Source organism: Colias philodice, chromosome 25 (genome assembly GCF_061535455.1).
Source record: "Colias philodice isolate Cphi_HAF_F1 chromosome 25, ilColPhil1 Martin Lab GWU primary, whole genome shotgun sequence".
Lineage (NCBI taxonomy): Eukaryota > Metazoa > Arthropoda > Insecta > Lepidoptera > Pieridae > Colias > Colias philodice.
The window spans coordinates 1,923,486-2,067,664 of NC_143110.1; the positions used below are offsets into that span (position 1 = coordinate 1,923,486).

The following is a 144,179-nucleotide window of genomic DNA, read 5'->3' on the forward strand; positions in this document are numbered from 1 at the left end:
TACGATATAGAGTCAAAATGCAATTCTTATTTTCAGTCATTTAGTTTGATGTAATTTAACATAATATTATGAAACAGAAACATTACACGAAAATAGATATAATAATTTATACTCTTATACTATTATAGTCTACGTACCTACTAACACAGATTACTAAATACATAGTTACTACTTACTACTACTTAGGAGTTAGGAGTCTAATACATAAGTTAAGCTAAGCCATTAAGCTGAGTCTTACAGTATACAAATGAGTAATTTTTAACATAAATTAGTGCTATTAAATATTTTTAACTAGCATTCCGCCCGCGGCTTCATTCGCTTTTTAATTTATCTGTAGGTACACTAGCTCCGCGGTTTTGTTGGTCTTAGCGTGATGATATAATATAGCCTCCTCGATAAATGAGACATCTAACATCGAAATAATTTTTCAAATCGGACCAGTAGTTTCTGAGATTAGCGCGTTCAAACAAACAAACTCTTCAGCTAATATTAGTATAGATTATTCACATCACTATTTATCCAATCAGTGAAGAAATTCAAAACAGTAATTGAATAATTATGAAACCACGGTAAAAGTGAAACTCTGTGGTGAAACTGTTCGAACCGTTCCGGACACTGCTTTGTGTAGCGCATGTCGCGTGTCGGTCGGCTGCCGAGTAGGTATACCTACTCGGCAGCCGCGATACACGCGACATGCGCTACACAGACCAAAAAGTTTGAGACGATGTAATAAAAGTTTCACTTTAAAAAATATCAATATCAATACTATTAATTACCTAGAACTTTCGAGAAGCATTCCACGAATAAAGGGAACACAGAAATAGTCGAGATTTTTTCACGTGAAAAAATATTTGTTTATATTTTTCTTTTTCAGTTGTAAGTTCATGAATTGGCTCTACTTGAAATAACAAGCTGTTTCAATAACCGATACAAAGTTCATATATAGAAAACATGTACAATGTACATAGGTACATTTTATGTTTTAAAACGAAATATTGTAGGTACAGTCAAATAAATTTAAAACCAACTTCTTCACTTTATGTATAGCTTAAACAGCAGCTTTATAATATTAAGTATAGATTAAAACCAAGTATAGCGTGTTATGCAATGACTCTATGGCTGGTTCACACTTTGATTAGTGCGAGTGCAGGTGATTAGTGCGAGTGCAGGTGTGTAGTGCGAGTAGTGTCCAATTCAACTGCGAGTGCAGGTGATTAGTGCGAGTGCAGGTCAATGGTGCAATTCGCGACGCTACACACTACGCTAAACACTAAACACTAAACACTCCTGTCCTGACGTGTTTAGGCAGGCACACTGCGAGTGAGGGGGAAGGGAGGGCGCGCGGGACGTGGCTACTCGCAGTCCACTCGCAAAAAAATAGAACACGCTTCTATTCACTTTACTACACAGCCTACTAAACACTTGCACTAAACAGTCGCTGACCACACGTAGTTACTAAACACCCGCACTCATCACCTGCACTCGCACTAATCAAAGTGTGAACCAGCCTATACTAGTAGACGCGGCATACGCCAACATCATTGCACTAAAAAACAGCGTAATTAATACATACCTACTTACTAACGCATTATCACCAATACAGTTGTTCTCTCTTTCACTCTCACGCACGAGACATAATACATGTCTCACTCATGTACTTCGTAATAACAACTGCCGATTAAAACATAAAAAGAACTTCCAGCCACGACGCTGAATGGTGCGTGACTAAGTGAAACTCGGGCACTTAGCTGAGTTTTTTCTTGCCAAAATAGAGAGCGGGTAACGTATCTAGCTTTTTTATATATCATAGGTTAATAACCATTATACCCGTATACTTCTAAGTAAACGATAAGGGTGCTTTTTCACCAATAATGTGCGAGGATGTGTAGCGAGGAATGTGTTTGTAAGGAACCGCATCAAAATCCGTTGCGTAGTTTTATAGATTTTTAAGCATACATAGGGACAGAGAAAGCGACTTATTTTGTACTATGTAGTGATATTTTATTATTTTCCATTTTATTCACGATAAGAATGTAGCAGTACATTTCTTATTCCACGCCCACTTAACATTTGAATATAAGCCGAAATCCTCAAACGTCACGTTTTGTGCGTGTCTAATGTTTTCATTACACACGCACGAACGGACACTTATATACAACCTACGTATTAATTATGTTTAGCCTGTGGTTGTCTTTTTCTTTTTAAATATTTGTGGAACATGACTTTTACGCGCCTTTTTTAGGTTCTGTATTGACAATGGTTGTTTTTGTTAATGACAATTTTGTGTAATCAAATTAAATAAAAAATCGTGTTTATCGCTCTCTAAAATCTTTTATTTATCCGTCTGGCAATTTATAACTTAAAAATCGTCGTAATTTTTATAAAAGTAAAATACTATTAATTTAAAGTAATAGATATCTAAGTATATTATTCATAAATAATAAATAAACGTTATTAAAAACAAATTATATTATTAAATAACACATACCTACATTTGATAAGAGTAAAGTAAGGTTTTATCTCAGAAAAAACGCGCGTTAAATCACGTCTGAAGTCGTAATCTTTCTATTTGATTTATTTCACAATGCTCTTGTATTATTAAAGGGCATCTTTATTGAAAAAAGGTTATTGTTTCTAAATCTTATAAAATTTCTTACATTTTTAACCGACTTCAAAAACGGAGGTTCTAAATTCGACGGAAATTTTCACTGGTTTGTTACCTGAGAACTTTGGAATGGTTGAACCGATTTTGATGATGTTTTTTTTATTTGATAGCCTTCTGGATTGTTCCATTTAAATTTTGCCATGTTCTGATAATTTTTAGGTGGTTTACTTTGTTGTTATTTGTTAATAATAATTACATACCTATTATAATGCTTATTCCACTGTAGAGCGATGAATCGTAAACGATGTTATCGTCTAGTAAATTCTAGGAAGAAAATAATATATTATGATGAGATTAGTAATTCTTGAATAAAGTCATGTTTGGTGAAATTGACCCTAAGTATTTTATTGAAGTGAATTTATCGGGGTTGGCAAAAATTTTGTGTAACATTTTTTCGTTACGCGTGACATTTTTCCGTTACGCGCCATCTTTTTCTTATCTCTATCACGCGTGATTCGACGTATTTCTGTTAAGTTGCATATAGTAAATTATTTTTGAAAAATAAGGTCATAAAGAAGTTTCACTTCTTACGTGTGTACATTAGTACACGCACACATTTTTTTTTAACTAAGTAGGTACCTAACAATAGTTTAATTACTATGTAAACAAAGTCAATAAATAACTCAAGAACAGCTGAACAGAAATTTATTTATAAATCGGTTCATTTACATTGTTAAATAATATTACTTCAACTCTCCATCAGGGTTCGAACCCGAGACTAATAATAACACAACTTTTGTAATAATAATATTTAATGTCACTATTAAGCGCCCTTAGTAGGTGAAAGCGGCAAAATGGACTGATATGAGCTATAATTGAAAATATTAAAGTTTTTTCACACTGAAATTTGACAGATCACAGAACAGAACGTATGTGTCATGCGATGACTCATGACTGTTTCCAAAACACGATTGGAAAAATTTGGCTCGATAAAAAAAATCCTGAATCTCTAAAATATTATAAGTGCTCATTACAACCGTATTTTACGATAATAATTCGTATAAAATCATAAATAGGTACATAGGTAACAAGGTAACAAGGTACAAATAGGTACCTTCTCGATTTCGTGACTGTTTTAGATTTAGAAAATACTAAATATTTTCATTCACTTTTTGATAAAAATGTGAATGGCGCTTACAATTTTTAGTTTCGAGCACGTTGATTCCATACTAAACGCGGACCCCCTCACCCCTCCTCAGACGCGAATAGCTGAATCGCTGACCGCCTATAACCCCTCTTAACTTATAAAATACTAGCGGTCCGCCCCGGCTACTATAGATAAATACAAAAATTTCGTCTAGGAATTGAGATATTTTTCATCTGATCTTTAGTTCAAACAAAACTTAAATAAGCGTAAGTATAATTTTATATTTTACTCAAAATAATTAATAGTTCATTTTATTATTTTTATTTTATGAGTAAATAGTTACCTACTTATTTTGTCTAGTACTCCATGAAATTAAATCTAAGTATATTTCCATGTAAGCGTCGAAACTACGAACACTGATTCATCATTCGAGCATAAACTTTATACAAAGGTTCACTTTTTGTGTTAATATTCAACGCCCTATCAATCATAGTCCGCAATTTTGCATCTGTAATTCAGTAAGCTGTTTAATCTGTAGCCGTTTCTGGCGCGAACGAGCGCGGGAAAACAGTTCTAAACGTCGTGCGGTTGGTAGCGCATGGCTGAAAGCCGCCACGATTCGCGCGCTGTAACATTCGAATTTCGAACGCTATTCGATTAAAAAAGTTTGTATAGACAAAATTGTGTAGTTTTTATTGTGTTTTTTTATTATTATGTGTCAATGATAATTTGTGTAGTGTGAAGTTAAAAAGTTTTTAACATTTTTAACGCAGTGGGTAAGTTTATAAACGTATTATTTATTTTAGATATTGTGGTAGGAATGAATAAATAAAAATAAATAGTATTCGTACTGCGAAGCAAAGATTGCAATTGCATTATTTTCATAATATTGAATATTCAATTGGAGTTTTCGATGCCTTTTAAAGGATTTATGAATATTTTGTGTAGGAATATCTAGAATTATTTATAAAATAAATCAAACATAACCTAATACTTAATACTATTGTTTCTCCTTATGTGTTATGTTTTTTTCATAATGACAAAACAATAAAAGAATGGCGTCATTCATTCAGTTTTAATATTTGAAGATAATATCATTCTGGTGTCTATTGTTGTTTCATTTTAATTTGATTAAGTATTTAGGAAGTTAATTAAATTTCTGTAGTAAATTACTAATATGATTTTTTATAGTTATCAACCATCGTAATATATTATTAGTTTATAATTATGATTAAAAATTTCTTGTTCCCAGAAAAAAATATAATTTCATAGCACTTTTTCCCATTTTTAAAAGCTGTTCAAGTAATTTACTCAACATATTTACCGAATTCGAAATTGAAACCTTCTTTAAAAGAGTTGCCAAATATATTCTATCTAGATACCAACAAATTAAACATATTCATTTTTTTTAAAGTAGGTACCTACATTTTAAATTATTGAACTGATTTTAATGAAATATATTTATAACAGAATTTTATTAATAGTTTAAAAAAATGTAGCATATTTGTATGTAGGTCCGCTCTTATGTAATACAGATACTTGCTTTTAAAAATAATAAGTACCTATTTACTTATTCGATACTAAATAAATATAATATTATATCTTCACGTATTATAGGTCTAAACGAAAACAAAATCCTCCTTTTATCAAGTCGGTATGAAAGCCTCTCTTAATTAAGCAATCGTGATTTTGACTCGACAAATAAACCACATATCTAATTGAAGTGATTTCTGATAACATGGGAAGTACATTCTGGTACTTTGGGGACACACCTAGATGTAATTGGAATATTTAGGCCATGGGAGATATAATTTTGTTGGCAGCTTCACAGTTAAGTGTTTAAAATAATAATTCATAAGAAAATGTGAAGGTAGCATTTACATCTTCTTTCATTATCTTTATATATAAAAATGAATCGCAAAATGTGTTGGTAAGCGCATAACTCGAGAACGGCTGAACCGATTTCGATAATTCTTTTTTTATTATATTCCTTGAAGTACGAGGATGGTTCTTATGTAGAGAAAACGTAAACATGTACCACGGGCGAAGCCGGGGCGGACCGCTAGTCTTATATATAAAAATGAATCGCAAAATGTGTTGGTAAGCGCATAACTCGAGAACGGCTGAACCGATTTCGATAATTCTTTTTTTATTTTATTCCTTGAAGTACGAGGATGGTTCTTATGTAGAGAAAACGTAAATATTATGTACCACGGGCGAAGCCGGGGCGGACCGCTAGTTTCTTATAACAATTACGAGTTAATTAGATTATCTGTAAGTTAAATGACGATTGTGATCTATGAAAATTTACGTTAAAAAGTTTCTAATAGGAAATAAGAGTGATATATCAGCAAGAGGTGAAACCGGAGTGCAAAATTTTTAGTAAAAAAAGCATAACAAACAGATAACCTATTTATAATAGTATAATGAAAATATGCCACAGTTAAATTATATATAATATTGTCGTTTATAAAACATAGGTTAGTTCTTCGGCATAATAATTATTTTATACTAGCTTTCCACGTGTGGCTTCGCTTGCATTGCAACCATACTTTCATGTCGCATTTCACTCATATGAATTCAATCAATAAAATTGTTATAAATACGTCATACATCTTAATCTAATATATGTATATTATAAAGGCGAAAGTTTGTATGGATGTATGGATGTATGGATGTTTGTTACTCTTTCACGTAAAAACTACTGAACCGATTACAATGAAATTTAGCACACATATAGAGGGTAACTTGGATTAACACATATGATAGGTTTTATCCCGGAAATCCCACGGGAACGGGAACTATGCGGGTTTTCCTTTGAAAACGCGGGCGAAGCCGCGGGCGGAAATCTAGTTATTGAATAACGCACATTTATACCTATTTATTTATACATTTTCTTTATATATAAAAATGAATCGCAAAATGTGTTGGTAAGCGCATAACTCGAGAACGGCTGAACCGATTTCGATAATTCTTTTTTTATTATATTCCTTGAAGTACGAGGATGGTTCTTATGTAGAGAAAACGTAAACATGTACCACGGGCGAAGCCGGGGCGGACCGCTAGTCTTATATATAAAAATGAATCGCAAAATGTGTTGGTAAGCGCATAACTCGAGAACGGCTGAACCGATTTCGATAATTCTTTTTTTATTTTATTCCTTGAAGTACGAGGATGGTTCTTATGTAGAGAAAACGTAAATATTATGTACCACGGGCGAAGCCGGGGCGGACCGCTAGTTTCTTATAACAATTACGAGTTAATTAGATTATCTGTAAGTTAAATGACGATTGTGATCTATGAAAATTTACGTTAAAAAGTTTCTAATAGGAAATAAGAGTGATATATCAGCAAGAGGTGAAACCGGAGTGCAAAATTTTTAGTAAAAAAAGCATAACAAACAGATAACCTATTTATAATAGTATAATGAAAATATGCCACAGTTAAATTATATATAATATTGTCGTTTATAAAACATAGGTTAGTTCTTCGGCATAATAATTATTTTATACTAGCTTTCCACGTGTGGCTTCGCTTGCATTGCAACCATACTTTCATGTCGCATTTCACTCATATGAATTCAATCAATAAAATTGTTATAAATACGTCATACATCTTAATCTAATATATGTATATTATAAAGGCGAAAGTTTGTATGGATGTATGGATGTATGGATGTTTGTTACTCTTTCACGTAAAAACTACTGAACCGATTACAATGAAATTTAGCACACATATAGAGGGTAACTTGGATTAACACATATGATAGGTTTTATCCCGGAAATCCCACGGGAACGGGAACTATGCGGGTTTTCCTTTGAAAACGCGGGCGAAGCCGCGGGCGGAAATCTAGTTATTGAATAACGCACATTTATACCACACTAGCTGTAGCGTGATAATATAATATAGCCTACTAGCTTTCCACCCGCGGCTTCGCCCGCGCAGTCAAAGAAAAACCCGTATAGTTCCCGTTCCCGTGGGATTTCCGGGATAAATCTATCCTATGTCCCGGGGTAAAAAGTAGCCTATGTCCTTTCTCGGGTATCAAAATATCTCTATACCAAATTTCATGCAAATTGGTTTAGAAGTTAAGGCGTGATTGAGTAACAGACAGACAGACAGAGTTACTTTCGCATTTATAATATTAGTATGGAAGTATGGATAGCCTTCCTCGATAAATGAGCTATCAAACACCGAACGAATTTATCAAATCAGACCAGTAGTTCCCGAGATTAGCGCGTTCAAATAAACAAACAAACTCTTCAGCTTTTTCATATTAGTATAGATAAAAATTATTTAATAATTAAAACGCCTAAGCTCGTTTGCTGGTAGATTTGAATTCTATTTCCGTAGATAATTGGAAATTCTGATTGCCACGGACCACGGTACAGCTTTATGAGACACCCACGAAAAAGAGGTTCTTATTACCTCTTACATTATGTTCATGTATATGCGTTTGTGTGTCTGTTTATGGCATAACTACGAAATGAGGCTTGAGTGTGCTTTTTTAACCCTTGGCATGCCTGGTGGGCATAAGTTACACTCTATGCCTGGTGGGTCTCTCAGACCCCGATTTCAAAATGGTATTTTTTTCTATAAATTTTATTATGTAAGATGATTTAATGATTCAAGACGCATGCTTAAAGGGCAAAAAAGAGATTGTAAAAGAAATCACATTAGAAATTAATCAACTTTATTAAAATATTTGAAATTAAACTTTAACTCACATTTTTAAGCAACATTTCGTGACTATAACTTTGTTAACATATAATTAGTATCAAAAGTAATGAGATCATAATCAGACTTTAATCCAGTGTAAGGCACTATCATATACTTAATATAAATTACAAAATAATTAGTCTTCATCACTTGCATTTACACTTTGTAAAGCTTTGGTTTGGTAACACTTTGCGCATTGAAAAATCGACTGGTCAAGACAAATGTGACAACTACATGTCTCACAAATGTACTAATGGATGGACAGAGGCACCTCCATTTCAGTATCCAAAGTGGTGGAGCCTGCATCATTTTCCTCCTCCTCAATCAAATGCAACTAAGTCTTCCTCATCCAACTCTTAGAATAATAAACTAGCTAAGTATATCCTCGTCTGTTAGTTGTTTATTCATGATTAAACTGAAAAAAACAATAAAATAGGATAATGTAATGTACAAACTAATATTATTTAACGCCAAATTCCAATATTTATAAGAAAAAAGAAAAATAAATACTCACAAAATAAAGTCACGCCGTATGCCTGGTGGGGTCTGTGGGACCCGCACGCACTTTAAGCACGTCCTTTTACGCTCGTAGCTCGCCTCGGGCTGAGGAAGCGGGTGGAGGCCATTCCGTGGTTAGTAACGGCCAGCTACTAAAAACGGTGAGGCGCGAAATTCAAATTTAAACGAACTACAACAGTTTGCGCGTTGGTGTGGGTCTGACAGACCCTACCAGGCATGCCAAGGGTTAATATTAAGTTAATGTTGTTCGTTAAGATGGATTTCAAATAGTAACCATTTGAAAAAATTAAAATATAATATTACTCGGATAAAATGTGGTTTTGTAAAGTTAAAATAATTAACAGTTTTTTTAATTATATCGTGAACAGACAATTTATTATTATGTACTTAAGAAATATCTCCAGATAATTCCTATTACTCTCTAATTGAATGTAATCAAAGCCTACATTTATTTAAACAGAGGTCGAATGAAAACTTAGTTTAGGAATTATGAGATTAGAAATCAAATCATAGACAAATATCCTTGTGACAATGAATGAATAAAATAACGCGGGAATATTAGAAACGTCAAAATGTCAATTCCTTTGTCCATAGATAAAAGAAAAGGGTTGTGGTAAAGGCCACCATGTGACAATTTGGTTTTATTTCTATTGTATTTGATGGATTTGGATTTTAGTTTGTGTTATAACAATGTTAAATTTTATATTTATTCATTATGTTTCGAATGTTTTAAGAAGAAAGAGCTGTTCAGAAATTGTTGTAATTCATGAAAATAACATGTAATATTTTAGGTTTATATAGCACAGATTATAGTATAACTAGCTAGCTCCGTCACGCTGGAACCCGCTTTAAAAAAAACCTTACTTTTTTTCAGCCTATTTTACCTACAAACGATGCTAATAAATGTAGTATAGGTCAATTTTTTGTAGTCTTATTAGTTACTTAGAAAACATCATTGATATCATTCGAAGTAAAAAATATAAATAATAGCGTGTTGATTAGTTTTGGAATGGGTTCCAAATTGATTGTAGTTTATTGTAGTGGCAAGAAAATTCTTTATTTGCGTTGTTTTATCTCAAATTATTGCAAGAAGGTCACAATAACAAGATTTTAAAAAATAAATAACACTTGTTCAAAAACTACAAACGATGCCAATAAATGTAGTATAGGTCAATTTTTTGTAGTCTTATTAGTTACTTAGAAAACATCATTGATATCGTTCGAAGTAAAAAATATAAATAACTAATAGCGTGTTGATTAGTTTTGGAATGGGTTCCAAATTGATTGTAGTTTATTGTAGTGGCAAGAAAATTCTTTATTTGCGTTGTTTTATCTCAAATTATTGCAAGAAGGTCACAATAACAATCTCTGATTATTGATTAACAATTTTCAATTATCAAAAAGTTTTACACTTTCAGAAATTATAATTAAAAATTCAACTCATTTGCAGCTCAAGTTTTCAATACTTACGAAAGTCCGTGTATAGTTGGCTGTCATTATTTTTTAATACGAAAAACAGCACATACTTGTAAGTCCAACGATTTTGAATTTATATTTTGAGGTATATAATCGATGCTACATTTACTGTAGGCACTATAGTAACTGTAAACTTGTGTACGCACGCTTATATTTAATCGGTAATGTCCATATACATATGTATAAGTAAAGGTATGCTGTCGGAAGACAAACTGTGAAACTACGAACGATTTCCTTTTCTATTTTCTAACGTCTTAAAATGTATCACTCTATCAAACACTAAGTAGATTTATTCATTCGCACTTATAATCAGTAATAAGCAAGACATACATATAAAGGTACTGTGACAATTGTTCATATCGTTTGTAGTTTTTATGCCAGTGTCATTTGATACAATACAAAATACCACTACAATTTGGCTAGTTTTATCTGATTTTTCTTGAAGTTATTTTAGAGGATAAATTATTTTACCAGTACTACAATAAACGATAAATGACAATATTCATTCCAATTTTTTATATTGCACTATTTTGAGTTTTTTTTCGTTTCGGATGGAATTTATCCATTATTTCATTTTAATTACTTTTGTCGTCTCAGCAGTTTCGGATTATTAAGTGACTTTGTAACATTGAACAGCAAACTACTGAACATTAAAGATATCCAACTCTTTTTTTTTTTTTTAACATATATCATGTGCAATTTAATGTACACTAAATTAAGAAACTCCCACACGCATACACAAACACGCACGTGTGCGAGGATGTATGTATGAGCATGAATATTTTTTTTTTCTAAAACTACAAACGACACGAAATCCAAGGCTCATAATTGTTTTGAATATATTAACTTATTGAACACTAAATTTTTTGTTTTTTATTGCTTACAGGGGTTCAGCAGCCACTACAAACATATGAGTTTAGCTACAATCAACTACATTGTTTGTAGTTTTTGAACAAGTGTTATTTATTTTTTAAAATCTCGTTATTGTGACCTTCTTGCAATAATTTGAGATGAAACTACGCAAATAAAAAATTTTCTTGCCACTACAATAAACTACAATCAATTTGGAACCCATTCCAAAACTAATCAACACGCTATTAGTTATTTATATTTTTTACTTCGAACGATATCAATGATGTTTTCTAAGTAACTAATAAGACTACAAAAAATTGACCTATACTACATTTATTGGCATCGTTTGTAGTTTTTGAACAAGTGTTATTTATTTTTTAAAATCTTGTTATTGTGACCTTCTTGCAATAATTTGAGATAAAACAACGCAAATAGAGAATTTTCTTGCCACTACAATAAACTACAATCAATTTGGAACCCATTCCAAAACTAATCAACACGCTATTAGTTATTTATATTTTTTACTTCGAACGATATCAATGATGTTTTCTAAGTAACTAATAAGACTACAAAAAATTGACCTATACTACATTTATTGGCATCGTTTGTAGTTTTTGAACAAGTGTTATTTATTTTTTAAAATCTTGTTATTGTGACCTTCTTGCAATAATTTGAGATAAAACAACGCAAATAAAGAATTTTCTTGCCACTACAATAAACTACAATCAATTTGGAACCCATTCCAAAACTAATCAACACGCTATTATTTATATTTTTTACTTCGAACGATATCAATGATGTTTTCTAAGTAACTAATAAGACTACAAAAAATTGACCTATACTACATTTATTGGCATCGTTTGTAGTTTTTGAACAAGTGTTATTTATTTTTTAAAATCTTGTTATTGTGACCTTCTTGCAATAATTTGAGATAAAACAACGCAAATAAAGAATTTTCTTGCCACTACAATAAACTACAATCAATTTGGAACCCATTCCAAAACTAATCAACACGCTCCTATTTATATTTTTTACTTCGAACGATATCAATGATGTTTTCTAAGTAACTAATAAGACTACAAAAAATTGACCTATACTACATTTATTAGCATCGTTTGTAGGTAAAATAGGCTGAAAAAAAGTAAGGTTTTTTTTAAAGCGGGTTCCAGCGTGACGGAGCTTAACTAGCTAACTCGGCAAACGTTACGTTGCGTATTCTAAGACTTACCCGATATGCACACAAAATTTCATGAGTATCGGTCAAGCCGTTTCAGAGGAATTCAACTACTAACACCGCGTATTAGTGATTATTTGAAGTTCTTATTTTTTTATTTATATTTTTTGTTTGCTATGAGTTATAGAAAATTATAGCTACAGAATATTTTTATTGTGAACAATGTTAGCGAGGTTTCTTAAAACCAAAATAAAACGCAATATAGGTAATAACCCTGAAATTATGCAAAATAAAATGAACCCTTTCAACCTCCCGTTGCGCGAATGAACATCATTTTAAATTGTCTATATCTTGCAAGATATTCATTTTAATGATACTATTTACAAGGAACTTGATCTATATTAAATGAAAAATATAGGTAGTTGTTTATTATTTTATGTATAAAGTTATTTCATTTTTAATTGTATTTGCGATTTATTTATTAGACAAGCTTTCTGTCAAAGGAAATTCATATTCACCGCGGTAAAAATAGACTATGTAATTTCCTACCATTAAAATATCTCTTGATACATAAATCATACGATTACTTAACTCGCTTAGTTACGACGTGAAAGAAGAACAAACATACACATTTTCGCATTTATTCTATTAATAAGTGAAAACAAACTTAGTTTATTCCAGCTAAGAAACATCCTTTAATATTACTAAGGATTTTACTCGTTTTATTCCGTAAACACTAAAATGTTTAACGTAGTTTGTAGACGTTTATTCTTAGAAATAATATGAAATTTTTTTTCTTGTGTTATATAAATAACTTGGGAATTAAATACAAAATCACGATGATATACTACCGACACTTGTCACAATATAAACGATTATAAAACATACTGGAAATAATAAATTAGAAAATATTTATAGAAGGAAGTATTATTTTTGTAGATACATATCTATTAATAAATAGTTTAACCTTGGATTTAAAAAAACTAGCGGTTCGCCCCGTCTTAATTCATGGTGTGTGAAGTCCCGTGTCCCCTAGTGGGGTAAGGGGCAGATACATTATGCATACATTTGTTTCACTGATCGATTTTCTTTATGGACAAGTAGGTGATCAGCCTTCCGTGCCCTGCTAGACCAAGACATTATTTTCGTCTCCACCGGGAATCGAACCCCTGCGTGCGTAGAGCCTCTCGGTTCTACGCCCAAGGAGGCGGTCAATTTAATACGGTACATAATAATAGTATTTAGGAGTTAAATAATAAATGAAATATACGTAGGAATGCTATTGATTGATTGAGCCCTCTTAGCCAGGGTACCGCGCGATAAGGAACTTCGTTCCAAAAGATTATCTTGGAAGCACAAGTTTAAAGCGGCTACTCACCTACCTGCAGCAGGGGCAATATTGGAATTGGACCCTAAATTCGCTCCTTAATTGTGATGTGTATAGGCAAGCAGGGGCAATTTAGAGAACAGCTGAAATTGCTCCGACCGCCGACCAACCGAGATTGTCCGAATATTGCCCCTGCGGCAGGTACGTGAGTAGCCGGCTTTAACTAATATCATAGAGGAAATTCCTTATTACTAATACCAAGACTAATACTCATAATCATGCGACATAAACAGTATTTTACAGATAATAACACATGTGACATTAACATTTTATTATTGCCATAATATTTACAGATGTTCTAATAAATGTGACCGTAAAGTAATCATTAATATGCCATAATGTATAAATAATTTTGGTGATTTGGAGTTATATTTGGTGACAGTATTTGTGGTATTTTGTCAGCTATTTTGAGTGTTATGATGGTATTCCGTATTTATAGTAGTGTATATAAATGTTGTCGTAAATTTATAGTAGTTAATGTAGTAATGTAATAAACTGGCTATATTTAAATACTAGCTGCGCTCCGCGGTTTCACCCGCGTGGCTCCGCTTGTGTTGGTCTTAGCGCGATGATAAATAGCCTATAGCCTTCCTCTATAAATGGGCTATCCAACACCGAAAGAATTTTTCAATTCGGACCAGTAGGTCTTGAGATTAGCGCGTTCAAACAAACAAACTCTTCAGCTTTATAATATTAGTATAGATAATATCATGCCAACTTCTAAGTCAAACCTCTGCAAGCAAAAGTCTTGATTCATAGTTAACTATGAAAAATACAAACTACAAAATACTACAAATACTAAAATACAAATATGTAGTTAACATTGTGTATTTAATACTTTCGTTATCCAAACTGATTTATAATCAAAGTATTTATTTACTTAAATTTTTGATTGGAAATATGGTTGAATTTATAATACCTACATGTGAAAATAACTGTTTGTATAGCTTTATAAATATATCAAGATATTCTGTTTTATTGGAATATATCCGACTGAAAAATAGGGAAGGCAATATAATATTATTATTTCATAATGAGTGTGAAAATTTTGAAAAGTGTTGAAATTTTTTCATAGAAATAGAGAAAACAGCTTTAATTTATAGATTATTTTCATTTCAATAATTAAGATGGAGAAATGAGAATTTTTATAGTTTTAATAATTCTCTTTGAACGTGGATGTGATTAAACCATCTGTTTTGTTTATTTTTAGAAATATTTTATATTGCATGTTTCATAATGTACCCAGTATACGTTGTATTAAATATAGTGAATAATTAACAATAGCCTAATAAATGTCACTTTTCAAAGAAAAACATTCAAAATCTATATCGCAACAAAAGTTTTGAAGTGAAAGTTTTCAAAACATTTTTGAAGTTTTTTACGAAATTCGCAAGGAGAGATCGCTTAGAGCGATAAAACAATGTGTACATGTTATTGTTCGCATTTCTCTTTGTAATAATTTAAATTATCGTTCAATCATTTTAATCACATACTTTTATAATTGTATATTTTGTAAATAAACACTAACTCTACGTAAATATTCAATCGTTTTAATAGCAATCATCCAATTACCCAGTCATAAATCGAAATAAACTATTGGAAAATTCAATGAAATTTTTGTCTCTCGAGCGACTGTTTTTAATCGAATACCAGATATTTTACGAGTACGAGCAATTAAACACGCAAAACTAGGATAATAGGCTCAGTGGTTACAGCCGGTTACTTGTGAAATATGTCCAGGATTGAAAGAGACAAAATTACTAGGAGAAAAGGACAGAGTATTTTTTTCTTAAGAGATGTTAAGCATAATTCTACCAATATTCTGTGCAGATGTATATTTAAATTAACATATTAGCTTAGATTAAGGATTGGTCTCTGGCGCGTAGCGCGCGCGCGGAGACCAATCCTTGATCTAAGCATAATATTATGATATTAGTTAATCTAAGGGCCGATTTCTCAATCCATGGTTAAAACTTATTCGCCCAATAAAGCATTACACGATAACATTAAAATGTCACCCGTAAATTGTCAAATACAGGCAAATAATACATTTTTGAATTGGTAGTTTAATACGTTATTCGACGAATAAGTATTAACCAAGGATTGAAAAATCAGCCCTGAGTGTAATATAAATATTATGTCTTCTGAGATGCTATCGGATGAATAATCAAAAATTATTCACTTCTTCTGTCTGCCGAAACTGCTTTGAAACTGGTGGCCATTTTTTTCGATCCATCATCAGAATTAGGCCGCCAGACCGCCTCCTTGGTACAGTGGTTGACGCGTGAGCGTAGCACCGAGGGGTCCTGGGTTCGATTCCCGGTGGAGACGAAGAAAAAAAAATGTCTCGGTCTGGTAGGACACAGAAGGCTGATCACCTACTTGTCCCTAAAAGAAAATCGATCAGTGAAACAGATGTATAATGCATCTGCCCCTTACCCCACTAGGGGACATGGGACTTCACTATCAGAATTAGGATCGCTACAAGTTATTAAATAAACAAATGTTTCAGTGAGAAAAACCTCATCTTGAGAGAATGATAAAATTATGAACTGCAAGAAAAACCCAAAGTAACATAATACAGATGATATTACAAGCCTGCAAAGCTTTATAATGAGAGATAATATAATATCACACCTCTAGAACGAGTTCCATTAGCTTCACCATTTTTATTAAAAACACAACAAAGCAAATAGAGTCGCTTTTTAAACAAACACAATGTCTTTGTTACTTATGACGTAGTTTCCTCATGAAATTCACTAATTTAGTTAATGTTGCGTTTATGAATCCTTAGCTTCGTCTAATGTTGTGATGATATTTGTGAGTTTTTCTTTGAATATCTATACTTATACTAGCGGTCCCCCCGGCTTCGCCCGTGGTACATGTTTACGTTTTCTCTCTATTAGAACCATCCTCGCACTTCAAGGAATATTAAAAAAAGAACGAAATCAGCAGTTATGCTCGAGTTATGCTCTAACCAACATATTTTGCGATTCATTTTTATTATATAATAGATTATAGATATGAAGAGTTTGTTTGTTTGCTTGACCGCGCTAATATCAGGAACCACGGGTCCGATTTGAAAAATATTTCACTGTTAGTCGTTTATCAAGAAAGGCTATATGGAGACCAAAAGGAGCGGAGCAATGCGGGTAAAACCGCGGAGTACAGCTAGTCTTTGTATATGATTGAGGAAAATGATTGAAATCCAATTCATTTGGTAAATCTTTTGCGAAAGGTTGTTAGTCCTTTTTGTATTTAATAAATGAATATTAAATGTGTTAACTAACTTAATTACTGAACGTTAATTGTCTCTGAGAGGGAACTCAGAGGCATAAATTAATTATTACTTTCCTAAATTCTTATGTGTTCTCGTAGAGACTTTGCATAAAATAATAGACCTGTATAGTGTATAGTGTATACTCGTGGAATAACAGAGACAGTATGCACTAGAAATAAAGAAAGAAAGAAAGGAGTAAACAAAGAAAGAAACATTTATTTACACACCACAGTACCTACAATTATTTTTCTTTTTTAAACATTGCTTCTTTGTGAATATTTTGATATTCTGTTTAAGTCACAGTCAGTAGATTTTTTCTCCATGCTTTTTTGTTAGTCGTAAGCAAAAAAATCTATCATTGATTTGTAATACTATTTCCACCGAAAAGAACCGCTAATAAGCTCTATTACTTTCTTAAAACAAGCATAAAACATAATAATATATTATGAAGCGTACTCCACCACTGCAAACCTGTCAGTCCGCTGCCAGAAGTTTGAACTTTGTTGGGTAATATCGGATTTCTGGATTCCTAGGACTTAAGAAACTAGGTGAAAATAGTGTTGATATTTTCCTCTTAAAATAGACGAAATTTGTAGTATTACAAATAATATTAGAATGAAATATAAACAACAAAAATTATGGACAATATACACAGATCCTTTATGTAACAGATATAATATTTTAATTATGTTTATAAAGTTTTTATTTCCTTAAAAATACACAAGAGTTGCATTTTAATTGCGAAATTTATTTGTTAGAGCATATTATATTATGTTAAGTTCATAAATACTTTTCTTGCCGCTCTGTTGTGCAATAAAATGGTATGATTTGATTATAACAAACTTATTATGACTGTAGTCGTAAATAAAGGTAACACAGAGTATGAATGTTTTACAGAGCCATTAATTTGCACATAAGTACCTACCATAGAGTAATGTTAAACAGAGATATTTTATTAATAAAAATTGTTCATAAAATGTTAAATTATTCTTATTCAGTATTAATTTGAAATGATACAGAAAGCATTCTCTGAGGATTGAAATAGATATCAAAGGAAGCTTCTCCTCATTAACCTTGCATAATTCAGTTACAACTGAATTTACTGTCAGTACGAGTTTATTATAATATTCTAAATACGCTTTAGTATTTAGTTTATTATGTTGAAAATGGGTATGCATTCCAAGAAGATAGAGTCTGTCTAAAAAGTCAGTTTACATGGGTAATTTAAAGGGTAATTTTAAAACGCAACCTAGCAACACTGCAATTAATGTATAGTTTATACGTACAATCTAGATACATTAGAATAAAAATATTTATATTAAAATTTGATAAAAATATTAAAATATGATAAGTGATTTAAAAATATTTGAGGTAGGTACAGGATTACAGGAAAAGTCAACAAATAAAAAAACACTTCAGAGCATAATGTACATACATTTATTAACTTTGACTTGAATAAACAAAACAAAGCAGAGTCAATGCAATTAGAAATTGAATTGAATTTATCAAAGTCATCCAAATTGATTTTCAAAGGGCGTCTATTTTTTGAACCACGACCTTTTCCAGGCGTGCGCCATACTCCGTTATTTACGCTAGCTTTTTTTTAATACGAGCCGAAGTCACTCTTGAAACACCTGAAAAATCATATTCTGTGTGAGGAAACAATTAACAAACAATCACACCTTTGCAAATTTTAGTACTTAATTACATATAAATTACAAGAAAAAATAAATAAATACAAGTATCAACTAGTGTTACATACCGGTCATGGCGGATACTCTTTCTGTAACTTTGTTTTTGTTCACCAAATCTCTTTGTTCTGCTTTTTCACGCTGACAAAACTTAATAACCTTGTAAATTATCTCCCTCGCACTACTGCTCAAAGGTTTTGGCATTTTATACGAATATTAAACAGGAAAATCTAAAAAAATAGAGAAAAGCTAGGTTATAATTTATAATTTTGACAGCACCTGCAGGGTTACCAGTATAAGTTTTTAAATTTATAATTAAATTACCCATGTAAACTGACTTTTTAGACAGACTCTAAAACGTTTATAACATGATTGCTGTTCATAAATTCATCTAATTGAATTATTTATACAGAATTGCCTAATTATCATCTTCTGTCTTCTGACTTTAGAGTTTTGCTTAGGAGTTCTGGCAGTTAAAATTTATAAATAGCATTTGAATTCATTTGACCTTTTTCTTTCGTAGCATCAAGCATGACTAGCTTTTCGGCCCCACTTCAGCCGCTTTGTATTATACTTAGAAAATTAAATACTTAAAGCTACTTCGAGAATCATTGGTCTAAGATCCGAACATAAGGCGAAATTCAACGGCGTGATAATAGAATGAGACCAATTTTATAATTAATTTAGTCTATTAAAAAATGTATTAATAATGGGTTGACTGGGAAAATCCTGGACAGGACATTTTTAATGAATTAAATTTTTTTTATTTATTTTTATTTTTTATTAATTGCAGTTTCGAGATAATAAAACAATTTTGTAATAAAACAGTGCTGACATAATTTTTTTTTTCATTATCCTATCAAGTGAAAGTAACTGGTACCGACATACCTGTTTATACCAACCTAGCCGTTTGTCCCGGTAAATATTAGAAAACTATGACTGCACATTCTGTAGGTTTCATACTTTAAGTCTATTATATTTTTTTTTATTATCTTGATACTGCAATTAATTAAAAAAAATGTTTTTTTTTAAATTCATTAAAAATGTCCTGTCCAGGATTTTCCCAGTCAACCCATTTTTAATACATTTTTTAATAGACTAAATTAATTATAAAATTGGTCTCATTCTATTATCACGCCGTTGAATTTCGCCTTATGTTCGGATCTTAGACCACATGTATTAAAAAAAAACGCATCAACATCCGTTGCGTAGCTTAAACATTATCTTCTAAAGTTTTGGTGCGATAAAAAAATCCATGGTCCATTCAAACCAAAAAACGTCACATAAACGTTAGTAGGTACATAATTTAGGGATTTAAAGTTATAACTCTTGTCTTAAAATCCATACTAATATTATAAATGCGAAAGTAACTCTGTCTGTCTGTCTGTTACTCAATCACGCCTTAACTACTGAACCAATTTGCATGAAATTTGGTATAGAGATATTTTGATACCCGAGAAAGGACATAGGATAGGTTTAATCCCGGAAATCCTACGGGAACAGGTGTTTCTTTGAAAACGCGGGCGAAGCCGCGGGCGGAAAGCTAGTTAGAACATATTTCAACTCACGTAGTAAGCTATGGTATTAATACATCTTAGGGGAATATATTTCAGCGTCTCTGTTACTTCGACCAATTAAACTGAGCTATAAAAATGTTCGTCTTGGGAGTTTTGTCATGACACATTTCAATGGAAAAATTATTAAGGGGACATTTCTTAAGATTATGCTCCATTGTTAATTTTTCCGGTAATAATAATGATTGTTAGGATTTTCCTGTTTAATTTTTTAAGTTAGTTGAAGCTCGCGACTTCACTTGGGTATAATTATTTTCAAATTTTTGTACGTGGAAAATAAGATTATTTTTATCTTTTATTAGCTTCATAGCATAGCATTATTCGATAAATAGACGCTATATTTTATCAATAAAATATTTTTCTTATCGCACACATGGTTCCTGAACTAAGCGCTAACAAACCAATTCTTCAGCTTAATAATATTAGTATAGATATATAATATATACTTGGGAGAGAATAAAACGTATAAGAGTAAAGTCGTGAATATGATACTAGTTAAGTTTTAGTGTTATAGGTTGTGTGCATTTTTATGATATAAAATGGCGTCAATTGCCCACGCGTTCGCGGAATATTGGCGCCGAATATTTGTACCATTAAGTTGTATGAGGTTTTATACCAAAATAAAATGGTAATAATCGCTTATTTTTGTCTCTGAAAACCTATTATTATGAAATATACTTAAACATAGACAATGTGGCGCAGTTAATTAAAGGCTCGATTTTTGAATGAAGCGTAAATATTCCAAACTAGCTGTGCTCGGCGGTTTCACCCGCATTGCTCCGCTCCTTTTGGTCTTAGCATGATAATATTATATTATAGCCTTCGTCGATAAATGAGATATCTAACACCAAAATAATTTTTCTAATCGGACCAATAGATCCTGAGATTAGCGCGTACAAACAAACAAACTCTTCAGCTTTAATATTAGTATACTTTACTATTATTAATTTCCAAAAAAAGTAGGTCACCTATTTACACATCAAAGAAAACAATTATCTACTAATGCTATAGCGATAACATATACATTACTTGTGATTATGATTCATTAAAAAGCACATTGTTGTAACCAATGTTACAACAACCAGTACCAACATTGAAAACAGTATTTTCTTATACTTCTCGAAAAGCCATAGTTTATTCTAGAACATTCTATCACGTATCTCCCACGTGAAACCTAACAATACTGTTCATCAAACGCCACATGGAACAAAAACCCTCATACAAGTTTAAATAAACTCCAAAAAATTGGTCAAGTGCGAGTCGAACTCGCGACACTGAGGGTTCCGTACAAATAAGCAAGCACAGATAATAATATAATACTGTATGTAGGTAGTATTTGAAGTATTATTTTCACCCATCCAATTTATGTCCGTGCCAACCGGTGCTTCACCTGTATTTTTTAATATTATTTTGTTACTGTAGCGGCATCAACAATACACAATCTCTGAAAATTTCAATAACTTTCTACAAATATGAGATACAGCCTGACTGGACAGACAGATAGATAAACAGACAGACGGATAGCAAAGTCTCAGTAATAGAGTCCCGTTTGATCATGTTTCACCATTTCGGTACGGAACGCTAAAAAAACACATGTGAAAATTGTTTTGATAAATTGGATCAAAGATTTCACAGGTCATGTGTGAAAAGGATTTTTTTCGAGCTCTGACAATATCGAAACGCAGATAAAATAATATATTTTGGTAGGTTTTGATTGAATTTTTGTGTAAATGCTGATTGGAGTATGCAAACCTTATATAATGTATGTTTATTTATTTACTCTTTATTGTACAAAAGTCTTATAGAATAAAAGTAAAATAAAACCATTCAAAATGTAGAGGTACAAATGGCGTATACCTATATAGGTCACCTGATGACCCATAATTTTTTCAACATGGGCCTGTAGTCTATAAGGCGTGCAGCTACTAAACTACCATAAAATACTAGATACAGAGATACTAGTTACGAAAATTTACATCTTCGTTCTTTCTTTATATGGCAAACTATATTATAATTGCCTTCAAGAAATCAATCCTAAATCGATATATTATAAAAACTACTTTCTATTGCGGGTAGAAACGTTTTCCTTCTACCTTCACATACAAAAATCTCATCTACCTTTGGGCAAATAATATTTAGATTGTTTGAGTAGCAATCAGGATAGTCAATAAAATCTGTTTTCCAAGGAGGATAATATCTAACTACCTTTGGCGTGTATTTACTGGTATTTTCTAGTATTTGATTTAAATTATCTTTCGAGATGGTTGGAACTTGGAATCTTTATTGGCTAAATTAGTCCTATTTATCATTGAATTAATAATTAATTTTATATTCTACGCAAATTATAATATGTGCTTGAAATAGTCCGTGTGATACCTATATATTTAACTTTAATACAAATCCAGTCTTGACTCTATCAAATAAAAAAAAATATCAAATTGGGTGCAGTTGTTCTTGCATTTCAGCGATTCTTTTGAGATTAGGTTGAGAGGGATAAATTGTCGTATACGCCATTTTGTGTACATTAAACAGAATATACAAAAGGGGGAGAAGGCAACTACTTGTTCTTAAAATTTGCATAATATTTCATACTGAATTTTATATGTTCATCATGTGGTGCCTCATCCATTTAAATAAATGGATGTGGCATACGCTGAGTTACACTTTCCCCATTCTTAATTACTCATACGCATAATATCACAGACTAATAATAATATACTACGTATACAAATAATATAGGTACGTTGTATTTCCGTGTCTAATAATTTACTTTTTCCTATCTTTTGTTAACTACCTACATGTTTTAGATCACATTCGCACAACTATAATGACGATCTTAATATTTCTTATCTACCTATGTATAAAAAAAAATTGCTAGGTAATAATTATTTCAGTTAATCGAAAATCTCAAAAAATTAGTTATCTATGTCTGTTTTGTTAGGTACATAAAACATATTGTGTATCTTTTACAATACACAATAGAAATTAATCAACCAAGAATTCAATTTGGACCTTCACTATTAATACGAAATATTATTCAATATTATTTGCTATTAATCAAATAAATATTCCAAAACCTGCCCATTTATTTCAAGAGCTGAAGCATTGGTACCGTCAGCAAAATAAATAGGGTCATATAAATATACCTTTACGTATTAAATGTAAGGAAAAACGGTACATGATAATAAATTGCAGACGGTAACGGTCCGTTTAATTAAGTGATGTATTTCTCAACTGTTTAAAAGAGAGTAATGTTTTAAGGTTATAAATATGTTTGAAATTTATAGCTGCGCCCGCGATTTCGTTCGTGTGTCTATAGATTCATCTTAAAATTATATCAGAATAAATAAATAAATGCCTATAATAGGTATTAATTATAATGAAAGTTTCAAATCATCCATTAACCCATACTTAAATACTCTCATGAAATATAATTAGATGCAAAAACTATTTAAAAAAATCAGAATAGGGATTTAGGTGTGTTTTAGATTTCTCACGGACATGATTATTCAAAACAATATTATTATTAAATTTGTACGTGACTTAATTAAAATTACATAATATTAAAGTAGAATAGGTTTCTTAATTTTCAAAATTTTCATGCACTAAATAGGCGGGTGACCTCGAGTCGCAGTAAATTACTTGTTTAATTATTATAATAGTTAGGTAAGAGGCTTAGTAATTTTAGTTTTAATTCTACCCTCTTGCGTGAGTTCAGCAGGCAGTTCAGTAGTAAATATTTTGTAATCTGTGATGGTAGGTTGTTTGAAAAAAGGTCCATAATGTCACAAGCAAATTGTACAATTTCCTCTGTTTACAAACGGCGTCTGTCACTTTACAAACGCTCGGCATGTTGTTTTTCTGATGGTACGTTCAGACGCGTGTCAAGCAGTCTGGCAAGCAGCCGGGCAAGTAGCCCGGCAAGCAGCTCGTGCGCTTACGGTACAAACAAATAAACACGGGCGTATGCATAAACAACATGCTTACATGCTTGTGTTGTGCTTGAACGCAAGCGTCTGAACCCATCATGAGGATTTAATTTTTCCAAGCGTCCACAAAAAGACGATCGCGCGCCGACGTCACTATTTCTGTGTACTTAAAAATCTATCCTAACCATAACCTAACCCATCCTCTTATCCAAATCAAAAATTTCTGATTACGAATTCCCGACATAATATTATATGCCTGTGACGTCATAGAATCCTTTATTCATTAATTATTAAATCTAGTAATTATCTATTAATATTACGTCTAGCAATATAAATTCTAGCAGGCAAAAGAACCGTATAAAAAATTATTCAATTTATAAACGCTTCGTATGTAAAGAGCCTAACCTTTGATATCGCCGACAAGATAAATAGCGACACAACATTGGGCCTCGTGTCCAGGTTAACAAATTGTGTACATCGCAACCGGGGAATAAATTGCAAGGGACACAGCCTAGCAATTCTATTTTACTTAGGCTAACGTCACATTTGTCGTGTTGGACAAGACTTTTTATAAGTTTCTTTGTGAATGTACGAAACAATTTTAGTGTAAGAACTTTTTTGAAGGAAACAAATGAGTTTCAGTTACTCATTCTTATATGGGATTAGGATATCTTCATTCAATAAGGTACGTTTTAACCTTTACGTTTATAAATGAACTAGCGGTCCGCCCCGGCTTCGCCCGTGGTACATATGAAAAATAGATGTTGGCCGATTCTGAGACTTACCCGATATGCACAGAAAATTTCATGAGAATCGGTCCACCCGTTTCGGAGGAGTATGCAGACTAACATTGTGACACGAGAATTTTATATATAAGATATTTAATAATTATAATTAAAAACCTATAAAATTTGTATTATGTTGGATAATCAATTTATCGAGGAAGGTTATTCGGTTATATTGGTCTTAGTGTGATATAGCCTGCCTTCTTCAATAAATATTCTTTCTAACGCCGAAACAATTTTTCAAATCAATGTAATGTCTCGGTTAGGAACTAAGCTGGCATTATCACGGTAAACTCCACCCATTCATACGACAAATAATAATTATGCGTATAGTAAGTTTGCTAGATATCAATTATTGATATCTAGCAAACTTACTATACGCATATTACTAGCAGCTTTGTCAGGTTTTGCCTGGGTTAACTTAAATTAAAAAATTGCCTATTACTTGCTAAAGATGAAAGTTTTCTAATGGTAAAAATACAGTCTCTCTAATACTAAATGTATTTGTGAATTTATTCGTTACATACAAAAATACAATTGCTTATTATAAGATAACATTCCCACTTCTACCTTCGAGAAGCTTCCAGAAAACAGTAATGTACTTATTAGATTACTTCTCAGAGATTCCAAAGTCTTAGCAGTTCCACGACCTTTGATATCATGTTTATTTTCCGCATAATATCTGGAAGTTTCTTAAAAATATTCACTTGCTACAAACTAATAAATAGCACTGAACCATAAAACTGTCGGGGAAATAAACTTATTAGAACATCGCCCATCAGTTTGTAAAAACATAGGTTTTTTATACATGAGCGTTTAAGGCGCGTTTGTTGCATTTTAGGTTATTCTCTATGGATTTTTTTTACATCGGAAATTATAAGCTAGACGACATCGAAATAAAACTATGTTTAGTTTTGATGACGGCTTACATTTTCAGATTAACGATTCAACTACCTACTATTAAACAATGAACCAGTTGAGTTTTTAAGGTTCGTGGAAAATATTTCTTCACATCTACGGTCGAATTACTAGATTAAGTATTTGTTTTCTTTTTATAAATAAATGTATGTTGTTGTGTGTGTTGTTTTTAATAATAATTTTGTGAGATTGTGCTAACTTTTGAGAGTGATAGAATAATGTTTTGTAAGTTTTTTTACTGAAATCTTCACTTCAATGTTAAAATCTTAAGTTTTAACTCGTCTTATTTTTTCGAACGTGTTTAAGGCAATAAAAATATTCAAAATAACAAAACTGCTTCGTCTGTAACAAGCTTTACTTACGAAGAAGGTTCCTCACATTTCGTTAGTTTATTTTTAAAACAATTTTATAGAGACGTTGGAAACATATTGAACTAAACGATTTTGTTTTTGAGAATTTGGATGCAATAAAATTCCGTGCAATGAGTAGTTTCAGATTTTTCGTACTTTTTATCAAAATAAATGTAATTTTTCAGAACTTAGTTATAATTTAATGTTAAATTGTTTTACAGATGATTTTCTTGGTAAACTTAGTTTTTTATTGGAGAGGTATTAGGAATAATAATTGTTTAGTTAGAAAATGAGGGTTTGGTAATAAGTAACGTTAAGTAAAAGTTAACGACAACGTTTAAATTTAATATAATATTTTTATTTGTTCTCAAATTAATTCTAAACCATCGATAAATCCTTTAAAATTAAACAAACTATTCCACGTATGAAGCTTTGTCTCTCTACATATTTTTTACTCATTGGCGCCATTTTCTACATACAAATTTAAATTAAGAATTCACTAGCAGTATTCCATTAATTGCTGCCACTATAATATAGTTACATATTTTACTTTCAAATGTGCAACCATGCAAAGTCCTTCATGAATACTCATATAAAAATAGACTTTATTACCTTCCTCTAAGAGCCACGTAATAGTTTTTATTCGTGTTCCATTTTACTTTACTTTAGCGTATTGTCTTTGTGAAAGTAAACAGCTATTAACATGGTACAATCCCGGATTAAGCTAAGAGGCAATAGAGGCCCTAAAATAGTGCCCTGGGGCCCTGAATGGAACTGTATCCTAGTAAGATAAAAAGCGTTTTCAGATATATTTGACAAATGTATTATTTCACATCATACATAAGAAATAGTTAATACATCAGTAAACGAATATCGAAAGTTCACATAAGAAAGTGCACATAAACTGTTATTTTGTCATGAATTTGTAAGTTGTTCCATGTCAAATATAATTATTTGATCGAAATTTTAAATAAAATTTCGAATTCCCGTACTCAAAAATAGAAAAAAATATCCCGTTGAACAATGAAACATGACCTATCAACTAAGATTATTAAAGAAAAAGAGGCCCCAATTCTATCACGGGGCCCCTAAATACAGTCCGGTCTTAACATGCAGTACAAAGGACAAATATTTACAAGAAAGTTATTTAACGTGGCATGTGAAGGAAATAAAGTGCTTTTGTAACATTATGTATAATAAAATTGATGTACAGAATTATTACTATGTATGTTGTTGTTTTAACACTAAAATTTTGTCATTTTTATTTCATTACAAAATTCTTCGGGGGAAAATTGTGTAATAATTGTTAAATACCATTAAGAAAGTTACAGAAAACAATAATTCACGTTTCCTAATAAAATAAAACGGATACTTTTATAATAAAAATTAGAAAGAACATTTCGCTTTTTAATGTTAGTTCTAAAAACATAAAATGTAACGACACTGAAATAAGAAGTATAAACTTAATATTTACTTAAAACAGAGCATAGTTATGCTAATTTGCTTTTATAAAATATTTTTATAAAAGGTGAAATATAAAATTTAAATAAACCACGCGAAAAAGCTTCGGAACACAAAAGTGTTAGAAGCTTGGTTTTATAAAAATATAGCTAAAGAGTTATATTTTTAGCCAAGTTTCGTAAAGTAACGTTTGTATTTATTTTTTATGGATGTAATAAAAACAATACTTACTGTTTATTTCTTAGCGAAAATTAACTATATAGTATGTATAATAACTAGCTGTGCCCCGCGGTTTTACCCGCAGTGCTCCGCTTCTATTGGTCTTAGCGTGATGATGTATAGCTAATAGCCTTCCTCGATAAAGGGGCTATCTAACACTGTAAGAATTTTTCAAATCGCACTAGTACTACCTGAGATTAGCTTGTTCAAACAAACAAGTCAGCTTTATAATATTAGTATAGACTAGCGGTCCGCCCCGGCTTCGCCCGTGGTACCTACATGTTTACGTTTTTTTCTGATCTGATCTCTAATTTTGTTGAAAATGCAATATAGCCTATGTTGCTCAGTGAAGATGCAGCTTTCTAATGGTGAAAGAATTTTTGAAATCGTTCCAGTAGTTTATGCGTGAAAACCATACATACATACATAATTTACAAACCTTTCCTCTTTATAATATTAGTATAGATTATTGTGATTCAACCAAAATAAAACTGACATGTTCTAAAAATAAAAAGCTTAACGCCATGTGACATTTATGAAGACGCACTTGGCCTACGTGATGGATTATGCCCTAAGCCCCCATAGACTGTTGTCCCAGTAAGTATTAGATATTCGCATAATGTATGTAAGTGAAGTCCCATGTCCCCAAGTGGGGTAAGGGGCAGATGCATTATGCATACATCTGTTTCACTGATCGATTTTTCTTTAGGGACAAGTAGGTGATCAGCCTTCTGTGTCCTGCCAGACCGAGACATTTTTTTTTTCGTCTCCACCGGGAATCGAACCCAGGACCCCTCGGTTCTACGCTCACGCGTCAACCACTATACCAAGGAGGCGGTCAAAGGCATAATGTATGTACCATAATATAAAACAAGATCCAATGAAAGCTCTTAGAAAAAATATCTTACAGACAATAATATTTTCACAGAACACAAAAAACAATCGCTACAGACACATAGAAAAAATATACCCAAATCGTGACATTTAAAAAATTTTTTTTTGAACCTCGAAACTACTTTCATATTTTCCCATGAACCTGCAAACACAAATATTTGAATACAATTAATTTTAATACGAATGCTATCGCGTAAATAAAACACAAAACCTAATTTCGCTTCCCTCACAGCCAATGAGCCTCGAATCAATGAAAATAAGGACGATATATTCAGACAGTATTTAAATATTATGTCGATGAATAACGAAATAAATGCGTGTGTATCCGAATTACATATATAAATTCAATGGAACCTACAAATGCTCTTAAGTGTTTATTGAGTATATTTTTCATTTTCAAATTTAAAAAGAGAAAGTTCTCAATCCGATTGTATTATTTTGGGTTGGTTACCTCAGAACTTTGACTGAGTGAATCGATTTTGATGTACTTTTTTATTGAAATTACTCTTTAAAGCAAAGCAGATGATCAGACGGTGAAAATCAGTAGATATATAGTTTGGATAAGTACCTTGTTCACTTTTAACTGAAGTCATGGTATCAGGATAATTAATTATAACATAATAGATGCTTCTTAAGTTTTTGAAGTGAAACTTCTTTATCGGGGTTGGAAAAAAATTTAGTGTACATTTTTTCGTTACGCGTGACACTTTTCCGTTACGCGCCATCTTTGATTCGACGTATTTCTGTAAAGTTGTATACAGTAAATTATTTTTTGAAAAATAAGGTCATAAAGAAGTTTCACTTCTTACGTGTGTACACTAGTGTACACGCACACATTTTTTTATAATGGTAGGTAACACACGGAATTAATTTTTTTTTGTTTTATTTTGAAGACTATAGTAACGTATATTTTACAATTATTGTATCTCATTGTTTTTATATAAATTTTCTTCTACTAAACTAAACTACTAATTAAAAAATAAAAACAAGTTAAAAAATCCCGCCAATAATTTTCACCCCATATAATGTACGATATATTAGGCGAAAGTTTGTAAGGATGTATGGATGTATGGATGTATGGATGTTTGTTACTCTTTCACGTAAAAACTACTGAACCGATTACAATGAAATTTAGCACACATATAGAGGGTAACTTGGATTAACACATAGGAGGATAGCGAGTTCATGGTTTTGTAAGTTCCTACCTGTTTTGTCACGATCCTAAATTTTAACTATTTTATACTAGCTTTCCACCCACGGCTTCGTCCGCTTTTTCTTAAACCTAATATTAATAATCGGAAATCAGACCCAGTACCTTAATTTTACGCTCACGTCAGCCCCTATACTTACCAAGGCAGTCTCAATAAAAAATTACCATATAAATAAACCATCTTCACCATCATGATTACATTCCCCGAAAATCCCATCAAACAGCTGTCAATAGAATTAACTCAATGTAGAAAACATGGCGCAAATTTACCATATCAAATACAGCTTTAATTTGCGTATGTAAATCTGGTACGCGAGTCACATCAAAGTTACAGGAATTTCGTATATTTTACAGGTATTCCATTTATTTTACGTGTCTTGAGGTAATATTAGTATGTTGAAATCGAGTGAGGAATGTTTACAATATCGTACACTAGATTTCCGCCCGCGGCTTCGCCCGCGTTTGCAAAGGAAAACCCGCATAGTTCCCGTTCCCGTGGGATTTCCCGGATAAAACCTAGCCTATGTTGCTCAGTGAAGATGCAGCTTTCTAATGGTGAAAGAATTTTTGAAATCAGTCCAGTAGTTTATGCGTGAAAACCATACATACATACATAATTACAAACTTTTCCTCTTTATAATATTAGTATAGACTTACACACACGTAGAGAGACACTAATTCGAAAAAGAGTTTGGCAAAAAACCATTTCAACACATAAAGCTTTCGCATAAAAAATACAAATCGATTTATAATACAGAAGTTAACAAACAGACAAAAACTTATTATTTTCCCTTCACGTAACTACCAGGGTAGCATAAAATGGAGCTGTTAAAAATAGAAAGTGACATTGTAAGCAAACATTCCGAAGCTATTTAATTTGCACTTCCGCCACTACAATGTACCTTATTAAAGTGCTTTTACACCAGAGGTGTGCGAGGATTCGTAGTTGGATTGGTATGTAAAGAACCAATCATATCGCCAATTTACCTCGCCTCGCTCAGCACAGCTCTGGTGGAAACTCAGCGGTGCTAGGTTTTTGCTCAAACAAAACACGTGAGAGAAGTGTGCGAGGAATGTGCGCGAGGAATGCGTGCGAGGGCCGAGCCTATATTTATTCGTTCTATAATTTTGACATAAAAGATATAAATTTATAAAGAATATAAAAAAATTCGATCTCGAGGCGGGACTTGAACCCGCATCCTTTCACACCAATCCGGGGCGGACGCTTGACAAACTCAGCTTGATCCCGCCGGAGTGATCGAATTTTGTCTATTCTTATACATTTATATTAATAAAGCATTTGAATGCCATAAAACCAATAATATCAAATTCAATAATAATATTTCAAAGCATTCTCTCACTGCACATTTTCCTCGTCCAGCTTGTACCCCCACACGTGTTCACAGCACAGCTCGCCCTCGCTTGACACATTTTCTCGCACATTATTGGTGGAAATGCACCCTTAACCTACGGTAACAATATGGAAATAGCACTCAATTGAATGCTATTTTTGATCCTTGCAGTGAGTCGCGCGTCAATACATTATTGTGGTAATGTAAGATCACAGTTAGTGTGTTGAAGAGGTTATCTAGCATTGCGATTTGCAGTGTTCATATTTAAATTGTTCTTTGGTTTCGTGTTAATGCAATTGTTATGTCAATAATAAATAATAGATAAATAAATATTTCAGGACAATTTTCACACACGGCACAATCTGATCCCATACTAAGCTTTCGCTTGTGTTATGGAAACCAGATGGCTGATAAACATACATATAAGTATAATTTTTAAATAAATACTTATACAGGGTGTCCCACTAACGGTATACTAAGCGTGAAGGGACTTGTTGATTTGCATACACTGATCACGTAAAAAAATACTTAAACAAAAAAATTACGTCAAAATTTTTTTGCTAAATTTTTCCTGAAAATCCATGTTTTCTTCACTATCTTCGCGCAGCCGGCATATACCGCTTCACTAATGTGAGCATTTTATCAATAAAAACATAATCTAACGAATATGTTTTCATTGAGAACTTTCTATAAGAAAGCTCACGTGCGGGTGGCAAAGTTGAGCGGGTTGCTTGTTAGGGGTCGACACATAGAGCCTTAAGAATTCATCTACAATTTGAAAAAAAAAATGCTTCTGGAATTTTATAAGTAGGTATTTTTTACGTACTCAGCGTGTGCAAAACTATAACCTCCTTTGAGCTTAGTATACCAACGGTGGGACACCCTGTATAGATAATTAGCACCCAGACACAGAGCAAACATCTATGTTCATCACACAAATATTTGCCCCGGGTGGGAATCGAACCCACGACCTCTGGCTTGGAAGGTCACTACCAACCAACCAACCGGTCAGTCAATAATGTTTTTATTAGCTTCATCATTTTTATGTAACCGACTCCTTTAGAATCGGTTTTATCCCACTTTAAACATACAGATAAAATTCAAACTTTGTATCTAGGATCGGTGACAATTCAAAAGTATGCTATTTTCAAGTTTTGTATAGTTACTATATTAAATACTAGCTTTCCGCCCGCGGCTTCGCCCGCGTTTTCAGAGAAAAACCCGTTCCCGTAGGATTTCCGGGATAAAACCTATCCTATGTCCTTTCTCGGGTATCAAAATATCTCTATACCAAATTTCATGCAAATTGGTTCAGTAGTTTAGGCGTGATTGAGTAACAGACAGACAGACAGAGTTACTTTCGCATTTATAATATTAGTATGGATTATTTATATGTATACGCTCTGATATAACACGCTTTCAATATACAGTGTCCACTTATATAATAATAATGTCTGTCTGTTTCTCTGCGAATTCATTTTTTTTTTTATTCTGTCAAGAACAAGCAACTTGTTCAAGTTCAGTTATCATCATAGAGACCTAATAGGTATTCACAATTTTCATAAAATCAATATTAAAATATATATCTCAAGGTTTGCTCGTTTATCTCTACTTACTTTTTATTTCCAAAATCTCAGTCCATCTCATATTTTTACATGTAACTTTATAATAAGTTTACAAGCTTACTATTAGTTTCTATTTTGTAAGTCTAATACCGCCGCTTTTTTTGACCGCCTCTTTGGTACAGTGGTTGACGCATGAGCGTAGAAGCGTGTCCTGGGTTCGATTCCCGGTGGAAACGAAGAAGAATCTCGGTCTGGCAGGACACAGAAAGCTGATCACCTACTTGTCCCTAAAGAAAATCGATCAGTGAAACAGATGTATGGATAATGCATCTGCCCCTTACCCCACTAGGGGACACGGGACTTCACTTAAGTCTAATACAATAATACCCGGATAACATTCATGTATTTTATTATCGTTTAGGGACAACTTTTCCTTAATAAACACAAAATATACCACAATAATATTATACTTTTGCCTGCAATTTATTCCAATGGACGTCGTAATCTCTGATCTAGGCGGTGCGAACGTCGGAAACAAAATGAATGATTACAACGTTATGCAGTAGTTCATTTTGTTGGGGTGTGCTATTTTCGTACAACATATTTTGTATTATATTGGAATTTTGAAAGGAAATAGTTATTAGTATTAATAACTATGTTTAAGTTATAGGCATTTAATTGGCCTGGCGGGTAATTAATCCTTTTTAAAATACTTTTATTAGCTTCGCCTGTATATTTGTATGCAACCAATTTCTTTGGACTCCACACTTTAAACCGACAGATTTAATTCAAACTTGAATTTGAGTCTATACTTCCGTGTTCAGTTAATATTAGGTGTTAAAGATAGCCATAATCTATTCTCTCATCTATTTATTTAAGTCTAATTATTTTTCTGCCCTCAAGAGGCATTGGCAGAATATCAGCGTCAGGGTTTTTACACGCTTTATATTAGCTTCACCTGTATGTTTATTTGTTTGTAACCGACTTCTTTGGGCGCGATTTTGACCCACTTTAAACGGCCAAATTTTGTTCAAACTTTGTAGATTTATTGAGGACCGATGACAATACACTAATTTGATAAAATTTTCTATTTTTTAGTTCGGATTTCTATAAAAAGCGTGTTTTTTTAGTTTTATTAAACTACCTTTTATTATTAACTCTTACATTATGCTGAGCCAAGGCCTGTCCGTAGAACACTGTGCACATAAATGGTACTCTTTTACTCTGTGTGTGTTTTTTTATTTTTATTGTATTGTTTAATTATTGCTTTTTATTGTATGTTTGTGTTCTATGAATAAACGTATCATCTATCTATCCTACAATAATTTTTGTCTCAATAATTATAAATGTATTTTACGAAACAATTTTCAAAATAAAATATAGGTAATATTATGGTAGTTAATAGCTTCGAAAATATTCATAAAATACCTGTGGTTTTCCTGATATTGATATGTCCAAAAATAAAACCGAGATATAATCAATCTTGATCTTAACCAGGTGTTTCATTTGACCTTCACCCCAGATAAATAGAAACATAAACTAATGAATCTCTCTTTTATCTGGGGGCACGGCAGTGCCCCCGCCAAGTCGAGCAAAAAAAAAGCGGCACGGCCGTACCATCCTTTTCTCGAAGCAATTCGGGCCTTTTTCGACCCCCTATAATTCGGTTGTGGATAAAGCAAGAAACCTGAATCTTCAGTAACTAATCCGGCATTGTATAAACACGGAATATTTAAAATTTCAGTCAATTTGAACCAGTAGTTTAAGAATGACAACTTGTTAAAGTTTCTAAATTTTGTCACTCACTGACTCACCGATCATCAAAAGTCCAAGGCACTTCTAGCAGACTTAGAAGCTTCATATTTGGAATACATATAGAGTTTAGTGTCTTAATCATGGGAAAACTTAAATATTTTGTAATTTCGGTCCAGTTTTCTAAATACACCAACTGCATCAATAACTTTGTAATCCCATATAAATATATGGGATTACAAAGTTATTTATGCAGTTGGTGGTTGGTGGTGGTTATAAATTTAATAGGTGTAGATAGGTACCTACCATATGAGGCAAGGGAGGGGGTATAGGGTGGGTAAGGGTGTGTTTAGCCCATGAAACTGAACAACATTATTACTTGTAAAATGGTCGACGTAATGAAAAACACATGATTGGACATGTCTTGAAGTACGAAAATCTAATAAAACAATATATTATAATTTAAATCTGTTATATATAAATTGTTGGCGCGACTAGCCTCCTTACAGACAGACTGGCCTCTATTTTACTCTATGACTGACAAGCAAAATATACGCCAAAATGACAGAACAATGAAATGTGAATGCCTTCGAGCGAGCGGCAGCCGCACGCATACCTACGTGCGAGCGCCCTCATGCTGTTCGGATGTGCCTCGAAACCTAACCTATAAGTTTGCGATTTTCATTTATAATTTCGATTGATAAATTACATTTACGACTAAAAGGCTTGCTCATTAGTTTACTGATATTATTTGCTTACGATTGGGATGTTGTTTGGTTAATTTTAAGGAACTTACATAAATACCTTAGTCTTCAAATATAATTACTTAATGCTTTGAGAAAAACTGTGGCTGAAGCTCAAGAAGTAGTACCGGAAAAGAAAAAGAGGAAGACTACATATAAAAATAAGAAAATATCATAAGACCTTTAACAAAATTCGTTAGAAGTAGATGGTATCAAAAAGAAAGGCTCTACAAAAAGAAGTGAGATCCCATCAAAAACATCCTGTAAAAAACCCAAGTCTCGCAGCTCAGTCTTTCTACCGTCAAAAGTTGTGAGATCCATGTAATACCAAGTCGGTTAATCTATTTAGTGTCTACTTGAAGGACCTTCTGTCTTAAGTTATTACATAAGTTATTATCATGCCAATATTAAAAATATTTAACGTTTTAAACAAATAGATCGACTTGGACATCGCATGAAAACAAAATGAATATTACAATATTATATTAGATTCTTTAGTCTCTCGCGCCTCACGCGATTGAAACTCTCGTTCCTGTTGGTCGCTGGCCCGTCGTGCTGTGTAGTGTGATGCATACTAATAATCAAATCAAGCGATGTCCAAGTCGATCTATTTGTTTAAAACGTTAAATATTTTTAATATTGGCATGATAATAACTTATGTAATAACTTAAGACAGAAGGTCCTTCAAGTAGACACTAAATAGATTAACCGACTTGGTATTACATGGATCTCACAACTTTTGACGGTAGAAAGACTGAGCTGCGAGACTTGGGTTTTTTACAGGATGTTTTTGATGGGATATATTATATACTAACTGATTCATATAATCTTCTTAAATTAATAATATTATTTGATATATTCATAATATTATTTTTCTATGTTTAAACATATATTTTGCCACTTGGGTCTAAAAACATGACACTGGGTCCGTAACTATTTTCTTAAAAAATTTCATCGAAATCGATTCTGTAGTTGAACTTTAAAAGCAAAACAGATAGACAGACTTTAATTTATAATGTCAACTCGTTAAAAATAATATAATATCTAATATCTAAACCATATTATTATTTAAAGGAATCATAGCATCCAGACACTCATATGTCTAAAACGTATAAAGCAAATGAAAGATATGTCTCCTAAGGGTACCTTCGTGAATACACAGAATTTTACTTACATTTAAACGGTTTTTACGGTTGTTGCCCGTGACCTTGTTTATCCTTACAAATACGCTAAATATTATAAATTAGCTTACCGCCCGCGGCTTCGCCCGCTTTGTCTAAAACCTAGTAAATTATATACTAAAACCTTCCTCTTGAATCACTCTATCTATTAAAAAAAACCGCATCAAAATCCGTTGATTTATTAGTTTTATTAGTTTTAAAGATTTAAGCATACAAAGGGACAGAGAAAGCGACTTTGTTTTATACTATGTAGTGATAGTGATGATGATGCAAAAGTAACTCTGTCTCTCGTTTACGCTTAAACCACGAAATTTCGATCACGAGGCAGGATTTGAATGCCAAAAAGAGCGTGTGTGCCGAGCACACGTGACAGAAGTGAAACTTCTTTCTCTCTCTCTCTCTTTAGTCGTTCCCTCATTACTGAGGATCGAGACTCCTGCCACCAGGGTTGTTAATTAATTGACGCCATCGAGTCCGGTCTGTGGCCAGATGTAGCGCCGTATTCATCGGTAGGTCCATGTGTTCCGAAATCTGGTCCGACCACCGCTTGGGACTCCTTCCTCGTAACCTCTTGCCTTCAACCTTGCCAGTAATAATTAATTTTTCTAGGTTGTCGGGATTCCGGCGTGAAATATGCCCAAAGTATTTCAACATACGCTGTCGGCATATGGTCGATAATCGTGGCTGGTTTGTAAGATGTAATTCGTTCAATATTGAAATGTTTGTTCTATGAGCGGTCCACGGAATCCTCAACATTTTGCGCCAACACCACATCTCAAAGGCATCGATTCTATTTCTATCAGTCGCTTTGAGCGTCCAGGACTCTGCTCCGTATATGAATATGGAAAAAACCAATGACTGCACGATTCTTATCTTTGTCCGATTGCTTATGTTCCTATCCTTCCAAAGTTTAGTAAGTTGCGTCATAGCCGATTTTGCCATGCCGATGCGCTGCCTTATTTCTGCTTCACAGTTGTTAGTGTTATTTATAATGGAACCTAGATATCTAAACTGTTCCACTATTTCATAGTTTTTGAGTAAGTCTCTTGAGTTAAGACAGCATTGACGGTCGACAATCATGATTTTAGTTTTACTCTTGTTAACAATTAAACCATATTCTCTACTGACTTGTTCTAGGCGAGCTAACAACTCAACCATTTCGGTTACGGAAGATGCAAAGAGTGTGGTATCGTCTGCATATCTTAGGTTTGAAATTTTATTACCGCCTAGCTTAATCCCGCCTTGCCAGCCTTCTAGAGTCTTACGCATTATGAGTTCTCCATATATGTTAAAGAGTATTGGAGAAATCACGCATCCCTGACGCACGCCTTTATGAAATTTGAAGCTGTTTGAAATAGCATTGCCTAGCTTAACAGTGCCATAATTGGATTCATATAAACTTTTTATTAATAGTACTAAGTGATGGGGAACACCAATTTCGACTAAAACCTCCCACAATTTAACCCACTTTACGCAGTCAAACGCCTTATGGTAGTCGACGAAGCATATTACTACGGGGGTGTTATACTCGTATGTTTTCTCTATTATTTGTCGAACGTTAACTATTTGTTCCCGTGTACCCTTGCCCCTTACAAAACCCGACTGTTCTTGTGGTATTTCTCTATCTAGAAATGCTTTAAGACGGTTATTTATAATATTAAGCATAATTTTACTTGCGTGAGATATTAAGGCAATTCTATAGTTGTTACAGTCCCGTACCGATCCCTTCTTGTGAAGTGGAAGTATTAATGAGTGTGTCTAATCCAGAGGCCAATCAAAAGTGTCCCAGATAACATTACAGATTTTATGTATTACGGATATTCCACGATTACCCAAACATTTCAATGTCTCCGCCGCAATATTGTCTGATCCAGGTGATTTATTCCTTTTGAGTTTAGAAATAGCATCTTCTACCTCTGAGCGGAGAATATCTGGCTCACGTTCGCTTATGTCAAGCATGGGAGTTAGAGGTGAAGACGACTGGTCGTCATATAGGTCAGCACAATACTCTCTCCAACGTTCGGCCGCTTTTCCAATGTCGTGTATTGGGTTACCATCCTTGTCGTCAATTATCCAGGAAGTTGGTTTGAAATTACGCGTTATTTGTTTGATTTTCTTAAAAAGATCTGCTGTTTGATATTTATTTGCATGTAGTTCTACTTCTGTGCACATCTCTTCAAAATATTGGTTTTTGTCCTTACGACACATAAATTGTATTTTGCGATTCAGCTCTGAATATCTTTGTCTTGATTGGTCATTTATTCCATTACTCTTTAATTCCTTCCGTTCCTTAATAACGTCCCATGTTTTCTCTGATATCCAGTCCTTCTTGTAGATGCGCGGTTTTAGACTGAGTTCTTTGATGGTTTCTGTGATACATTGTTTTAGGTGTCGCCATAAAACTTCAGATGTTTGATATGATTGAAAATTCTGTTTCAGCAATTTATCCTCTATTTGAGATTGAAAGGTAACCGAGTCCATGATGTTTTTTTTTTTTTTTTTTTTTTTTTTGTAAAGGCACCCGTCATCACAGGGTGTTCGCGCCACCTCTGGATTATAGTCCAGAGACTTTTTTTGCTTTTTTTTTTTTTTGTTCAATTTTTAGAAATATTAACATACTGGTAACATATAAATATAAATAATGTACAATTAAAATTATAAGAACTTAAATTAAATTACAATATAAAATAGAATCAAAATTATTAAGTGAAAATTCAATAAAAACACGGCACAAAAACACTCAACTTAATCCTATACTTATCACAGTTAAACTAATATCACACACTATTTCTTTGGTTAACTACGACTACAATATGCTTACAATATTGTAAGAACGCATCCCTACACTTATCCCCCAGGGCAGAAGGCAGATTCTCACCCGTCATCGCCATGCCCAATCTTTGCTCAATAGCATATCTATTGCTTGCAAAAATTGGGCACTCGAGTAACAGGTGAGGAACCGTCTCCTCAACTCCAGGCTGACATAGACACGACGGATTATCCTTCAGCTTGAATCTGTTCAAGTAGAAGGCGAATCCGCCGTGACCAGTCAGTACTTGTGTGGTGTGGTGTGTGATGTTTATTTTCCCGACTACCTTGTATGCAGCAGCAGCGCTTGGGAAAAAGAGCTTCGTGACTCCGGCCGTTCCTCCTACATCGTATCTCCTATCCCATTCGCTGATCGTATCCTGTCTCAAAATACGCTTGACGAATGAAACAGGACACAGATCGTAATCCGGTTTCCTCCTCAACCCCAGAGCGGCCTCCTTGGCTAACTCGTCTGCCCGTTCGTTCCCCTTAAGCCCCGCGTGCGCCTTAATCCAAAACAGGGAGACCTCCCGCCTCTGCAATGCAGCGTTTCGGAGGGCCGCCCGTGTTTGCACAGCCAGGGGATGACGGGAACTCAGGGTAACCGCCTGGAGCGCCGATCTGGAGTCGCTGAAGACACCGACCTTTGCCGCTCCGCTCTTGCAGGCTATGTCTACTGCTCTTTTGAGCGCTAGGAGCTCAGCCTGATAGACGGTACAATACGGTGGCAACGCAAGCTTAACGGCCTTTGTCTCGGCCTCACCTTTCCATACGGAAAGGGCGGCTCCGACGCGACCCTCAATCTTGCTGCCGTCCGTATAGACCCTGTGGACGTGGCTGTCAACCACGTCGGCATAGGTGTCCTCATCTACCAAGCCGAACCCCAGCTCTACCTGCTCTGCCGGATGTGGGTCCTCAATCGCGGGTGCCATTCGTTCCACCTCCCTGTCCCTCAACACCGCCGGGTGCGACACACCCCTCCCGATCTCATAAAGCCTCGAAGCTTCGAGTATCCTGAGATCAAGAGGGAGAATCCCAGCCAACAGCATCGCAGAGTTCAGGGAGACAGTCCGATATGCTCTGCAGATCTTCAAGGCAAAACCCCGTTGAACGGTGTTAAGCCTCTTTTGGACCCCCATCTTTTCCGCTGTGGGTGCCCACGCTGCTGATGCATACAAGATAGTCGGTTCTATAACTGCGATATATATAGTCTTAACTACTTGGGGGTTAAGCCCCCAACTTACTCTGGCTGCTCTCGCTAATAGCTTGTAGCGGGCGATTGCCTTCTTGCAAACGTTCCCAACATGATCGTTGAATGTCAGGCCGCCGTCAATAATAAGACCCAGTATTTTAATATTATCGAAATACTGGATGTCCACACTACCCATTGTAAGTCGTGGCTTGTCATATTTTAGTCTTCGTGTCGAGAGCAGGGCACACGTCTTATGTGGCGCGAATTTCAGCTTATTTCTGACACCCCATTCGTCAATTATTCCTAATATGCGGTTTGCCTTGACCTCTATTTCTAAACCCGTATCTCCATCAAACACTAACACTATGTCGTCGGCAAACGCCTGACAGAACACTTTCATCTCCTCTAACATCCACAGCAGGGGATCCAACAAGAGGTCCCACAGGAGCGGTCCACCTATGGACCCCTGTACGCACCCCTTGTTGGTTTCCCTACTCACTTCCACACCTGCATACCTTACATTCACTCCCCTTGGTTTTACAGTCCATGATGTTGGATTGTGTTGTTTTGTTGAAACTTCTTTAGCAAGACTTAAAGATACCAAAATCGTCGCCTTACTCCATGACGTGATGGTATTACCATGACGCGATCTTGAAATTTTACTTTAAACGCGACTAAAGATGTTTCACTTCAATAAAAAAATAGAGAAAATTCCATAGCGAAGCAGGATTTGAATTTAATAAAAATTAAACATAAAATTCAAGATAATATAAGTTATAAGATTTCAAAATAGATTAAGAAATACAGGAGGCGCCAATACAGCCGTAATGAAAATATCAAAGTTTATTATCTCATTTAATAAACTTTACTCTCATTTCATTATGGTCATGCTGTGCAAATGAAATTTTCATTCAAGAATTTCTAATTATCTACACCATTGTATTAATCTAGATCGAAATTATTTATACTTATATTAAAAAAATGAAGAGTTTGTTTGTTTGAATGTGTTAATCTCCGGAACTATGGGACCGATTTGGAAAAATTGTTACAGTATTAAATACCTAGTTAATTTATCGGGTAAGGCTATTGTAGGTTGTATACACAGACATGTATCAAGATAGACTAAGCGAGTGTATGTACTTCCCGTGTCCAAACTAAGTTTATGAAACTTACTTGACGCTGGCCTACACTCAGTCCGCGCTTGCAGTTCGCCAAGGAAAGACGTGAAGCTGAATAAAGTAAAATGCCGAATTGCGCCGTTATAAACTGTAGAAACTCCACAGCTGTGAGTGGCCGAGTTAGCAGAGATGTTTCCTTCCACCGGTAAGTAATTTTCTAATCAGAATATGCACTATTTATTTTAAAATCAAATAAAGAATATCTGTGGAAAACGATCGTGACAAACACGAATACCAAATCATACGAAATGATTCGGAATACATTGCGGCTTTTACTTGGCACGGTAAAGATCGCGTCGTATGATAACAAGCAATGAATAGCGTCTTCTCATTTTTCTGTTCTCATTTTTCTGTCCAATTTTGTGGTTAGTGATGTTCATATTTTGATGCAACAGTTCTCGATTCTAATCGATTTTATAATCGAACAGAAAAATGATAATTTGAAGGAGCAATTTTTCAGAAAAAAAGGCATCGATTTTTTTTGTCATTTAATACGACTTGACCTAGAACTTTTAAGTATTTTAATACAAAGGTACTAAAAATAAATATTATGACATGGACGCCATTAGTTAAAGTGTCATCTTGGGAGTTTTTTTAAGAAAACTCCTTATTGCTTAGAGTATGTTTGTTTTTTCAGTTTTCCAAGTAACCCGAACATAAAAGAAAAATGGATCGATGCAACGGGACATAAAGATTGATTGATTGACAGTTTCATTACTTTCTTTGGATGGCCTCTCTAGTACGTAGTACATGGTAACTCAATGGGCATATGTAAGAAAAAGCTAAAACACATTAGTTTACTTGTTAGAATATTAAAAGGTTTATAACTTTATTTTATCATTCCTCTGTCTATGGTAATTATCATTTTTCTGTCTTGAATCGATTTAGTAATCGATTACGATTCATTTATTTAACTACCTCTTAGACATAGATCTAGTTTGATCTGATTTCTTTCGATTTACTTCGATGGGATAGGACGATACTAGAATCGCCGCGCGAGTGGCGTCCTAATCGATTTAGCGTAAAAATGAAATTACCATCACTAAAAAGCGCTCGTGACGTCATAACGCGTCAAGGTCAGTACAAAAAATATGACACGCTTGGTTTTCATACAGATCGCGGTACTTGCGTTGTCTACTTAATATACATGTCTGTGGTTGTATATCATCACACTATGGCATTGGCCATATTGCTCCGCTCCTATTGAGGAGCGGAGCAATACGGGTAAAACCGCGCGGCACAACTAGTATTTATTAAATTATCATTATACATATAATTGTAATAAAAAGAAATACATATATTTCGGCTTTAAATAATTAAAATGTTATTTTTATTTAATATCCTTGGTTTGCAAAGTGAAATAATTGTGTTGTTATCGGCCTTGATTTGCATGCAAATTTCTAGTACGTTTAAAAATAAAATGCGTGTGAAAATCAAATGAAAAGTGATTTGTGGAAACTGTAGACAGCAGTTTCTGGAAACGTCGATAAATAAAAACTAGAGGAAATGCATTGTATTTAAAGCTTAAGTTATTCGATCAATTTTGAGAACTTATTAAGAGCCAACAAAAGGAGTGAGAGCATTCAAAATTAGGTTTTCCTATTAGCTATTGCTTTCGCGCTATGCCTCAAGTCTCCCCCGTAGAGCGCGACAGGGACAACTGCAGCTCGGGCCGAAAATTATGTACCTAGGAAAATTACGCAAATTCGACGTTCCGTAGTCCCCTGTTTCCTCCTCCAATACTGGACCGATTTAATTACAAAAAACGGCTCTTTTGTTTGCTCTTAATAGGTCGTCATACGTCTGGTTATTCACTTTAAATAAAAAAACCAATAGGTATTATTAAAAAACTTGCATTCACAAAATTATTTCCACCAGTGACTCGAAAAACTATCTGTTCATAAGATACATAATTCCCTTCCCAAAGAGCCTTTTACAAATTACTCAGTCAGACTAATCGTGTGAAAATGAGTGAAGACCCTTGTTAAAAATGTTAACAAATGAACGAACAAAATGAATGAACAATTAGGTCAAAGGGTACAAGGTCGAAACAATAAGAAATACTTAGTAAAATGCATTGTTCGGAAGTTGTGGTTTTCATTATGGCTTGAGTGAAACTCATGAATGTAAAAGTTATTTCTTGGTGATATTTTTTCAGAATGTTCGTTATCGATTACAAGATTCCTATTTGGTGGGCTTTGGTTGAGTACGTCAATACGTTTCAACCAGAAAAGATACAAACTATATTCTTTGACATAAATGGAAAACATAAAATGTTAATCGTTTATTTTTTCTTATTTTTACTATATAAAAATAAGTCGGGTTTTCCTTCCTGACGCTATAACTCCAGAATGCACGAACCGATTTCCACGGTTTTGCATTCGTTGGAAAGGTCTCGGGCTCCGTGAGGTTTATAGCAAAGAAAAGGTGTCTCTGGTGGCGAAACGGAGTTCGCGCGGTTTGCTATAGTCGTTTATAGATCTATAATATAAAAATGAATCCCAAAATGTGTTGGTAAGCGCATAACTCGAGAACGGCTGAACCGATTTCGATAATTCTTTTTTTATTATATTCCTTGAAGTACGAGGATGGTTCTTATGTAGAGAAAACGTAAATATTATGTACCACGGGCGAAGCCGGGGCGGATCGCTAGTTATATTATAAAAATCTAGCGTCAGTCCGCCTCTCACCTACCTTTAAACACGAAAATCATATTTTCATAAACCAAGTTGTTCATTGTGTTGCATGCAACGTGAAAGAAGGACAATCAAACATACTTTCGCATTTATTTTATTTCAGTGCCTATATTAATATCATATATTTTAGTAAAGATTCTGTTACTAACCTGAAATTAGCAGGATTTTATGCAAAAGAATAGAATGCCGTAAAGGTGCGAATATGCTAATTATTCACCAAGCTAATTCGACCCCTATAGTATCTATTAGCGATACATATTTAAACTAAAACAGCGTGACAGTCAATCTGCAGTTTAAAATTCAAGCGATGGGTCACGGCAAGCACACTACATTAGCATGTATCGATGTTCAAGTCATGGTTAATGTGGAAAACGTGCAAATTGTATCTATTTATAAAGTTTTGAATATAGGTTATTCAGGTTAGGTTGCCTAGCAAAGATAGTCTTAGGGCCGATTTTTCAATCCTTGGTTAAAATTTATCCGTCCAATAAAGTATTAGACGAACATTTTAAAATGTCACCACTGTCAAATACGGACAATTGGAATACATTTTTGAAATGGTAGTTTAATACGTTATTCGATGAATAAGTTTTAACCAAAGATTGAAAAATCAGCCCTTAAGCGGATAATCTATTTAATTATTGGTTCTTAATCATTTGTAATAACAAATCTAAAGTTAGGAAAAGTATTTGAGAAAATATAAAATTTAATTGAAAACACAATATGCTTGTGTTGGTCAGTGACATGAATTTATCTAACTTAGTCTAAGATCTGATCATTTTGTATTTGTTTCCGATTGTAATGTGTGTCTTATTAATGAAATAAAAATATATGAATTTATATTTAAGTCACTTTCGGCTTAATTGCTGTTCTCGGTTCTAAAAAACTTTGAGTCCTATTAGGTTTTAGGGTTCACGAATTTCCGTCAAAAAATCAATATAAACTGACTGTAATTGGAAATTAGCAATAGACTAGTTATACTTATTAATTAGGATTTTCTATATAATATAAATAAGTATAAAACAGTATGTGAAATAACTATAAATCCTAGTTCCGAGCATCAACTATTTTATAGGACTTGGATGCAGATTTTGAAATTTTAGCAGGATAAAAGCGCTAATTACAAGATAGTGCGAAGCTTTTGAAAATTAAATTTCGCTTTCTTCCAAATACAACTTTTCGAAAACTTATTTGGAACTATGCCAAGATTTTTGAACTAACAAGTAACATGGAAAAAAATGTTATATAATATTGGAAAAGATAAAATACCGAAATTTTTGAATATTAATTAATCCTAAGTGTCTCTTTGAAGGCACAAATCTTAGTAAATTGCTTTGACCTTTAAATTGAAATTTTTGCAAACGTATGACAGAGTAAGCGTCTTGAATTAAGACCTTAATTTACAGTTGAAATTGAGATTTCCTTCATAAAAAGTAATAAAAATGCTCGCTTGAGATAAATTAAATTAGCACGAATAAAATATTGTGTTTCAATGATGTTACATACAAACTGGAGGTCAAATTTAAGAAAATCGTAACTTGTTTTATATTATACTCGCTTTCCGCCCGCGGCTTCGCCCGCTTTGTCTAAAACCTAATGAATTATAATATACTAAAACCTTCCTCTTGAATCACTCTACTTATCTATTAAATAAACCATCAAAATCGATTGCGTAGTTTTAAAAATTTAAACATACATAGGGACAGAGAAAGCGACTTTGTTTTATACTATGTAGTGATTGTACTAGCTGCGCACCCCGGCTTCGTACTCTGTCGAAGATTGGTCGTACTAACTTAGAAACCTTCATGGGCTCATGCACAACACTTTGCAGATCAGCACATGATCAAAATATGTATGTTCGATCATAGTTTCCGATTCAATACAGTTCATACAGACAAGCAATTTTTTTTGTATGTTAGTAGATAGATTGAAGCAAAATATCCCTCTGTCATAGGCCTAAGTTACCAATATGAAAAATTGCTCGACGGATAGACGGGCTCAATGGCTTTTGTTAAAACCGCTACAAGACTTTACAAACAATAGAGGTAACAGAAAATAGCTTGGTGACATGGAATATTTTAAAGCTATTGAATATCTACTCGTGTTCCTACTTACAATATAAGGTATAATCTCTTATATATAAAATTCTCGTGTCACAATGTTAGTCTGCATACTCCTCCGAAACGGGTGGACCGATTCTTATGAAATTTTCTGTGCATATCGGGTAAGTCTGAGAATCGGCCAACATCTATTTTTCATATGTACCACGGGCGAAGCCGGGGCGGACCGCTAGTATTTTATAATAATTCCTCATTTGAAAAAATATTCCAATTAGGTATATTTTACGTAAAAATGTTAGGTTACCAACACAACAAAAAATTAAACTTCAAAAACGGCACATTAACTTTGATATGTCACTTCAATCTACACCAACCTTCACGTTTTTGCCAAAAACACATACAGTTTTGTGATCTTTAATATTTCGTTTTAGTACATCGTTGTTATATTGCACGCCTCATAAGCGAAGCGTTGAGGTGGGTACTACTGTCACTTCGCGCAAAACAACTGATTTTTCAAACTTAAAATGTCTTTATGTATCATACATTGCACTTGTAAGAACATACACACACATATTAAGAAAAAACACTATTTTTAACATTCATGATATTTTTGATGTCATTTTTGTTATTTAAACTAGTTAAAAAACAGTTTAAAAAAGTTCTGTCTTGGACGTCCGTGTGTCTGTATGTGCGGAGGATTTTCTTGTTAACACGATAGCGACCGAAATACTTTACTAATCGAGTCTTTTTTTTTTCTCTTACGCTTGAGTATGCTCAGGAATAGAACCCTTTCATTTTTCAGGGTCTGATTCGATGTGGTTTAATTGTTATTAAATAAACAAAAATAAAAATTAATAAATAATTATTAAAAAAAATTATAAGGCCGCGTGCACTTTTGGATTTTCCAAACTATTTTATGATTTTAAAGCTTTTTTCCATTCAAAAGCTAAATGTTTGTCTACCAATTTTATAGGGTAGGTATATTTTATCCTTTTTACCCCGGGTCAATCCAGCCAGAATACTATTATTATAGATTTCACGTATAATATTTATGTGTCAAGTCACGTAGACAGAAACTTTCGCCAATCAATAGAACCGAGCTTGATTTCCCTTTAATCATTACGAAAACATGGGACTATGGATATGGGATAACGAGATAGGACGTGCTTCATGGTAAAGAAATGGAGCCTAGAATTCACTAAAAAGACTTTTGAAGTGAAACTTCTTTATCGGGGTTGGAAAAAAATTTAGTGTAACATTTTTTTTGTTACGCGTGACATTTTTCCGTTACGCGCCATCTTGTTTTTATCCCTACCACGTGTGATTGACGTATTTCTGTAAAGTTGCATATAGTAAATTATTTTTTGAAAAATAAGGTCATAAGGAAGTTTCACTTCTTACGTGTGTACACTAGTACACGCACACATTTTTTTTTAAATGACGCTGGTTTATTTCAAACTAAGTTTGGTGGCAATCACCCTCATAGGAGGCCCGTGTCCCAGCAGTGGGAACGTATATGGGCTGATGATGATGATGATGATGAGAAAGGTGGTTGACTCGTATTTTAGCATTAATTTGATGAAGGAAATTTATGAAGGAAAAAGAATTACTATGACGAATAAAAAACCGTTAAATAATCTAATCCATCAGATAGTTGACGTCGGCTAATTGAAAATATCTAAAATGTTTTTAGTCAATTGTTTGTGTAATTCTATACTTAAGTAAAATATCTGAACAAAAACTTGGAGTTTCTTATTGCGTAAATAATACTTGAAACATATCTATTAATAGGATTTAGGAAATTAATATTTAAACACTGACTAATCCTCTGGACCTTTCTTCTATTGCTTTTTAATCTTATTGAAAAACTGAAGAATTAAGTTTCAAGTTTTAACTAAAAATTAAATAAGATATATTCCAAAGCTTCGCTTTAATTATTTCATCATTTTTTAAAATTATGAAATACAAAAGCTACAGCCCCATTAAATTTTTCTTGAATTAGGGCTGTCCACAAAAACATTTTACAAACATCAAAGCTGAAAAGAAATAAATAAATATGAAATCGCAAATGCTAGATAAATAGATTGACCCATTTTGAAGAAATTGTTATGATAAGACAATTATTTACCATTTACACTTCAATCCGTTTATCTTTATATAATAGTCCTTAAAAAGAATCTTGATTGACGAACCGTCTATGGAACGATTATTAAAATGCTGGCGTATTTTGAATTGCTGTTAAATTATTTCGTTGCTACGTTTACTTATAGATAGGTACCATTAGTAAATAGCTCGTTGATTAGTTTTATATCAACGTGAAAAACGGTCAAATAATAAAATATTTTTCAAGTCCATAATAATATAATTATGAGGATTAGTATATAGATTTTTATGTTTGCCTATAAGCTAATATTGAAAACACTCAAAATAATATCACAGATAATATTATGACGTCGCGTGATCGTAATTTACACGTAGATAGGTACCTAATACACTTTTCTTACATACGACGACGCGGTTGGCGCAGTCTGTGGTAAAGTGCCTACTGAGCCGACGGTCCCGGGTTCGATCCCCGGTCAGGGCAAATATTTGTGTGATGAACTCAATTATTTGTTCTTGGGTCTGGGTGTTATTATCTATACCTATATGTATTTATAATATTATATTTATCGTCGCCTAGTACCCACAACACAAGCCTTAATTGAGCTTACTGTGGGACTAGGTCGATTTGTGTAATAATGTCCTATAATATTTATTTATTTTATTTATTTTACTTTTCTTACATATAATTGAGTAACAATGAATTCGATTTAGCATTGAAATTAAACATTCGTATTATTATTTGTTTAAATGTACAACTCATATTTTCTTAAAATAGCATTCCTCTGTATTATAAAATTTCATCTACGCTGACTAAATCAACTATTGCTTCACCAAAATGCATCTTATCTCGTTCTATTAAGGTTCAAAGTCAAATGATAGAAGTGTGCCTTATCACTACCGTAGTAAATCGCTTATCAACTAATTCAAGTCCGTTTCATAGGTTTAGACACGTACTAGGTTTTAGAATTATTTATGTTTCAATAATTATGCAGAAGGTCAAGATTGTTTTGTTATTGCAGTGAAACTTCTTTATCGGGGTTGGAAAAAAACTTAGTGTAACATTTTTTCGTTACGCGTGACATTTTTCCGTTACGCGCCATCTTTTTCCCCTACCACGCGTGATTCGAAGTATTTCTGTAAAGTTGCATATAGTAAATTATTTAAAAAAAATAAGGTCATAAAGAAGTTTCACTTCTTACACTGGTACACGCACACATTTTTTTATGAGTCTGTGAATTTCCTTGTCCCTTTGTGAATTGTCATATGGGGCATAATTATGAATTATTCGTACGTCTGTTTCACTGATCGATTTTCTTAGGGACAAGTAGGTCATTATCCTTCTGTGTCCTACTTAAACTATTTTTTTCCGTCTCCACCGGGAATCGAACCCAGGACCCGCTCACGCGTTAACCATTGTATCAATGAGGTGGTTATTGTTATTATAAGTACGTAGTGCAAAATAAAATAAGTTTTATAATCTATTAGCAGTCCGCCCCGGCTTCGCCCGTGGTACATATTTACGTTTTCTCTACGTAAGAACCATCCTCGTACTTCAAGGAATATAATAAAAAAAGAATTATCGGAATCGGTTCAGCCGTTCTTGAGTTATGCGCTTACCAACAAATTTTGCGATTCATTTTTATATATAAAAGAAGATTAGATTTCCCACGTGGTTCGCCCACATATTAAAAATAAATTTCCAAGGGAATAAGATGTTTCACCGAAATAAAAAGCCTATATGTCACACTCTAGCCTTCTAGCTATGTACAAACAGAAAAATAATATCATAGAATTACTATAATCATTAATCATCATTGTTGAGGGCTAAGAATGACAAACTAACAAACACTTTGCATCTATAATATTAGGTATTAGGTAATTATGTAATAAAGGGTAGTTTCAAAATTTCTCGATATTTTCTGTTAACTTTATCTATACAAATATTATAAAGAGGAAAGGTTTGATTTTTTGTTTGTTTGTTTGTTTGTATGAATTGAATAGGCTCCGAAACTACTTGGCAGATTTGAAAAATTCTTTCACTGTTGGAAAGCTACATCATTTCTGAGTGACATAGGCTAGGTTTTATCCCGGAAATCCCACGGGAACGGGAACTATGCGGGTTTTTTTTTGAAAACGCGGGCGAAGCCGCAGGCGGAAAGCTAGTCTGCAAATAAAAATGACAAATAACGTATTGAAATACAAGTAAAAAGTGTCAAATAGGCTGTCATGGACATTTTTTATGAAACCGGCCCTTGGAATCATTAATTAACGACAAACAGGCGCTCGTCCCGGATCCACCCAGAATGCCTTCTTTTTTTGTAAGTTTACAATTTTTTTTTAATTTTAATGTCCTATTCCAAGTGAAGAGAGTGTACCTATATATTATTATATTCTACCTAATTATATATTCGTTACTAGCGACCCGCCCGCGGCTTCGCCCGCTTTGTCAAAACCATGATATTATTATACTAAAACCTTTCTCGAGAATCACTCTATCTGTTAAAAACCGCACCAAAATCCGTTGCGTAGTTCTAAAGATTTAAGTATACATAGTACATAGGGACAGAGAAAGTGACTTAGGTTTATACTATATAGTGATAATAGTTTAGAATATCACAAACAAAATCATTTAAAATCTAACCGAAGACGATACAGAGCTGTCTATTACCCATTTATTGACCCAATAACCATCTCTTATAAACACGTTCCAATCTGTCCAATGCACTGCCGGAAGATAGCAATTCTCACTTAAACCCATCACTTTTAAACCAATTTTACTCATATACCATGGAAATAGAGTCCAATTTGCAATTTGCCCGCCAATTGGAGGTCATTCTGACTCTTCCTGAATCAATCTTGCTGGAAAATCTGTTTAGGTTTATTTTGAAATTATGTCAACTTGGATTGGATAAGTTTTATACGTTTTATGAGCAACGAGGGTTTTTATTGAAGTTTTATTGGCTTCATGTTACATGACATGTTAATTAAACGTAGTTTCATTTGAGTAACATTAGCTATTTGATGTAAAATACCTTCGCTAGAAGTTATAGCTCCGACATTTATTCTTCTTCTAATTAATGCTTTCGAATAAAATATGAAACTGTCAGCCTCATTAATTCAGTGACAACTAAAATTGCAGGATCTAGATTCGAGTTTGGACAAAGGTTTCTTAAATGGTCGTTCGTTCTTGGGAATTATTATATAATTATTTTATCTTGAAGCGACAAAGCGTAGAACAATAAGGGACGTCATTAGAAATAATTCTGCTATTATAACTGTACGATGAGCAGTGTTGGCTCAGTGGTGAGGACCTCGGATTTCAATTCGGTAAATCGTGGGTTCGAGACCAGGTGAGCGTACAGGACATAAATTGATTTTTCAATTTATCTGCGTATGTTATCACACTACTGCTCGAACGGTGAAGGAAAACATCGTGAGGAAACTGACTTCAAAAGGCTGATGATGATGAACTACAAGATAGATTGTAGACTGTAGTTATAGTTAAATCACAGTGGTTAATCTAAGATCAGACTACTAACTTCCAGTACATTTTAGTGTTCATTCATCGTCAGTCTATTTTTGTAGCAACAGGGAAATATTATCATTATCTATTAAAGTGATTAATGGTGACTTAGCACATTTAACATATTATTAGCTTTAAGATTACTATCTGTGGACTCTATTCAATAATTGACCTAAATTATTTGGCTTTTACATTGTAAAAAATTGTAAAATATGTTGCGTTTTTGGAGTGGGAGTCGAGCATGCTTCGGCACGAATTGGGCCACGCTCGCACCGGGGAAGGTACCACACCCTCACAGAATATCGGCGCCATAGTGACAGTTTTCTGTCGCGTTCCGTACGGTGAGTGAAGGGTCCGGAGGCCCACATCCCTTCCCATCCCCCACCCATCCTCTCTTTCCCTATCCTCATTCCCTCCCATCCTCGCCCCTTCTACCTAACTCCGTCCAAATCCCTTTGAGGATAGCAACACATCCACTTCCCAGTGGAGTGGATGCTTATGGGCGGCGTGTATTTCTTAACATCAGGCGACGCGTCTGCTCGTTTGCTATCCTATAGCATAAAAAAAAATGTGTATATGCTTCAGATAAATATAGGATCACATTTATTATGAACCCGAAAGTCTATACTCTATAAGAATGTATGGTGCTATGTTTATTTCTCTTTCACGCAAATCAGCAGATTGGATTGGTATGAAATTTGGCACAGAGGTCAGAGAGAGATTATTGCCTGAATTAGCATTTAGGCTACTTATTACTCGGGTACTGAGTGAGTGACGACACGGGTTCTAGCTAGCTATCCATATGGGAAGCAATAGGTTATTTTTTAATCTTTATTAACATTATAAAACTAAAATGTTTGTTTGTATGTCTGCTTGAACGCAATAATCTCTCCACCACGAACCACGAGTAAATTAAGAAAAATTATTTCATAGTTAGGTACATAGTCCAATTATCGAGGAAGACTATAGGCTAATATAATATCATCACGCTAAGACCAATAGGAGCGTATCAATGCGGGTAAAACCACGGGGCACGGCTAGTGACTACATACTATAAGACATCAGCAATGAATCCAGACTAGTTACACAGAAAAGCGTTGTTCTCAACAATTCTAATCACGTACTCTTCATCAAAGATTAAAAATTATACCAGTTTTATCTCTGGCTCATGTAAAAACCCTTTATTTCTTGTTTCTGCCAGAGATTAATGGTCAGACATCCAGTTATGAAAAAGTACCACTACTATATAGAATTTAAACACCAGAATAAATTAACTGTCGTTGAGATTGAAGTGTTTATGGTTTTCGTTCAATCATGCTTTGTTATCGATGTTGATTACGTTGATGTAACGCGTTGACAATGTGTTTTTGTTTTGCTTTAAAATAAAATAAAAAGACCTTTTTTTGCTAAATCTCTATAACAATGAATCCCTACTTTTCAGTGAAAGGATCATATATGAAAGAAACAGTTAAGAAATTTGCGCTAAAAATAAAAAAAAATATGAGAGAACTAAACTAAACTTAACCACCATAATAATGAATAATTTGGAAAATCCAAAAGTGCACGCCTCATAATTTTTTTTTAATAAATATTTATTAATTATTATTTTTGTTTATTTAATAACAATTAAACCACATCGAATCAGACCCTGAAAAATGAAAGGGTTCTATTCCTGAGCATACTCAAGCGTAAGAGAAAAAAAAAGACTCGATTAGTAAAGTATTTCGGTCGCTATCGTGTTAACAAGAAAAAGGATCCGCACATACAGACACACGGACGTCCAAGACAGAACTTTTTTAAACTGTTTTTTAACTAGTTTAAATAACAAAAATGACATCAAAAATATCATGAACGTTAAAAATAGTGTTTTTTCTTAATATGTGTGTGTATGTATTATCTTACAAGTGCAATGTATGATACATAAAGACATTTTAAGTTTGAAAAATCAGATGTTTTGCGCGAAGTGACAGTAGTACCCACCTCAACGCTTCGCTTATGAGGCGTGCAAAATTTGGAAAATCCAAAAGTGCACGCCTCATAATTTTTTTTTAATAAATATTTATTAATTATTATTTTTGTTTATTTAATAACAATTAAACCACATCGAATCAGACCCTGAAAAATGAAAGGGTTCTATTCCTGAGCATACTCAAGCGTAAGAGAAAAAAAAAGACTCGATTAGTAAAGTATTTCGGTCGCTATCGTGTTAACAAGAAAAAGGATCCGCACATACAGACACACGGACGTCCAAGACAGAACTTTTTTAAACTGTTTTTTAACTAGTTTAAATAACAAAAATGACATCAAAAATATCATGAACGTTAAAAATAGTGTTTTTTCTTAATATGTGTGTGTATGTATTATCTTACAAGTGCAATGTATGATACATAAAGACATTTTAAGTTTGAAAAATCAGATGTTTTGCGCGAAGTGACAGTAGTACCCACCTCAACGCTTCGCTTATGAGGCGTGCAATAATACTTTACGGGTATCTTTCAATCTTGCCAAAGAAGTTTCACTTCTGAGACGCGGCACACACGCTTTTTTATTGACGTTGATTTATTTATTTCGTTTCTTTTTTATTAACATCGATGCAAATTTACACATACTTTGGTTTACATAGACTATTTGCAGTTCAAAATAACCTATATTTGGAAACTAAATTCCACGTTGCTAATTACAAGCTTCATGCTAAAAGGCCGGATGTGTGTTGATGTTTGAACTGCGTGTGTCATTAGTTGAATATCTATCATAGGTTGATTTTATGGTATGGACCAAGTATGGACACAAAATAGAGCACTGAAGTCAAACTTTACTGTATTTGGGTTTAGTCTATATCTTTCTATGACTATGTTAAACTAATGTCTATTTTGTGGAGAAGTGCCTTTGTCTGTCTATGTCTGTGTTTGTCTGTCTATGTCGAAACTGATGTCTATATTTTCCCTCGTTTGAACTTTATTATACTCCAGTCAATTTTCTCAAAATAGACGTAAATTTTTATTGTAGTTCGGTACCATTGCGTTGATAAAAACAAAATAAATTGAATAAATAAATTAAATTGGCATGTGTTATTCTAGCAAATATAAAAATAACGATGTCATTTAAATTCATCCAATAATTATTATAGAAATCATCCATTTCAGTATTGCTAATTTATTATACTTAATTATCTCATCATTTTAATGCTATGCTAATAAATAGGTTTACTCGCTTTCACCCACAATTATTTTAACCAGTAAAAAGCTACTTTATTCCTAAGAATGTTTTAAGTAGATAATTTGTTAAGTTTTATACAACTCGGGCGAAGCCGCGGGCACAAAACTATAGTACCTAAAGATAAATGCGAAATCGTGTCAGATTAATTTCTTTTACATCGCAGTGTTTTTTTATGTTATTAATTTAAGTGTTTGCTTCTTTTGTTGTTACTATTTCTTGTTGTGGTGTTTTCTTATTTAACTTGTACGGTTTTATGTTTTATGTCTATGTATGTGTGTGTGTTGTGCTGTCTCTGATAAATAAATGTTTCTTTCTTTCTTTCTTTCTTTCAATGGAGTGGTTTTATGTTATGATATTTGTGTTTGAATAGAAGATTGGCACATGCCACTTTAATTGTATAAAACATCACAATTCCATGGGATTTTTGCCTACCTGGGCAAAGCCACGGTATATCGCTAGTGTTCAATAAAGTCTAAAATTACAACACGCCCATTAATGAAAATAAAGGGAAATTACTTTTAATATCAGGCTCGCGGATTAGGCCGATAGTGTCAACATTTGGTACTGTTATCATAATATCAAATGATTATGAAATCCAATTTCCGTAGGTGTAAAAATATTATTTCTATGAAGATTGCTATTTATAATCATAATCTTACTAATGAAGATTACTTGGTTAATTTAATTTTATCAATTACTAGCGGTCCGCCCCGGCTTCGCCCGTGGTACATATGAAAAATAGATGTTGGCCGATTCTCAGACTTACCCGATATGCACAGAAAATTTCATGAGAATCGGTCCACCCGTTTCGGAGGAGTATGCAGACTAACATTGTGACACGAGAATTTTATATATATAAGATATACATACATAGTATGTATTGGGTTGTCCAGAGACAAAAAATAGCCTGCGTAGTTATCAAATGGCATAAAAATATTTTTTAAATAGAAGTTTTGTAATATTTCGTTTTATTTATAATATTGGTAAAAAGTGTAGACCGGACAGCGGTTCAGTAGGCAGTTTCTAAAAGTCCCATAAAAAATATTTTCTATTTTTGCTTTATGGAAGTCAAACAGATAAAAAATAATATTGAGAACGCAGGAATATTCAAAACATTTAAAAATATATCGCTCTATGCATTTAATACAATAATTGTTGAGTGACTGCTATAAAATAAATCAGTGAAACATATGTAAAATGCATTTGCACTGAATTTATAATAGTTTTTAACATATTTTACAAGTTCAATATCCATAAAACCTACGCAAAATATCGTTTTTAGATTGAGATCTATCAATGAATGTGACTTTGAATGCATTTAAAGTGTAATAATGTGGTTAAAATATTGGTTGTATATCACTACATAGTATAAAACAAAGTCGCTTTCTCTGTCCCTATGTCCCTATATATGCTTAAATCTTTAAAACTACGCAACGGATTTTGATGCGGTATTTTTAATAGATAGAGTGATTCAAGAGGAAGGTTTTAGTATATAATTTATTATGTTTCAGACAAAGCGGGCGAAGCCGCGGGCGGAAAGCTAGTACATAATATATTTAACAAACAAATCACTACAAAGTATAAAACAGTAACCGTATCTGTCTGTCCGTCGCGTTTCTATGTATGTTTAGATCTTTAAAACTACGTAACGGATATACGATAAAGACTGATTCTCGAGAAAGGTATACACTATACAAGGAATACAAATTGTAAATATAATTTATTGCATTTTGTATTTACCTCTTCAAGGAATATTTAAAATTTAATTTCGAGCAAAGAAGAGGGCAGAAAGCTACTTACAGATAATTCAAAATAATTTTCATTATATTATTTCGTGGTAATTTCACACATATAATATGTTCACAAAGCTCAAATAGACCTACTTATATATTTTTCAGAAATCTAATCCAGCATTCGACACGCAATGGGCGGAGTCGGGGTATATAGTGCGTATTCGAGGGCGGCAGCTGAAGTTCGAGCGATTCTATAATTAATAATAGCCTAAAAAAAGAGTCGCGTGCCGAGCTCAAGTGTCAGAAGTGAAACTACTTTGGCAAGATTCAAAGATACCTAGATCGTCGCCTTACTCAATGACGTGACGGTATTGCCATGACGCGACCTTGAAATTTTACTCTCAACGCGCCTTAAGAAGTTTCACTTCAATAATAACTGAATGTAAAGGTAATAATATTATGTTCTGTAATAAAGGACGAATAATTTACGTTTGAAAGAGAGAAACATTTTGTTAGTTTGTTCCTAGTAATCTCAGTGCCAACTTTGTAAATTCTTGCAACAATAGGGTGAATAACTATTTAGTAAAAGCCCTTATATTTTTGCCGGGAAGAATAATGTTTCATACAAATCCATTTATAGTTTGTTATTTATCTGAAAAGCGGAACGCGTTGTAGTTAATTACCATTTTCAATTTCAAGCTAAAACAGAGCACCACTAAACGCTTTATAAAATATGTTACTGACAAACTGTACAATCTGGTATTATTCACAATACCTAGGCAATGAATGAAATGCTTAAAAATTTATGTTTGAAATTATAAATTATTCGTTATATTTTGCTCAGCAAGGTATTTTATAACACAATTCTGGTGATGGTACAACAGCGCTTCAAAAGTGCTTCTAGAAGACATCTAATTGAATAAATTAATGTTCGTTGTTTGAGTAGGTATATAATATTGCTTAAGCATTCTACAGAATGACTTAATATTACAGATTGCCCGTAATGGCTGGTTCACACTTTGATTAGTGCGAGTGCAGGTGATGAGTAGTACTACGTGTGGACAGCGACTGTTTAGTGCGAGTGTTTAGTAGGCTGTGTAGTAAAGTGAATAGAAGCGTGTTCTATTTTTTTGCGAGTGGACTGCGAGTAGCCACGTCCCGCGCGCCCTCCCTTCCCCCTCACTCGCAGTGTGCCTGCCTAAACACGTCTGGACAGGAGTGTTTAGTGTTTAGTGTTTAGCGTAGTGTGTAGCGTCGCGAATTTCACCATTGTCCTGCACTCGCACTAATCACCTGCACTCGCAGTTGAATTGGACACTACTCGCACTACACACCTGCACTCGCACTAATCACCTGCACTCGCACTGATCAAAGTGTGAACCAGCCATAACACATAGAAATTTGCCAGCTTATGAATAAATTAGAGAGTACGTTAATTCCCGCTTATGTTATCTATTAATGTTTTGTTGCTTACAACAGAATTATGTTAATTAGAGATATTATTATAATCCGACTAATATATCCAAGTTCATAAGGACGTCTAAAATCTGAACAAATTGAATATCCTAACTATCTGTCTGTATTTTCTTCACGCCTCAACCGCTGAACCGATTTGGATAAAATTTCATACAGAGATATTTCCTTATAATTTCTATTCATCTTAGGAACTATTTAACAGAAGCTTGGTATTTATTTTAGGCATGAAAAGAAAATTGTACCTCAGAGCCCAACATTTCACCTGTATTTTTAGTTTCACTTCAACTTATGTATGTTATTTTATTCTCATATATCACTTTTATATTTCGTATAGATCTTTTAGGGCTGATTTTTCAATCCTTGGTTAAAACTTATTCGTCGAATAATGTATAAAACTACCATTTAAAAACGTATTCTAATTGCCCGTATTTGACAGTTTACGTGACATTTTAATATTATCGTGTAATACTTTATTGGACGGATAAGTTTTATGCAAGCATTGAAAAATCGGCCCTTCACTATCACTACATAGTATAAAACAAAGTCGCTTTCCCTGTCCCTATGTCCCTATGTCCCTATGTCCCTTTGTACGCTTAAATCTTTGAAACTACGCAACGGATTTTGATGCGGTTTTTTTTAATAGATAGAGTGATTCAAGAGGAAGGTTTATATGTATAATAACATCCATTAAATAGTGGAGAAGTACTGTTATTTTTGAGGTTTCTAATGTGATGTCGTAAAAAATTACATTTATTCCGCTTAAATTGCAAACGCAGGCTGAACCCTACGAGTTTTATCAAAATAATGTACTAAGTATTATACACATTGAAAAGGTCTACAGAAAAGTCCGCGATGGTATATGTCCATCTCTTATGGATAACCCACAATAACTTTTTTTTGTCATTTACTTTTTACGACAAATAATGGCTAATTTTCGATGCGATTTTAGCCAATACAGCATTAATCCTTAACCAATTAAATACCTTGAATACATTGTTCATTTAATATAGATCTATATGGCCCTTTACACCGTATGATTTAAGTGAATATTTTCGAAGATATTACAGATTTCAAAATTGCGGGACGTAGCGTTTGCAGCGCTACAGGCCGGCCGCCCGGCTATCTATTTTATACCCGTGCGAAGCCGGAGCGGGCCGCTATGTTTTTATATACAACGTTCACAGTTTTTCTGTAGTGTATTTAGTATCAGCATTGTATCCGTGCGAAGCCGGGGCGGGTCGCTAGTAATTATATAAAATCGCTAACAGTCAAATCGCACAATAAAATAAACAAAGAGTTAGCTGACCAACCCCTGACCTTTGCTAATTACATGGAATGCTAATCTAGGGGAGTAATTAAGCTTTTAGAATTAATTTGTTTCACCAGTGTTGACTATTTGTCATACTCTGTGAATATATTAGTGTTGTGATTTTATATGGCATTTGAATTGAATCTATACTAATATTATAAAGCTGAAGAGTTTGTTTGTTTGAACGCGCTAATCTCAGGAACTACTGGTCCGATTTGAAAAATTCTTTCGGTGTTAGATAGCCCATTTATCGAGGAAGGTTTTATGCTATATACATATAATCACGCTAAGATCAACAGGAGCGAAGCAATGCGGGTTAAACCCCGGGGCACCGTTAGTTAAATATGAAATAAATCTTGTTACCGTTTCATGCGTTTATAACGGTATTCAATTTCTATAGGTATATTAATTATTTGAATTCACACTTGGAAATTACGTCGTTGCCGGTTCATCTCCATAGATACTGCTTTCCGAATCGGTGGTAAATGTTAAATCGGTTATGACGATTCAAAAGTGCTTCTAGAAGAAGTCTAATTGAATAAATAAATGTTTGAATTTAAATTTATTTGAAGACCAAACAAGCTAAATGTGTAAGATTATAGTGAAGATTTATGCAACCTTCGCTATGTATTTAGGTAACGTATGCACGGTCACGGATGTGTTAGTTTAAAGTTATAGTTTTCCAATATACAGCAGTGTTTAAAGGTATAGAGGAAGAATAAATTTAGTATAGGAATAAAATTTTCTATTATCATAGAGACAAATCTTGTTGAAACTATGTGGCTTATAATTTTCTTTGTTAAAAAAAATCTTCATTAATATCATTAAAAGTAACTTTATCATGCTATGATACATATTCATATATGTTTGATACTCTAACATGCAATAAAACAAGTCTGTTTTTAAATCTAGTTCAATCTCTTTACTAATTTTTAAATTAAAAGATGGATCTGGATAATACATAGGTTTTTTTATCCGCTTACCAATCGAATCAATATTATGACTATGTACTATGTACATTAGTAAAAGAATGACAGTTTCTTTAACTAAATCCTAATTACTACATTATATTATGGTATGATTTATTGTATTTATGTATATATGACACATTATATGCCTTATAATATATTATATTATTCTTATTTAAATATGTTTCTGCCATAATATAAATTATATGCATTTATTTATTTATTATTAATATTTATATACATCCTTATCTATATATTTATTTTAAGTACCTAGACTTAATTCTTTTTTAATATTAAGACGAACCGCAATCGCCGCTACAGCCTGAAAATCAGCGCTGCTTTTATGCAGCATTTTGTTGAGGCTGTCTCCGTTTGCCTAATTGTAAGATATTTTATAATGTGTTTGGCTGTGTTTTTTTTTGGCAATAAATTTCTTTTCTTTCTTTCTTTCTTTCTTATAATTACCCAAATCCCCACTTGTTTAATGACATACATTCACTTCAACAAACAGACATAATCCCTCAATCAAGTGTACGTCGCTATATTAATCTAGTACATCAATACTAATTGCTTGTATGCCAATTAATCTAACGTAGGACGTATATGCAACTCTGGAGTAAAGCGCGTCACACACAAATGACCCGAAATTTTGTGGGTCATTTGTAACAGGATGGCGGTTCTACAGGGGTCTTAGTACGCAATGACAAAAAGAAAAATGATGGTCAGAACGCTGATACCGGATGCGTTAAGATACTGTAATATAAAATATAACAGTATCTTAAGATAAAATATTATAGTATCTTCACCGTGTGTGACGCGCTTAATGCTGTTATGTGCAACTAGCTGTGCACTGCGGTTTTACCCGCATTTTTCCGCTCCTGTTGGTATTAACGTGCTGATTTATAGCCTAAAAGCCTTTCTGGACAAATGGGCTATCTAAAACCGAAATATTTTTTTCAAATCAGACAAGTAGTTCCTGAGATTAGCGCGTTCAAACAAACAAACTCTTCAGCTTTATAATATTAGTATAGATTAGAAATAAGTATAGCTATTAAATCTCCCTATATCCCTCCCTAGTTTGTCTGGCTGAATCGCTATTTCATTAAACAAGCCGCCCTTAAAATAGCGTTGTTTTTGATGAACTTAAAACTTGAGTATAATTATTCTTACTTAATGGTTGTATCTAAAAGTTAATACTTTTAGATACAACCATAAAGTATTATAATAGCCGATAGGTAAATTTATCTTATGTAGATATAAAAGACTGTTAAGTAAGTCTTTTCGCTTCAAAAACTCAAAAAGTTCTGCATCGATTGAGCTCAAAGACTGACTCGATAAAACTAGAAACTACAACCTTTAAAGTTTTTTATCTATTTTTCCGGATTCATCATTCGTTCAGCTTTAATATCGCATAGTGAAGCGTGGCAGGGTGGGTACAAAGTAAGATAATTTTTGTTTTATGGCATTCAAAAGCTTTTGCTTTTTAAATATTAATTTATAAAGAACTAGCTGCGCCGCAAATTTCGATCCGAAAGCTAGTATTTTACATATTCATTCATTTAACCCTAATTTACTTCATTTGGCAATCATTTTCAAATAGTAATTGAATTCGCATGTCCTCTTGCGTGGATGCATTATACATCTGTTTCACTGATCGATTCTCGAATAAATAGATGACAAGCTTTTTAAGTTCCTAGAGTATTATTTTGTTACTACGAAAAATAAACCTAGTATCACTTGGTAATCATCACTACATAGTATAAAACAAAGTCGCTTTCTCTGTCCCTATGTCCCTTTGTATGCTTAAATCTTCAAAACTACGCAACAGATTTTGATGGGGTTTTTTTTAATAGATAGAGTGATTCAAGAGGAAGGTTTTAGTATATAACTTATTAGGTTTCAGATAAAGTGGGCGAAGCCGCGGGCGGAAAGCTAGTAGAATATATGTACAAGCCAATTGATTTATAAGAAAGAAGACAAATACGAAAGAATGTTGGTGGTCAAAAAAGCTCCGTTTTCAATTTTTAAATTAATCCATACCTATATATTAATGATATTTTTAATTACTCAAATATATAGGCTCCTCTTTAATAAACACCGGGTATCGAACCCAGCACCCCATGTTATTCCTACCCCTCACATCTAAACGAACAGATTTAACATGACAATAATTCCATCAGAAACTTCTTAAGTTAATCACGATCAAGTCTAAAACTCGTTTGATTAACTTTCAATTAATTAAAGTTTACGCTTAAGGGTTTTGCCGAGAATCTCAATATAGAACAGACTGTGTGTTAAACTTAATTATATTGATTACGGGATTCTTTATTTATCTATATTTGCCTATATTATAAAGCTGAAAAGTTTGATTGTTTGTTTGAATGCGCTAATCTCAGGAACGACGGGTCCGATTTGAAAAATGTTTTCGGTGTTAGATAGCCTTGATCGAGGAAGGCTATATCATTACGCTAAGACCAAAGGGAGCGGAGCCACGCAGGTGAAACCGCGGAGCGCAGCTAGTTTATAAGATAAATATGGTAAAATTATATATTTATTATGGTATTAATTCATTGTAATAATTAATTTTATGTTCACCAACTCTTATGTAAAAATTAGGGTTACCCTAAAAACAATTTTTTGCACATTTCCGAACGGCCCGATCGGTCCACGACACAATAGATTTTCTATTGTGTCTGTGATTCCGGGGCCTGTACAATAGAACGCTGATTTACTTCGTTTCTATAGGTAATATAAAGAAAAATATGAAAATAAATCATATAAAAACCGCCATAAACTTGAGACGGAATTATTTCAAAAGTATGTTTTCAAAGAATTTTCCTAAAATTCTTGTTTGATGTTGTTGAGTTTTTGAAGAATTCCATTCACTCATGGTTTGTTGGAGTTTCGTATTAATTTCATAGTAATGTCCTAAATGAACAAAATGAATATATATACTTCACGAAGTTTTAAAAGAGGGTTCATGAGACTTTTAGAAAGTTTTTTCTGCACTTAGTATATTATTAGATATAAATATTTAAAAAATTGTTTCGATATGCTTTTATTGATGTTCTTATTTACGCAGAAACGGCTGTACCAATATCAATGAAATTTCGACCTTATGACATAGTTAATATATTGGATTAACATCCATGTAACTTTTTACTCCAGTTGAAAAGATGAGAAAATATATCTAAATCTCAGGAAAGACGGGTCCAATTTATTAAAAAAATGATTTCCCTGTTAGATAGTCAATTTATCGAGGAAGGCTATTTTATTTTCATCACGCTAAGACTAACAGGAGCGGAGCACTGCGGGTAAGACCGCGGAGCACAGGTAGTTTCAATATAAAATATAGAAACTACAGAAAAAAAAACATTTAAACTAAAACGAGTTTGATGTCATTATTTTTATAGCTGTTTATCTTACTACTATAAATCAGAAACGTATTAAAATATTATTTTTACACAAACATTTAAAAAACCCATCAATATCTTACATGTTCCTATTTAAATGATTTACTGCTGTTGACTGTACTTTATTTTCATAAAGTATTACGTACATGAACACTACTACTTTGTAAAATAAAATATCTCATCTAAACAACGGTAAAAAAATTCGAATAGCATACGTTTTGACTTTTAGTAGAAAGAAAGTTTTTATTTTTCTTAAAAAATTTGAACAATACACACGGATAATATTGTTTAATTGTCCTCGTTCTATTCATGAAAAGGAAGATAAATAGATATATTAATTATATCTTTTACACAAATCTATTGAACTGCTGTGGTAAATTTGTTATTTGTAGATCGACCCTGAATGGTGTATTAAATTATATTAAGTACTACTAATCTCGACTTTACAAGAAATTTTTCGTTCACTAAGAAATTTTAAACACTGTTAGAAAACATAAAAACGTGTATTGAATCAAAATAATTATTATGTGGTGGGAAAATCTAGGCATAAACAAATATGAAGATATTTTATTTAATTATGTTTGATTTACAAGATTAACATATTAACATAAACCTAATTAAAATTATCCATCGTTACACAGATTTTTTCTAGAGCTATTTCATTAAGCTACCCAAGTTTCACTCATGTACTTGCATCTAATAAACGAAAGCTAATAACTTCGCTGAGCCGACCTCCATTATGCTGCTAATAATGCCACGTCATTATAATTCATACTTAGGTTATGTGGCTTTTATGAACTTGAATACAATGGTCTAACATGGATGGTAGAAGGTAGTGCTTAAAATTAGCTGTTATGTCATAGGTACGTTACATGTAGGCCTACGTATCACTAGATAGTATTTATAAAACAAAGTCGCTTTCACTGTCCCTATGTCCCTATGTCCCTATATGTATGCTTAAATCTTTAAAACTACGCAACGGATTTTGATGCGGTTTTTTTAATAGATATATTGATTCAAGAGGAAGATTTAAGTATATAATTTATTATGTTTTAGACAAAGCGGGCGAAGCCGAGAGCGGTAAGCTAGTTTTTTGATAAATGTATCTGTGCCCGCAATTTTGTTCGCGTATATAGATTCAAATTGAAATTAATTATTGCCTGACGTGGAAGCTATAGGTATAACAAAAAAGTTCATCAAAATCCGTCCAGCAGTTATTGCGTGCAAGTTAGAAAGAATGACTGCAGCTGACAGACTGACAAGCATTTTAGCTTGTGTAACATGTTTGAAGATCCATGGTGATATTTTATTTAGTTATTATTAATTGTATAGAATTGAAGTCTTTCACAGTTTTATTATATTTATCTGCTCATAGATATTTCGAACAACAATTTAGGCTTATGTAAGTATAGGATACTAGCGGTCCGCCCCGGCTTCGCCCGCATTTTCAAAGAAAAACCCGTTCCCGTAGGATTTCCGGGATAAAACCTATCCTATGTCCTTTCTCGGGTATCAAAATATCTCTATACCAAATTTCATGCAAATTGGTTCAGTAGTTAAGGCGTGATTGAGTAACAGACAGACAGACAGAGTTACTTTCGCATTTATAATATTAAGTATGGCTTATTCAAATACGTTGAATTAGGTATTTTTAATGTTAGAAAGCTGATCTGAATAAAAAGAACTTCTTTAAACAAATAAAACTAAAGAAACATAAAATACATTGAAGTGACTCTCCCATACTGACTGATCTAAAATGTAACATTATATTATGTTAGCAAAATGCAGACATATTCTACACCCTATACCTCCGTTACGGCTACACCGAAATCAATAAAACAAATCGTTTTATAGCACGCCATTCTCTTATATTTTGGCAGAGGCACATTTTGGTCACGCTATAAAAACGTTACTGGACGGAGTTTTATTTCAAACCCAATCTTAATAGCTTAGAAAGTATTAGGTACACAGAATGATGGAAAGACAAATATAATATCGTAACATAATATTATCGTTCGTGTATGTCTGTCTATGTCTGTCAACAAAATCGTTCGTGTATGTCTGTCTATTCAAAACTATTGCACCGATTTTCATTCGATTGTCGTAGGTTTATAAGTAAAATTTTGTTTATCTCCAACGTGAACAATCGAATTTTTTCTACTCTTTTAACGGATAGGGAAACTCCGCTCTTATTCGAATAAAAATATTGTTCTTTAAAAAACTGACAAATATTTGCGAATTGACTATCACGATAACCAGCCTTTATAACATTCGTTAATCCAACTGTTCTCTAAATATTAACAATTAACATTTTTTTCTTCTTTACCTTGGACAGTCTGGAAAAGATCGCTAGAAAGCGATAAGGCCGCCTTGTTGATCCATTTTGTATGATTGTAAATAATTTTATTGATGTGGTATATTAAATTGATAAATAAATAAATAAAATATTACCTACCATTTATTCTAATACTAAATACATTGCTCTTTATTTAAATACAAAGCTTTACGAACTATCCTATTCTATCATTTTGCTACCATAATGTTCAGCATTTACATCTATCAACATAATCTTAGATCGATATTATTTACATCCAATATCGACCATAATTTCACAACCACAGTACACTGCGTGTTACATATGAAGATTATTACATTTTCACTATATGTAAGGAGCAATGTATTGCATCATATATAAATCTTTCATCCTTGATTACTTTGTAATCGAGTGCATGCGTTTGATCAAACATCGGTTAAGGGATTTGACAGGTGATAAATGTATTCCTCTTTGTACTATAGGTATTTGAGATTTAATGTATCTTGTATTTTAGGGTTACCAATAAATAAGGAATGTGGCTGTCTTGTGCGTTAAACTAACAATATTAGATATTAAGGCTAATATTATACATGCAAAACTGGGTTTGTTTGTAAACATAATAATATGATTACTGTGTTGGGAGATAGTTAGGAGGCTAAATATTGCTACAACTACTAAAGCCAGGTTAAGAAACTTCTTAGCAATTCTAACCATAATTAAAATTATATTTCAAACAGACAGATAAATCTATTTACCACGTTTCATTTACCACGTTTCATTTACCACGTTTCATTTACACGCCTACTGCCCGGTCGTGACCTTACAGTAAATAACTTGAGCCCTGCTACGTGATCAGGACACACCAATACTAAGATATTTTCAGGAGTTGGAATGGCGTCTTGGTTTCTCGATTGTTATTGTGTTTTATTTGACTATTTATCTCTATATAAAAAACTAGCTGCGTCCCGCGGTTTCACCCGCGTTGCTCCGCTCCTGTTGATCTTAGCATGATGACATATAGCCTATATACAGGGTGTAAACGTTAAGTGTGCACAAGCGATTATTCCGTAACTATTGCAGATATCAAAAAACTTAAAACTGATATCGAAAGTACTTAGCCTAATGAGTAAAATGGCCATAATAAATTTTTAAAAATAAAACGTGAAATATCCAAAAATGTTACATTAAACGCTCCCATACATTTGATTTCCCATACATTTTGTATTCATAGCAGATTTTCCAAATGACGTCCTCATTGTGCAATACAATGAGAAGCTCTATTTAAAGTTTCTAAATGAACTTCCCTTAAATTTGCGAAGTAATTTAAGCAGAAAACCAAAAAAAGAAAGAAAAAGTTAAAATTTACATGGGATATTCATATCTCATACTAAATGTATGGCAGGGTTTCAAGTTATTTTTTTAGATATTTCTCGTTTTATTTTTTAAAATTTATTATGGCCATTTTACTCATTAGGTTAAGTACTTTCGATATCAGTTTAAAGTTTTTTGATATCTGTTATAGTTACGGAATAATCACCTGTGCACACTTAACGATTACACCCTGTATACTGCTTTCCTTTAATCGGTGGTAAATGTTAAAATATTTTATGACGATGCAAAATTGCTTCTAGAAGAAGTCCAATTGAATACTTACTTCAACCCTGGTAAATGAACTATTCTCGATTAAAATAATAGGGCCATTTTTTTGTCCCTATAATTTATTCATGTATGTATTTTCGCATCAGAATTTAGTACTGGCTCAAACTGAACATACATTATAAACACAATATTCTGTTTGTAGATTTAATAGTTGGCAAGAGGAAACTGCTAACATGGCCGCCTCTACATAAAACAAATTTTCATTCGTCCATTGAACAAAGCAAAAATATCACATTAATTCCTTCAGCGTTTCATCAGAACATTCACAAATATATTAAAAGAATGCTTTTAGTCCAAAATAAACATCCCGCGTTTAGTTTTTGTAACAGCAGCTGAAACCGCCATCCGGTGTATATTACAATAGATGACTTAATTGTTCCTATTTATAAATTCCCAGCTTCTCTTCTAATATAAGATGAAATATAAAGAATTGAAAAAAAGAGCGTGTGTGCCGAGATCACGTGTCAGAAGGGAAACTTCTTTGGCGAACTTCAGTGATATCAAAATCGTCGCCTTACGTGACGTTACGATATTGCCATGACGCGACTTTTAAATTTTACTCCCAACGCGCCTAAAGAAGTTGCGTAGTACTTACGCAAAGACGGGGCGAGTCGCTAGTATTCGATATAAGAAAAAAAAACATTTGAAGATATTTTTCCGTAGTGATTTACCTACCATATCAATAGTCAATACAACGATACCATAAATCTATTTTACAATATTTTACGTCGATTTTATTCCTTTGATGTAAATTTAAGCGCTTTCATTTAAAATACGCAATCGAAAAGTAATTAAGTTTGGTTTCGGAATTTACCTTCGCTTAATTAGTTTCCTTATCCAAAATTGCCAGTATTTTGCTTAAGAGCGCATATTCTATTTAACGCAAGTCAAAAACTCCGCGATCTATTACGATAGATCGCGGCTTGCGCTATCCTTTTACTATGAACAGCATAGGTCCACAGGAGAGCGCCGAGCAACATGTCCTCTCTCTGGAAAGGCTCGCTGCCGACTGATTTTAATCGGGTCACGCGCAGTGTTTTATAGTACTTTAAAAAAAATTGTAGAAAAATAATAGAGGTACCTTAGTTGATTTTTTAAATTTTATCTTATAAGTAAGACATTCTTTTATTGCAATATGTATAAATTATATTCAATAAAGTCAAATATCTTGGTGAAAATAATCATTTAGTCGACTATAATTTCTAAAAAAATTCACATTGTTCGGATTTTAATTTCGTAAGTTAGGAGTCCAAAATAAAAAAATCTTTTAACTAACTATTTTAATAAGGATCTTTGCAGTTAGTTAAAAATAATTGTGTGTTAGATCTGTCAGCAATTTCAGATATTTTTAGCTTCGAAATTGACACTAAAAGTGAAATCAAGTAATCATCGGCTCAGTTATCTTGATGGTATTCAGAAATACTGTATTAATTGAAAAAAACTCTTAACTAACTACATAGACAATAAAATTTCCTAAAATTATTAGTAATTCATATGTTTGTAAGATAAGTGGTTGATGGACAATCTGGTTTGAAAAATCACATATTTGAGCCAAACAGCACACGGACCGCGTACACGGCCTTAAGGAGAGATAATGAAGAAAAAATATAATTGAGCTAACAAATAAAATTCTTTGCTGAGTTTTTTGAAATTTCAAGGTCGCGTCATGGCAATACCGTCACGTCATGGAATAAGGCGACGATATTGGTATCTGTGAATCTGGCCATAGAAGTTTCACTTCTGACACGTGTGCTCGGCACACACGCTTTCTTTATATATAAAATGAGAGTGACAGTTTTATACAGAAGAATACAATAAAGTTACAAATAAACATTTATCCAACATTTGATACAAACGCGAAATCACTTAAATTATTTAAGTTACACTTGACTGTTCGAAACACACTTAAATATTAACTTGAAAAGCTTTTAAAATATGCGAAAGAAAATATTCTCAAAGAAATGAATCGTGAAGTATACAAGAGATTCCTTTTGAAGATAACACGCGATTATGAAATCAAAATGGTGTCTTGAAATTTATGTTTTCTAGGATTTTGTTTAATATTTTTTTACAAAGCCTAAATGCTAAATAGGTTCTTAATACTATTAATATTCTTTAAATAAAAATAAATAAATAAATAAATGTTATTTTAAGTTCGTTTGATTAAAATTATCAAGTGCTTTTCTTTTTCTCTTCAAAATTATAAATTGAAATTATTTGAATAAAATATTATTAGAGACAGACGAAAATAGTAGGTAGGTCTTTCGGAACCGATATTTAAATAATTTCTATATTTATCCACAGTTGCCAAAAACATATTTGAGAAGGCAATAATAGTCTTATTGGTTACTTATCTGATGTAAAATCCTAATTATTGAAAAATACGTTTTAGACGAAAATACAATCAACCAGCCAATTAAACCAATCAATCGTTTTTGCGAGGGAGTAGCTTATAATTAACAATCCAATTTATAACTGATGTAACTCCATTGCCAAAATAAAAGTCAAAACTTTCATTCATAACAACTTCTACAGTTGTTAATAACCTACATAATGTTTTAAAATGTCACTTCTAAAGAAAAACTCGCAAAGAAACTCGATACCGATAACAGCCGATAACCAATAATGTATACAAATAAAAAGTAGACCAATGTATTATATTATATATATTGTATATAGACCGATAATATAGTAGACCAATAAAAAAAGTATTTTCAATCAAAAAGATAAAAAAAAATATTTTTTTGGTCTGTGATATTTACCATAATTTTGCACTCACTTATACTTTTTAGAACCCTAAAAACAAAATAGCATAAAATATCTCACGTGAATTTAAAGATTCAAACACTCGTTACAAAAAGCTAGTAAAAATTCCACTTTTACCCCAAAAAAAGGCTGAGTTCATTAACTTGACACGCAATCGCCAACAATACTGTCCCTTTTCAGTGGAAATTAATTACGCACACAATGCGTATAAAAATGACTCAGTGACCCCAATTGTTGAGTGTATACATTTGATTTATGATTGAACAATGTTAGAAAAGCTTTGTGAATGAATGAAGGAGACTTTATTATACAGGCTAAAAAAGTACAAAAATTAATAACAAACACAAGTTGAACAATAGTCGACCTTATTGCTAAAGAACCACCTCTTCCAGGTCACCATAAAACATAGATAGTAACAAACAACATAAAACATACTGTATTGCATATAAACTAGCTGTGCCCCGTGGTTCTACCCGCATCGCTCCAATATTATTGAACTTAGCGTTATGATAAAGCCTTCCAAGATCTCAAGGGCTATCTATCACTGATTTTTTTTTTTAATCGGACCCGTAGTTCCTGATGTTAGCGCGTTCAACCAAAGAAACAGACAAACAACCTCTCCGGCTTTATTGTATAGATGAACGAATATTAATAATTACATTATTGACGATGATAAATGTGTAATACACAATCTTCAACAAGCAAAGATTAATTTGTAAATATTAAAATGTGTAGGTATGTTACAAAAGAACGATAGACTTGTAACCTGATGAGGAACACATGCCCTTGTGTGATAAAAATGTGGGTGTTTGGTACAACGTTATGAAATGTTTTGATTTCCAACGTTAAATATAACTTGCCTAATAATGTTTTAGGAAAGTTTTTAATCTAAATAAATTCTTAGAAAGTCTTTTAAGAAATATCCATATTATCATGTTTATTTTTATTGTCTCCATTTATCGTATTATGAGAATATTTTCCTGCTATGTAAAACCCAATTTTTAAAAATAAAAGACTTACCGTCTTTGCCTTTACGTTTCCTTCAAATTTAACAAAATTGGGCCGACGTCTGAAATTGTTGACTGTTTAAAAATATAAGGAAACATTTGCGCAACAATACACAGTATTTGAGCAACACTTAGCTTCAATCCTTGACTTAGTCAATGTTTGCAATGTTAAAGGGTTCTCTAAATATCAATTAAAATCTCAAAGCATAAGCTGCTGATCTTATGAAAAGCATCTCTTAATGAACGCTTCACATTAATTTGCGAAAATGCTTTCCACGCATTCAGCTGTGAAACGCGGAGTCTGACAAAATTACCGACAAATGTAACGGATTCTAAAAGCATTCATTACGGAACTTTTATCCATTCAAACTGTAACTTGTGAATTTTTTTCTAAAGCATAATTTATTCCTTCACAGATGGCGAGAACTGGAACTTACGAAGCCAAATTAGCAAGGTGCTCCAAATTCTGACGGACAACGAAATGTAATCAACACAAAATGGCGAACACAAAATCATTCTTATACTTCATAGTTATAGTCAATCTAAGCCTCAATGTAAATACTACATCAGTAGATGATAAAGTTTATCATAACGAAACGCTCATCAGAGATCTAGATAGTATAATAAGTGAGAAAATAATCAACACAGTCATTAATGATAGTTTAAAATTACGTAAGCTTGAAGACGAAAATATTAGAAAAAGAGATATTAATACAACAGATATAGAAAAAGCTATAGAAATAGCTGATGTAAATGCTGATACGAATTCTATTGAAGAATATGATTCTACTACAAGTGTATACGAAGATACGACGGTTTACTATGAATCGTACAACTACACGGACGAGCCGTGTGTGGGTGACCCTGAATACTGTAATATGACGAGAGAAGAATACTTTCTAATGCTCAATGATTACATATACCCTCAACCGTACGAATGGGTGTTGATAGCGACCCACGCGATTGTGTTTGTGATTGGCTTGATTGGGAACGCTTTAGTGTGTATAGCAGTATACAGAAACCATTCAATGAGGACAGTGACGAACTATTTCATAGTGAATTTGGCTGTGGCGGATTTCATGGTGATCCTGATCTGCCTGCCTCCAACAGTGCTATGGGATGTGACGGAGACCTGGTTCTTTGGGACGGCAATGTGCAGAATTGTTCTGTACTTCCAGGTAAGAAAGTTTATGCTAATTTGGAGCTTTGTTAAATTGCAATTGATTAGGATATTATTATGAAATTTGTATCAATATCAACGCATTAAGTGTAAATTTAGTAGATGTAGTAGTAGTAGATAAACATTCACCCTGTTTTATGAATTTAAACACACAAATTTCCTTTGTTTCTGAAGTTTTTATAAATATCAACGCAAAGTATTCAATGTACAACTAGTCGATGCAGATATTTTTTAAACCGGTGTTACAGTCTTAAAAATGTTAATTTTAAATCATAAAAGGACATTGTTCACTTTCAACAAAAAAGTAAAGTACAAATAAACAAATCGGAATGATTCTCAAACAATAAAGTAAGGAAATGACCTAAAACGATAAAGTTCACAGTCCAATATTAACAGTTAGGTAGCAAACAATAAAAAGTACATTACTTCCAAAAGGGCATTATTTTTAGAATCCCCTTGAATAATACGAAACCAATCATTTAAACATAAGTAGACGATAATTGATACTATTTCTAAAACGATTGAACAACAAACCATTTACCAAACAAATTGCTTTTAAAATAGAGATAGACTCAGTCAAAACAATGGATTTGAACAGCCATTTGTAATAGAAGTGTAATAAATATGCGTCATTGAGTTTAATTTAATCTGTTTTTGTGTCTGAATCACCTTGTTTCAGATTTAAAGGGTACTAATTTATTTACGCTATCTTTTTATTTGGACGATTCAGCCTCCAGTGCAATTATGAACTTCCCAGATGTTTCGCTAAAATATATCATTCGTAACAGGAGTCCAGTATCGTGTAAATAGTAAGAAAAGATGGATGCCATATTCTCAACTTTTTTAGCGTCCTTTCAATCAACAACTACCTTATAATAACAATAAATAGAAAACTTAACTTTTAATATTATCCTATGTTCTATTTTTTGTAAACCTACCAAGGTTACAAATTCTGTAAATACTACAGAAAATCACAAAACATTCGCTTAAGTATTATCCCAAATATATTTTCATAGATGAATGCCATTGTATAGCAATGCAATTAACCCTAGAGTGGGCGCGTCTTTTTGAGTAACGTCAGTAGGCGCGTGGGGAGCATTTTGCCGCCTCATTTTCTTTGACTATTTTGACTAGTAATACAGCAATTTAATATTTTTTCTTTTAGGATTTAAATAATTAAAAAGTAAGTAATAATAAATCAACATATTTATTCAACTTTGTTCTATAAACTTTGGTTTACAAAAGACTTTAGAAAACTTAATATTTTAATTGACTTTTTTACATAATACTTTTTAATACTTAAAAAAAATGGAAAAAATAACAAAATTATATATTTTCTAAATCTACAGGATACGCTTTATCAAAACAGTCTTCACAAAGATATGTACAATGTTCATTGCACAGTAACTTTTCGCATCCGGAACACCCTTTTTTCGTGCGCCTGTTTTTCTTTGAGGGACATATGCTGCATTTGCCCTCCTTTTTTGAAGAAGATCCTTGTTCTACTGGGACAAAGCGAGCAATTTCGGTCCTCAAAGGAATATTTAAAGTGCCTATAGAAGCCCTTGTGGTCATATATTGCTTCACAAGTACCATGGCAATTTGTTTAAAATATTCTTATTATTATCAATGAATTCTTTGAAATCCTAAAACAAACAAATTTTTAGTTGCAAAAATGATTAATACACCATAAAATATAGTCAACATTTCGAGTTTGCAAAAAATACATTATACAAAATTACTTACGTGAGTGGGCGCGCGGTGTGTAATTTGCCGCCCGGCGACACGTGATGGTACAAACCTTCTTCTCCGGCGGTCCCCCACGCACTGACGGCGTCCAGATTCTCAGCAAACGTTGCTAACGAGAGTGGGGGCAGCTACTAAGAAGCGCAAGTCTAACGGCTATTTATTTAAAAAAATATTAACGGTTTTTTAGCGCGGGCGGCAAAATGCTCATAGCGCGCCCACTCTAGGGTTAAAACGTTTCGAAGCTGTGAAGCAGATTGATAGAACTTACGTTTTATATACTATCTCAGTAACGATTTTGTTGATGGTAATGTTGAAAATAAAAGGCCAGTCGCGTCGATAAATAAAATGGAGGCTTTAATGCAGATTTGGCTATATAAAGTACAGAGAGAAAACTTTAGTTACATACGTGCGCTCAGGAGAGAGGAGGCCGAAGAACTGGACGAGTCACTGACACAGCAGTGGCTCGCCGCAGCCTTTTACAGATAATATTTAATTAGCACAGATTAAAACAATCATAATCATAGACAATATTTACCTAAAGTATAATGTAATAATTATTAAAAAAAATTAATCTTTTTTGAATGGCGCGTCGCCAACAGATTTCCTTTCCTTTTCTATAGAAACTTCTAGTCTTTTAATTTTAATTGAAACTAAAAGAACATTCTGGAGCGTCACCTTCTTATTATAAGCTGAAGAATTTGTATGTTCGCTTATCTCAGGTACCACGGGTCCGTTTTGAAAAAATATTTCACTGTTAGATAGTCCATTTATCGAGGAAGGCTATAAGGCTATATCTAAGACCAATAGGAGCGGAGCAATGTGGGTAAAACCGCGGGAATCACCTATAATTGTAAAATAGCTGCTCAAACCAGCCTCTTAATTTTAATGAAACCATATTATCAAAGATTTTAGTTCCTAATGGACTATTCAACAGTAAAAAGCTTTTTATTAAGAAACAAGTTTTGTTTTTACATTACATTTTACAAAATAATATTTCTTTCTTAAATTATAAAAATGTAGCTCAAAGCTTTTAGTATTATTATAATTGTCTCATTTTAATAACTATGATTTGTCTCTACTAATTTGAGTTTTTAAAATGGAAACTTTTACAATACTATTGCTTTATAAATAAACTAACTGCATTCCAAGGTTTTAACTACTGCAGACAAAATAATGGGCAATGCTATAAACGCTCTCTATTGGTGAAAACAGATTGAAAAGCAGTGTAGCTGTTTTTAAGTTTACCACGATTCGCGAATTTATAGACAGAGAGGACATTTTTTTTATAAAAAGCAGATATTATGAAAATTGATTATTGTTCAAACATCTTGCAATAAAATAAAAATCTCTTGTACTATGGAAAAATAAAACTGAAAAAACATGTTGAAACATATCTAATATTTATTGTTATTGCCTTCGTGCTTCAAACGGATCGTTGTTAAAACCACCGTTAAACCGAGTTTAATCAACTTTGACATCTGATTGGTTTCTACTTTATGTATGTTGCTGCATTTTCATTTTAATTTAACATTATAATTATTAATCTTTGTATGAACAAATGAAAGAAATCGCTAAAATGTATGTTCACGCATAACTTCCGAATGGCTGCGCCAAAATGGAAACTTATTCGGTAGTCAGTAGTATAAATGCCATTTGTTGAAAAGATTTGAAAATTTAACAGATAATTTTGAACGAGAGTGGATCCGGGGTGACTTGCTAGTTTACATAATGTATTTCATCTATATGATGATGTACTTATTATCGCATTACATAGCCATAACTGATTAATTTGAGACATTGTCATAATAAGGACAGTCCCTTGTCTACAAGTTTTGTATACATTATAAATAATTTTCGTTATAATCATCATCAGCCCATATATACGTTCCCACTGCTGGGACACGGGCCTCCTATGAGAGTACAGGCCAAAATTCACCACGCTGGCCAAGTACGGGTTGGCTGATGTCACATGTCGTCGAATTATAAATATTCCGACCGGCTTCACCCGTGGTAGGTACATGTTTACGTTTTCTCTTGATAAGAAACATCCTCGTATTTCAAGCAATATTGTAAAAAAAGAATTAATGGAATCTGTTCAGCCGTTCTCGAGTTATGCGCTTGTGAACACATTATGCTTTTCATTTTTATATTATAGAAGATAGAAGATAATATAATTCCTAACTCAGAACATTTCTTGTTCGTTAATGATAAAAAATTCCAACCCTTAATTAATCATTTAAAAAGCCTATAATTACAATTATTTAAAGTATCTGACACAAATTTCCTCAACACAATGATTGATCAGTTTTATACAACTATTTTATAACTTCGCGCCAAGCTATGTTCGACCTTGTTTTAGTTTAATGGAAATCAGACAGCTTTGACGCTTGTATTAGAAGCTACATTTAATGCTAACATAGTCATGAACTTTGTGTCGAGTCTGTAAATTTTCTGACAGTTACAATATCATCTATGTTGTTACATTTGTTTGACAATAGAATATAGAAACTTTCGACTGGAGCATTAGATACTATTTGTTATTATGTGAGCATTGAAGGTAGATAGATAAACAGAAAGAAAGATACAGAATAGAATAATAAATCGACACGGGTATAATATAGACAGATAAGCAGAAAAGTTTGTGATTTATCCCCTCTCTAAATAGGTTTGTAACAATTAAGATGAATCTGGCTACATTCATCAACTTATCAGCAGAGCATAATATTATATTCGCTCGTAAACATAAACCTGTCCTGCTATCGTGAAAAAATAATTTAAAAGTCTATTTATGCTACGAACCTTTCAAGATATATATAAAACTAGGTTTCCGCCCGCGGCTTCGCCCGCGCAGTCAAAGAAAAACCCGCATAATTCCCGTTCCCGTGGGATTTCCGGGATTGCGTCATTTTCCCGGGATAAAAAGTAGCCTATGTCCTTTCTTGGGTATCAAAATATCTCCATACATTTCATGAAAATTGGTTCAGTAGTTTAGGCGTGATTGAGTAACAGACAGACAGACAGAGTTACTTTCGCATTTATAATATTAGTATGGATTGTAAACCAATCAAGAACAACGAAACAAAATAAAAGCAGTACCGTAAATTGCTCATATCTGGTAAATATCTCCATAATAATATTTGTATATCAAATGCAATCTCTCATATTCCAACGCTTTCAAATTGTGTACTTAATATCAATCAACCTTGTTCCGACCAATCTTCCCTAATAAAAATCCATATTTCATAAGCATGGATTTAATTTACCCGTCAGACATATTTATGATGACGATTAAATAACCTGCTCATTTAAGATACATGGGGGCAATACGAATTATGTACGTGATAAAATGGTAGGGTCGTGAAACGCACGCGTAAATTATAATTTACCTAAGATTCATCAACGGAAAAAGTTGGCGGGAAGATATAAAGTCCGTCGTTGAAGATACTTCTGTACATTTCTGCTAACCTAGTACATGTGATGACGTAAGCTGAGCGTCCATACAAAGAGCCTCGCGTTCTACCAGGACAGCAGAACATCCAAAGAGATATATATCCTAATAATAACGTCATAGAAGTTGGCGGGAAGATATGACGTCAATTGCTAGTGCAAATTATGACGTCACTGAATATACTTCTGTACATTTCTGCTGACTTAGTACATATGATGACGTAAGCAGGGCCTCCATACAAAAATTGTTAGAGCCTCGAATTCTACCAGGATGCAATAAAAAAACCGTTTGTTTTAAAATTACCTTGGTAGTTTAAGGGTCCCCTAAATTTAGATAAACCCTCGTAAACTTTGATAATCACTGTTTAAACTGTTCCCTTATTTGTTTTATCCTCCTTATGTAAAGTTCCTATGGGATTTTAAAGGGAAAAAAGTATTTATCAATTTTATCATCAATTTATTTGGCATCTATATTAGTATAAATATTAATACTGGCCATATTATATTAGCTGTTATAGATAGCCTTCTGGTATAAATTCGTTTTTGACTGTTTTTAACACCCTTATTGTATTAGCTTCGCCTTTATATTTTTAGGTTACCAACTCCTGCAGATTCGAATGTGACCCAAATATTTTAACGAAAACTGTCGTTGTCTCGTCGTATTTGATTTTAGGTTAGAAATATTGTTCTATTTACTTACATCAAATACAATCAGTATTAGCTTCCCAAGTATAGATTACCAATATTTGAATGTTTTGTTCTAAAATTTAGATATAGTTGATGACAAAGCAAGTTCACCTTCACGTTAGTTCATAATTAACCACTATCTTGAACAACGATCTTGAATGTATCGATGCGTCACACTCAGCTTTCGTACATTTCGTCATTTTATTAATATGGTTATCTTTCTTGTAGCAGTTGATATTTATTGTCACTTTCTAAAAATATATACTGTGTCTATGCTACGTTGTTCTTTATTCTTGTATCCGGAGACTTTTATATGAAAATCCTAAATAAAAATTCCAACAACAATTCTATTATTCGATATTTTATAATAAACATGAAAATATATTTTTTTGTTTGTTTGTGTTGGATAAGCCCATGATAAGCATAATCTATTGAACCGTTTATAAATTCACATTGTATACATTATCTTTTTACATACAAGGAAGTGACATCGGAAGGAAATCTCTAAAAAGGACCAATTTCTGCTCCATACAATATGCATTATAAATGACTTCTTAGATAATCCTTTCGTTAAGATTATTTTCACTGTAGTATATATTTGTCTGTACATTTAAATTATTTTTATGTATTTTATATTACTATTAGTTAGTAGTTAGCTTTGTATATGTTTATTTTGTACATTTTTCAATGTGTTAGTATTGCCTTATTTTTGCTCACCCACATCATATTGTTAAATTTCCTCTGATTGTTGGGTTGCCTGGTAGATATCGCTACCTAGCGATAAGGCCGCCCTTTGCTGTTTCTGTAGTATTGTCTTTGTTATGTGTATTTATGTATTTTTAATGCAATAAAGTATAATAAATAAATAAAATAAATAAATAAATCCCTTGCAATATTGGCGGGAAATTCTTTATATCCGTACTGCCTTGACAGCTTTTAGGGTGACAAATCAACATCGAGCTATGCTGCGCTGTACTGCGCTGCGCTGTGTTTGGTCAACTCGCTCGTTTAATATTTTAATGAGGATACAAACAAACCATGCTGTGCTGCGCTGTGTGAGGCTACGCTCTGTTTAAAAACGCAGCAGTCTCGAGCGAGGCGCGCTACCCGCCGTGCTGAGCCGCGCTGTGCCGAACTGTGCTATGTTTTTATGGAGCTCTGCCATGCTGCGTTGTGTCGAGCTTATTAATAATAATTAAAATGATTTTTTGTCATTCGCAAATATTTAAAAAAATCGTCTTCAGTGGCAATACTCTTTAGAAAATTAAATTCTCCGTATTTTTCACGTATGGTGTGAGGTAACAAGCTACCGTGACTGGACTCTTTTAACGACAAAATAACACATAAAATATCCATATCCGCTTCTTCTTCACTTTCATCTTCAGCGGATTCAACTATGTCGTAATGTTTACGTTTTTTTTTGAAAATATAGGGTCATATTTGACGAGATAAACGACTACACGAGCTGCTGATTACTTTATACTGAGCTAGATTGTTAAAAAACGTAGCTTAAGAAACACAGCACAGCACAGCGCAGTACAGCGCAGCATCGTTTAATTGTTAAAAAAACGTAGCTTAAGAAACACAGCACAGCACAGCGCAGTACAGCGCAGCATAGCTCGATGTTGATTTGTTACCCTTAGAAGCAGCTTAGCTCCCAAGGCACAGGATTACAAAGTCAATTCGAGTAAGCTCGATCTTCAAAGTGGTATATATTTTATTGGTTGTTGTAGTTTCTTGCTTTCTCTTAAAGAACGATTTATATATTAGTAGCTTTCTGCACGCGGCTTCGCCCGCGTTTTCAAAGAAAAACCCGCATAGTTCCTGTTCCCGTGGGATAAAACCTAGATCCTATGTGTTAATCCGTATTACCCCTCTTTATTAAATTTCATTGTAATCGGTTCAGTAGTATTTGCGTGAAAGAGTAACAAACACACACATACACATCCTCACAAACTTTCGCATTTATAATATTAAGTAGGATACCTAATCAAATACCTACTTATCAACACAAATCAAATACAAAATTCTTGCCGGTTCTTCTGCATACTGCTTTCCGAATCGGTGGTTAATGTTAAAACTGTTATGACGATTTAAATGCTCCTAGAAGAAGTCGATTTGAATAAATTAATGTTTGAGTTTGAGTTTTAAATATTTTAACGTTATAGTCATCGATGGGTCAGATTTAAAGTGTATTTAAACAAAAAGATACGTATGGTAATAACAAAAAACTTTTTCAAGTTCTGGACTCTAAGGCGCGGGTCAAACACAAGCGGCGCGGGCGCGGGCGTGCCATAAGCGCACCTCTTGAATCTGTTTTGCACCACGTCCTTCTTATACATTTTGTATGAAAGAATTTTGGAAAGGCGACGAGGCGGCACGCCACGGTTGCGCCGCGGGCGTACCGCAGGCGTACCGCAGGCGCGCTTCCCCCATCGCATCCAAATAGAGGTCAATTCACGGTCATACACAATCAAAAACAAATCGGGTGGTAGTAGACCGGGAGATACTGACACAAAATTTCGAGTCATTTGTCTGTTACAATTTTTACAAAAAAAAAATTTGCAGATTTTCGGCGGTATGGCGACCATTTGGAATCGTCCGAAAAGTATGGCATGGCGATTTTCGTAAATGGCTGCACGACGATGGTTACCTGTGCAAAAGTTAGCCTGGTACAAATGGTTGAATTGTTTTTTTTAAATCAACACATTCGCGTCGGTATGGCGGGCTGTAAGTCACACCGGAAAAGTATGGCATGACACTACCGCCTACTTCTTTTTTATGGGCTATCGGTAAATTCTAAATTTTTTGTGTTACAAATCGTTTGACTTCGCTATTTTTCCGACGAGTTCGACTAACGCCCACGCGACTAAGCCGACGGTACCAGCGTTCACACCATCGTTTTTCTTTTTGTCATTGCGTACTAAGACCCCTGTAGAACCGCCATCCTGTTACAAATGACTCGAAATTTTGTGTCAGTATCTCCCGGTCTATAGGAGACGGTAGCCTGTCAGTCAAAAATGTGTTCTCTCTGTGTGGAATTATATAGAGCTGCTATTACATACCCTTCTTCGAATAAAAGAAAAATAAAAGAATGTTTGCAAAAGATATGAAGAGCTATATTTAGAAAGACTTAACAAGGGATTAAGAGCTTTTGATATTTTGTACCTGTATTTTGGACATTTAAGTATTCTACAACAGATGAAAACAATAAACTCATAATTTAATAACAAACGAGATAATCAAATAATAGGTTTATTTGATTTGATGGAATGGGATATGTATGTTTGATAATTATCGACACGCTCTAATATCTACAGGGTTACTTGTAATTTGTAAAACACCAGCAACCTCGCAGGACAAGATAGCTAACATAATAAGTAACAACATTTGTTCTACGACTTTTGGCATAACGCAATAAATTATTTTTAAATGATTTTTTAATCTTTTATTGTACTCTCCTAACATTTGTAAGTCTATGTTCTATTCATTATCGTATGGACGACGCGACGCCCCCTTCCCCCTCTCGTTCGCTTTTTGTTTACGTAATTCTTGGGAGGCGTAGAGTTTATAATATTCAAACGGAAAATTGAATGAATATTTATTTTTGTATGAAAATAAAATCGAACAAATTATCAAGTCGTAGAACAAATGTTGTTACTTATGATGTTAGCTATCTTGTCCTGCGAGGTTGCCGGTGTTTTACAAGTAACCCGGTAGTACATAATATGGTTAGTTATAGCAAGGGTTACTAGCCACAATTTTATTTTTATTTATTTAAATATTAATCATTTCTCGGTTATAGTAAAATGAAAAGTATAATATTCATTTAGAATATACTTATCTCTTACTTTTTCAATCAAGAAAAGAAGTTTATTTTTGTTCATTTAACGCTCTCGTTCGAAATCCCTTTTCAATTAGCAATCGGCCTAATTTCTAATGTTTCAAAGTACGATTTTTATATGTATAGGTAGAACAGCAAAGATAGAAATTACATATAAGTAGGGTAAAATAAAACAATTTAAAGGTTTTTTCAATCTGAACAACTTCACAAATCAAGTATTTGTGAAGTTTTGGAGAAAGAAAGAGCGTCTTACGCATTTATATCGTTTTTAAAACGAGTCTCTTTTGGAAATTGTTAGCGAATTCTCTGAACTTCGTCAAAGTAATGTTCTCGAAGGTTTAGTGATAAATATTAAACTTTGGGTCTTCTGAAGTGCACGAGTCGTATTTTGTTTCCAACAGCGCCCAAACCTGGCTAATATAGAGTTTAAGAACTTTTTGAAACTAGTTGGTACTCTCCAGGTAATAATGTTAGAAAGGAAACTTAAAAGGGATGTTCTTGGCCGTTTTAAGATAACTTGGATATTGTTTAGAAGTTAATTGAGGAAGAGGAATTCTATCTATTACTGCAGGTTAAGTAATAGATAGAATTCCTCTTTGTTATGGTTGACTGGTAGATATCAATACCTAGCGATAAGGCCGCTTTCTGTTTTTGTTAATTTTTTGTACGCTTTTATTTCTCTACTAGCATTCCGCCCGCGACTTCGCCCGCTTTGTCTAAAACATAATAAATTATATACTAAAACCTTCCTCTTAAATCACTCTATCTATTAAAAAAACCGCATCAAAATCCGTTGCGTAGTTTTAAAGATTTAAGCATACATATTACATAGGGACATAGGGTCAGAGAAAGCGACTTTGTTTTATACTATGTAGTGATGTTGCATGCTATATTGTATTGGCTAAACATGTTTGTACTTTATTAATATAACTTTATCACCATATTTTAATACCATGTATAAAGCAAAATAAAGATTTATTTATTTATTTCATAATTCATTCATTCATATGCAATCTGGCATCGGATAATCGTAAATTTCTTGAAAATGTTTTGGCAATATCAATTTTATCCTTCGTCTAATTCTGTTGACAAGGCCGTGAATGTATGCCACTCGAATACCACAAAACTGGTAGGTATGTGCAATGGCATACTAGTTTATAAACTAGTGGCTTTACACCCGGAATGTCACCCACTTTGTCTAAAACTTAACAATAAAGCGCGTCACACACGGTGAAGATACTATAATATTTTATCTTAAGATACTGTTATTTATATTTTATATGACGCGAAATTTTGTGGGTCCGTTGTAACAGGATGGCGGTTCTACAGGAGTCTTAGTACGCAATTACAAAAAGAAAAATGATGGTCTAAACGCTGATACTGGATGCGTTAAGATACTGTAATATAAAATATAACAGTATCTTAAGATAAAATATTATATGTAGTATCTTCACCGTGTGTGGACGCGCTTTAATGATAGGTATACATTCCTCGATAACCCTCTATCTACTCGTATATAAAGATATTCTATCAAAATCCGTTGCGTAGTTTTAAGCACGCCTAGGGCTGTATTATGACCTCTTATTTCCAGACAGTTTACGCCTATGAACTGACATGGTTAATGGAGGTATAATATTATTTTTCCAGTCAGTTCAATTCAAGTAAACTGGACGGCCCCTGATGCAATAACAGGCGTGTGGTTCCTATAAAAATAATATAACATAAAACATAATCTTTTTATCCACGTACCACACGAGAAGCTAATTTAACATTACCAATTTCCTGACTCGAGAACATTAATCGGATATTCGCGCAAATCAAACACAAGGAAATAACATAATCTGTTTTTTCTTCACATGTAAATATTACACTTTTCTATTTACAATTAATTAGGCGAAAATCAAGCCAAAACTCCTAACAATGGTATATTGTTTATACTGCCTCTTAAATGTTTACGCTTACAAAGTATGAAAACCGTTAAGGAATACCTCAATCGCTGTAATTAATTTGAGCACTGGTAATTGAATTTCAACTCAATTACTCGGTGATAAAGGTCAATTTCGATTGGTTTCAGTGTGAGTACAGTCGCGTTAATTTGTTTGTATTTGTATCGTGGACCTTGACACTTTCTGGCTATTTTGTGAACGAATTTGTGATTTTAGTAGGGCATTTTATAATTTTTCACTAGAAAATACGAAGGGATATCTATTTCGGTTGCGGTATGTGGGGAAATTTCAGATGTAGGGTAGTATTGGAAAAATTTGAATACCACTTCAGGGGATCGTTTTATTTTAAGCATCGTGAAGATATAAAATAAATGTAAACTTATTGTTTGTCTGTGGTAACAAAATATTGTCTCTGTGCAAACTAGCGCCACCTGTCCTAATACTGAATTAAAGATGTCTGTTAGCAACCATACCTGTGTTTTATTAATAAACAGGTTTGATAATAACAGCATTATTTTTTTTATAAATCACTGGTTTCGAATATAATTTCATATTATTTTATCTACCGACTACCCCGTCGCTCGGGATGACCCTAATAAACGATTATAATAGGAACCTTTTTTATTATTATAGTTTACTAGCTTTCCGCCCGCGGCTTCGCCCGCGTTTTCAAAGGAAACCCGCATAGTTCCCGTTCCCGGGATGGGATTTCCTGGATAAAACCTATACTATGTTTTTATCTAAGTTACCCTCTATATGTGTGCTAAATTTCATTGTAATCGGTTCAGTAGTATTTGCGTGAAAGAGTAACAAACACACACACATCTTCACAAACTTTCGTATTTATAATATTAGTAGGATCTTTTGTAACATTCTCATAAAAGACCAGAAGCGTAATAATACGGGTTACGAAGTCTTACAAAATTCCTTCAATATTGCAAATACCAACTATCTACGTACAAATTCTATCGAAAATGACTCAAATAACGATAGACACAGTTGGTTGATTTTTCCGTGCTATATCTTAGAAACGAAGTTATTTTTAATTGCGCATCAATTTAGAATTATTGTTATATGCTTAGATAATATTTTAAGGAATGTCACGTTTTAAATAATATCCATATAACTAAATAATTAATTATATTCACTACTAATTCATTATATTGTAAAATTACACCATTGCTGTTCTTGAACTTTGAAATATCGTAGGTATTATAGCAAACAATCCGAAAGAAAACTGTTAAATAAATATCTCAGTGGGTATACATAAAGTCATAAACCCTCATTATTAGATAATAAATTATTATATCCCATTTTATTTTGATGATATCCATCTTCAAGAAATCGCACCTACTTTAATAACCATCCGCAACGAATATCTCATCGTATAGATTCAGATAAAATATTTTAAGCTATTGCATAGCTTCTATCGCGGGCCTTGAGCGCGGGGACCGAATCCAGAAATTCCGTAACGAAAAACCTCACGCTCCCCACTCCGACGGACACGGAGGTGTGGCTTGAAGGCATGCTATGCAATAGCTTTACCGCGGCAGTCCTCGAGTGCCACACGTCTTTTTTAATCACTTGAGAATAACGATAATGTTCACAATATTACACTTTACATTTTTCATTTGACATAAACATTTGGTAAAAATGTTTTAATTGGTACGAAATTTTTAAATACTAGGCAAAATTTCTTCTATCAAGTGTAGCTATTAATTAACTGCGTCCAGGATTTTATTTCAAGCTCGTCTGCTCTATAATATTTTGAGAAGATGAATGGACGCTTATAAAGCCTGTCATGCTAAATTGTAATTAAGATTGTATTATATTCATTCTTGATTGTACAGTTAATGAAATCGTTAAATTCAGAATTGCCTTTTCCACCGCTTGTAGAGTATTAAAAATATTTTTTATATGGATAATCTGCCTAATTAACGACTACCTGCAGTAATTAATAGTTCTAAAAACGCCATAAACATCCCTCGATATTTCTTTTAATAGAACCGATACAAATCATACTCTGCGAATGAACAAAATATAAATATAATTTATTTTACTTAAAAAAATACCTTCATATCAATACTATGTTTATTTATTACTCACATTAATATTTTTTTGAATTTCATACACGTTTTCTTAGTGATTGTGAAAAAACATTAAAGTCATCAACTTTTTTTTATTATTACCACAAATAATACGTATCATAATACTATACTATTATAACTAATTAATAAAATACATAATATAATATGTATAACAATTTTAATCCCTTATCTCCAAGCGTAGCAGATACAATGCGGCGTAGCAAATACCGTAGCGTGCACGTAGCACTACAGATAAATCGTAGCAAATGCGTAGGCGACATTCTCTTTGGTAAATGCCAAATGGTGATTGTAATAGACCTTGTTAGGGTTTGGATCTTCTCTATATTGGTTCTGATTGATCATTTAATAGACAATGGACTACAAAGTGGTCGGATTTAACGTTGTATTGTGTGCAAAACCGCACCTTGCGGTCCAAGTTACATAATATATCTATCAATTGGTAATAAGATAGGAACGATTCGTTGAACACCTTAAATGTAAATATATTTTATTGACGGAAGCTAGCAAATACAACTGATTGGTTGGTTCGACCAATATCTACCTATCTTACTAATAGTAGGTATATACATGAAAGTTTGTGAGGATGGATGATGTATGTATGTATATTCGTTCGTCTTTCACGGGAAAACCACTGTAATAGTAATTATTTCGATTTTTATAACATAAAATATTGCCTGGAAGAGATCACTCTTTAGTGATAAGGCCGTCCTCTATGCTAGTCTAGCTATAAGTTTTAGTTTTAAGTAAAAGATAATAGAAATATGTATACTAGCATAATAAAGTGTAATAAATAAAAAAAAGACATGTGGCACTCGGGGACTGCCGCGGTAAAGCTATTGCATAGCATGCCTTCAAGCCACACTACGACTCCGTGTCCGTCGGAGTGGGGAGCGTGAGGTTTTTTCGTTACGGAATTTCTCGATTCTGTCCCCGCGCTCAAGGCCCGCGATAGAAGCTATGCAATAGCTTAATAAAATAAATGTTACGATCATATTTAAGTCAACTTACAATTACTGCAGTAGGTAGTAGTGGTGTGAACGTAGAAGTACATAGATTCTATTCTCTTTGGAAACAGAGGAAAAGTCTAAGTTTGCCTGAATAAAAAGGCCATCATCCAGCCCATAAAGAAAGGAAAACATGACATGACATGATGTCTTATTATTCTTATAGCAATATTATTCCAGTCTGGGAAAGTTATGGCGCTAGACGACATATATTAAATCGCTGTCGTTTATCCACATTGGAAATAATCAATACTAATATTATAAAGCTGAAGAGTTTGTTTGTTTGTCCGTTTGTTTGATCGCGCTAATCTCAGGAACTACTGATCCAAAAAATTATTTCGGTGTTAGATGGAACATTCATAGAGGAAGGCTATAGGCTACATATCATCTCGCTAAGACCAACAGAAGCGGAGCAACGCGGGTGAAACCGCGGAGCGCAGCTAGTACTTAATAAACTTTAAGACATCATGGGGCTGATCTGTGAAACAAATACAGAAATACAATTCTAACAATTCTCGTACACAATCTGTTCTTAGTTCTTATGGTCACAAAAAGCACAATATAAATCTACCCTCAAGATATTTGCTACATTTCATCCGCAAACCAGTGGGAAGTTTATAATTAATGGCCGGTCTAATGGTCCAAAAAGTTCTGAAGCTGTTACAAAGGCGATGTAAAATTATTCTAAGGACATTATGCGGAAAGAATGCACGTGTTTAATTTTTCTTTCTTTTTTCTGTTTACTAAATATTATCTAACTAAACAAAAGTTTACTTTTTCTTTTACTTGACGTTAATTACCTTTTTATGTAACACTAGCTTACCGCCCGCGTCTTCGCCCGCTTTGTACCTAAATTATATACTAAAACCTTCCTCTTGAATCACTCTATCTATTAAAAAAAACCGCATCAAAATCTTTTGTTTTATACTATGTTGTGATATTGTATGATTAAATGAGTTTCGGTAAGCATAGATTCCATCGAAACTTTAGCATGCTTAGATAAAGCCCAATGTATGTATTTCAAAAGCGGCTTCGCTCACGTTGTCTTAAAATTAACAAATTATATACTAAAAACTTCCTTTTAAATGACTCTCTCTTATAAGAAAATCTGTATAAACATTTTACCGTTGTTTTAAAGGTCTAAGCACATAATATAGGGATAGAGAGATACACTCAAACTCATTTTTTTATTCATATTTGGACAGCGGAAGCGACTTTGTTTTATACTATGTAGTGATGTTTAAAGAATAAAATTATCATACTATCTGACTTTCAATTAAAACAAACCGCACTCAAATCGGTTACTTAGTTTGGGAGCTGTGATATCTCAAACACTACGCGACACATACACATTACGTTATATTTATGTAGTGTTATATATTCGTTGGAGGGTAAAGACATTCCATTTTCTGGATTCATATTTAATTAAAGGCGGGAACAGGTTTAATTAATAACAATAATTGGTATGTTTATTTGCACGTATTTCAGTTTAAATGTACGTAGTTCTGTATTAAAGACAACCCCTCCTTTTACCTGTCTCTGTATTTTATCAAAGCGAATGAACAAAGGGGATCTAAGCTGTAAACAAAAATTATACGATATCTTATTTAATAAAAAGTAATTTCAAAAACCAAAATATAATTTAACAAAAGTGCTAAGTGCTTGTCACTAAGTCAAGTGTTGGTGAATAGTACAAGTGAATAGTGTTATAAATTACATATATCCTATTTTAATATAACTAGCGATACCCACGAAGTTATCAGTGACAAATTGTACGGGCTATTTAAATATAAAACCATTTCTAATCACTAATACTATCTACTTGCTACTACGTGTAGGTGGTTACTTATAACTTGTCAATGATGGGGCTTAGTGGTGTGACAAGTACTAAGCACTTAGCACTAAGCATAAAAAGAACCATTGCTTATCTTTATTATCTCTTGTTGCAGTCAGTATCGGTGACAGTGTCAGTGCTGACGCTGACCTTCATCTCAGTGGACCGCTGGTACGCGATCTGCTTTCCGCTCAAATTCAAATCGACGACCAGCCGAGCGAAGACCGCCATTTTGATTATATGGGTGCTGTCGCTGTTATTCAGTAAGTTAAATATTATATTAATTAATGAGGTGTTTGAGTAAACGTCAAAGGTATCTATTTACTTAATATTATGTATTATAAAGCTGAAGAGTTTGTTTGTTTGTTTGAACGCGCTAATCTCAGGAACTACTGGTCTGATTTGAAAAATTCTTTCGGTGTTAAATAGCCCATTCATTGAGGAAGGCTATAATATATCATCACGCTAAGACCAACGGGAGCGGAGATACGCGGGTGAAACCGCGGAGCGCAGCTAGTAAAAAATAATGTCAATTCGTAATGGAAAATAATATCAATAGGTATACGTCGTTAACAAGAAAAGTATATCCCACCAAAAACATTTTCATGTAAAATGTTGCCAAGACGAGCCCATATGACTCGCACTGTCAAAAAGTTAGACAGTGCGAGTGAGTTAGTGAGTGAGTGAAGTTATCAGATCTCATGTAGAGCCAAGCTTCTAAAACTACACGCCCTAACTCTACAAGGCCTAACTTCACAAACTCTACACCTTGGTCAAAATATGTGGCTTGGGTTGGGGGATGAAAGTTACAAGTTTTATAATTTTTTTGTTGTTTGTGTGCTAATACTAGCTTACATACAAAATTTCAGCTTTCTAGGACATTAGGAAATACCTTAAGAATTTTGATGATCATCAGTGAGTCAGTGACGAAATTAGCGTTTTTTAGATATAAATAAAATCTGAAGAATAAAAGCTAATGTAATTAAAACTTAATATGTTCAATAAGTCCACTATTGACAATATATCCCGAAAATTTTGTTGATCTAGCATAATCCAAACCCAAGTTATGAGGGTTCAAAAAAACGTCGAAGCGCTTCGAGAAAAGGTAGGTAGTGCCCGTGCGTTTCGCTTGGCTCGTCTTGGCGGGGGCACTACCGTGCCCCCAGATATCATTAACAGTGAAATACCTCTATTTTGGTTTCAATTAATTTATTTAAATAAGGAGTTTTTACTCAAATTTTTAAGTCGAAATTAAATGCAATATTTGCTTCTTATTTAAGAAAAATTATTTATATAATATTTTTTGAATGCAAATCAAAAGTTTTTTTTAAACTATAATCCTAATAAGTTCAATTTAATATTTCTTGATATCATTCATTATATAATCCGATTAATAATATTGTTCGCTGTTCGCTGTTCGCTGTTCGCTGTTCGCCGTTCGCCGTTCGCCGTTCGCCGTTCGCCGTTCGCCGTTCGCCGTTCGCCGTTCGCCGTTCGCCGTTCGCCGTTCGCCGTTCGCCGTTCGCCGTTCGCCGTTCGCCGTTCGCCGTTCGCCGTTCGCCGTTCGCCGTTCGCCGTTCGCCGTTCGCCGTTCGCCGTTCGCCGTTCGCCGTTCGCCGTTCGCCGTTCGCCGTTCGCCGTTCGCCGTTCGCCGTTCGCCGTTCGCCGTTCGCTGTTCGTTGTTCGCTGTTCGCTGTTCGCTGTTCGCTGTTCGCTGTTCGCTGTTCGCTGTCGCTGTTCGCTGTTCGCTGTTCGCTGTTCGCTGTCCGCTGTCCGCTGTTCGCTGTTCGCTGTTCGCTGTTCGCTGTTCGCTGTTCGCTGTTCGCTGTTCGCTGTTCACTGTCGCTATCGCTGTTCCCTGTTCGCTGTTCCCTGTTCGCTGTTCGCTGTTCGCTGTTCGCTGTTCGCTGTTCGCTGTTCGCTGTTCGCTGTTCGCTGTTCGCTGTTCGCTGTTCGCTGTTCGCTGTTCGCTGTTCGCTGTTCGCTGTTCGCTGTTCGCTGTCGCTGTTCGCTGTTCGCTGTTCGCTGTTCGCTGTTCGCTGTTCGCTGTTCGCTGTTCGCTGTTCGCTGTTCGCTGTTCGCTGTTCGCTGTTCGCTGTTCGCTGTTAGCTGTTCGCTGTTCGCTGTTCGCTGGTCGCTGTTCGCTGTTCGCTGTTCGCTGTTCGTTTTTGTGTTCGTGTTTGTGTTTGTGTTTGTGTATGTTCACATTCACATTCACATTCACATTCACATTCACATTCACATTCACATTCACATTCACATTCACATTCACATTCACATTCACATTCACATTCACATTCACATTGTTCGTTGTTCGTTGTTCGTTGTTCGTTGTTCGTTGTTCGCTGTTCGCTGTTCGCTGTTCGCTGTTCGCTGTTCGCTGTTCGCTGTTCGCTGTTCGCTGTTCGCTGTTCGCTGTTCGCTGTTCGCTGTTCGCTGTTCGCTGTTCGCTGTTCGCTGTTCGCTGTTCGCTGTTCGCTGTTCGCTGTTCGCTGTTCGCTGTTCGCTGTTCGCTGTTCGCTGTTCGCTGTTCGCTGTTCGCTGTTCGCTGTTCGCTGTTCGCTGTTCGCTGTTCGCTGTTCGCTGTTCGCTGTTCGCTGTTCGCTGTTCGCTGTTCGCTGTTCGCTGTTCGCTGTTCGCTGTTCGCTGTTCGCTGTTCGCTGTTCGCTGTTCGCTGTTCGCTGTTCGCTGTTCGCTGTTCGCTGTTCGCAGTTCGCAGTTCGCTGTTCGCTGTTCGCTGTTCGCTGTTCGCTGTTCGCTGTTCACTGTTCGCTGTCGCTGTCGCTTTTCGCTGTTCGCTGTTCGCTGTTCGCTGTTCGCAGTTCGCTGTTCGCTGTTCGCTGTTCGCTGTTCGCTGTTCGCTGTTCGCTGTTCGCTGTTCGCTGTTCGCTGTTCGCTGTTCGCTGTTCGCTGTTCGCTGTTCGCTGTTCGCTGTTCGCAGTTTGCTGTTCGCTGTTCGCTGTTCGCTGTTCGCTGTTCACTGTTCGCTGTCGCTGTCGCTTTTCGCTGTTCGCTGTTCGCTGTTCGCAGTTCGCTGTTCGCTGTTCGCTGTTCGCTGTTCGCTGTTCGCTGTTCGCTGTTCGCTGTTCGCTGTTCGCTGTCGCTGTCGCTGTTCGCTGTTCGCTGTTCGCTGTTCGCTGTTCGCTGTTCGCTGTTCGCTGTTCGCTGTTCGCTGTTCGCTGTTCGCTGTTCGCTGTTCGCTGTTCGCTGACACATGATGATGGCAAGGTCCAAGATTTACTTCAAGTGAAACTATTTCACAATCCATGTTCACTTTTAAATCAGTAGCAAGACAATCGACAATCGACGCGCTCGCTGTCAAGGACAATTTTTTTTTTATTTTTAGCTACTGAGTGGACGTCAGAGGCAGGAGACGTTCGCAACACTTCTATTCATTCATATTTATATGATCTGATCTGAAGTATGTCTCAATATATGTCGATTAAATTTTTAATTTTTTTTTTTTAACAAGGAGTACCTATACATATATATTAAAAATATATAGTTCCCCTATATATTACCAAGGGGAACCAACCAAGTTTTAGATTATTAGATTAGACCTCTAGCGTAATCAAAATTTAATTTAAAATTACAGGTCTCATTCAAACTCCCATCCCCTAGTTTAAGGGGTTGGGGGATGAAAGTAACAAGTTTTATAATTTTTTTGTTGTTTGTGTGCTAATACTAGCTTACATACAAAATTTCAGCTTTCTAGGACATTAGGAAATACCTTAAGAATTTTGATGATCATCAGTGAGTCAGTGACGAAATTAGCGTTTTTTAGATATAAATAAAATCTGAAGTATAAAAGCTAATGTAATTAAAACTTAATATGTTCAATAAGTCCACTATTGACAATATATCCCGAAAATTTTGTTGATCTAGCATAATCCAAACCCAAGTTATGAGGGTTCAAAAAAACGTCGAAGCGCTTCGAGAAAAGGTAGGTAGTGCCCGTGCGCTTCGCTTTCGCTTGGCTCGTCTTGGCGGGGGCACTACCGTGCCCCCAGATAACACCTTGAATATTTAAAATATATCGTCTGATTTAAACAGATAAATTGTCAATTCATAAAGTTATTTATATAGGTATGTAATTTATATTATCATTAGCTGCTTCTTTGCTGTAATAACACTCTGAAACAGCTAAGTCAATTAAGTTGAAACTCATCGATCAGCAATTTTACATTTTTAGAACATTACAAAGAATTTCTCAATAAATATCGAGAATACATTTTTTATTGAATACTGAATAAGCGAGAAAACATCTGCAGTACAAACTTCAATTAATAGTCAATCGAAAAAATAATGAAACCACTCTACCTATTTCAATAAAGTTTTGATGGCTGTTTATTTGTGAAACTTCGCGCCAAAATTCACTTTATTACGGTTTGAGTCAAATAACTGAGATTGATGTTTAATAATCTTATTTGTCTGTTTGAATGTCACGAACTTGAATTTAAACTCAAAACTTTACAAATTCTTATGACTTGTTGAACTTTTATTACAATTTGTGTAAAAAAAAATTGGTTGTCTATAAAGTCGGTTTACTGACGATAGTTGAACGTGACAACGTCCGATTGTGCTTCTTTGTCGCTCGTTCCGCACTCTCGTTTGCACATCAAGCCTTACATGGAACGCCTCAGAGCGAGGTAACGCCGCATGAGTCATGTTTTTTTCGTGCGTGCAGCCGGCTCTATCGAATTATAAGACGTTGTCACGTCAAAACAATTTCAATCATGCTGTTTGGCTTGTATTGCTATTAGTTGCTTTTTGCTCCGGTTGATCAAAAAATATGTTACCTACCTATAGGTTAGAATTTTCATAAAACGGTCCAGTGTTTTTGAATCTAAAACAGTACAAACAAGCAAATATTTTCTCTTTATAATATCTACTAAACACATTATAAGTTATTGTATAGATTTAAAAAATATCATGTGCGTGTCTTTTAGCAACTAAATAATTTTTATTTCACTACGCTAGACTTTTATTAATGTAGAGTTGCCTAAGTTGACAGCTTTTAGTGCTCAACTTATATTCTAGACGAACTTAGAAAATATGTAGAAATGACATTTAAAAAGCTCTAACTGACACTTGTTGATGTTTAAGAGGGTTTACGCGGTCCGTGCGCTGTTTGGCTCAAATATGTGATTTTTCAAACCAGATTGTCCATCAACCACTTATCTTACAAACATATGAATTACTAATAATTTTAGGAAATTTTATTGTCTATGTAGTTAGTTAAGAGTTTTTTTCAATTAATACAGTATTTCTGAATACCATCAAGATAACTGAGCCGATGATTACTTGATTTCACTTTTAGTGTCAATTTCGAAGCTAAAAATATCTGAAATTGCTGACAGATCTAACACACAATTGTTTTTAACTAACTGCAAAAATCCTTATTAAAATAGTTAGTTAAAAGATTTTTTTATTTTGGACTCCTAACTTACGAAATTAAAATCCGAACAATGTGAATTTTTTTAGAAATTATAGTCGACAAAATGATTATTTTCACCAAGATATTTGACTTTATTGAATATAATTTATACATATTGCAATAAAAGAATGTCTTACTTATAAGATAAAATTTAAAAAATCAACTAAGGTACCTCTATTATTTTTCTACAAATTTTTTTAAAGTACTATAAAACACTGCGCGCGACCCGATTAAAATCAGTCGGCAGCGAGCCTTTCCAGAGAGAGGACATGTTGCTCGGCGCTCTCCTGCGGACCTATGCTGTTCATAGTAAGGATAGCGCAAGCCGCGATCTATCGTAATAGATCGCGGAGTTTTTGACTTGCGTTAAATAGAATATGCGCTCTTAACATTTTGTTGACGTAATCTTAGTGTGAAATAAATAATATTTCATAGACTTATTATAGAAATGAATTTCAAAGATATTATTACATTTTCATTTTCAGCTTTGTAATTTTTTGAAGTCTAGGATATCTTTTTGTAATATACTTGATATTTCATAAAAGATTTTTCAAAAAAGGATTGTTCAAAATGGATAATATTTATCTGTATGTTTGATCGTTTGTAAAACTGTAAGCCTGATGAAAAGATATCGTATATTGAACCATTTAACTTCATTTAAATTCATTATAATTACAGTTAATTAAACACACTATTTATCAAATCCTCACTTCAATTTAGAGGCGATTTTTCAATCCTTTGTTTAAATTTATCCGTCCAATAAAGTATTACACGAACATTTTAAAATGTCACCTGTAAACTGTCGTAAACGGACAATTAGAATACATTTTTGGAATGGTAGTTTAATACGTTAATCGATGGATAAGTTTTAACCAAGGATTGAAAAATCAGCCCTTATCTTCTTATATATAAAAATGAATCGCAAAATGTGTTGGTAAGCGCATAACTCGAGAACGGCTGAACCGATTTCGATAATTCTTTTTTTATTATATTCCTTGAAGTACGAGGATGGTTCTTATGTAGAGAAAACGTAAACATGTACCACGGGCGAAGCCGGGGCGGACCGCTAGTTCTAAATAAAAGCAAAATCCTTTGTTATATTCTGAAATCAACTTCCATAATAAATAAACATTATTTTAACGACATATACTTCACTCACGTATTTATTTTGACAGAACTCCTACCATATAATATATTGTAATGTTTTTTCCACAGAAAAGCTCCACAAATCCGATGTTAAATTGAATCAAACAAATAATCGAATTATCGAACCCACGCAAAGTAAATTCAATAAACGATACGAGATATTTTATATGTAGTAATGCAATATGTTTGTTTATTACATTGTGTGTTCCTGGTATACAAATTGAGATAAACATACCTTTGTTGATACCGCCTCCTTGGCACAGTGGTTGACGAGCGTAGCAACGTGGAGTCCTGGGTTCAATTCCCGGTGGAGATGAAGAAAACAAAATGCTCGGTCTTGCAGGACACAGAGGGTTGATCACCTACTTGTCCCTGAAGAAAATCGATCAGTAAATCAGATGTATAATGCATCTGCCCCGTACCCCACCAGGGGACATGGGACTTCACTTTTTTCTGTTATCGAAAAAGTAATAAATACCAATGATATTACAAGTAAATAGGTGTAGATACACAATCTACTCACCTACCTGCAGCGCGGGCAATATTGGAATTCCATCCTTAATTATTGGCTCCTTAATTGTGATGTGTGTAGTCAATTAGATAGCAGGGGCTGTTTAGAGAACAGCTGCTTTGCCTGGTTTTAGGTTACCGACCCTACATTCGATCTTTAAAAATGGCACACGAAACGCACATACGATTCGACGTCAAAGCATATTCTATGATAAAAATTGAGCGAAAAAGAGACGAAGTAAATTCGGACTAAATAGCTACATTTCAACGTGCCGCTCCCGGAGCGCTAATATGAATATTTATGGCAATAATTAATGATATTATGGCTATTCAAATATTGTTATAGTAGAATAATAGTACATAGTACTTATTGTTAAAACTTATATTTTGTAAAAACCTTAAAGTATCTTTATTCTGTGCTTTATTCCAATAAAACTAGTCCAGTTTAAAAAAAAAAGTCTAAAAGATTATTCACTAGTCAAAACTATCAAAGTATAACAAACAACACTTCAGTTTAATAATTTATACCTCTGAAAGAAATACTTTTAGTCTATAAAACGTTACCGATTTATCAATCAGGTTCATATCAATATTCAATCACAATACAAGAACCACGAATTTCAATCAATCACAAGTTAGATCTTTTGATTTGAATATTATTTTATTGCATCAACTGTTTTATTAGATTTATAGACTCCTTTAAATGTTCTCTTTCAAGTTTTAAAATTCACTGTCTTTTGACAAATCTCGGTAGAGTTGTCTTTGTATATATTTTACAAGCTGCGCGTCGCGGTTTCACCCCCGTGGCTCCGCTCCTGTTGGTCTTAGCGTAATGATATGTAGCATATAGCCTTCCTCGATAAATGGTCTATCTAAGACCGAAAGAATTTTTCAAATCAGGCCAGTAGTTCCTGAGATTAGCGCGTTCAAACAAACAAACTCTTCAGCTTTATAATACATATAAGTATATATAGATTCCTAAGTATGCTGAAATACAAGTGCACTTCCCACATTATTCTTATAATCCTAAGGGACGGGAAACCGATATTGCTAAAGATATCCATCCAAAATATTTTCATGTAAAATGTTAGTAAGACGTGACTGAAAGGCTTGCACTCTGAAATAGTTATCGGATTTCACTCCACATGAGTTAGACGTCAAAGTTAGCTTGGCTCTACACGTCTTAACAATATTGTTGGCTATCCTTTGTAAAAAAAAAATAAATAAAAAAACTACATGCTCCTAAGGGCAGCCGTATACGGATCGCTTCAAGCAGTTGAGACCGACGGCTTGAAGCCGCGACCGCGCGGTGAACTATAGACATTCATTCACTGCCGTACACGGACTGCTCGAGCAGTCGTGACTGCTTCAAGCCGTCAACTGCTTGGTAGGGACAGCTCGAGCAGTCAATGACCGACCGCTCGAACAGTCCGTGTACGTCGCTCAGCCGTTAACTGCTCGAGCTCTACACTTTAGTTAAAAAAAAATTAATTCCTTATCTATTTAAAAAACACGTAGACGTATCAAGCTGAAATTTATATTGAATACGCAAATCTACGGTCTCTTGTGAAAAATCAGGGTTATAAGCCAACGCAATCAAAAGATACAGCTGTTTATGCTGCAATTTCGCAAATTTCGACATTCGCAAGGGAATCAAATAATTCAGGGTACTTCCCGTGAATACCGAATCTTAAAATTTGGTAAAAAGCAACTTCATATAGCACCGATAAAGGAAAATTTTCTAAGAGTATCAATTTAAAGTTACAACATAAAAAATACATTTATTCGGTGCGGGAATCCAACTTGCACTTGGCCTGTTTTTTAATAAATAATTTCTTATACCAGATGTCCCAGAATTCGTCGTGCTTCAAGTCCAAAGCCGCATGGAGCTACGTTTCAACGCGCACACGCAATACTTCATGCAATGCACGTCTACGTGGTCCAACGAGAGCGACCTTAAATGGCACATCATAAAGGCGCTTTTCCTTTACACGTGAGTTGGCTGTTATGGCCTTTTTGATCTAATTAAGGAATGTGATTAAGAAATGTCCGTCGAACGAGAGCAACCTTAAGTGGCACATCATAAAGGCGCTTTTCCTTTACACGTGTGTTGGTTATAATGTCATTATATGATTTGGTTTTAGGAAGTGTGATTCAAACGAGAGCGACCTGAAGTGGGATATCATAAAATAAAGGCGCTTTTCCTTTTTTACACGCTTTATATTAGCTTCACCTTTATGTTTGTAACCGACTTCTTTGGGCGCGATTTTGACCCACTTTAAACGGCCAGATTTCGTTCAAACTTTGTAGATTTATTGAGGACCGATGACAATACACTAATTTGATAAAATAAATACATAATAGTAAAAAAAAAATAAAAATACTTTTGCTTTTTATAGAAAACCGACCTAAAAGCGTGTTTTTTAGTTTTTTTAAACTATTATTATTATATGAGTTGGCTGTTATGTCATTTTCGAAAAAGGTATTGGTTGGTTGGGGTTTTTTTTCGTTCTTGCCACTTAAATATCTGTAATTTGTTTCCATACTTATATTAGAATGTATAAACACGAAAACATAATATAGATTTATTAAAAGCCCTATGTTTATTGTTCATATTTATTTTTTCTTTCGCCTATAAAAATAATTCATATTGTTTGAAGACTTTTTATGGAATCGGGCCTAAGTAAAGATTTCCCGGAATATCTCATATTGTATTACGAAGCCAATATTTTGAATACCGTGAAAATAATATTCATCCCTTTTCTTCATAAATATTATTATTTTCTGTTTTGTTTGTTCTTAGGCAAAATATTATAATCTATAGTATATTATAAGAAAGATAAATACAGACGGACATATTTCACAGACAGTATTTATAATATTATTATTATATCTGGAATAGATTTAAAATTAATGTTAGTTGCTATATTTTGAGACAAAAAATACTGAACCAACTTTGATGTATATAGATTAAAGAATAAAATTAATATTATAAATGCGAAAGTTTGTGACGATGGATGTCCAGAAGAACCGGCAAGAATTTTGTATTTTATTTGTGTTGATAAGTATTTGATTATCCTAATTACTATAATATTATAAATGCGAAAGTTTGTGACGATGGATGTATGTGTATGTATGTGTGTTTGTTACTCTTTCACGCAAATACTACTGAACCGATTACAATGAAATTTAGCACACATATAAAGGGTAACTTGGATTAACACATAGGATAGCATTTATTCCGTTAAACCCACGGAACGGGAACTATTCGGGATTTCTTTGAAAACAGGGTGGAAATCTAATAGATTATAGAAATATTCGAATGGCTACGTTTTGCATTATCACGTAGATAATAAAAAAATATAAGTAATATGGTATGCAAAATATTCTAAAAGCAACTATAGTCTCATATTAATTAAATTCATAACATTATTAGTTTTCCAAGCGAGCAAAGTTTGTATTTGAATTTCAAAGTTACCTTTGACACTGTTTTGCCATCACGTACTAGTTTTCACGGCAATACGGGTAAAATCAGGTTGTTTATTAACTATGTATATTAACTTTCATAAAATTATATTGTTAAAAATTTAAAAAGGTCTTCACACTAAAATCGTATTTCTAGTGCAAAGAAGGTGGGTTCATTGAAAATGGTTGCTCAACAAACTCTGCTACTTTTTTTTGTCTAAATCTGCAGTCGGCATAGATGGGATCTCACTAGACATGCTCCTCCTTACTCTAACCAAAACACTTCCCGTGCTAACACAGATCATTAACACCTCCTTTAGTACTAATACTTTCCCGGAACTGTGGCGTCATGCTTTGGTAATTCCAATTCCCAAGAAAGATAACCCGGAGGAATTTAAAGATCTTCGCCCCATAAGCATACTAACGTGCATGTCTAAAGTCGTAGAAAAAATAGTGCATAAACAACTCATGGATTTTTTGGAGTCCAATAACATTTTACCTGATGAACAATCTGGCTTCCGAAAGCATAGAAGCACTTCCACGGCTTTAATTGACGTAGTAGACAATATTTTGAAAGCACAAGATGAAGGTATGGCTACAGGACTGCTGCTGCTCGACTATTCACGCGCATTTGATACAATCCAGACTGATTTATTACTTTCTAAATTATCATATTACGGCCTAAGTACAAATGCTGTGAAATGGTTCAGTAGTTATCTTTGTAGCAGAACGCAAACGGTGTCGATTTCGGAAGATGACGGTAGTAAGCATTTGTCTGTATGCAGCAATATTTTAAGAGGTGTTCCGCAAGGCTCGATACTGGGCCCACTATTGTTCATTCTTTATAGTGCCGACATTGTGTCATGCATCAAACATTGCAAGTATCAAATGTATGCCGATGACGTACAACTGTATATATCTTATCATCCCAGGGAAACACAAAATGCAATTAATCTTTTGAATTCGGATTTAAGTCGAGTATTCGCATGGTCTACGAGCAATTCATTGGTCCTGAATCTGTCAAAGACAAAGTTTATGATCATAGGCAGTCCTAAGGTTCTAGAAATATCTGAGCGCTTTAACCCCCAAGTAGCTGTGAATAATAGTATAATAGAACGCGTACGCGAAACACGTAACTTGGGAGTAGTATTTGACGAGAATCTTAGATTCGAAAAACACATAAATAATGTTATTTCTAACTCTTTTTATAGATTAAAAGTATTATACAGGATAAGAAAATATCTAGACCTAAAGTTGCGTATCCGTCTGTGCGATGCCCTTGTCTTATCAAAATTTAATTTTTCTGACACTGTATATGGACCCAGACTGCTAGCTCGAACTAAGATTGCTATACAGAGAGTGCAGAATGCCTGCGCGCGGTTTTGCTGGTATATTCCGCCCAGAAGCCATGTCAGTCCTTATCTGAGAGATGCCAATATCTTGAATATGGACGGACGTAGGAAACTACACTTTGCCACTTTGTTGTTTGGAATAATTCATAAAAAAATACCACTGTATCTGTACAACAAGCTGGCATGGTTGGGTCAACGTAGTGCTATCAACTATAGAACAAGATTTGCCAGCGTAAAACTTTCAGTTCCGAAGCATCGCACCGCAGCCTTTAGAGGTGGATTCACTTACCGGGCCACAAAGTGCTGGAACGATCTCCCTCCGCCTCTGTCTAAATTAACATCAGTCAGTAGCTTTCGTTTCAAGTATCGAAAATACATCCTAAATTCTACGAATCAGCCTTAGTACCCGTTGTAGTGTCTGTCACCATATTTCATCTCTGATAATATTGTAAGTATAGTAAGTATTTTATAGTTGATGTATATCTATTTTTAATTTCTTGTCGTATTGAATCATATATAGTTCGTACTTATTTATATGTTTACGTTTATTTTATTTATATATCTACGCACCGACCCACCCACACACACCCACACATACACACACACACGCACACACATCACACAGGCTGTAACTCCGACTGTCAACAGGGGTTTCTGAAAATCAGTGCTGCCAGTTGACTCAAAAGTCACTGCAGCTTTATACTGAGAAGCCCCTTTTGATAACAGACGTTGCCGCACAGTACTTGTTTTTTATTTTTAGGTTGTAAGTTTTTAATTGTGTAATTATTTTGTGTTAGCTTTAAGTTTTTATACCATGTTTTCTTATTACTTTTTTTCTGTTTCTGTGTGGCTTGTACATCTTTTTCTTTTTTCGTTTGTTATCAATAAATGTTTTATTTATTTTATTTTATTTAAATATTGAAATGTAATGAATTCGGTCTCGTTTTTTTATGCAAAAAACCTTTTCAAAACAGTTAACAATAAAAATAACATAAAATTAATAGAGATAAGTTTATTTATTTGATTCACTATTTTGTGAATTATAAATAGTATGAAGTAATCGATACACATTATTACAATAGCGTTCATAAACTAAGAAATGACTGTAATTAAAAATCTTTTATATTTTCAACAGATTCCCCCTCTTGCTGATGATGATAGCCTACTGCCAGATCGTGAGGGTCCTCTGGCGATCAGACAACATCCCGGGACACACGGAGTCGCATAAACTCTGCCCAGGTCAGAATAATTGTAAGTATATTCTATGGAAAGAGGAGGCTCAGTCTCCCCGGGCCCATGTCGCAGTAAAGTGAAAAGACGGGTTAATAGTATGATAAAATATGTATAATATAAAATTGTCTTCTGTAGAACTGAAGATTTGGAAATAACGATTATTAAGATTTTCTGTGAAAATACGTCTAGATTATAATTGTTCTGGAACTTTGGAATTTAAAAATAAATATTATACAGGCGGGTTCACAGAGAGATAATATGTCGTGTGCTGTAGTATTCCTCAGCCAAGCCACGTCCACACTGACCGAGCTGCTTAGTGCAGCAATTGCAGCGCAAAGCTGCTTTATCGGTGCGGACCCTTTTTTTTATAGTGGGGAAATCTTCCAAAGATACCCACGGCCCCCGGGGAAGGAGCCGTGGGTTATTTCGGATTCTTACCGACTAAATCCCCACTGTGTTCCGTCGAGCCGCTTTAATGATGGGGCCGCGGGTATTTGTTAGAATTCTTCCGCGACGACGCGACGGTGCGGACCCTATTCATTTGTTATAAAAATATTTGTTACTTGATTATACTATGCAAATAATAAGTAGTTAATAATTTGTAGTTGTAAAATTTCAGTTTTATAGATAAACAATCTTTTATCTTAAAATAAAAGTTATAAGTGAAACTTTTTCTATTAATAACAATAAGATAAACGTTAAAGTTCTATAAATACACTTTCGAAGCCTAAAATAATCCAAAATAAAGTTCTAAAAACTCAAAGCCGAAAATAATACCTACTTTTGTTCTAAAAACATTAATAACTCTCAAGTCCGTAGTTCGTCCATTTATTTTTGTTCATGTTAACTTTTTTATTAACCGAGAAAAGCCTGTATCTCATTTTTTATCTCCGGAAAAGAATTTAATTTACCTCGAGCGAGACACGAGACAGTGACAGATTTCAAATATGTTTCAATGATTAATTTTACGTAAGGAAAGCCTAATCTAGCAAGATGAAATAAAACTTTTTTTAATCAACATAAGTCGGCGTAGGACTGTTTATATCATGCTTTATCAATTATGATGAACTAGCTACTCGCCCTGGCTCCGCCCAGTCAGAAATATAATCACATCAATTATTTATACTCGAGTTTTATCACACGAACGGCATGTTGTGAACGGCAGAGGATATAACTTCAGTGTTTGATGTAAAATTTTTGGATATTTCCCGTTTTATTTTTAAAAAGTTATTATTGTCATTTTACTCATTAGGTATAGGGCTTTCGATATCAGTTTAAAGTTTTTTGGTATCTGCAATACTTACGGAATAATCGCCTGTGCACACTTAACGATTACACCCTGTATAATATATATATGCCTAGGTATAATATCTCGCTAAGACCAACAGGTCTTATAATATTATAATATGGTACATGCAACTTGAGCATGCAGCTTGTGCATGCAGCACATCCATAAAAATTTGCATTTTGCTTTTTGCTAGAATTTTAGATTCGGATTGAATTCGGTTATACGAGTGAATTTGAAAAATATGTTTATTGTTCGTTCGTCGTGTATTACCAACTTTTTAGAAGCCTTCAGCCACAAGCCACTATACTAAAAAGGCCGTCTCTTAAAATAAATAGGTTACAAAAACATAGCGTAATAAAAAGATTTACGCAAATTGCGATAGACCTCGTGTATAAAAAAACATGTTTCTGTTTTTACATCTAAATTCTAAATTCGTGGAGTTTATCAACAAATTTTGTATTTATACACTTAACTACATGTTAGAAAGTATTTTTTTTTCATTCATTCATCAAACTATTATAAAATTATATTTCGTTATTCACTGATTGTTCATATTAGCATAAAAATACAAAAACAGTAATATCCAATAGAGAAACCACGGAACTACAAACAACTTATAAAATAAATATACTCCATCGTTCACAGAACTATTAAAAACAACCCATTTGAAGAGAAACTGATCCTATTCTGATAACTAAAATAAAAAATCTCTTCGTTCAATTTGTTTGAATTTCCCAGTAACAAGTTGGTCCGTTAAAAACTTTGTCGAAGTATTGATATAGCCTTCGCGATTGCTACAAGATACATTATAATTTAAAAGTACTATATGTAGAGTTTATCAGATTTATAGGTAATAATTAATGTATTGTATTGATAATGTACCTATTGATTATAATCGGCCGCCTCCTTGGTACAGTGGTTGACGCGTGAGCGTAGCACCGAGGGGTCCTGGGTTCCATTCCCGGTGGAGATGAATAAAAAAAAATGTCTAGGTCTGGCAGGACACAGAAGGCTGATCACCTACTTGTCCCAAAAGAAAATCGATCAGTGAAACAGATGTATAATGCATCTGCCCCTTACCCCACTTGGGGACATGGGACTTCACTTTACCTTCTGATTCCATAATGCATCTTACACGTACATAAATTACAACTCAATACTCTCTGGACTTGCTATGATGGCTTTCCTTAATAAATCACTTATTCCCTGAAGGGACCATTTCCTGATAGATATGAAAGCTTTTATACGAAACCGCAGACCCTAAAAGGTTCGGGATCTCTGGTATAATGCGTGTCTTAATACTTTGGCAGTGTAGAAATTGTTGTATGTTTTGTTTAAAGAATTTAATGTTTAATAAGATTAAATGCAAGAAGAATCAGAAACAAAGGTTCAAAAAATCAATAGTCAATTTGTATTATTTATTTATTTATTCACATGACATAAAATTACTACCACTATACAATATTAGCAGTATTTGTCAGGGTTATTTTATAAATATAAAAATGAAAGGCTATTTCATAAAAATATAACATACTAGTGGTCCGCCCCGGCTTCGCCCGTGGTACATATTTCGCAATAAAAGGTAGCCTATGTCCTTTCTCAGGTATCAAAATATCTCCATACCAAATTTCATGCAAATTGGTTCAGTAGTTTAGGCGTGATTGAGTAACAGACAGACAGACAGAATTACTATCGCATTTATAATATTAGTATGGATTTTAATAAAATTAATATTTTATCCAAAAGTCTCATTAAGCCAAATCCCATTAAAAATATAAACTAGACTGTCGCTGCTATTTAAAACGACAATCAAAATATTGTTTCAAGATTAAATATTCACAAAACCCTACGAGCTTTAAGTAGAAGAATAATTAAATTAAAATATTGTCTTAATTATGAAAAATAAACACAATTTATGAACAAATTAATTGGAACATGGGAAATACATATTTGCAGTTAGTTACGTATTATATCGCTTCATTTGTTTGCCTAATTTTAATACCCAATTTGACGCCTGAAATTATACAAAAGCAGTAATGACATTAATGATAACATGTACGAATTTAATATTTATTTTGCAATAATGTGTTGCAACTGACTCTAATTTTAGATATGCAATTACATTACAGTATTAGCTATTAGTTTATACTTTAAAATATATTCGTGTATGTTTGTTGAAAAATCACGCAAAAGTGTTGACTGGATCGATCAGTTAAGTCTAAAACAGTTTTACTGACTAATGATCAGTTAACTGACGTTCTACACACCACCTTACTGTTAAGAAAGATTTCCGTATACTATGTAATCCAACTAAGAATTATATTATGACTTGACTTACCACGGTTGATAGTCAATTACTCTAAAACTTTCACTAACCATGGCCACGGTTTGTAGCCAATAAATAACGCTGTATTGACTAACATGATGGCTTACTAAGTTAACTTAACCTATATCCTTGGTTTACCAGGGTTAGCACCGCATTACTTACCGTAATTCACCACCCTGACTTACCACGGCTAACAGCCAAATGCTTTACCCTAATACTTCTACTTACCACAATTCGCAGTCAAAAATAGACCTCTATTTACTTACCTGTTGAATTACCAAATGAAGCAGCCTACATACCCTATATACCACGTTGACTAACCTCAGTTAGCAGCCACTTACTTACTCCATTTCTTCACCAGGGTTAGCCGCCAACCGACGCACCACACCCTCAATCCACACCAACGCGTCCACGGAGGGTCAGCTGCGCTCGCGCCGCAAAGCTGCCAAGATGTTAGTGGCCGTGGTCGTCATGTTCGCTGTCTGTTATTTCCCTGTGCATCTGCTGTCTGTTTTGAGGTAAGTTTTAATAGTAATAATAATTATTTTTATGTACATAAAGTCCTCCGCGATAGTCTGTTCTCGATTTATGATATGTTTCTCGAGAGAGGTTTTAGTTTTAAGTTATGTGGCGAAGCTACAGACGAAAAACTAATTTATGGTACACTATCGATCTGTATAATTCTTCATTTCTTGTATTATATATCGAATATCGATTATAATAATAATTATTGAGTTATTGAATTTATTAGTACATAGAAAAATAAATTAAATCCGAAAAACAGAAAAATTGCTATATAAGATGACCTAAATAAATTTCTTGATTTTTTATGACAAATAAGTAGTATATTATACTAATAATCAAAAATATAATTATAGAAAACACGTTAATTAACCCCATCATTCTCAGAAACCACTAATTATTAATTGCAAATAAAAGATAATAGAAACTGATAATTAAATACCAAAACTTCATTCAATAGACGTGCATTTCTAATGAAGACAATGCTATCTCATGACCTACTTATAGTCTGAGGAAGTTGAACCCAGCCCAGTTAATTCTTGAAATCTATTTCTAATATCAGCATCAAATGCCGTATATATTCCAAAACTATTTTTAATTTAAAGTTTCTTGTCGGTTCTTCTCCATAGATACTGCTTGCCGAGTCGGTACCTAGCAATTGTTAAAAAATGTTATGACCATACAAAAGTGCTTTTATAAGAAGTCTAATTGAATAAATAAATGTTTGAGTTAGAGTTTAATATTGAGTTTTAACGCATTCAAATCTATACTAATATAATAAAGCTGATTGATTTGTTTGTTTGAATGCGTTAATGTCAGGAACCACAACCGGATTTGAAAAAATTATTCACTGAAAAAAAAAAGTACTAATTATTATTCAAAAGCGAAATCAACTGCTAACTTGATCCCAGCGTATGTATTATTCCTAAGAGAATTCTATCCTAACAATGCCATACTCATACGTTCATTGTATGAAAAGCTATGAAGCTATTAGCTACACTCCCATTTCAAGCTATAAAAACCAGGTTTGCAGGGGACAAAGTGCTTGCAAACTTCTATGAATACGTATCGTTATGCAGAGTAATTTCTAATATAATAACACTTTTATTAACTTCGCCTGTGTGTTTGTATGATGTAACTGAATCCTATAGACTCGATTTTGAAATAAACAGACAGATTTATTTCAAACTCTGCACACATATTAAATTCAAATTTTGTTCCACATTTTTGTACAGGTTTAATTCAAACTTTGTTCACCTACCGAATAGATGAGGCTGTTATAGTAGGTATTATAACTACATTGAACTAAAGCGTGTTCTTTAATTGTGCTACACTCCAATATCAACACTATAAAAAACAGGCTTTCACAGGAAAGTGCTTGCAAAACTATAAATACATATCGTTATCCAGAGTAAGTAATTGCTATTTTTCAAAGTTTTCGAGCACAAAACACTAGAACGAGCGTCTGGGTTGAAATAACACTCATTATGTTTCGCCACGTGCCGACTGGCTTTGACAATTGAAAATTTCAATTAAGAGCAAGCACTGCGTACTTTTATGGTAGAATTTCTGGGGTGTTATCGTTTTTGAATGAGTTACACTTTAATTGTGCATTTATCACTCATTACTATGATACTTTTATTTAAACACGGCATAACTTTTTACTGAAATGTAGGAAAATATTGCAGCCTTCATCATATGTTGATTTATTTTAAACAAAGTTGATTAAAATGAATACATAAATTCAATTTAACAACACCTTTTAAAAGGCTATTAAAGGCGCTGAAAACTAAGCTTAGTTACGATTGATTGGACTGACTGGTTGGCTTGGTTGATAGTGGCCCTGCCTTCCAAGCCAGAGGTCGTGGGTTCGATTCCCAAATATTTGTGGGGCAAACAAATACATATTTGTCTGATGAACATAGATGTTTGCTCTGTGTCTGGGCGTTAATTATCTATATAAGTACTAGTGTACTAGTGTACCGGCTTCGCCCGTGGTATCTACATGTTTAAACTATCCTATCTCTCAAGTTGGATCGAACTGCACATGGTGTGCGAATTTTATTATAATCGGTTAAGTGGTTTAGGAGTCCATTGAGGACAAACATTGTGACACGAGATTTATTGTATTAAGATTTATTAAAAAATTATATATATGTATGTTTATCAGCCATCCATCCTCCATATCACAAGCGAAAGCTTAGTATGGGATCAGATTGTGCCGTGTGTGAAAATTGTCCTGAATATTTATTTACTTATTTAGTCAGCATAAAAATAGCCTATAATACCTTCTCGGTTAAATTTCTATAACTAATGGTAAAATGTTGAACTTTGTTTTAAAGTTAAATCGTTGCAGCCAAAGAAAAATTCATATTATTCCGCTCTGTGATAATTTTTTAGGATAAACTTATGGATTTATCGCATATCCGGATAACGAATATCACTTTAGGAAAGAACTATTGTAGTTCTTAACAATATGGAAAAGTTTGTTTTAAAAATCACGATACTAGTTTATAACGAGAGTTTAAACTGTTCTTGTTAAACTTATAGCACCAAAATACACAATAAATTCAATAAATATTAAAACTTTTGTTTAGTTTGTACCATTTTACTGCAAAATTGCAAAATAAATAAGCTCTTAAGTCTCCGTTTTGGAACCAATTTATGATATTCTTTTAAAAAAGTTTACCTCACACAAAAGTCACTCATATGAGTTTGTTTCTCAACCATATGACTAACTAGCTTTCCGCCGGCGGCTCCGCCCGCGGTTTCAAAGAAAAACTCGCATAGTTCCCGTTCCCGTAGAATTTCCGGGATAAAACCTATCCTATACTACTCGTGGATTATGTAGCTTTGAAAGAATTTTTGAAATCGGTCCAGTAGTTTATGAGCCTATTCATTACAATCAAACAAACAAAGTTTTCCTCTTTATAATATTAGTGTAGATGATTACCATAGATAATTCATTTTATATTTCTGAGTGAACCATACGGCGTATAAACAAACAACTCAGAGACATTAAAAACTCACTCATACGCCTATAATTTATATAGTTTATCCATTAACCAACTCATTTCTTAATTAATTAATAATTTCTTTTTCTCATGCTGACTTCAACGTGCTTTGACATAAGCACCAACTTATATGTCAATCAATTATATACTTTATGCCATAACGAATAACTTTTAATTTCCATTAGTCAGTTTGGAACCGAATAATATGCAACAAAAAACACTCACTCATACGCCATACAATTAAGCACCTTATAGTAAAGTGAATAATGTTCAATTTCTCTTCCCCAGGGTGGCATACGACGTGCAGCAAAGCGACATAATGACATGTATTTCGTTGATCTCACATGTCATGTGCTACGCCAACTCAGCGGTCAACCCACTCATATACAACTTCATGAGTGGTAAGTCTAACACACGAATCTGTGATCTAACTAATAGTTATAGGGTCCATTTTCCAATATCATGGACAGTAATGGAATAGGTCAAGGACTTATCTTGTTGTATATAAAGGTTTGTATGCATTTTTGAACTCTCATAAATTGTCAAAAAAGTTCTGACTTAATTACCTATTCATAACCATAAAATCGTCATAATTAACAATTCCATAGAATGTTTCATTTAATCAAAAACTACTTACACTTTACTTCAGTTTCAGTAGTTTTGAAGTTAAAACATTACATACAAACCTACAATCAAATACTTTAAGTTTTCATAATTAATAAACATTAAACGGATGGTACGCCGACAACTTCTAAATACAACATGCTTGTATACATTTCAACAATTAATTGGAAACCTTTTAAACATATTATGATAATTATGTAAATTAATAAGCTTTTGCATTTGCGTAACAAATTACCACTATTGAAATATATGTAAATTCCGTATGTCTGTTGCTTATAATGCAGAATAATATTTAACATAAACATACAAGTGATAACTGCGTTAAAAACAACCGACTTCAAACTTGCATTTGCAACATTTACAAATATACAGACAAAAATGCTCATAAAATAAAAACTAGTGGGCCTATCCGAATAAAATTTTTATGGGACCAATTCAACACCATCCCGCATCGAACAAAAAAAGAATCACGTAAATCGGTTCAGAAACCTCGGAGTAATCGGTGTACATACATCAAAAAAAAAAAAACATACCGGCCGAATTGATAACCTCCTCCTTTTTTTTGAAGTCGGTTAAAAACGAGAATCTCTAATTTCAATGATAAAAGAAAATATATTGTCTCTTTGATTATATTGTATGCAGTTGATGAGAAATTTTTGGAAACTATTCCTGAAATAAATTGGAAAATTGTAATCTCTAAAATAGAAAGCTCTCTCTCTCTTCGTATAGTGACAAAAAATGTGTGCGTGTACAAGTGTACACACGTAAGAAGTGAAACTTCTTTATCACCTTATTTTTCAAAAAATAATTTACTATATGCAACTTTATAGAAATACGTCGAATCACCCGTGGTAGGGATAAGAAAAAGATGGCTCGTAACGGAAAAATGTCACGCGTAACGAAAAAATGTTACACTATTTTTTTTTCAACCCCGATAAAGAAGTTTCACTTCAATAATAATTATTAAAATAATAATTTAGTGTCTTGTATTGTTTTTCTCATAATCATAACTATTCATATTTTATCTTCGTATTTTACCTCAGTTCTCACGTTATTCTTTCATTCATACAGGTACTTAATATTTTGAACGAATGAGTCGATATTTAAACAACATTTAAATTGAAATATATAAATAAATCGTTCATTTCTCGCAGATACATTCTTGTACTTACATAAAGAAAAAAGAAACGATCCGATATAACATTGAATTCTTACACGTAAAGAAAACATAAAGAGGAATCGTTCCGATATAGCTGCATTGAAGAATAATAAGCTTGTTAATAAGTAAAACAGATGCAATTGCAAAAAATAGCGTGTATGCCAAGCAAACGTGTCAGAAGTGAAACTTCTTTGGCATGATTCAAAGATACCAAAATCGTCGCCTTACTCCATGACGTGACGGTATTGCCATGACACGACCTTTATACTCCCAACGAGTTTAAAAAGTTTCACTCAGAAAAATTCGATTAGAAAAACAGATGTGCATTTACCCCACAAGGGGACAAACTTGCATAAAGGTTAGATCGTAGGCGAAATGAATTTAAAATTCTATGCTTGCCTTGTGTGGGCCGAAGGCCGGTAATGTTGGTTCTTTAGTAATTAAAAAGCTTTTAAGAACGCGTTTTATGGGTTTTTCCTATTAATAGTGACTCTAATTTGTTTTTTAGGTTTTTTTTATACGGGATATTAGAGAGCTTTAATAGGGCTCTGTATACGAGATATAACATTATTAATAAAATATTGCTTGCGATAAAAAAATAATAATGTATGTATAAAAATAAACTTTTCTAAACAACACTTTTTTCGACTTCTAAATAAAGCACTGAAACAAAAGCATCGCAGCAAAAGACTCGTGTCGCGGTGATTGTAGTTAAACTCCTCCAAAACGGCTGGACCGATTCGCATGAAATTTTGTATGCATATCGGGTAGGAGTAAACATCATACAAAATCTATTATTCATACCCCTAAGTTATAAGAGCGTATACGCACTGTGCGGTCTGCGGTAGCCGCATCGCAGTGCGCATAGAAATGAATATTACGTACATAATTGTGCTTGCGGTCAGCCGGACGGCTACCCGCAATGCGGCTACCCGCATAGTGCGTATACGCTCTAAGAGTAATGCAGAAAAACACTTTCCGTGACAGCTGTCTATCAGTTACTATAGATATAAAATATTTAGTTGGTTTTTGCATTGACTGAGAACAACTTTTCACAGCAAAACGTGGCTGTTGTAAGTATATTAAATATTTTGAACAAACACTATATTATATTATTATTGTTCATACAATATTTTTAAAATTGTTAGCACCAAATCCACTTAAGGGCAAAAGATTTTTATCTATATTATTACCACGCTAACGAGACAATATTATACACTAGCTTTCCTCCCGCGGCTTCGCCCGCTTTGTCTAAAATTAAACACATTTTAAGCTATCTATTAAAAAAAACCGCATCAAAATCGGAAGCGTAGTTTTAAAGATCTAAACATAAGCAGGGACAGACATCGGGAAGCAACTTTCTTTTACACTAGGTATATACTATATAGTGATATTTTAATATTGAAAATATAATATAATACAGTGACATTATTATATATTTTATCTAACTGCAAATATCAGTTCCATATTGCTTGCTCATTATAAAATTGTTTGACGTCCAGCATACTCCTTAAAAGGCACTATTGAAGAAATTTTCTATAAAGGATATTATTTTCTCTTTGTTACCCGATTGGATAATGGGACAGTATCAAAGTTTAGATATATATCAAAGTATTATATTATCCATATTATTATTTAAATAAGCTCTTAGTCTCGTCCGACAATAACCATGATTTCGCCATTTGTGTCCTTGTTTTTTTTTTTTTTTTTTCAAAAAATAATGAATCTATTTCTTATGCACGTATCCTCTGAAATAAAAATTTAAACCAAAATATAAACCAAAAAATCATGGAAATTCGCATACAAGCATACAATTTTTGCTCAAAATATTAATGTTTATGTAAACATTTTAAAGAAAAGACAAATATTATATCGTCTCACAATATTTTTTTAAGTATTTATGAAGTTTATTTAGCTTATAAAAACACTGCCCTACATAATAAGGTAAACCGCAACCTAACCTAACATTGTATCTCAACAAGAACACACAATCCGATCTCTAAACACTTCATGAAACTTTCATCCCGCTAATGTACCCTTATCTTAAGAACGTAATCTGAAGCTATATTAACAAAATAAGAACAATAGACTATTTACAAAGACGTCTTCACAAAGCTACAAACTACAAAGGAAAGAAAAGTACAAGCGGTCTGATTAACTATTTATTTTCACTGTTCGCGACACTGTGATATTTGAAGGGTATTTTTGCTAATTATCTTGCAGTAAAGTTACAGAACACACTGTATAATTAACGCGCATTTTATAAGACTATGACTATTATAATATAAAAGAATATTAGCAGAAACGTTTTTATACGAATGTAGTTTTTATGAAGTCCTGTGTAGGTTAAAGTGATTTTCCTATCACCTAAACTATGTTTAGCTCTCTAACTTAGTCTGAGACGTTTAAAGCTTTATGTATTACGTCATTAGGCAGGTCTACACAGAGCGAGCAGCCTGCTAAAGCAATTGCTGCGCGAAGCAGCAGTGTAGACGTGGCTAGGCCGAGAAAAATGACAGCAGATGTCATGGGGTTGCTCGCTCTGTTGGATTTTAATTTCAATTTATAAGGGAGATGTAATAATATCCTTTAATCTATTAACAAAATTTGAGTCGTTTTAATGAATGAATGTTATTCGTAATCCAAACAATATATTTATATAAGCAACAATTTAATCATCTAGAATCTAATTTCTAAGACATTACATCTTTTCTCCGTTTAACATCATCAATTTTATTTACTCTTCTATTTCTATCTTATCTGTACTTCTGTTCTTTCGCTCTAAAATACGTCACAGAAATATTTTGCTTGCAGGTTTCCCAGGGTTTTCAGGTTAGTGTATCTACTCGCCATTGGTTTGAATACTTTAAATATTATTTTCATCGGGAACCGCATGCATTTAATATTTTTGTTACACGTATTTGTGTCATTTTTATTTATCCGCATGATCCCCAAACCACGTTAATCCCCGATCTTTATTTCGACTTCACATTTTATTCGCACTTTAATTTCTTCCAAATCTAAACTGTGTGCGTCACCTACACCTTTGAGTTCTCTTTTGTTGGTAAAAAGATCCAAATGTAACTATTCCTTTTTGTTACAGGCAAGTTCAGGCGGGAATTCCACCGGTCCTATTTCAAATGCCTGTGTTGCTGTTTTGGAGCGCCACCTGAACAGAATGGAACCTCCTTCGCTCCAATAGGCAGCTCCCGCGCCGGCACCACCAGAACAATCGTTCGACGTAACGACTCTTGCGCCAGCTACAGACTCACACACCTCTCCCCATCCAACCACAACATACACAGAGACATCAGGAACACAAACAACACCTCCTTCATCGAACACATGAATGGAAACCGACGGCTCAAAGTTCGTGATGATTCCATCAGCGAGTCTGCAAGGTTCACACTGACAACTGACGTCAGAGATTGACAGTTAGGTAAGGACTACGGGTACAGACAGGGCACTTACGCAAGGCGATCCAACAGTGACGGACAGAGACGAGCCCAATGCGACTGTTTTAAAGACATTGGACAAAGAAGCAGAATCGATAACAGTGACAATGAAAGGTACAGTGACACATATACCGATTACCGCGGTGAAAACGAAGTCACCGAAATGTATACCGATGAAAACGGGTATAAATTTAAGTTTAATCGTAGTTTAAATAACTGTCATAGGAATAGGAAGATTAACACTTTGTTTTAATGTACATATTCGTGTGTATGATAGTTTTATTTGTATACGTAGTATATATTATTATTAGTCTGTGGTTTTATCGATAAACGTAGTGTAAGTAGTGTTGTAAGATATTATGTAAGCAGTCTTTAGAGAAATAAAGAGGACTTTTACAGAAAATAAACAGAAAGATATTGAAGTATTAACTCTTTATTTCATATTATGAGATAATTATATGGCATAATAAAAACTACAGTATTATGGCATCCATTAAGCATGAATAAACTATAAATATTATATTACAGTATTAATTTCATTGCCTATTTAATATTAATGAATACTTCATTGAGCCTCTGATGGAATATGATACTTTATAAAATGTTAATTTGAAATGACATAATAGAAGTTATTTTGCAACTATACTAAAGCCGGCTACTCACGTTCCTGCCACAGGGGCAATATTGGAACAATCTCGGTTGCACGGCGGTCTTCTCTAAATTGCCCCTACTTGCCTATATAATACATATGTAATCTGCACCCTTGATGGTGATATCACCATCAAGGGTGCAGATTCTCAATATTGCCCCTGCCCGCAGTATGTGAGTACCCCGCATAAGTCAGTACAAATCGGTGAAAATCCTCATATCATCAAAGGAAAAGTGAAATTATTTTTTTTTTATAGAGGTCTATAAACATTAGATATTGCTATATATTAAAGATAACGACTTCAGTAATAAGAAAAGGCGCCAAGTTTAATATAAAAATTCCGCATTTATTAGGGAATTAATGTTTAGTGAAACCCTTTTTGATGTGGTTGAGTTTCCTTTTATGCTTGTTACTAGGTTCTATAAATAATTTACTGTACAAAAGACTTTTCTGTGTTTTAAAAGATTGCTAATCAATCGAATTAGCAATAATTTCCTCTATATTAATAGAAATTAAAAACTTTGCCTTTTAAAAGTTGTTCTACTTCAGGGAAAGACTTTACCACGGCACAATAGTTTTTTCTTTAAAACTGCTTAAGTGTTTAAAAGCAAACTTTGTCCGCGGCAGCCAAAGTACGAGGTGGTCTCGGTAATAAGTTGGGAAACAGGAATTTAAAGGGAATGAGAATATCGTCGCCGTAGAAGAGAAATTAGATAACTAACAAAACTGTTTTTACGAGAAAAAGCCGATTTAGTGTATTTTTTTCACAAAAACCGAAATAAATATTTTACTGTTAACATTTTTATCGTAGGTTTTTTTATATGTTATTAAAGGGTTAGTTATGCATGTTTTTAGTTTATTGTAAACCCGATATCATGTTACCTTAATATTTAAGAAATAATTTAAAAGTTATCTAATTTTGCTCCAACGAGATTTCGGAACTTACATGTAGTTATCTACTTTATTAAGTTAGTTGTTCAGTTTTGTCCGTGTGAGTTAAAGACAATCAGTTTTAAATCGAAATGATAATTAACATTGTTCAATTATTCTTCTGCAAATAAAATATATGAAGAACATTTGTCTAATTTTTTCGGATAATCTAAAGTTTTGAAAATTGAATAAATCTTTGTACCTATATGAATGACTGATAATTACTAAAAAAATACATTCAATAAAAAATAAAAAAAAAACATTTGAAAGTGTGATAACTGATAATTCATCGTGAAGAAGATCGTGCAGTACCGCATCGTACTCTCCAAAGTGTATCCGATAGAAGACCGATAAGCTGGCCACTCTGCGGCGATGACCGAGGCTCTGGAGTTTTTTGCCACTAGGTCATCGTCGTTTATGAGCCTCTTGGCACGCCTCTCTATCGCCTAAGCGCCTCCAGCTGGTACTTGGCGGAACCGTCCCAGAGGTGAGAGCAGTATTCCATGCACGATCGGACTTGTGCTTGATAAAGGTTGAGCAACTGTCCCGGGCTGAAATACTGTCTCACCTTCGCCAGAGTTCCAAGCTTTTTTGAGGCTACTTGGGCTTTTGATTCTATGAAGGAACCAAAGTTCAGAGTAGGCGTTAAGGTGATACCAAGAAGCTCGAGGTGGCTAGTTATCGGACACACCTTGGAAATTCGGACTCAGGTGGAATGGACTCCGTTTAGCGGAGAATAGACACGCCTGGGTCTTAGACGCATTGAACTTGACCAGATTGGCATCGCCCCAGTCGGAGACCGCCTGTAAGGACAAGTTCATGCGATCAACCATCGCCTCCCGTAGAGACTGAGTTTGTGCCGTACTGGCTCGCGCGTTGGATACATATCTCTCCACAATAGTGCTATCGTTTGCGTACCCATAGATACCGGGTTTCAGCAGATCGTTGATGTGTAGCAGGAAGAGTGTTGCGGAAAGAACTGATCCCTGAGGTACTCCGGCATTTATAGCCATTTGGTCGGACCAGCAGCCGTCGACGGCCGACGACCGGGTAGAAGCGAAGCGACCGGTCTCTTAAAAAATCTGAGATCCAGCCGCAGAGACCAGCAGGCAGACCGTAGGATGGAAGCTTGCCAATAAGACTATCATGCCAAACCCTATCAAAGGCCTTCGAGATATCAAGGGAGACAGCAAGTGCTTCACCATGATTCTCGATGGCCTCACTCCAGATGTAGGTGGCGTACGCTAGAAGATCCCCAGGTCCGCGGTCCACGGTTTCGGCGGAACCCGTATTGTCGGTCACTGAGGAGGTCGTTCGCTTCTAGGTGTGCCAGGAGCCGGCTGTTCAGTACACGTTCCACAGTATGGACGTGTATGGACGTGACTGAAATTGCCCTGTAGTTGGAAGGATCGGCACGACTGCATTTTTTGGGCACAGGCCTCACGTTGGCAAGTTTCCATGATTTCGGTACTATTCCAACGAAAGGCGAAAGAGGCGTGTCAAAACATGAGCAAGTTCAAGCGCACAGGTTTTAAGAACTATGGCTGGAATTCCATCAGGTATAATCGTAAAGTGTGCGCAGGCGATTATTCCATAACTAGGTATTACAGATATCAAAAAACTTTATACTGACATTGAAAGTACTATACCTAATGAGTAAAATGACAAAAATAACTTTTTAAAAATAAAACGAGAATTATCCAAAAATGTTACATGAAACGCTCCTATGGGATAATGATCCCTAGCTTGGTCGTTATCTCCAACTTCTCGATTTTCTCTTGCATCTTCGCTGTCTTTAGCATCTTCATTTTTTTAGATTCTTCATTTTCTCTGCCTTCTTTATTTGCTCTACCTTGTTCGTTTTCTTTCGATTCACCATGCTCCCTTAGTTCCTGAAAGTCTGTTTCACAATCTGTGGTTTCAGCGATCGTACGATCGTAAAAAATAGTGTTTTTTTTTAAATAATGTACATTGTTCGTTTTTGCCACATCTTTCTTTTTGCATTCTCAGAATTTGCGGCGAGGCGAAAATGATTAACGCTCATTATGCATTTTATTTAACACCTTATGGGTTTATCTTGAAAGTTAATCATTTATTAGTCAGTCATTCAATTTTTCTTCTCAATTTATACTTCCATTATTGAATGTTCATTTTTGTTACAGAACCCTACTTTTTTTTATATCTTACGAACAAAACGAGATTTCAAAGCGAGGGTAAGGTCAAAAGATGCGGCCAACTTTAAACTTTAATATAATGCAAAAAAGTAGATTTTGGAAAAAATGCTAGTTGTTCGATTTCTCTTCTACGGCGACGATATCTAGTAATGTGTTAATTACATTAAATCATAAGTGAAAAATATTTACTTAGTCAATCAAAAAAATCAAAATCCATCAAGAGACACAGTTGAGAGCACAACTTGCGTTTATAGCTAAGACAGCGATCTCTTCCAGACAACCTGGTGGTCAAGGAAAGACATTTTATAATATGTATTCACGCAAACTATTTCCATGAAAACGAAACACTCAAATTATAGCTATGTATACTTGCTTTAATTACTATGGTTCACTTATGCAAGCCCTTTCATATAGTTGCACGTGATTTACTTTGACCTTGTTTTACAACGTTATACAAACTCAATTACATAAGATATTTAAAGAGAAATTATTCAAGAGAAAAGGTCTAGAATATTTTTGAATTTCAATTCTAATTATGTTCAATGTATCTTTAGTTACATATTTATTATAATCCTCCCTTCTAGGTAACTTAGGGAGTATTCAGAGAGAAAGCTTGAAACTTATAAGCGCTTATCGGCGCTTGTCATGTTCATATATTTTCCTGCGCGGGTTGACAGCACTGACAGGAAAATATATGAACATGACAAGCGCCGATAAGCGCTTATAAGTTTCAAGCTTTCTTTCTGAATACGCCCTTAGTACCTACCTAACGTATGGCAGGAGAATCTATCCTATTTTTTCGTTGATTCTATATTACATATACCTATCTCTTTTGACCGAAATGATCACGAGTCACGACTCTCACTCGTCTTTCTATTATAAAGAATAGCCAGATGTGAATAACTAATGTTGAAACATTCAAATAAAAAAAAATCTTATGTAAATACCTGTAAGTAATTTTATATATTACTAGTGGTCCGCCCCGGCTTCCTCGTGGTACATATTTCGCAATAAAAGGTAGCCTATGCCTTTCTCGGGTATCAAAATATCTCCATACCAAATTTCATGCAAATTGGTTCAGTAGTTTAGGCGTGATTGAGTAACAGACAGACAGACAGAGTTACTTTCGCATTTATAATATTAGTAAGGATTTTGTCTTACACAGTACAGGCGTTTCATTTCATACAACTAATAACGCTCTAATTAGGAAAATAGTAATAAGATACCTTTAATTATCTCTTTATTTTATCGTATGACACACTAATCATTCATGAAATCGGATACTCAATGTTATAATTGCAATGTTGGTAAACATGCGCAGGCGCATACGCAGGAAACTACTTGTTTATAAACTGATCCATGATCGATACGCGTGCATTTATTTTCGGATTACTCAATATTATAATGGTTTGTGTGTATAAAAACGAATGGAACGGTTTTGCTAATGTTTCGTTTTGGAAATGGATAGTTCAAAATATTACCTGATTAGTATGAGTTTATACTTAATAATTAATGACTAATTGATTTGCAAAAAAAATTTTTCAATGACATAAAAGGACATTATTTTATCAATTAAAAACTATGGCAGTTATGAAAATAAGCCAATTGTATACGAGTTTACCATTGTTCCTTTAAATTAACAAACACTACTTATTCTTTAAATTTTTCCTAGACAAATAAAAAAATGGTCTAGGAAAAACTAGTCTACGTTTGCGTGTCTATAAATCTAATATTAAAACATCAATCAGAAAAAAAGCTGGATTATATTATTATAAACATATAAATGATACCAATAAAACATAAAAAGAAACTTTTTATATCAATATAATTCGAAAATTATTTTCAATAGACGATGAAAGTCCCCAGCGATACATCATTATAATAATTTAACAAGAGCACTTGACAGGCAATCCATTGGATTAGCTTACATCTCGATATTTGCTATTTTAATCATCTCAGAAATATTTAACCAACTTTTAAAAGAGATGTTATAAGTTAATTATGTATTTATTTTATTTTTAAGGTGTTTGCACATAAGTTTAGGTAATATATAAACTTATATAATTATATGCTAGTCTTATGCCGAAAACTATTTCCGACAGACAATTTTTGAAATAGTTAACCATTTAGAATAGGTAGGTACATTTAACGAACATAATCCCTACTATAATTTTATAAATGCGAAAGTAACTCTGTCTGTCTGTTACGCTTTCCCGTTTAAACGTCTCAGCCGATTTTGATGAAATTTGGCACAGACAATCTTTAGACCCTGAGAAAGAACATTGGCCATACCTTTTATTGCGAAATATTATGTAAGTGTTTAATTACAATATATTATGTAAAGCAATATGCATTTCATGAAATTAATTGATAACATAAAATTTCAAACCATTGAGATAATTTTTAGGATAATAAATAATAAAATTTTCATCCAACGCGACTGTAGTTTCCTTTGAAAACTCTAATTCAGCAACATACACGTACAAAAAACATAAAACATTGCATTAAGTAGAGTACTAGCTTTTTGCACGTGCACGCGTTTCGATGTTGGATAAGATTTCGTAATCCAAATGGAAGCTTTTATAATTCTAATAATAATTTTATTATTTATATAATTCTTTTAGGGCCGATTTTTCAATTCTTGGATAAAATTTATGCGTCCAATAAAGTATTACACTATAATATTAAAATGTCACGTAAACTGTCAAATACGGGCAATTAGAATACGTTTTTAAAATGGTACCTAGTTTTTAGACGACGACGAATAAGTTTTATCCAAGCATTGAAAAATCGGTCCTTAATAACATACCTATTACAAAAAAACCTTTAAATTTAGATTTTTATACTTTTTCTTCAAAACCGGCCAGTTTTTGTTAATGTTCAATTTCAATTTGCGAGTAATTATAGTTTTTACTTATTTATTAAAAAAAACTGTAAAAAAATTTGAAGAGCAGTGGGTACCACATGCTCTTCTTACTTTTAAAGGTCGAAAAAACGTAAATAGTTCTCAGTTCGTAACTTATCTAATAGTGTAAAAAGTAAAACGTATCATTTATAAAGCATTTGAATACTATAAAACTAAATATTAAATAATTTAATATCCTTATTTTGTTCCAATTTAAATAAAAAACAACAGAAACAACTCCATCACCATAACAAGCTTCCGAGTAAATAGCCCCATTATTCTCCAGTCTATTTTTGCTCATTCCATTAAATATAACTTGCGAACAAATGCAATTTTATATCTGTCAACGGGACATTTGTCCCGTGACACGCTACGTGACACGTTGTAAATAACATGCTGAAATGTCCATCCATTTCGTGTGTACAGTCTTGTTTCGTATGATAGTGTTTGAACTTTGAGATGGTTTCGTTCAACGCGACATTTGTTTTGTTTGTGATTTCAGCTTCTAAAGACTGAATCGTACAATAAATGCAAATTTCAGTCAACTTTAGTTGTTTTATTAACAGCCTAGCCTTTCGATTAAATGGTGCGTGAACGAAGCTAATCTGAGGAATTACTGGTTTGATTTGAAAAATTCTTTCGGTGTTAGATAGTCCCTTTATCGAGGAAGGCTATGAGGCTATATATCATCACGCTAAGACCAACCGGAGCGGAGCAATGCCGGTAAAACCGCGGGGCACAGCTAGTGCCTAGTATTGGCGTAAAATAAAACAATATTATATAACTATTATATTTAATTTCTAAAAGCACTTTTGATTCGTCATAATATGGATTTATCATTTAGTATTGGCAATAGAATTCAGAAAATGTTATCTTGTAAAATATTTCAATACTTAATAATTTAAACTTTTCTTGTTCAGTTTTTTATCAAACTTATAACATAAGGAAGAAAGTTACAAGGAGACAAAGAAGTGATCAGCATTGATTAAAAAAGTTTACATTATCCTTCAGTTTTGTTACAAAACGCTCATCTAGAAACTTTAAATAGTGCTTTTCCATATCTTTTACTATAATTAGTCATCCAGTCTAAGTATTCTTCATAATGAATAATGAATCCTATGTATATTTTTATCAAATAAGATTTATTAATCGTTGTAGGTTTACAGTACATCATTTACAGTCTCGTCAATAGGAAATGCTTGAAGTTCAATGTACTTCTTTGATGGATGTTATGTCTGAGCTTTTTAGATACATGTGAACTATCAAATCAATTAGCTGCAAATACGATATGTGATTTTCACCAATTTGTATTGAGCCAGGTACCTCATAGAAACTTCAAAAGACCTCATGTATACCATAGTTATATCAAATATGTATAATAATAATAATCAAAGTTTACTGTACGAATAAGATTAGATATAATTCTAAATATTATATTTAATTAACTTTGTAAATACGTGTATTGTAAATAAAACTGTAAGATAATTAATTTTTAAATTTGTATAAAGAGACACATTTTATCATAGATTCTATAAGATTTCCTGTCTATTTATTATAAAACAATTGTATGTGACTTGATGAATAAATTATTGATGTTGATACATTTTTTGTGTTTTATTTGTCTAATATACTTAACACTGAATATATATTTCACATTGCAATATCATAGTTAAGAGTGATATCTAGTGAGAGACATATATGATATAGGCTACTTTTTACTGGGGTGGAATATTTATGACCTTCAAACATACGCGAAGCAGCGGGCTATATAATTATATGCTAGTCTTACTAATGCGAAAGTATGTATGTTTGTTCGTTACTCCTTGATGCAAAAACGTCTGAACCAATTTTCATGAAATTAAGCACACACATAGATTTATTTGGATTAACATATGGGATAGTTTTTATCCCGAAAATCCCACAGGAACGGGAACAATGAAAACAAATTTTCCTTTGACTACGCGGGCAAAGCTGCGGGCGAAAAACTAGTATAAGCTATATTATGATAAATGAAGTAAACATAGTATTTCATATTTAATTGCAATCATATATGAAATTGGTCTATTCATTCAGAATATCTGAGTAAAGAGATAGCGACCCGAAGCGGGCATTTGGGTCAAAACATTCAACTAATTAGTCGTTCTGTGATCCTTAATATTAATATTTAGAATCTAGATAGAGGACACATTTCATTTGTAATAATTAATGTAACTATATTTGAGTAGAAACACTTAGTTTTTAAATAAAGCGAAGGCGAAAGCGAAGCGACCTACACCATAGTTTTAATACATTTTAGAACCAGGTTTTCTAGATAGTCCGTGTTTTGTAAATAGTTTTTATTTTTCTATTTATATACCAGATTTAATTTCCAATTGTATAAAAAGCCGTTAAGCTTCAAATACTTAAGTTTAAAGCCTAAAATCAGTAAAAAGTGGAGTTAAAACTTGGCCGTTTATGGAGCCCCTCCATAAAAAAGGTTAACTGGGATCGTAATCCCGATGTCGTTCCGGATTTGGTGACACTTCGGGGTTGATGACGTTTTGATAGGTGACGGTTTGGTGACGCCTGTTACACTTTACAACTGAGGGACAATGACGTCATAGGAGAGAAATTACATGGTAAAACCAACTCGTAATTTTAACCTTCCTACTAGTTACAAAAATTACAATATACTTAGAATAAAATATACTGATTGTATAGTAAGCATAAAATAGGTTGTTTGGTATGTAATAGGTTTGGTTCTTATGAGAAACCTAACCAAATAAATAGATAAAAAAAATATACAGATTGCAGCAGTTTTATGCTTCCCGTTGCAGAAGCTCGTATTTAATTGAAAATCCTGCACGATGAAAATCTTGTTTTTGAGAAACGAAAAATCTCCGATTAAGGATTCGAACGACTTCTATCCTACAAAAAATCTACCTCTATACTATTTTAAATTAGTAGATATTATTATTACCAACTTTTATAGCTAGGCTCATTTCCGAAGGTGAAGCGGTGAAGGTCACCCACGAGTGTATTATGTTGCAAACTGCTGTATCACGTAACGGAAGTTCCATTAAAATCGGTTCAGTTGTTTCAAAATTGACCGGTTCAAAAACGCATGTTTTTGAATATGCATTGGTATACGATACCAATGCATATAAAACTTTTTTTATTTTATCTGTGCATACAGATAAAATAAAAAAAGTTTTATATGCATTGGTATCGTATAGTTTTTGTAAAAACAGTTGAAGTTTAATTAATACTAGCTTTCTTAGTGTTTTAAAGAAAAACCCGCATAGTTCCTGTTCCTTTAGGATTTCCGGGATAAAACCTATCATATGTGTTAATCCAAGTTACCCTATATGTGTGCGTCAAATTACATAAAAATCGATTAGGCGCTTGCGTGAAGGAGTAACAAACAAACATACAAACCTTCGCGTTTATTATTAAGGACTAAGATGCACTGATTTCTATAAAGTTTTCAAATCTTTTAGCATGATTGCATCACAAAGCCCACACTTGCATAAAGTAATTTTCATTAAGTCAATAATACTTTCTATCAATAAAAACTTATCTAAGTTAATACTTAAAGAGTAAGTAATAATTGGAAAACTTCGGCTTGAGTGCTTAAGCTAGGAACCACTTAGTTTTACAATATCAATGTTACGCTTAACTTAAGCTGTCCCTAGATATTATTATCATTGGGCTGTCACTCGATTTTATGTTTATTTATTTATTATGAACTAGAGGTCCGCCCCGGCTTCGCCCGTGGTACATATTTCGCAATAAAAGGTAGCCTATGTCCTTTCTCGGGTATCAAAATATCTCCATACCAAATTTCATGCAAATTGGTTCAGTAGTTTAGGCGTGATGGAGTAACAGACAGACAAACAGAGTTACTTTCGCATTTATAATATTAGTATGGATTAACTCAAAACTATAGGATTTTTTCACCTTTGGGACTTGGAAACAAAACTACAAAAGGTAGGTAACTTTTGTTTAGTTGTGAGACCTAAGGAAGAAATTTGGTAAATTTGAAACAATATAGAGTAACGGTAATCAAAATAATAGGTACTATTTATTTTGAATTATATGAAACAATACTTGTTAATTTACTATATAAGTAAGAAAAACGTTTATAGAGTGACTCAGGTTGAAACGAAATGAATTTATTCGCAAGAAAATGGTTTTGAGAAAACAATATGATCTTCATTGGTTGTCATGTCATCAACATGATCAATTCGCAGTTATTAGTCCATTGAATGAGTCCCTCCAAGGGGGGTCTAGAGTGCGTGAGTTAGTAACGTAAGATGTTTCTTCGGAAACATGTCAAGAGTCCCTAGGTAATAAACATACTAAAACCCCGGGCCACTAGGAGGAGCCCCGGAGTGGGGGGAGGAGGGAAATGGGTCCATTTTTTCATTTTTCGCTTAAATCTCAAAAACGGTACATGTTAGAGAAAAACTTTCAAGGAAAAATTGAAATGCCATAAAATTATCTACAAGTTGTACCTGAATCATTTTTTCCTATATCCTACCGTTTCTGAGTTATACGCAGTAAAACATGATTTTGGCTCAAACAATTTCAACATCAATCGATCAAAAAATATTTCTTTCTTCCAAAAAACTCAAATGTGCAACTTGTGACCAGTACTTATAGATTGCTCTTAATTAGTTCTATAATTGGTAAAATAAACACATTCCTCCATGGAAGCCTTTAGGAGGAATCGATTGTCAAAATATTATATTAGGGCAGTTTGAGTTACTGAACTTGATCTTTTTAATTTTTCTTCCAAAAAACTCAAAAGTGCAACTTGTGACCGGTACAGATAGATTGCTCATAATTAGGTCTATCATTGCTAAAAATACCAGATTCCACCACGGAGGCGTTTACGGGGAATTGAATTTTATCAGGGTAGTTACGATACATGAACTTTTTATTTTTTTCTTCCAAAAAGCTCAAAAGTGCAACTTGTGACCGGTACAGATAGATTGCTCATAATTAGGTCCATCATTGATAAAAATACCAGATTCCACCATGAAGGCGTTTACGGGGAATTGAATTTTATTAGGGTAGTTAGTTAAAAAGTTCATGTATCGTAACTACCCTAATAAAATTCAATACCTCCTAAAGGCCTCCATGGTGGAATCTGGTTTTTTTATCAATGATAGACCTAATTATGAGCAATCTATCGGTACCGGTCACAAGTTGCACTTTTGAGTTTTTTTGGAAGAAAAAAAATAAAAAGTTCAAGTATCGTATCTACCCTAATAAAATTCAATTCCCCGTAAACGCCTCCATGGTGGAATCTAGTATTTTTATCAATGATAGACCTAATTATGAGCAATCTATCTGTACCGGTCACAAGTTGCACTTTTGAGTTTTTTGGAAGAAAAAAATAAAAAGATCAAGTTCAGTAACTCAAACTACCCTAATATAGTATTTTGACAATCGATTCCTCCTAAAGGCTTCCATGGAGGAATGTGTTTATTTTACCAATTATAGACCTAATTAAGAGCAATCTAACAGTACCAGTCACAAGTTGCACTTTTGAGTTTTTTGGAAGAAAAAAATAAAAAGATCAAGTTCAGTAACTCAAACTACCCTAATATAGTATTTTGAAAATCGATTCCTCCTAAAGGCTTCCATGGAGGAATGTGTTTATTTTACTAATTATAGACCTAATTAAGAGCAATCTATCAGTATCGGTCACAAGTTGCACTTTTGAGTTTTTTTGGAGAAAAAAAATAAAAAGTTCAAGTATCGTAACTACCCTAGTAAAATTCAATTCCCCGTAAACGCCTCCGTGTTGGAATCTGGTATTTTTATCAATGATAGACCCAATTATGAGAAATCTATCTGTACCGGTCACAAGTTGCACTTATGAGTTTTTTGGAAGAAAAAAATAAAAAGATCAAGTTCAGTAACTCAAACTACCATAATATAATATTTTGACAATCGATTCCTCCTAAAGGCTTCCATGGAGGAATGTGTTTATTTTACCAATTATAGACCTAATTAAGAGCAATCTATCAGTACCGGTCACAAGTTGCACTTTTGAGTTTTTTGGAAGAAAGAAATATTTTTTGATCGATTGATGTGGAAATTGTTTGAGCCAAAATCATGTTTTACTGCGTATAACTCAGAAACGGTAGGATATAGGAAAAAATGATTCAGGTACAACTTGTAGATAATTTTATGGCCTTTCAACTTTTCCTTGAAAGTTTTTCTCTAACATGTACCGTTTTTGAGATTTAAGCGAAAAATGAAAAAATGGACCCATTTTCCCCCTCCCCCCACTCCGGGGCTCCTCCTAGTGGCCCGGGGTTTTAGTATGTTTATTACCTAGGGACTCTTGACATGTTTCCGAAGAAACATCTTACGTTACTAACTCACGCACTCTAGAACTTTTTATTCAATGGACTATATTTATAAAAGGTAAGTACTTTTTATTATGTTTATTAAAAATTAAAAATTAAATTGTGTTTTATTTTCCCCGTTTTCCTGTTATCATCACTGACATTAGGTTTACAGGCTGCTAAGACCGTAATAGAGCATAAATGGAAGCCTTGATCAATCTACAGTTCACGATATTTTCTGACACATATGAGTACTTATATGATATCTTCCGAAGAGTAATAAATGTACTTAGATAAGCAACTACCCTATTAATAATAATCAGTAATATATTATAAGTATATATTAATCATTAGTAATATTAATAATAAAGGTCAGTTTATATAAAAGCGCATGATGAAAAAGGCGGGTTCGAATCCCGATCGCTTTTTTTCTGTTCTTTGATTTTTTTTTTATATTTATCAGATATTTTACTAATCAAGATACTTTTGACTTACCTTTGTTTTACTTTGATTGACATCAAAAGTTCGTCTACTAGGAACGTAGTAATTTCTATGAAAAAAGAATTTACATGCTTTCTACAATAGAGTACATTGAAAAACAACTTATAACCCTATTACCATATCAAAATCAGGATCTACGATAAGGCATGTCATGTTTTATACATTGTTAAAGAAAACACAATATTCAATTCACGAAAAATACGGACTTATAAACATTTATATTCGGACTTTTAGAATGTTCATAGACATTTATTGTGGCGAGATAAGGAGGGTGGGTCCATTAGGGTCCAAAACACCCTGAATTGTACTTGTTGAATAAATTTGTACTTTTGTGTAGAGAACGACTGCAATCGTTTCTTTAGTATTTTGGGCGTAGTGGTTCAAAGTTTATTATGAGAAAATGTGGGATCGATTCCCTTCTTCTTTGTGACGAATATTTACTTATTGTGTGTTAATAACGAATTATTATTAATATTTTTAAGAATTAATAATATTATACTCAGATTATGCTACTTATAATATACCTATATGATAAAAATATCATTGTTATTGTTAACTGCGTTGACGATGTCGTTGAATATTCGCTATTTCGGATAATTTTTTTTTCATAAATGTGTTAGTTCATGAAAGTTCGTGTTTTAACCAACTACTAATAAAAGAGGTATTGTCAGTATAAAGTTTGTATGAAGGTGTAAAAAATCTCACAGAAAATTTTAACCGGTTACGTATGTAATAACACTAATAACGTCGTAAAAGCTAACAACACGAAAAACCACTGAAGTCAGGGATATTATATATAAAAGATCTGTTAACTAAGGATGAAATAGATCAGCAAATGATAGCTATCAAAAGTGTGTCTTTTCCTGTCATAAAATAACACTTAAAACGTAAGGTTGATCGTATTAGCTCTGATAAGAAAGAGATTACAGAAAAGCTTAGGGGTTTTGTATTAGGAGTAGGTATCTTTTCGTCATTGTGGTTTTATGCTATACTTCTTACTCCTACTAATCTAATATTCTAATATATATTATAAAGGCGAAAGTTTGTAAGGATGTATGGATGTATGGATGTTTGTTACTCTTTCACGTAAAAACTACTGAACCGATTACAATGAAATTTAGCACACATATAGAGGGTAACTTGGATTAGCACATAGGATAGGTTTTATCCAAGAAATCCCACGGGAACGGGAACTATCCGATGCCGCGAGCGGAAATCTATAATATTCTATATTCTTAAAAAAACATGTATTTTGAATGAGTACAAATACTATTGTATTATTTCAACCCCTATTTATGTAAGTACCTAATGAATAAAAAAATTGGATTAACCGAGATATTATAAGCGGGAATATTTATTCAAGTAAATATACTTGTATGTCTGTTTTAATTACATAAATTAATCCTACTTTTAATTTGTGCAGTTTTCTTTTGCTTCGAGGTTGTCTAGAAGAAATCGTTGCGAAAAAATCACCTGTAATTTTATTCATGACATCCATACTAATATTATAAATGCGAAAGTAACTCTGTCTGTCTGTCTGTTACTCAATCACGCCTGAACTACTGAACCAATTTGCATGAAATTTGGTATAGATATATTTTGATACCCGAGAAAGGACATAGGATAGGTTTTATCCCGGAAATCCTACGGGAACGGGTTTTTCTCTGAAAACGCGGGCGAAGCCGCGGGCGGAAAGCTAGTTATTTATATAAGTTAAAAAATTATATTCTTTATGTTTATGTTCTTGTATTGTTAATGTCTGTTGCTAAAAGAAAAAAATCTTAGTCTGACGACTAAAATGGCCATACAAATATTACGAGAAAAACTTACTACAAAACATAGTTTAAGCCCAACGTAAACTCGAGTATCATTCAGCCGAAGCAAATAGTGAGAAATAAAAGCGATTTTTTGTATTTAAAAATAAAAAATACGCTGGGAAAGTCCGCAATAGCACAATACCGATTCAAAGCAAACTTTTGAATACGTAGTGTCGTATAGCCAATGTAGAGTTAATGATTTATAGACAGAGTTAAATATTAAATTTGTTTTTTTTTGGGTGAAAAATGTTTTATTTTAATTTGATAGTTCATACTTATCGAGCGATATAACCATTTAAGTGGGTAACTCTGTGGTAAATAATACTTATTCATTAGCCTTAACTTACATAGTAATAACGATGCCATATGCTCCAAAAATATAATTAAACGCATAGAATGCATAGATGAACGAACTTAAAATATTATTTTTAAGATATAGTAAAGATTTAGAATATAAATTGATACGACCGATCACACGTTAATACTTAGGTAATATTATGTACGCTTACTTGCAAAAACTGAATTATATTCTAAGTAACAAAATACAGTACCATACTTACTTCTATAACAAAAATAACAAATACATTTTACTATAACATAAATTGGCATATTTACTAAAATAAGTCACAGCGTCTGTCTAAACATTCTTACCTCTTCACCGTAGATTAGTGGTTGGAGTCATATCCGGAGTCTGATATCTCGACCATCTGGCGTATTGCACGCCTATTGCCGATATGGGAAAATGGTAGAAACATTATAGTGTAAGAGACAACTTATAATATGTAGAAGTAATTAAATAGATACTACGATATTCTTGATTCATTGCACTTGTCTTCGCTTGGATTAAGAAAATGACTCTGAAAAATTAATAACACTATCCGAGGCGAGCTAGGTAATAAACGTAGATTATAAGTCAATTAAAAGCGACAAGGTCTGTGTCTAAATATTCTCAGTCCTCCAGAACTTACAAAAAATATGTGTTTTAACAGTTTTTTGATCCACAAAATGTGCTTGACCCGAAACGTAGTACGAGGTTTTCCTATTTTCCTCCACTTTGATAAATAAATTTTTTTGACCGTACATTAAAGTGGATATGCAATTTTTTTGCTGACAGTCTCTTGATTTGGGTTCTATAGATTCAATGAAATAATTTTGTTCATTTTGTTATGGTGTGTATTTAATATGAAAATGATGGCCTTTCATACGAGGAAATGGTATATTTTGAAAATTGAAATGAACTTTAAAAAAATTTCTTCTCACAAAAACAAGTAATGTGTAGGGATAGAGATGAGATTATTTTATTTTATGTCGATCTTCTTGAGGTCCAATTTTTGTTGAAGCTTGCTCGAATCCCCTTTTTTTTCCACTTTAATTGGTTCTAAAGTTTTTTTTTTTTCACTTAATTGGTTCCTTATATTTTGATCGATGATTAATAGAATGATATAATGGTACCTACTTATGAAAGAGGTTTTATCATTTTTAGTTATAATATCATAGCTTGTATTTGAATGACAGCAAAGGTATAAAAACAAACATATCCGCTTCTTTTACATTTCATATTTAAATGTATGAGTTATATTGTACTTGCTAAATAAATATTTTCCTGTTCTATTTTTAATATTGAATATGTAGATATATACGAATTGAAAGATCAAAAACTATTTAAATGTACCTATCTACTAGCTTTTCGCCCGCAGCTTCGCCCGCGTTTTAAAATGAATTCTCGCATAGTTCCCGTTCCCGTGATATTTCCAGAACTAAAACTACCAATTTTGTTGATGTCAATAATGTAAGATGTGTTATGTCACATGTGATGTGTGATGTCACGTGTGTGATGTGTGATGTCACGTGTGTGATGTGTGTGTCACGTGTGTGATGTGTGATGTCACGTGTTATGTGTGTTGTCACGTTTGATGTGTGATGTTTCGTGTGATGTGTGATGTGTCATGTCACGTATGTGACAACACTTACCTATGTATTTTTTTATTTTTCAAATTTCATCAAAACATTGCGCGTCAGACAGACAGAATTTCATTTTTATTACGATATTATTATATATCTGAAGAGTTTGTTTGTTTGCTTGCTTGAACACGCTAATCTCAGGAACTTTTTCGTCATATTTGAAAAATTCTTTCAGTGTTTACAGTTTCATCACGCTAAGACCTATAGCGGAGCCATGCGAGAAAAACCGCTGGGTACAGAGTAGGGCATGCACCCGGGTTTACCCGGTTCCGAAAAACCCGGGTAAACCCGGGTTTTTTGATGATCTTGAGAACCGGGTCTGAATAGTATGAAACCCGGTTCTCCCGGTTCCGACCAAAATAATAAAATATAAAGTATTATTTATATTTTGCTGCATTATTTTAACAAATTTATTGTATCTGGCAACGGCAGACTCACGTGCATCGCAAATTTTCGTGCCACGCCTCAAGCGTGGCTCTGATTGGTTGTCTAACCTTAGATGCTGTAAGTTTCCTACTATAAATTAGGCTTCGAAAATGACAAAAATTAGGCTACAGAAATATTTTTATTAGATTTGTCGTGAATTTGAAAAGCTTTTGATTTTACTGTTTCATATAATGATCCAGTCATGTTTTTGTTTTTGGTATCAAGCTGAAATTTATATCGAATACTCAAGTCTTCGGTCCCTTTTATGTGAAAAAGTCAAACTCACAAGCCAACGCATTTAAAGATACAGCCGTAAATGCTGAACATTTTCGCAAATTTCGACATTCGCATGGGACTCAAAACCTACAGCTGGGTACTTTTCATGAACGCAGAACCAAATTTGGTAAAAGTAACGTCTTATAACACAGAAACATAAACTTAGAAACATAAATTTTAAAGTTACAACATTATAAAAAATAGGTTTGTTCGGAGCCCTCGGAGCGCGAGTCCGACCGCACTTGGCCGGTTTATTTGCTTTACCATTTGCAGTTAATGAATAAGGTTTACGTTTATATATTGTGATATTATGATAACAAGGTATTTTTATAAGACTGATAAATAAAGAGAAGTATTGAAATTTTGTTTCTTTATTAATTTAATAAAATAAGACACAAGCCGCGTAAAATAAAAGGCCTATCAGGTACTTTTACAGTTACTTTTGTTTAATTTCGTATTTTTTTCCGAATTATTATAAAAGAACCGGGTAACCCGGTTCTACCCGGTTCTGAGCTCGATTTGGAACCGGGTTTCAGAAACTTGGAACCGGACTCGGTTCTGCATGCCCTAGTACAGAGTAGTTACATGTTTCACTCATATAGCATGAGATATTATATGACTGAAACATTCAGCCGGCTCTCAAGTTATTAGCTATGTACTTACGTATCATAAAGCTGTTTGATAAATGTGTTCGAGCACATTTTACAGCGGCTATTAAAGATTCATTAGTCGATGCTTATCACGGAGGTTTAAAGGTTTAATACTAGTGACTGCATGCGATTTCTCTCATGTAGCTTGGTAAAAAATAGGTTGTTTGTCTATCAGTATATTATGTATACTTTCTTTTTATTTTATTTATAATATAAAAAATACAAGTAAAACTTATACAAATTAATTAGATGCACATATTTTTCACAAAAGGTGGTATTATTGTTGCACAGCAATCTCTGCCAGGCAACCTGGAAGGAAAGGATAAGAAGAATGAATCATGAAGAATAATAATAATAAGTAAGAATCATGTATGAATCTATCTGTGTGTCAAACTTTATCTTGATCCAATGTAATAGGCAACTAAAAAAACCATGAAACTTAATTACTTAACCTACTACCTATCGTCTTTTCTTCCTTTCTCTTTACTTACTCCAATAAATAAAAATGGGACTTTGAGAAGAAATTAAAAAAATCGTTAAATCTTACAAGTATTTCGTGTGCAGGAAGGAAATTGGAATCAAATCATAAAATTTTGATCAAAAATAAATTACCGGAAGCTGTCATTGAAAAAAAAATTATTAATGCCTAGAGTATTTAGAATTAAAATTTCAATTTCGTTTTATAATTTACAACACAGCGAGGGTAATCATGGTAATGTCAAAAAGTCAAAATATTTATGAATAGATTTCTATAAAATGCCGGGGATGATTTTCCGTAAAATTTAACCATTTACACAAATAGTAGGTAATATTACTAAACTCGCTTGGAACGAACTTTTTTCATGCTTTTTTTCTGAAGATAATGTTAAGTTACTAACGACACAACACATTTTCTGATATTTTTTTCGGATATGGATGAAACTCTTAAGTTTAATTTTCACATTTTTGTTTTTTTTCTAAATTTAATAACACAATTCTCTCCCTATTGCAAAGCCATAAAAAATATCAAAAACAAAAGTTGACGTGAAAAATATATCCATAAGGAAAAGAATATAATAGTTAACTTAATATCGGGAGTCTCAAAGAAGAAATTCGATGGTAAAACATTCGAAACGATAGCTTTTAGGTATGACGCAATCATTCAACCTTAAAGGTTGTTCACACAAACAGCGTTTAACTGCCTTTCAATAATATAATCAGATCTTTCTTTTAAATATTTTATCTAATTTAACAATGGTAGTCTTTAAACACAGTGTTTTTAAACACACTGCCAACATTGGATCAGCCGTTTTGGAAGCTGAAGATCGAACAAACATGCAGATGGATGGAATAATTTTAAATTCAACTAGCGGTCCGCCCCAGCTTCGCCCGTGGTACCTACATGTTTAAACTATCCTATCTCTCAAGTTAGATTGAACTGCACATGGTGTGCATTTTATTATAATCGGTTAAGTGGTTTAGGAGTCCATTGAGGACAAACATTGTGACACGAGATTTATATATATTAAAGATAAAGATAGTCAGTATCATATTATATTTGTGAAGTATAGTCAGTATGTATAGTCAGTTCTAGAATTATTATCATATAAAGAAAGTTTACACATACCTACCTACATGCTGTATATTTCATGAATTTGACATCCTGGTATTTTAAAATTGTTAACAGGTATACGAAGCTTCAGCTGCGACCGCGCGGTGAACTATAGTCATTCAGTCGACACCGCTTCAAGCCGTCTACAAGGCGGTTGATAACGACAGCTCGAGCAGTCAACGACCGACCGCATAAGCAGTCCGTGTACGTCACTCAGCCGTTAACTGCTCGAGCTGCCCGTGTACGGCCGCCCTAAATGCAAGACTTTCTATTTACTTTTAACTCCAGTCTATTCAAGACTATTTTTGTTAAAAAGCTTGATTATGTCATAACATACATTCTTAAGAGCTGTATTTAATAATAAGATCGCAGTGTGAACACCTCTTTATGTACACCAAATCCATTTTCACCAAGTCTTTATTTACACCAAGTCTTTATTTCGATACAAGTCTGATAGTTTTTGGCTTGCGTGAATTGGAATAAAAATAAACATTGGGCATAGAAAAGATTTACAGCGTTCCTGAACGTTATTGACATTGTATAGATAAAGCTGCCATTCACGGACGTTTTTATGTAATAATGAATAAAAAATGCTATTTGTCTTTGTTGTTTTACTTTACTTCCTACTTCATGCTTAACTAAGACAGTTAATTTTTCCCAAAGCACATAATATTATATTTGTTTTTACTTCTATAGATTTTTTCAGCTACTCTAATAAATGATTTATCAATAGTATTGCCTATTTTTACTCATGTTAAACGAAATAGATTTCTGATTTGTGATATCCATTTCTTGGATTAAAAATGTGAAAAACATATTATGGTTAACTTGAGACTTGGCTGGATGCGACATATTATGCGTTATATTAGTTTTTCCTTAAAAATATTACTACCCAAAGTAAGTAAAACTGGAACTTAGGTACTTAGTTTGAATTTAATTCCGTTATTTAATTTATACTCGACCTATAATATTATTATATTGAAAATAACGTCATCGGCTCAGGTCTCAAGTTAATTCGTACAGGATGTGCAAAAAGCGTAAAAAAGGGTGGAACCGGGCGAACAACTAGTTAAAGTTTTAAATCAAACAGTCTTAACATATAAATTTATAAAGAATAGAAAAAATTCGATCACGAGGCGGGACTCGAACCCGCATCCTTTTCATTCGATGCCTGACCAACTCAGACACTCGTGACCCGCCAGAGCAATCGAATTTATTCTATTCTTTCAGTTTTATGTGTCTGAAGGGACACACCGCGCGCCATCTAGGTAGGTAGGTAGGTTGGTCAGGCATCCGCCCCGGAATGGCGCGAAAGGATGCGGGTTCGAGTCCCGCCTCGTGATCGAATTTTTTCTATTCTTTATAAATTTATATTTATAAAGCATTTGAATGCCATAAAACCAAAAATATAAATTCAACAAAAAAGGTCGTGTTCCATCGTTACAATATTGTATTCACTGAAAAGTGCTTCATATTGGTTGAAATGGTTGTTAATCATCTCAATAGATGGCGCGCGGTGTGTCCCTTCAGACACATAAAACTGAAAGAATAGAATAAATTCGATTGCTCTGGCGGGTCACGAGTGGCTGAGTTGGTCAGGCATCCGCCCCGGAATGGCGCGAAAGGATGCGGGTTCGAGTCCCGCCTCGTGATCGAATTTTTTCTATTCTTTATAAATTTATATTTATAAAGCATTTGAATGCCATAAAACCAAAAATATAAATTCAACAGTCTTAACATATTTCTTATCGCTAAAGACAGCCACGTTTTTAGAGAAAGTGAAAAATAGTTGCAACGTGTCCTACGTGATATCTAAAAAGCTAGGATTTTGTGTAAAATACTAAATTTATCTGAAGCTAAGATATCTGAAACATGTCTGTGTTTCTACGTAAAAATCCTTTTAGATATGGCTGTCATAGTGTGATATCTACATTTCAACTCGATTTTAATGTCTGTAGAAAACCATAGGTTAGGTAGTATCTCAGTTAGAATTGATCAATTAATTTTGAGAATAAAAACTATTGAAATGAAAAATATACATAATATTATAATATAAACCAATAAAAAAACAAAAAAGTCCTATCAATTTTTTTTCTAATAAAATAAAATTCAGATACTCTTCGGAAGATATACTTAAAAACCTGTGTAGTGATCAATATAATTTATAAGCAAGAAGGAAGATCCTGTTTTTGATGTGAAGTCCCATGTCCCCTAGTGGGGTAAGGGGCAGATGCATTATAAATCTGGTTCACTGTTCGATTTTCTTTAGGGACAAGTAGGTGATCAGCCTTCTGTGTCCTACCAGGCCAAAACATTTTTTTTTCTTCGTTTCCCCGGGAATCGAACCCAGGACCCCTCGGTGTTACGCTCTCGCGTCAACTACTGTACCGTGGAGGCGGTTTTTGATGTACTGTTTGTTAATGAATAATTTCAATAACTACTTAGGTAACTGATTCTGAAATATTATATATACCCCTAGAAAGCCACATTATTCCTCAACGTAATACTCTATCTTTTCTTTCTAATTGCTACCATAAACTAATGCTTCATATTATTGTGATTCAATTTAAAATAACAATTTCAAAAACTACGAAATAATACGAAAAGCACACAAAGTTGTCCCAAACAGTAAATGACTTAATCTAACACCCCGAGGCTCTCATCTATCATGAAGGGCTGTTCAAATTAATTAACTAATTTATAAACAATGATAATTAAACAGAAAATCAGATAAATCAAGTTCTGTTAGACGCTCTTAAACATTACGCTAATTGAATTTGATTGTGTTTCATTATTGTGACATTTTGATATTGCTTTTTGCGCTGGGTTCACCCGGAAAGACTTTTAAACAGCTTTTCAAAATTGATTAAGCATCTATAAATATAATATCTATAATGATAAAGGTAACAAAAAATATTAGTACAAGATCCCAGGACCGCCGGATCTCACCTTTTCTGACGGATGAAATGAAAACGATTGAGTAGTGTTAGTATGTGCTACCATTACGCCTACCCGCTAGCTTGGTCAATGGGCCAATTTCCAGATATCAGGTGATCAAGGTTCATAATATAGGTAGTACTTACTTCATATATTTTCTCATGGCTGCTCATGCTGCTCTAATACCGCCTCGATATCGTTCTTTTACTATAGGTTTAAAAATTTCTCATTATTTTATAAAGCACTAGCGGTCCGCCCCGGCTTCGCCCGTGGTACATATTTCGCAATAAAAAGTGGCCTATGTCCTTTCTCGGGTATCAAAATATCTCTATACCAAATTTCATGCAAATTGGTTCAGTAGTTAAGGCGTGATTGAGTAACAGACAGACAGACAGAGTTACTTTCGCATTTATAATATTAGTATGGATTAACTGAATGCTATAAAACTAAAAGCAAACTAAAACTAAATCCAAACGTTCTATGGATACGAAACAGCTGATAAACACACATGTTTTTGTAAATGAATCATTTCAAACTACGCCGAGACATTGAAAACTCGTGTGTTTTTCAGTGCCTTGTTATTTAGATTTCTATGGTTTTTCACATAGTATTTTTCCGGTAGTAAAGTTGTAGAATCGAAGTCGGGTTGAAGGATCTTGACGCCTCCATTTTTAATTGCGTAAAATATTCGAGTTGAAAATTCCTGAAATTTTTGTGAAAGTCTATGTTATTTATTTGAGAATCCAAATTAGATTTTTGGTAAGTATTGTAAATCTCAACCCGGACGAAACCAGGGCGAAGTAACCTTTATTAGGTATAATTAATTACAGGTAATTCAAATAAATAAAAAACCACAAAATACATGTACCTATTTATATCTTCATCATTTTGCTACAGCAAAAGGGCGTAAATAAACAATACATAAATTCCAATATAAAAATAATATCAGAGTTCAATTGCTAGGAGGGTCGTATTTCACTCCGACTTGTCTTAGAACCACTCAGACGATATACATATAATATACCTACCTACGTATCTACAGGCATTTTAAATTCGATACATATGGATAAAACATTAAAATAAGTAGTTTCTTGATAAATAATTATTACGTAGAAAATACAAGGAACGTACGAATTTATGTGTTTATTCAAATGAATTGTACAATGCACAGGCATCTTACTTTGATGGTTACGTCGAAGACAAAATATAAAAAAATTTATAATAAGGACGAGTGAATATACCTAATACAGCAAATATTTGAAATTGAAAGACAACAGAAGAGAAAATAACTTACCAATTATTATTATTCTATTGTCAGAGATGAATAGTTGTATATATCTTTGTTAAAACTTTATCAACACATTAATTTTAATTAACAAATTCTATATATGTACTTACATATTACAATCTCTGCACTGCATCCTCTTATAATCGCACAAACAATTTTGTCTGAAGAATTTATCCAGGCGCCACCCGAGAGAAGCAGCGGGATGCACATAGTAGCATAATTATTATTATACACAAACAAACACATTTCAAACTACGTTCAACTGTTTATAAGTAGGATAATGACTGTGATAAAGCTAGACAAAGCAAGGCATTGCGGCTTGTTACGAATTCAGCCTTTGACACAAGTTTTACCACCTGCCATGCTAATCTCGCCTTTAACACAAAGGGTTAGAGTTCAGCTTGATAATTAGTACGTTTCTTTGCTTTTTAGATTTTGCGAGATATTCGTCAGCTTATGGTTCGTGTGTTATTTTCGGATTCAAATTGCGGTTTTGGGAAAAATAGGAAGATTTTTTTCAGGGTTTACAAGGAAATATTCTTTAACACATATTATTTGATTGATAATGATATGATATTATTTTATGATCGGAAATCGAACCTGGAACCTCTTCGCCTGCAATAGTCATCAAGATTGCCAAGTGAAGCCACGACCTGAAACTAGTATAAAATAAATATTAATTTATTCAGCACATACATTTCGCCCGAGCTTTTGAAATTTCAGATTAACAATAAAATAAATGTTCAGACAATATATAACTATTTTTGATTGCAGATTTTAACGAAGAATAAATATCTAAAAATACTTTTACCACCTTTATAAAAGGGGTGTTACTTGTAGCAACACATGAATTAGACTTTTGTATTAATGTGAAGTCCCGCGTCCCCTTAGTGGGGTAAGGGGCAGATGCATTATACATCTGTTTCGCTGATCGATTTTCTTTTTAGGGACAAGTAGGTGATCAGCCTTCCGTGTCTTACCAGACCGAGACATTTTTTTTTTCTTCGTCTCCACCGGGAATCGAACCCAGGACCCCTCGGTGCTACGCCCACGCGGCAACCACTGTACCAAGGAGGCGGTCTTTATATAATATTAAAAGTGATACTATGTAATAATTATGTTTGGTTGAAATAAAACAGGTAGAAGGTAAGCAGAAGGTTGTTTGCTCTATCATGCTCAAACAGCTGTTTTTTTCCGGATAAAATTTTGCAGAGTTTAGATCATTACATATAACGTAAACTTCTAGTCCTATACATATAAAAAAAAGTTTTATATAAAACAATGAATAATATTAACTAAGAGTCTGAAAATAGGTCATACACTATAGTCCTTTCCACCTAAGATGATTTCTGTGACACATGGATTTTTGACACGTGTAGAGATGTCTTTACTGAAATCATATCAATTGTTTTCGATAATCGATAATATTTTATATGGAAATGAAATCGATTTGAATAAAGTACCAAAATTAGTTTTTTCGGCATTTCGCCAACAATTAATTAAGGAAACTTAGCAAACAACAGCAACAAAAAGTCAACAATAACAATTAGTAACAATAACAGCTGAATACCACGTAAAGTATCATTATAAAAATGCAACTTGTATGCACTCGTACAGACGATTGACTCGATTGACAAACGATCACAAGATGGGCGCCGATTATATGATTTTCCAACTCTATGATTTTTCAACGATCCATTTCATGTACACAAATTGCGTAAGTATTATATTTTTGTGTTATTTTATTTTATTTTTCATTATATTAAACTAAACAATACTGTTTTCGATTTATAAGTTTAAGATGTTTTATTTTTATATTTTTGGCAATAATTCCGCCATAAAATAAAAATATTATGCACTAAAATTATTTTGGCGTTTTAAACATAAACTACGTAATTCGGAACACGATGAAGTGTCACAGGAATCATCATAGGTGAAAAGGACTATAGGATATATAAATCAATGTCATCTCACAAATAGAATTTCTTTCACGCCTTGGTCATTTCATATCATGTTAACGTCTTGGTAATTTAAAAAGAGATGAATAGACCTTATTTTTTTCGATTTATTTATTCATTCGTTCATAATAAATACTAGTATAATAAGTAAGTATTACAGATTTGTAGGTAACATTCAGTATTATATTACATTTGAGATTTTCATCGCAAACACTCTCACCCGCATTCCACTATACCTACACATACCTACCCTCTTGCATGTCGAAATACCGGCTCCCGGTGTAAACAAATTTGCGCCGTGTATGTCGATATACCGGGGGCCGGTGTGGGTTCGAGTGTTTTGTTTTTTAGTATAAACAACCTCATTGTATATCACCCTATCCTTTCTGACACATTACAAATGCTTATAGAAGAAACAGGCCGGCTCAGGCCGGCTAGTGACGCCAAAACACGAGCAACGCTAGTGAAAAAAATTTAAACACGCGTCATTCAAAACTCCGTCATCGCACGTGGTGACTACGTATTTTTGTTTTGGTGAAAACTTGTTCTAATCTTAAAGTGATTCGCTGAATATTAAAAGCAACGATGGATGGGTTATTAAATATTGATTATATATACTAATTATATAATAGTTCTGTTAATTTTCACTAAAATTCGGTCTGTAACTATTAGCATGTGCAAGGTCGAACGCGTGATGACGATTTTATTGTCGTTATATTTCAGCCAGAAATGGATAAAAAGGTAAGTTGATATTAGATCTAAAACGTAAAACTACTTAGTTTTGATATATTTCATAGGGTAGCATTATATTTGTTTCAAAAACATGAAAATACGTAGTGAAATATGATACTACGTAGTATCATACCGGGAGCCGGTACGTCGACAGATTGCGTATTTTTAGGATGCTACCTAAGTATGGATATGCCTCAGGAATATTTTTGTATGCATTAAAATTTTAATTTATTGCTGACTGCTACATTACCGAAATATGACCAGAATAGATGTTTTGAATGTATGATAGTAAAAAACAAACACATCTAATAAGAGTCATACCTTGAAAATATTATGTTTTACGAAAAGTCGTATCCATACTTTTATAGCCTCCAGGTACCAAAATGAACAATTTTTTGCTACTTTTAACAACTTATATCTTGAAATATTTCTTAGAACTGTACTGTTCTGTTGATTTGTTTTGATGCTTTAATCTATCTAAATCTTAGAAAATGTCTAAAAGTTCCGTTAGTTGCAATATTTTTTCCAAAAACTATGTTTTTAAATGTACGTAATTTTTGACCCAAATTTTTGAGTTATTTTTGTTTAGCTCCTACTCAAGATATTTATAATATAGTGCTGCGATACTTTCGTAATACATAGTTTATAAGCTTAAGTTTCTAATAAACAAAACATCGTGTCCAAATCGGCATGCGTAATTTAAAATTAGGTTGAAATACGATACCCACTTTTGATGACATCATTAAGTGGCTGTTTTTTGTGACGATAATAAGATCGTATGTTGTGTAAAAAATTTGTATGGTGGCACTTGAATTTTGTGTTGTATTTTAAACCTAATGTGATAAGTTGTAAATAAAATGTTTTAATTACTTCCAAATGTTGTTTTAATTCAAATTATAACCGAAACTTATCTAAATATCACACTACCCTCTGTTGAAAGTTCTGTGTTAGCTTTAATTGAGTATTTATATAGAAATGGTTGAAAGTGAATAAAGATTATTCAATTTACAATAAGATTTATAACTTGAATTAACTTGATTCGTACTAGATACGGAGAAAATCGAGTTAATGTAAAAGTCTATCTCAAAATTTCGCTGTCTGTCGACCATACCGGCTCCCGGTATGACGGATAGGGAAAATCGGAAAATGTCATCGACATTGTAAAGGCTACTTTTGGAAAATCTGCATTGTAATAATTATAATAATTTATACAACAACGATAACACAATATTATTATGTTTCAATTATTGTATTCATTGTGACAATATTGTATGGAAACGACATCCAAAATTGATTGACAACGACTACGTTAATAAAAATTGCAATAAATAAAAGTAAATAATTAGGACTACACCTTTTATATCCGAGTGAAGCCACGGGCTCAAGCTACACGAGCTACATATAGATTGGCTTTGAGTATGACAATGGCCGGTTTACACGCGGGCTTAGTAACTAAATGCTTAGTGCTTGTCACTAATGCTAACTCACAATGTTACAAGTGTTTG

The 144,179-nt window shown here is 33.5% G+C and overlaps 2 protein-coding genes across 3 annotated transcripts; one reads left to right on the plus strand and one right to left on the minus strand.

Moving 5' to 3' along the window:
- The first annotated feature begins 4,355 nt into the window (after nt 1-4,355).
- On the plus strand, nt 4,356-115,882 carry LOC149477202 (orexin/Hypocretin receptor type 1-like). 2 transcript variants are annotated; one of them, XM_089710582.1, is made up of 8 exons: nt 4,356-4,528; nt 72,621-73,382; nt 90,119-90,266; nt 98,942-99,089; nt 103,049-103,164; nt 107,122-107,278; nt 110,585-110,697; nt 115,183-115,882. In XM_089710582.1, exons 2-8 carry the CDS (start codon nt 72,702-72,704, stop codon nt 115,509-115,511), a joined length of 1,692 nt encoding a protein of 563 aa, XP_089566708.1. In that variant the 5' UTR covers nt 4,356-4,528; nt 72,621-72,701; the 3' UTR covers nt 115,512-115,882. The 2 variants fall into 2 exon arrangements, with proteins under 2 accessions (XP_089566708.1, XP_089566709.1); XM_089710583.1 differs by having other exon boundaries at nt 103,049-103,152.
- Nucleotides 39,374-41,304, minus strand: LOC149477203 (uncharacterized). The gene has a single exon (XM_089710831.1). It carries the CDS (start codon nt 41,193-41,195, stop codon nt 39,561-39,563), a length of 1,635 nt encoding a protein of 544 aa, XP_089566957.1. The 5' UTR covers nt 41,196-41,304; the 3' UTR covers nt 39,374-39,560.
- Nucleotides 115,883-144,179: the final 28,297 nt, after the last annotated feature.

Excerpts from the sequence above, each read along its gene's own strand:
- LOC149477203 (XM_089710831.1), bottom strand. The coding sequence starts at position 41,195 with ATGTTAGAGGAGATGAAAGTGTTCTGTCAGGCGTTTGCCGACGACATA.
- LOC149477202 (XM_089710582.1), top strand. The coding sequence starts at position 72,702 with ATGGCGAACACAAAATCATTCTTATACTTCATAGTTATAGTCAATCTA. Across the intron at positions 73,383-90,118 it reads GAATTGTTCTGTACTTCCAG|TCAGTATCGGTGACAGTGTC; the intron begins GTAAGAAAGTTT and ends CTCTTGTTGCAG. Across the intron at positions 99,090-103,048 it reads AAGGCGCTTTTCCTTTACAC|ATTCCCCCTCTTGCTGATGA; the intron begins GTGAGTTGGCTG and ends TATTTTCAACAG.